This window comes from Sorex fumeus, unplaced genomic scaffold (genome assembly GCF_029834395.1).
Source record: "Sorex fumeus unplaced genomic scaffold, SorFum_2.1 ptg000020l, whole genome shotgun sequence".
In the NCBI taxonomy this organism is placed as follows: domain Eukaryota; kingdom Metazoa; phylum Chordata; class Mammalia; order Eulipotyphla; family Soricidae; genus Sorex; species Sorex fumeus.
Window position 1 is genome coordinate 5,982,861 of NW_026606077.1, and position 136,681 is coordinate 6,119,541.

Below are 136,681 nucleotides of genomic sequence, written 5' to 3' on the forward strand. Positions count from 1 at the left end.
CACCCAGCCCGAGGCCATGAGGAACCCCCAGTCTGACTTGACCTCTACACAGTGCTACTTGGTGTGGGAGGCAATGGCCAAAGACCACCCTGGACTTCAGTCCTGGGGTAGCTGAGGACCTATGAAGTCTACCGTCTCGCCTCACCTCAAAAGAAGGTCACAGATGCCCCCCGGTGCCCCGGCGCAACCAGCCATGAAGGGAAAGAGCGTTTGTGCCTGATTGTCACCTACCTGGTGGGCTCAGGGGGGTGGCACCCCTGGGGCCCCCTTCCAGGCCCCCTGTGTTCGCGCCTGACAGTGACCCGTGTTGAGCCAGACTCCGCACGCCGGCGCTGGCAGGGTGCAGCCCTTCCTCCTCAGGTCTGAGGACAGGGAAGCCTCCCGCTCCTTGTCTCTCCTTTGGAGTAGATGGTTCTCGTGCCTTCTGGGGGCTTCCTGCCCCATCCAGGGCTCAGGCCAATCCAGCCCCTCCGGGCGCCCCTCAGAGACACCCACATTCCTCCACGATCATGTCTTTGTGGTGGTCAAGGAGGACTCGGCCATTGTCCACATACAGCATGCTCAGGGGCTTTGTCTTCACTGGCGCGCAGCACGTGGACGGGACTCGGTGCGGCTGGTACCGTTTCAGCAGACTCTGCAAGGGAGAGGACAGCTCAGTGGTCAGGGCAGGCAGGGCGGCATCATTTTGGGAGAAAGGAGGGAAAGTTGCCAAGAGTTAAAACCAGTTTCTGGGGACAAAAATAAGAGGAAATTGGGGGCTGGAGCAATAGCACAGTGGGTAGGGCGTTTGCCTTGCATGCGGCCAACCCAGGTTCGATTCCCAGCATCCCCTGAGCACCACCAGGAATGATTCCTGAGTGCAGAGCCAGGAGTGACCCCTGTGCAACGCCGGGTGTGACGCAAAAAAAAAAAAAGAGGAAATTAGGCATGCCAATATGTCGACTTGACTTGAATTTTAAGTTTTGCATGTGTTTGGTTGGGTGTTAGGCCTCCCAGTGCCCGGGGGCCATGCAGTGTCAGAAATCAAACCCAAGCTTCCTGCATGCAAATAGTCTGTAGACCAAGAAGATTTTAATCTGGTTTGTTTTTGTTTGGGGGAGCACACCTTGGAAGGCAAGGGGCTTACTCCTGGCTCTTTGCTGAGGGATCGCTTCAGGCAGTGCCCTGGGAACTGTACACCATGCTGGGACAGAACCCAGGTCAGTGCATGAAAGACAAGCACCTTCCCTGCTGTCCTCTCTCCCACCCTTAATATCCGGGCTGGGCAGTGGAAACCTTTCCAGTCACCCCTAACTAGATAAAAGACTAGGAAGGGGGCAGGAGGGCAGCTCAGGAGGACAGATTACACTGTGACGTTGGAGGCCCTGAACCAGATGGTCCTCCCAGCACCAAGCCGGATGTAGCCCTTAACTTTTGTTGGTTTTTTTTTTTTTTTTTGCTTTTTGGGTCACACCCGGCGATGCTCAGGGGTCAGGGGTTTACTCCTGGCTCTGAACTCAGGAATTACCCCTGGCGGTGCTCAAGGGACCATATGGGATGCTGGGAATCGAACCTGGGTCGGCCGCGTACAAGGCAAACGCCCTACCCACTGTGCTATCACTCCAGCCCAGCCCCTAACTTTTGGAGGGCCGCTATTTGTGCTCCAAATCCCTCCCGCAAAGTAATATTAATTTAAAAACAAAGTGGCCAGAGCAACAGTACAGCAGTTAGGGTGCTTGCCCTGCACACGGCCGATGCAGGTTTGACCCCCGGCATTCCACGAACACTGACAGGAATGATTCCTGAGTGCAGAGCCAGGAATGACCCCTGAGCAGCACTGGGTGTGGCCCCCAAACCAAAAATAGATGGATAAGAATCTATAATGAAAGGAAGAAGGGCCCATTCCCCGGGGACCCACCTGGATATAGGCGTGGTTGGTGGGATGGAACTCCTCCCCCACAGGGTTCGGGCACTCGCCCTCGCAGCGATAGGCATTGTACTGCTTGGGGTAGATGATCCAGGACCCCCAGCCGATCAGGTTGAAGTCCACCTGGAACTTGACCTTGCGACAGAGCTGGCTCCTGTCGGGCAGGTGATAGCGCCGCTGTCTCCGGCCCTTCTCCCGCGACAGCTGTCCCTCCTGGACCCGCCAGGAGCTCTCGGCTTCCCAGAGCAGGGTGGAGCTCCCCAGCCGCTTCTGCTCGGGGGACAGGTTGGAGTAGAGCAAGAGGACCACATCACCAGCCGTGGCGTTGGGGACAGCAAGAGAGGGCGGCTGTGGCCGACACTCTCCAGCCAGGCTGGACACCTGCGCCTCCAGCTCCCTCGGGTGCTTCAGCCACTTGGAGAGCGGCCTGGTCACCTCCAGGACCAGGCTGTTGGAGACATAGGTCACCTGGGACAGGGGGACGGTGAACAGGTCCATGTGGTGGCGTCGCGGGCAGCCGGCAGGGGCCCGGCCCTCGGCCAGCTTGGGCTGGTGGAAGAGCTCAACGGAGAGTGGACCGTGGGCCGGGAGTGGGAGGGGCCACGCCAGCTGCAGCCGGAGCTCGGCCCACTCCAGCTCCTCCTCTTGGCTCAGGAAGGAGAAGTCAAAGGCGAAGGCCCAGCGCTGCCCGTCCACCTGCACATCTGGGTGGGGAGAGACAGGAAGGAGGCAGGTCAGTGCAGCCCTGCCGCCTCTGCTAGCGGGACAGGCACCACCGTCGCTCACCTGGAGCCCCTTTCTTTACACCTGGTCCTCGCACCCTGACCCTAAGCGCCGCCGGAAGGCTTCTGGAGTCTGTTTTGACTTTGCTGTGGCTGTTTTGGGACACCCCCAGCGGTGCTCAGGGCTCACTCCTGCCTCTGCATTCAGGGATCACTCCTGGTGGGGCTCAGGGGACCGGATGGGGTGCTGAGATGGACTGAACCTGAGTTGGCCACGTGCAAGGCAAGCACCCTGCCCCGCGGTACTACGGCTCTAGCCCCTGAGTCCATTTGTCAGAGGGGAGGAGAATGCAAGCCCAGGCGTGGCAAGAAGCCAGCCAAGGTGTGATTCCGAGGTCAGAGCTGAAGATGCATCTGGATCGTCTGCAAAGCCCAGCGCCAGACCTCTGCTCAGCTGACTCCCGCTGCAAACGGTCAGCCCGTGGAAGGAACCGTGCAGAACGTTCAGGACGGGCTGGGGACACTCATCTCCCCTCATGCAGCTCAAGCCAAACCGGTGGCTTTCTGTTGTTTCGTTTTGTTTTGGGGACCACAACCAGCAGTGCTTAGGGATGACTCCTGACTCTGCATTCAGGAATCCTGGTGGTGCTCAGGGGGCTGTATGGATGTTGGGGCTTGGACTTCTGGGTCAGCCACATGCAAGGCAAATGCCCCACCCACTGTACTGTCTCTTTGGCTCCAAAAACCCAGAACTTTCTGCCCCAAGTCCTGGGATTCTGCTCCCCCGTGAGCCTGCAGGTAGCCCCTGCCAGCCCCTTCCCTCTGAGAAGAATGTCCCGGCTCAGACCCAGGGAAATGGACGCAGCTTCCAGGAGAGGTCCCGAGAGCTCAGTGCTCCCCGGTCACAGAAGCCAGGATGGCTGACCATGTCCTAGCCGTGTCCTGGTCTACCAACACACAGAGACGCATGATGGTACAAGCTTTGCACATTAACACCCAGACCCTGTCCTGAGGGGTGCTCGCCCTACCATCCTGGCTAATCCACATACCTGGGCACACATCCCCATGTCTGCATGCGCACACACACGCACACACACACACGCACACACACACACACACACACACACACCACACATACACTCTCGGGCTCTCTCTCACACATGCACACACACAAACTCCCCCCTCACACACCTCACACACCACACATTCTTTCTTTCTGTATCTCTCTCTGTCTCTCTCTCTCTCTCTCTCTCTCTCTCTCTCACACACACACACACACACACACACACACACACACACCAACCTTTCTCTCCCACCCAGACCACCAAGTCCAGACAAGGGAGGGAATGGGGGTGGACAGATGCTTTATTTCACTGTCGGACAAAGGGGTGTGAGATTTGGGAATAGCACACAGGGTGGAGGGAAAAGTGACCTTCGGGGTCAGGAATGTGGCTCAAGCAGGAGGGCCTTGGGTTGGATCTCGGGCACTGCCTAGGCCTCGAGCACTGCAGGGTGAGGTCCCAACAATAGAGAAACACACACAAATGAATGGCTTTTAGGGGCCCCGATGTGGTTCAGGGACCGAGAGAGCCGCAACCAACTGCATCTATTCCCAAACACCAATAGAGACCAAGATGGGAGGGAACCAAAGTCCTCTGGAGTTTTGCCCTCCCGCTACAATGGAAATAGTAATGCGGTTACAAAAGGGGGTACAAAGGTGTGAAGGGGGTCGAGTGCACAGTGAGTGGGGCATGTGCTTTGCATGCAGCCAACTGGGTTCTGTCACCCCAAACCAGGTTCTGTCTCCTGGCTTCTGTCACTCCACAAAGCCAGGAGCAAGTTCCGAGCACTGCTGCTTGAGGCCCCTGACACAACCAGACCGAACAAACAAAAAAGAAAATGAGCGAGCTGTGCCTGGCTTGGAGGAAGGCAGTTCACTCAGTTCATTCAGTACCTAAGCACTTGGTGGGCTTGGTGGCTCTGGGGATGGTTGGATCTGCTTCAGGCTGTCCAATACGTGGGTTCCTTTCCTTCTTTGGACCTCAGTTTCCCCTCATTGTAAGAGAGAGATGGGGGTCGGGAGGGACTGCAGTTTCCTGAGATACTGATGTAAGAGTCTGACTTTCTCAGCCGTGTCACGACAATATCTTCCATCACGCCTCCAAATTCTGAATCCTGAATCCTGGCCAGGTCCTTGGGTAGAAGTGGGTGAAGGACCGGGGCAGGGGAAGGAAGTGGAGAGTCCCAGGGGGTGGGGCGCTATAGGATGAAAATAGGTCCTGTCCCCACACACACCGCAGGACTCCCTAAGTCTGACTTATCATGCCACTGGGGCTGCCCAGTATTTTGAAAGGTCACCGAAGACTTACAGACTTTAAGAATACTCACTCCAGATCACCCTTGACCCCAGAGCTAAAGGAGGAGAAGGAAAGACATGCAGGGAAAAAGAAAGAAGATGAGAGGGGCTGGAGCAGTAGCACAGCGGGTAGGGCATTTGCCTTGCACGCAGCCAACCCAGGTTTGATTCCCAGCATCCCACATGGTCCCCCGAGAACCACCAGGAGTAATTCCTGAGTGCATGAGCCAGGAGTAAACCCCGTGCAATGTCAGGTGTGACCCCCCCCAAAAAAAAAAGATGAGAAAGGGAAGTAAAGGGTGAACAGGGGGCCAGGACTTGAGGTATGCCAGTGATGTGAGAGAGTGGTACAGATCCAACTACACTGAAAACATGTTTGGAAACACTTTGTAATGTGTCTGGCAAAGTGGGGGGGTGGTTGGGGATGGAGCATGCGAACACAGTGGGGGGGAGTTAACACTGGTGGTAGGGTTGGTGTTGAAATAGTATTGTTGAGCCTAAAACTCAGCTATCAATAGGTAAATCATGGTTCTGTAAATATATATATATATATATATATATATATATATATTGGGGACTGGAGAAATAGCAGGTAAGGTGCTTATTCGGTCTCTCCCCACACCATGAGCTACCAGGAGTGATTCCTGAGTGAAGAGCCAACAACCCCTGAGCCAAGAACAAACCACTGTGGTCTGTGACCCCAAAACAAACAGAAAGGACGCTCACCCTGGTAGTGGGGGGAAGCCAAGTCAGCATCTTCCACGCAGGCCACAAATGTGACCCCTCCATGCCCTGAATGCAGAATGCCACACAGGCCTGGTGTAATCCAGATTTCCCGTCCCCCCCTCCGCAACTCGGCACATGGGGGACCATAAGGGGAGCCTGGGATTCAATCTGCATGGCTGTGTGCAAGCTGTCTGTATCCAAGCCTGACACAGTTCTCCTGGCTGTCCTTTCTCTCCCACCCAGCGGCACAGCACTTGACTTGAATTTGTCTGGCCCTGGGTTCTACCAAGACACTGCCAAGAAAAGGGGAGGGGGGGCAGAAAGGGCTGGACAGAGGGTGGTGGGGAGGGGTGGGGGTGCTATAAACCGAAGGACCATCACCCCAAGCCAGTGCTGAGGGTCCAACCAGCACTCCTGGAACCCTGGCTCCCACCCCCTACGACTGCATGAGGAAATGAATGGAAGGTTCAGATAACGGGGGGCCCAAGGGGGTCAGAAGCGAACCCCAGGTCCGGCGGCTCACAGAACTAGGAGCTGAGCAGAGCAGTGCTGGCACCAGGTAGCCCCTCCCTGCCAGTTAAGAACAAAGAGAACGCTCCAGGGCGCATTACGCAGGACAATAGCCCAGTGGCAAATATTGTTATGCATTTTCCTGGCCTGCCCCAGATCTTCCACAGGAGAACTGCAAGAAATCCACATTTCAGGGACCAGAACCCTGATTTCCAAACTGCCTTATGATTAATCAGTGCCACAAACCTCCCGGAATTTTCTAGGAAAAGAGAGTGACCTGGCAAAGTCCTGAGCACACCCCTAACCTTCTGCCCCAACCCTCCAGCCTGGAGCTTTCTGGAAGTCCAGTAATTTAAACTGCTCCCCCCATTACACTTCCTCTAGTCTGGTCCCCTGATGACCCTTCCGGAGAAGGTCATCAACGGTTTGACCCCAGACAGGACAGACCGAGAGCTGGGAGCTGCTGTCGGGCGTCCCCTGCACCCCCCACCCCAGATCACAGGGGGCCAGCGGGTGGCCAGAGAGGTCAGACTGCTGATGTGGATTGCACGCTGGGCGCGGGAGGGCCGTCTGGCCCCCGCAGACAGGGGCAGGCAGTGGTGACCGGGATCTGCTCCCCGACTCAGGATTCCGGATGTGACTTGCCTGGGGGAAGGGGGAAGGGACCCCGAGCAGAACCTACCTGCCTCGCCCACTGCCCAGATGCCAGTACTCAAGGGAAATACTCTCCTGACACCCCTACTTCCCCCGCAGCCCCCAAATCTAGGCGACCCTGCTTGGCCTGGGGTCTGCCTCCCTGCCCCATTTCTGGGCACCTCCCGTCTAATTCCAGATCTCTGAATCCTGAACCCCAGTGCTACACGCTTGGTACCCGAGTCCTAAATTGGTGACCAGCTGGAAACATTTGCAACGTTGCACCCAGGGACGACCCGCTGTGCCCCCAAAGAAAAGATTGCACAAAATGCGCTAGCGACAGCAACTGTCTTGATTGTGACTGAACCGAGTGTTGGGCTGAGTTTTACTTTGTGTGCGTGTTCACCTACGCCTTGCCACGCATTATATAGGACAGTGACACACACACACACACACACACACACACACACACACACACACACACACACACACACTCCTGCACAGACGTGCCAACTTTGGCGCCCAGGTGGCTTCCCTAGGCCACCCGGATAAGCGCTGCCATCAGGCTCAGGCCTCCCGTGCCGCGTCCTGCCCGCCCAGACGCAGATCCCGGGCGCCCGGGTGCCCTTCGGGCGTGGGGCGCCCCGAGGGGCGTGCGGGGCGCGGGGGGCGCCTACCTTGGGCTTGCAGGCTGCGGACGATGTCAGCCCGCGGGAGCGGGGCGCGGTACAGGCTCAGCATATAGGCCAGCGGGTTCGCCGACGGCTGTCCCTGCGTCTCGAGGGGCCCCGGGGCCAGCGTGGCGGCGCCGGCGTGGACCAGCGCGCAGCAGGCGTGCAGGAGGAGGCTGGGGAGGCGGTGGGCGTGCATGGTGGGCTGGACGGGCCGGGGGGCGCACCTCCGCCTCTTTTATCCCCAACCTGCGCCCCGCCCCGCCCCTGCCCGGCTCCCTGGGTGGATGCTGGAATCTCTTATGATCCCCCCAGGGGGTGGCCTCCCCGAGACCCCCAACAGTGGGCAGGCGGGAGCCGAGTGTCCCGGAGCCCCCGCCGGCCGGGGAGTCGATAGGACCGGCTCTGTTTGGCCTGACCTGGGCGCCCTGGCATGCTCTCTGCCCATTTCGAGACCCCCGACTCCCAGCTCAGAATCGACGCTGCCTCCATCCCAGGATCCAAAGGGCTTTCTGGAGCAACAGGGAGAGTCTGGATCTTAGAAGGGGCACAGACGCCCACTGGCCCAGGGTACTGCAGCCTAGCCTGACCTGGACACTGTCTGGGTGGCTTCTGGGCACTGCCTGGAGTCTGGAGGGCCAGTCTGGACAGCTAATCCTAGGCACTGACCAGGGTTCGCCCCAATAAAGAAGGCGGATGGCAGGTACAGCTCCCCAGGACTTGCCTCAATGTTGGGTGTTCCCCTGGGCAGTGGGCAGGAAGGGCCAGGACTGCTTGCTCAGTCAGGCAGGGAAGGGGAGAGAGAGTTCAGCAGAAACAGGATCCCTGCACTCGGCTGACCAGTGACCCAGCCACCCACTTCCCGCATGAGCCCAGAGATTTCAGGAACATGCTTTCAGGGCCTGAGCTGCCCGCATTCCCCACTCTGCAGTCCCGGTCAGCTTCGCACTTCCCACTAGCCGCTCCCGGGGCCCTGCCGTCCTCATCTGCACAAGAGTGAACCCGGCCAGGCCTCCCGTTCAGGTGCAAAGTCTGGTCGGTGCAGGAATCACCTTTAAAGAAATGTAAATCCCAGCCCGAGTCAGCCCCCACTGTTTCCCTCCCCACCGGAGGAGACACTTTCCGCCCACCCCCACCCCGAGACTCCCACCGGCTCTCAGCCCCCAGCTCCTTCCCGCCTCCCGGCTTTAGCAGCCGGCTTGCAAATACAGAAATCGGCCTAAGGGTCCGACCCCTGGGTTTCTCTCTCAGGACCCCCTTCTCACTTCTTAGGAAAGGAGGAAGGCCCAGCCCCAAAGCGTGTCCCGAAGTGGCCCTTTCGACAGGAAGGAACTTCACCTAGGACAGAGTGGCTGCAGAACCAGCTCTGACCAGGGGACCCTGGTGATCCACGCCCGGGAGCAAGCCGGGCTTCTCGCATATCAGGCATTGGTCATTGGGACCCAAAACTAAGGAAGTCAATGTGACACATCTCCAGCAGGAGATAAATATCACCGTCTTTCTTATCCCCCTTTTCTTGGCAGTGTCTTGGTAGAACCCAGGGCCAGACAAATTCAAGTCTGGGTGGGAGAGACAGGCAGTCAGGAGAGCTAGCCGCACAAGACTTGGCTACAGCTTGCACAAAGCAATTCGGATTCAATCCCAGGCACCCCGTATGGTCCCCCAAGCACTGCCCGGAGTGATCCCTGAGTGCAGCGCCAAAACTAAGCCCTGGGCACAGCAGGGTGTGGCTCTCAAAGCAAGCACCCCTCCCCCCCCATTGAGAAAGAAACCCACTACCACCGAGCCACATCCCAGTTGGAAGGACTGAGTTCCCAGTTCTAATCTAGACTTCAGAATGGAGGTTTGCTGAGAGGGCTTGATCACCTCCAGAGCTGGCAGGCGCCTTCGTTCATTGATTCTTATCCAGTGGCTTGAAGTTCTACTTGCAGTTGGGAACTCACTTCCAGGCTTCAGTTTTCTGTCACACCTAACAGTCAGAGACAGTCCTTTCCATTCAGCATAAATGATACAAATGCAAAAATGCTTTCTGTTCTCCCTAGGGGTGGGGGGAGGTTGTAAAGCTTTGTGCAGATGAATAGAAGTGCTCCGGGGAATATTTGTAAGACCTTGTGCTTGTAAATGCTCAGTGCTTGTCACCTGACTTCTACAGTTTGGGCCCTGCTAGCTCCTAAGAGTTAGGAAGAGTTAGTTTCACCGGGTCTGGAGCCAGAGCACAGCGGGGAGGGCGTTTGTCTTGCACGTGGCCGACCTGGGTTCGAGTCCCAGCATCCCTTATGGTTCCCTGAGCACCACCAGGAGTGATTCCTGAGTGCATGGGGAGTAACCCCTGTGCATTGCCGGGTGTCACCCAAAAAGCAAAAGAAAGAAAGAGTTAGCCTCACCTTTCTGCATCAGAAACCTTATCCCCCACCTTCACTCCCATAGAAGGCACCCACATCCAGGTTATGAATGCCTAATCAAAAATCATGGAGGGGCCAAGGGATAATACAGTGAGGAGGGGGCTTATTTTGCAGAAGGTATACCCAGGTTCAGTTCCTGGCACCTCATATGGTCTTTTGAGTCTGCCAGGAGTGAGTCTGAGTGAAGAGCCAGGAGCAACCCTGAGCACCGTTGGGTGTCAAAAAAAAAAAAAAAACAGCAATGAATGTGGGTGAGGCCTGGGAACCCAAAAAAGGAGCACAGGAGAGACAGACACCTATCAAAGGTATGAAGACTCCAGGAGCCCCCAATCCACACAAGTCCCAGAATCCATGTGGCCCCTCTTTATTTATTTTTCTTGGTCACACCCGAAGACGCTCAGGGGTTACTCCTGGCTCTGCACTCAGGAATTACTCCTGGCAGGATTCAAGGGACCAATTGGGATGCCAGGGATTGAACCCAGGTTGGCCACATGCAAGGCAAACACCCTTCCTGCTGTACTGTCGCTCCGGCCCCCTGAGTGGCCCCTCTTTAAATCAGGACATTGGGACCCAAGATGTCTTATTCCCAAGATGTGGGGTGAAGGGACCAGGAAAAGGCTTAGTCATCTGGAGTATTAACTTTTGTTTGTTTGGGGGCCACATCCAGTGATGCTCAGGGTTTACTCCTGGCTCTGTGCTCAGGAATCATTCCTGGTGGTGCTCGGTGACCATCTGGGATGTGGGGAATTGAACCCGGGCTGGCCTTGTGCAAGGCAAGCACCCTACCCACTGTACTATTGCTCCAGCCTCTGGACCACGTGTTGTATATGCACCTGACCCAGTTTCGACTCCAAGTACCATAAGGTTTCCCAGCACTGGAGGCCCCTGAGCCCTGCTGGAGTGGCCCTGCTTTGTCCAGCAGCAAAAGGTCTGGGCAACACCACATCCCTGGGCCCTGGCATTGAACTGCCAGCCAGATTAGCTAGCTGAGAATTGGCAGGAGGGGTCCTTGGTTTGAGTCCTCCTCCACCAAACAGCAGTGAGAATAAAGTAGGATGCTGCATCTCCTTTCATCTCAGCCCAGCTGCTTCTTGCCATCTTGGATGGTTTTGCGGCCAGAGAGAGAGGACAATGGGGAAGGTGCTTGTCTGGTATGTGCCCAAGCCCCTCTCAATCCCCAGAACTCCATATGGTCCCCCAGGCACTGCCAGAAATGATCTCTGAGCACAGAGCCTGAGCACCTCTGGGTGCAGCCCCAAAACCCTGCTCCCCCGTTATAAGGATATCTGTACTCATCCTGTATGCGTCCTACTGCGTGGCACACAGTAGGTGCCCCCAAATGTGCTTGTTCAAATGAATGAGGGGAAAAACCAGAGGGTGTTCTGCACACTTAATGAGCGCCACACAGTGACTAGTAGAAATAGCTGTGGGTGACAGGGCAGGTTCACTTGTCACCCATTTGTCCACTCCTGCCCCCCTGGCTGCCACAGCTACCAGAAGGTGCCCGTCTGTGTGCCTGAACTCTGACCTTTAAAAACCCACCATGGGGGCCAGAGCGATAGTACAGCAGGGAGGGTGTTTGCCTTGCACGCGGCCGACCTGGGTTTGATCCCCGGCATCCCATATGATCCCCCAAGCACTGCCAGGAGTAATTCCTGAGCACAGAGCCGGGAGTAACCCCTGAGCATCACTGGGTGTGACTCAAAAAGCAAATAATAATAATAATAAATCACAAGTGGTATCACGGTCCTCCCGTTGTTCATCGATTTGCTCGAGCGGACCCAGTAACGTCTCCGTCATGAGACTTGTTACTGTGTTTGGCATATCGAATACGTCACAGGTAGCTTGCGAGAGACTCTCAGTAGCATTGCTGGTGTGACCCTCAAACAAAAACAAATAGACAAACAAAAACTCGCCAAGTCCAGTGGGAGCTGTAGACAGAGCTGGTTTCTGATGTGAATTGGCCCGGAATTGGCCTGGAACTGCTCTCACAGCTGCAACACATCTGTCACTGAACTTTCTCAGGGGCTGATGCCCCAGAAGGGAAGAACCCTCATGGCCGCCATCTCCTGGGGACCACGGCAGACAGCCCCTCTGTCCTTAATACAGACACTCATCAGTTCAGCCTGTTTTGACATGAAGGACTGGAAGTAGTCTGGCCCCCTTCTCTCCCTCTGCCCCAGACACACTGACCTGCAGCTTACCCGACCTCAGAGATAACCTCTGAGGGAGGGCCCTGCCAGCTGGCGGGAGAGGGTGAGCAAAGTCCCCCCACGCTCCGGCTGGCTTTTCTGCACACACACACACACACACACACACACACACACACACACACACACACCCGTCGCCCTGAGCAGTGGCAGGCAGCTTTTTTGAGTGCTGAACTCTGAGGTTAGGCTGCCAGCAACCAGAATCTGGAGTCTCCTCGCTCACTGCCTGGGAATCTCGAACTAATCACAGCCTTGAAGCTGCTGCTCCCCTGCTAAGAACTGGGGCAGAAGAGATGATCCAAGGCTCATGGCCCTTGCCTGCATGCAGCCAACCCTGGTTTCTTCCCTGGAACTGCAGATGATCCCATGAACCCTGCCAGGAGTGAGCCCTGAGCACAGAGCAGGGAATGAGTCCTGAAACCAGAGCCGGGAGTGAGCTCAGAGCACAGCCAGGAGTTAGACCAGAGCACAAAGCCGGGAGTGAACCCTGAGCAGAGCCGGGAGTGAGCCCTGAGCACAGAGCCAGGAGTGAGCCCTGAGCACAAGAGCCAGGAACAAGCTCGGAGCACTGAGAAGGGAGTAAGCCCTGAGTACCTCCAGATGTGACTCAATGCCCCCACCTGCCCACCCCCCCCCAAAAAAATCTGCTTGATAGAAAGTAATCTCTTAATCACACTTAACTTCCCGTTAGTCGTCGATTTGTTCGAGCGGGCGCCAGTAACGTCTCCATTTGTCCCTGTCGCGTGCTAGTGTAGCCCAATAGAAAGTAATGAATAAGTGCAAAGAGCACTATGCAGGAGACCTTGATCTTTTGTTCATTAGTTCATCTAACAGACCTGCCTGGCTACTGGGTTTCTGGCAGGCTGATCTTCTCCCATTTCCTTCTTGGTTTTGTTTTAGTTTGGGGGACATACCCCACAGTGCTCAGAGCTAGCAGTGCTCAGGGATCACCTCTGGTGGGCCTCAGAGGGACCACATGGGGTGCCAGGGATGGAGCCCGGTCGACCACGTACAAGGCAAGCCCCCTGCCCGCTGTTTTATCTCTCCAGCCCCGACTCCTGACAAACTACTGTTCACTTATCTAGACATAGCTAAAGGGGCCAGGGAGACAGTATAGTGGGCAAGGCCTTTGCCTTGCTGCTGACCCAGTTCAAGCCCTGGTAAGGGTTGATAAGGGTCCTTGTACTGCTCCAAGAGCAATTTCTTTCTTTTTTATTTTTTTAATTAATTAATTAATTTATATATATATATATATATTTTGCTTTTTGGGTCACACCCAGCGATGCACAGAGGTTACTCCTGGCTCTGCACTCAGGAGTTACTCCTGGAGGTGCTCAGGGGACCATATGGGATGCTGGGAATCGAACCCGGGTCAGCCGCATGCAAGGCAAACGCCCTACCCACTGTGCTATCTCTCCAGCCCTTTTTTTTTTTTAATTTTTATTAGTGAGACGCCATGAGGTACAGTTGTAGACTTACAATTTTTTGTGCTTGGGTTTCAATTTTACAATGATCAAATACTCATCCCTCCACCAGTGCCCATTTCCCACCACCACAGATCCCAGTATCCCTACCACCCCCCATCCCCTCCATCCCATCCTGCCTCTGTGGCAGGGCATTCTCCAGGAGCAATTTCTGAGCACAGTTTGGGGCTAGTCCCCCTGATGACTGCTGGGTGTGGCCCCAAACTTACCCCAGCCCCCAGAGACACTATATAAAAATCTCTTCCTCAGTGATGTTATACAGCCGGTAGGGTACGTCTTGACCCCTGTTTAATCTCGGGCATCCCATAAGGTCTCCTGAGCACCAGCAGGAGTAACCTTGAACAGAGAACTGGAGTAAAGACGGAGCACCAGCCACTGTGACCAAAAAAACAAAAACAATTGTATGACCAACCGAGACTTGAACTGAAAGGCTTTGTTACTGTTCTCATGGTGATTCAACAAATAAATTTAAAAAATATATTAAAAAAAAACAATGGGCCCGAGTGACAGTGCAGTGGGCAGGGTGTTTGTCTTGCAAAAGGCCAACCTGAGTTTGATCCCTGGCATCTCATGTAGTCCCTTGAGCACTGCCAGGAGTAATTCCTGAGTGCAGAGCCAGGAGTAACTCCTGAGCATCACGGAGTATGACCCAAAAAGCCAAAACAAATAAACAAACAAACAAACAAAAACCTCAAAAGAACAAAAATCTCACATTCCTTTGTCACTTTGTCACCCAGCCCCTGTCTTCCACAGCACGTCCATGCTTGGAAAGTAGCTTGTTTGATTTGGTATTGTTTGGTTTTTGTCCACCTTCCCCAGCACTGGGCTCAAAGCCAGATTCTTTGTTGTACTGCCCCCTTTCAGCTATCCTGTCCTGTATTCAGAAGAGACTTCCAGGGCCTGGAGGGACAGTGCAGCAGAGAGGACATTTGCCTTGCATGTGGCCGACATGGGTTTGATCCCTGGCATTCCATATGGTTCCCCAAGCACCACCCAGAGTAATTCCTGAGAGCAGAGCCAGGAGTAACCTCTGAGCATCGCCGGGTGTGACCCATAAGAAACAAAACAAAACAAAAAAAGAACAGCCTTTTACAAGAACAAGTACTCGGTACCTCTGTGTTGAGTGAATATGTTTGTTTAAACCAGTGTCTAGGGGCTGGAGCAATAGCACAGTGGGTAGGACGTTTGCCTTGCACGCCGCCGACCCGGGTTTGATTCCCAGCATCCCATATGGTCCCCTGAGCACTGTCAGGGGTGATTCCTGAGTGCAGAGCCAGGAGAAACCCCTGTGCATTGCTGGGTGTGACCCAAAAAGCAAAAAAAAAAAAAACAAAAACAAAAAACAAGGGCGGGAGAGGCTTCCACATCCAGGATCCCAGGTCATCAGCTCCTCTCTTCCGAGCAGAGGGATGGGTGCATGGCAGGTGCTCAGGGAGTGCATGTCCAGGGAGCCCCCACACTCCTGGCTTCTCTCAAGCTCACTCGGGTGCTGTCCTCTGTGCGCTCAGCCTCTGCCTTCTTCCTCCCCCTTCGAGCAGGAGCTGCGAGGCCTGGCCAGGGTAACTGGCCCACGAGAGAAGCAGCCAAAGTTAGGCCTGTCCCCTCTGAATGCCCCCACCCTCCAACCTCTGCTCCACTCCGAATGCCCCCCAAAGGCCATCCGCTGTTCCACCCTGAAGCCACCCACCCTCCATCCGCTGTGATCAGCTCCCTTCCCAGCCCGCCCAGGGGGAGCTCAGGCCTGATTCCCACAGGGTCAGGAGGTGAGGGCTCAGCCCACCCTGGGAAACAAACAGAGACCACCAGGAGGGCGTCCCAGAAGCTTCTGAGCCATTCCCACAGCCCAGCCCCGTCAGGGCCCTCCCCGCCGTCTCTCCATTTCCCTCGTGAACCACTGGGGTTGAGATTGAGCTGGACTTGATGATACAACAGAGGTGTGGTCCAGTGCCTGAGAGAGAGAGAGAGAGAGAGAGAGAGAGAGAGAGAGAGAGAGAGAATGTCTATGTGAACCTGTGAAGGTATATGTGTGTGTGTGTGTGTGTGTGTGTGTTCATAGGTCTAAGTGTACATCTAGGGAGGAGGAGGAGAAACAGTTAAAGGAAGCTGATACTTAAATAGCAATACTCCTACAAAATTCTTTTTTTTTTTTTAAAAAGGAAGCTGATACGTGTGAATCACCCATCCATTATTTCCTATGTATCTTCAACAGGTACAATGTGTACTGTGAATAGTATATTGATACAATGTACAGTACAAAGATACATGTATAATGCCCCCACTCTCACCCCCATTTCTGGGCTCTGAGTGGCGCCAGTTGAGTCACTCCCAGCCCTGAGCCTTGCTACCGGGAGTGCGAGCTTCTTTGGTGCCATCATCAACCAAACCACAAGATGTAGGTGTACTACTAGCTCAGTGTCACCTCAAATTGTTAACCACTATAACCCCCTGGGATACCTATGAAAGACAACGGGAAAGGCTGGAGATATACAGGGATACAGGGGCTAAGACACTTGTCTTGTGTATGGCTGACTCCAGTTCAATGCCCGGCACCACATATGATCCCCCTTAGCAATACGAGGACTGGCCACTGAGCACAGAGCCAGGAGTCAGCTCTGAGCACTGTCAGCTGTCACCCAACACTGCCCCCACCCCCAGCACACACAAAAAAAAAGCAATAGAGGAAGGGGCAGGGACTCACATGACTAGTTACAAATTAAAAAAAAAAATTGGTGGCATCCATATCAGGAGGTGCTTAGGTACTATCGTGGCTGTACTCAGGGCACTGGGTATCAAACTAGGGCCTTCTGCATGAAAAACATGCTCTCAAGCCCATTGGACTTTCTTTCCAGCCCCTATATATATTTTTATTTTTATTTTTTAAATTTTTTTTTGCTTTTTGGGTCACACCCGGCGATGCTCAGGGGTTACTCCTGGCTCATGCACTCAGGAATTACTCCTGGAGGTGCTCGGGGGACCATCTGGGATGCTGGGAATCGAACCTGGGTCGGCCATGTTGGCTGTGTGCAAGGCAGACGCCCTTCCCGCTGTGCTATCGCTCCAGCCCCTCCAGCCCCTGCATATATTTTTAGAGCGAGAGAGACAGCACAGGGGCTAGGTGCCTGCCTTGTGCTACGCTAAACACAGTTCAATCCCCAGCACTACATACGGTCCCCTGAACACCACCAGGAGCGACCTCTGAACCAGGAGAAAGCCCTGAGCTTACTCCTGAGATGTGACTGCCTCAAATATGTTCAAATTAAATTGGGGGGGAAAAAGAAAATTCTAAAAGTTGCAGAGTACTTTATTGTTCTATTAAGCTTTAATGACTTCAAAAGTAGAAAGAGAACCATAAGGAAAACATTATTTGGTACTTTGTTTAAATTACTTTTATAGTCATTTGATTTTGTGAATTTTGAATTGTCTGCTTCATAACTTCTTTTGTTTCAGTCAACATTTACTATTTAAAAAATATGAAAACTTTTAAAAAATTCTTTTTCAGGGCTGGGAGAAAGCTTAAAGGGCAAAGGGCATGGTTTACATGAAGGGCACCCTGACTTGTTCCTCTGGAGCACAGGGGTCCCCCAACTACTACCAGGAGCAATCCCCAAGCAGTGCACCCCAAACATAGCTCCCAAACAAATAAATGAAGAATTGGTATTCAGCATTCAGAGCAATCCAAATACCCATCAGCAGTGATTGGGTAAATTGTGGTCTATTCATGTTTTTTTTTTTTTTTTTGCTTTTTGGGTCACACCTGGCGATGCACAGGGGTTACTCCTGGCTCTGCACTCAGGAGTTACTCCTGGCGGTGCTCAGGGACCATATGGGATGCTGGGAATCGAACCCAGGTCGGCCGCGTGCAAGGCAAACGCCCTACCCGCTGTGCTATCGCTCCAGCCCCTGTGGTCTATTCATGACCTGGAAAGCGACTTCACAATAAAAAAGAGTAAACTATTGATTTGTGCAAGTCTGCATTTCAAATTTATGAAGTGGGGGCTGAAGACATAGTACAGGGGGTAGGGCACTTGCCTTGCATGAGACCGACTCTGGTTCAATCCCTGCCAGGAGTGATTCCTGAATGCAGAGCCCCGAGTTATCTCTGAAAACCTGCCAGGTGTGACCCCAAAACAAACAAACAAACAAAAACCACGGATGAGACTTCGATCATTAAACTTTCATGTGCTTTGTAAGTTTATAGCTTTTATACTTCTGAATTCCTTCAACAAAATAGGCTCTGATAGGGGCTGGAGTGATAGCACAGCGGGTAGGGCATTTGCCTTGCACGCGGCCGACCCGGGTTCGATTCCCAGCATCCCATATGGTCCCTTGAGCACCACCAGGAGTAATTCCTGAGTGCAGAGCTAGAAGTAACCCCTGTGCATTGCCGGGTGTGACCCCAAAAGCAAATTAATCAATTAATTAATTAATTTTAAAAAATAGGCTCTGATAAAAGTTCGAAACTGAGCTCCCGGGACCAGAGAAAATGCAGTGGTTTGGGAACTGTCCTTCCAAGCAGCTGTCCCTGGTTCAGTCCCTGGCAATCCCTGTGATTCCCCCCAACATCACCAGGGGTCACTTCTGAGTACAGAGCCAGGAAGATCCCCACTGGGGTAGAGGAAAAAACCAAAAATAAATGAAGAAAGAGGAACCGGAAAGGTGGTACAGCAGGCAGGGAGCTTTTATGCAAGCCGACCCGGGTTCAAGATCCCTGTGGCATGCCAAGAGTGGCCCCTGAGTACAAGGTAAGTACCCTCCCCAGTGTACTCTCTCTGGGCCCTAGACAGTTTATGAAAATCAGTGCTGGAGAAGACTGAAAGGCTGGAGCACGTGCTTCCCTCCTTGGCAACGCATGGTCACCCAAGCTGCCAGGAGGGTCCCATCCCCACTCCTCACCTTGCAAAGAATCTGGGCTTTGGGCCCAGGCAATCTGACCCCTGGCCAGCCCTGGGGGAGCTCATGGCAGGCAGTTGCTCTCAATCCCAGCAGCCTGGGCCCTGGAGGCCACTGAAGCACAGGACAGGCAGGATCTGGGTGATGCATCCCCCACTCACATCAAAGGGTCCCGACTTCAAAGGCAGCAGCACATACCTGGCTGAGGATGCAGGGAAGCCTGGGAGAGCTAATATGATTACCCCCAGGGCCAGTGGGGCAGGAAGTATCTTCAAGGACCTGAATTCAAGGCCAGCAAATCCATTCTCACCTGGCCCCTCCTTCCAGGCCTCCTATACCTCTACCCAGGGCTTCTGTGGACAGTGATGGAGATGATGTAGGCATCAACCTTCTTGTTTTATTGATGAGAATACTGAGTCATGGATTGCTTATTATTTATTTATTTGCTTTTTGGGTCACACCCGGTGATGCACAGAGGTTACTCCTTGTGGTGCTCGGGGGACCATATGGGATCTGGGAATTGAAGTCGGGTCGGCCGTGTACAAGGCAAACACCCTACCTGCTGTGCTATTGCTCCAGCCCCATCCTGGGTTGCTTAAATATCTGCTGAGATCAAGTTGGTCTTCAGTGGCTGAGCTGGAACTGAAGCAGGACTGTGTTTTTTGTTTGTTTGTTTGTTTTTTGGGCCATACCTGGGGATCGAACCTGGGTTGGCTGTGTGCAAGGCAAATGTCCTACCAGCTGTACTATCACTGTGCCTCCATGTTTGTATTTCTGGGGCTCTGGGGCGGGACAGGGCCACACCTGGCAGAGCTCAGAGGCTACTTCTTATACTCCTGACCATTCCTGGCAGCTCGGGGTACTGTGCAATGCTGGGGGATCGAACTAGGCTTGGCTGCGTGCAAGGCAGGCACCCCACCTGCTGTGCTAAGACCCCCCAAGCACATTTCTTCTATTTCTGTCTCATTTCCCACTCGGGCTGGAGTGATAGCACAGCGGTAAGTCGTTTGCCTTGCGCGCAGCCAGCCTGGCTGAGCCGGGTTCGATTCCTCCACCCCTCTAGGAGAGCCTGGCAAGCTACCAAGAGTATTCCATACGCCAAACACAGTAACAAGAAGTTTCACGATGGAGACGTTACTGGGCCCGCTCGAGCAAATCGATGAACAACGGGACAGACAGTGTTCCCACTCAGGAGGTCTCATTTTCCAGTCTGGCCTCACCAGCACTCAGGAGGGACAAAGAGTCAAAACGTCAGAGCTGAGGATGAGAGTGGAGACTCAGGACGTGAGAACCGCTGGCTTTACGGCTTCTCAGGAATCCACTCGGGGAACAGAACCGGCACAGGAGATGCCTGTGACTGCACAAGCCTGCCCGCCCCTGGTCTCGGCCCTGCGCCCTCACCTACCCTCTGCCTGCACACATTCTCCCAACAGCTGCTGGCAACATCTGGGTCAGAGCCAGGAGGCGGGGCCACTTCCCCGCAACCCCCTTCCAGGATCTAAGATCTAAGATCACAGGCCCCTGCCTCTGCCGGGACCTGTCTTGGGAGCAGCCCAGGCAGGTCCAGGTCGGCAGAAGCAGTTCCAGAGAATCCTGGGGCCCTGCCCTCCCGCACAGAGAATTCCCCGGGGGCAGAGGCTAGGGAGAGAGCTTGGATTTCAATGCTCAGGCCTTCCTCGTGACTTTGCACTGGGGGATCACTCCTGGAGGTGCTCTGGAGACCATGTGGAATGCCGGAGATCAAGCCCAGGTCAGCTGTGAGCAAGGCAAGTGCTCTGCTCCAGGAGAGTTCGGATTGAAGCTGGAACCCGCGGGGGAGTTGAAATTAGTGCCAGTTGGACTTGCCTTGCCCGGGAGGGGACACAGGGCCTGGGCTGCGTGCGGAACCTTAGTTCTTAGCTCAGCCTGACAGGCCCTCAGGGAGCCTGTCTCCTCATCTGGAAGGATTCTGGTTCTGCCCCAACCCGGGGCCGTCTGGGTCCAGCAGGCAAGTGCTTTAACACATTCAGCCGCGGAACCCACGGGCTTTGCAACTGCATGTCCATCCCTTTGAGTAAGTTCATTTCCCTTCATTTCTTCTGCATTGTGCTTTGCTGAGTGCCATTAGCATGCACTCACAGGAGGAAAAAGTCAGAATCTGTGAGGGTGCAGAGAGAAAGAGGGCAAGCACTCTAATTCCTTGATTTCTGTGTCCCCAAGGCTAACAGTGTGGGTCTTGTCCTTCCTATTTTCCTCCTCTCTACTCTGTGCACGCATCTATCTTTGACTTCAGAGAATCACGGGGCGTGAATCGTTCTGTGATTCTGGGTTTCACATTATCTGACCATATTTCCAGCATCCTCCTTCACTGCCATCTCAAAGTAAGTATGTGAGGCCGGAGCGATAGTACAGCAGTAGGGCGTTTGCCTTGCACGCGGCCGACCCGGGTTCGATTCCCAGCATCCCATATGGTCTCCCGAGCACCACCAGGAGTGATTCCTAAGGGCAAAGCCAGGAGTAACCCCTGTGCATCGCCGGCTGTGACCCAAAAAGCAAAATAAATAAATAAATAAATAAATGGAAATATGTAAAATTTAAAATATGTGCTTTGGGAGCCAGAGTTGTAGTACAGTGGGCAGGGTGTTTGCCTTGCCTATGGCTGACCTGGGTTCGACCTCCGACATCCCATATGGTCCCCTGAGCACTGTCAGGAGTGATTCCTGAGTGCCAAGCCAGGAGTTACTCTTGAGCACCTATGGCTGTGATCCCAAAACAAAAACAAATGTTTTTTTTCCAAGCCCCTGTGCTCTCTCTCCCTCCCTCCCTCCCTCTCTCTCTCTACTCTTTTGCTCTCTCTCTTTCTCTCTTCAATAAAAATAATTTTGTTTCACTAAAAAATAAAGACATAAGGACTGGAGTGATAGCACAGCGGGTAGGGCGTTTGCCTTGCACGCGGCCGACCCGGGTTCGGTTCCCAGCATCCCATATGGTCCCCTGAGCACCGCCAGGAGTAATTTCTGAGTGTAGAGCCAGGAGTAACCCTGTGTATCGCCGGGTGTGACCCAAAAAGCAAATAAATAAATAAATAAATAAATAAATAAATAAAAATAAAGACATAAATAAATAAAAATAAATGCTGTGACCTCTAAAGATCTCCTCCTCCGTGGGGCTGGGTGATAGTGCAGTGGGAAAACATTTGCCTTGCATATGGCCACCCAGGGTTTGATCCCCAGCACCCCACATAGTCCCTCAGCCTCGCCAGGAGTGATTCCTGCGCACAGAACCAGAAGCAAGCCCTGAGCACTGCTGGCTGTAACCCGACAAAAAACTATATGGACTTCGGAGCCATGGGGGAGTCACAAACATTATCACCTCCTTTCTGTCCCCGCTGCAGAGAACAGAGGCTCCTCACCTGCCTGTCGGTCAGACGCCCCAAACACAGCGTCTCGTCCCTCAGTGCTCTCAGCTCCCTGGTGGCTCCCGAGAGGACAGACAGCATGACCCCTTGTTTGTTTGGAGGTCACACCCTCCTGGCCCTCAGGGGCTACTTGCTCCTGGCTGGGCACTGTGGGCTGATGGGCAGTCCACTCTCAGAGCTGGGGAGAGGGTGGAAAAGCGTGTGGTGCTGGGGACAGAGCCCAGGGGTCCTGTGTGCAGAGCTCTCGCGTGTGCGTGCATGTGTGCGTGCGTGCGTGCGTGTGTGTGTGTGTGTGTGTGTGTGTGTCCTTTTATAGCCCCTAGTTCCTGGACCAGAGTGATAATGCAGGAGTTAAGGCACTTGCCTAGCACATAGCTGACCCCAGTTCTGTTCCTGTACCCCGCACGATCCTCTAAGCAGTGCTAGGAGTGATCCCTGTGCACAGAGCCAGAAAAAGCCTCTGAGCACCTCTCGGTGTGTACACTCCTCCCGGACCCTCCAAAATTCCAAACCAAGTCAGGAGATATAGTATAGGTGATAAGGCACTTATCTTGTACGCAGCGGACCTGAGTTTGATCCCTGGCACCCTACATGGTCCCCTGAGCCCCGCCAGGAGTGATCCCTGAGTACAGAGCTGGGTGTAAGCCCTGAGCATCACTAGGTATGACCCCAAAAACAACAGGCAGAGCCTCTCTCCGTGTAGTGTGAGACTTGCGCCCCATAACAGGTGATGTCTCCCGGTCACCTGGTCTAGCTGCTGACCTTGGTCACCCCACCCAGGGTGGACAGCAGCTCTGTCAGGGACACCATCCAGAGAGATAGAGGGGCAGGGTACTGAAGTATGGAAGGAACCACAGACCCTCCTGGGCCTCCAGCCCATCTCTGGGACTCAGTTTCCCTTACTAGAAGAAGGGCGGGTCATCGCAGGGGCGACTGTAGAAACTTGGGTAAAAGTGGAAGCCACCAAGGAGACTTGGGAGAGCAGCTGGACGCCCCTTTCCTCTCCCTGCCGCCCCCCCTCTTTGACAGTGCCCCCCACCCCATTCCCGGCTAGCCTCTGCGTCTCTGCCTCAGAGCTGAGCTGTCCAAGGTGCTGCCCCCCACTCCCCACCTAGGGGTCACTCCCAACAGCACCTTCTGCTCTGTGCCCCCTGAACTCACCCCTGTTCAGGCCACTCCAGAGACCGAGTCCCAGTGCTCCCGAGTCACTCCCATTCCTCTGTTTATCTGTAAACTCTTCTCTGTCCTCTCCTCCCCAGCCAGTTAATCACCTTTTCTCCCTAATCAGATTTTGCTAGCTTGTAAGATCAGATCCTTCTAAGGACACTGAACTTGTATTGTAAATTATGTCTTTTGCATCGTTTACCTTAAAGCAATGTCCTTTCTGTATGGACACAGGGAGACAGTTAATATTATGCCTTGTAACTTGGGAGTTGATTGACTCCGAATAATATTTACTCCTGGGCATCTGCTTTCTTGACTCAGTTGCCCTTAGTTCCTAGCACCCCAGAAGAAGGGTCCCAAGGAGGGACTGAATGGACCTAGGACAAGCTGTGAGCTACCCTGGCATCGAAATGGGTCAGGCCAAAGTGCCACAGTACTCAACTCTAAGTTGAGGGCAGGATCATGGACATATATATACCCCCACTGTTGATTGCAAGGACTCCTGGGCAGGGGGTTCTCTGCTTCCCAAGGCCTTAGATCCCCCCCGTCTCTGCAGCAGACCCCTCCCCGACTGCCTTGGCCATTGGCTTCTCCCAGAGGACCTCACTGTCCACAGCTAGGCAGCTGGCGTGCTCCAGGCCCCTTCCTGCTCTGCTCAACCAGACTCCCCGATTCCTTCCTCTCCATCCAAGCCCTGAGCACCTCCAGAATCAGACTGGACACTGCCACCTTTCTCCCCCCTGACCCCCCCCTGCCTGGGATCAAACATCAGCCCCTCACCCTCGCAGCCCTGGTCTGGGGTCACCCGTGTCTCCTGCCTCGTGGTTGTGTCTGGCACACCCCTCAGCCGGGGTGGTCTATCCCCGACTCTGCCCGGCCGCCTCCTGGCCTTCTCCTCCTGTGTCCCCCTCGAGTGACCTCCTTCTCCCACACAATCTGAAGATGAGCCTCGCTTATGCCTCTGTGGATCACCCTGTGCTTTTCCTTCCCCAAAACCTGTGACTTTGCTAGCTCTCAGTTCACGGATGCCTCCTCCATCAGACCGTGAGCTCCCCGACACTCACTGGATTGACTCTGTTCCTGGATCTCAGCTGCTCACTGGGCTCCCCATGGGCCCCCAGGAAATTCCTTCCAAGGGAGCAGGGGGCGGGTAGGCTGTCCTGCTGCCATCTGTCCAGCAGGGGGCCTTGCAGGGCTGAACTTCACCTTGAAAGATGGGTCCATCTTTGGGTGCAGGACTGTTCCAGCCCCCACAGTGGGAGACACCAGATGGCACGTCTTCTTCCTGCCCTGGGGTGCTCGGCACTTCTCACACTTCTTTGGGCTTGTGGCTCTGCCTGGGGGAATTTTACCAGAGTCACCTGCAGATGCAGTTGCCGCTTGTAGCCAGATCTAAGCTTACACCCGTTTTTTTTTTTTTTTTTTTTTTTGTCCTCGGTGCCCTGAACACTCAGGGACCTGCAAGGCCAAGGGGAGTGACAGGAGCAGACCCCGTGGAAAGGGGGCCTTTCTGGTGGTCAGTAGGAAAGCTTCAGAGGCCTATTACCTGGGTCCTAATCCTGACTGTGCCTTATTGGCTGTGACACTTTGTCTCTCTCTTTTTTTTTTTTTTTTTTGCTTTTTGGGTCACACCTGGCGATGCACAGGGGTTACTCCTGGCTCTGCACTCAGGAATCACCCCTGGCAGTGCTCAGGGGACCATATGGGATGCTGGGAATCGAACCCCGGTCGGCCGCGTGCAAGGCAAACGCCCTACCCGCTGTGCTATCTCTCCAGCCCCTGTTTCTTCTTTTTTGGGGGTGGGGGTGGGGGCTACTGGTGGGGTTTAGGGGACCCTATGGCATGCAGGGGATTGAACCCGGGTTGCAAGGCAAACACACTACCTGTTGTATTATTGCTCTGGTCTGTGGGCATGTTTCAACTTGTGCCTAGTTTTCCTCCTTGAAAGTGGAAATAATACCTGTGACATGGAGTTGTCTTGGAATTAGAATGAGGAAATACGCTAAAAGTATATATTGCAGAAGGCACCTGTGTGTCGATGAAGCTCTGAATAGCGGTTTTTATATTAATGAGCATTCACCCCCATCGGGAACCCCCAGTCCCAGATATGGAGAAACTGTCCACTGTTGCATTCATGTGTTCGCCTTTGTTTCCTCTTTCTCTCTCACATTCAGCTCTCTCCCCCCTCCTCACACAAATCCTGTTCTCTTTCACACATACAATCATACTTCTCCCTCTCTCTCACACAGAGAGCCACTCCCTCTTTCTCTCTTTCACTCTCTCTCACAGACACACACACACAAACCCATTTTCTTCTTCATACAACATAGAACCATTCTTTCTCTTTTTCTCTCTTTCACACACAGACACACACATGTAGACCTATTCTCTCCTTCATACGCTGTTCACTGTTATCTTTGTGTCTCTACGTGTCTCTGTCTCTCTCTCTCACACACATAAATCCATTCTCTTCTTCACACTGTTCTTTCTGTTTCTCTGTATGTCTCTGTTTCTCTCTCTCTCTCACACACACACACACACACACACATACACATAGTTCTATTCTCTTCTTCACTGTTCTCTCTCTCCATGTGTGTGTCTGTGTGTCTGTCTCTCTCTCTTTCACACACGCACACAACCACAACCACAGGGGAAAGTGCAGGGACCGCACAGACTCCCCAGCTCTGGCTCTGGCCAGCTGAGGTGCCCGGGGAGCGGGCAGCTGCCCTTGGCCTTCCTGGCTCTGGCTTCAGTGCTGCTGGCCCGGCAGGACAGGTCGCCATGGCAGTGGGTGACCCGGTGGGCAGGCGGGCATGGCTGCTGCCCTTGGCTGAGCTCTGCTCTGGGGAAGGGCTGGCTTCCCGCCCAGTGCAGGCCCTCCTGCTGCCCACACGTCCAGCAGGCCTGGCAGCATGGCTGTCCCGAGCCCAGCGCGGTCTGTCCGTCCAGGGAGCGGAAGGCTGGGCCAGCTGCTGGAAAGGTTTGGCCTGGGCTCCTCCCACACGCACTCACACGGACCCCGAGAGAATCTGGGTTGTGCCCGCCCTGGAAAAACAAAACAAACCTGGAATTCCTTTTTTCTCACCTTGAAGGTGCTGAGCAGCACGATCGGACCTGTTCCTCAGTGGACCGGAGAGACAGGATGGCAGGGAGGGCGTTTGCCTTGCAGGCATCCGACCCGGGTTTCTTCTCCAGAACCCGTAGATTCCCCATGTCCTGCCAGGAGTAAGCCCTGAGCACTGCCAGTTGTGGCCTCAAAACAAACAGACCTGCTCTCCCGATGGCCGCTCTGCCGGACAAGTCTTTATTTAGCACCTACTGTGTGCCAGACAGGATTCGAATGGAGTCAAGACTGGCTGCGAGGGGGCAAGTTCCTGCTTTGATGGGCCGATACCCCGGTGGGGCAGACGGTCAGTAAATAAGCAAATGGAGCAGGAGCAGATAAGGACGGTGAGAATCACATCGGCCCTAACACGGAGAGTGAGGACAGCAGGGAAGGTGGGGCGGGGGCAGGAACGGCCCCTCCAGGGAGTCTCAGCAAAGATCTCACTGGGAGGAAGAGCGATCCAGAGCACGGAGGATGCTCCTTCTCCTAGCCAGCACGTGCAAAGGCCCTGAGGAGGGGTCCTGGGCCAGTTTGAGGAACTGAGAGCTGCTGGGCATAATCTGCTGTGAGATTCCAATGTGACACATTTTCCCTGATCTCTTTGTTGCCCCTTTACTCAGATCAAATTCTAGAATATTTGGCCAGACAGCCGCCTCGATGGCTAAGCACACCCTTTACATGCAGGCGGCCTGGGTTTGATCCCCAGTACCGCGTGGGCCTCTAAGCACTGCAGAAAGTGCTCCCACTACAGACCTGGGAGTAGCAAACCAGCCGAGTGCCACCAGGTGTGACCCCCAAACACAGGGCACTGAAGAGTCCCAGCACCTCCCACCCTTGCTTGTTGCTCCTCCCCAAGGGTGAGCTTCTCACTGTAGCTCATGATCACCTCTGCCTGCCTGGGGCCGCCTCCCTGCCTGCCCTGCAGCTCAGCCCCTGGCATTCAGTGGCTGTGCTCAGGGCTCTGCTCCTGTTGTCGGGGAAGCCCTTCCAGGGACGCCTCCGCCAGTCGGTGTCTCCCGCTCCCCTTGACTGACATCTGAACTCCTTCCAAGTTTCTAGCTGTTGAATAAAGCTACCGGGGACTTCCTGGCACTTGGCATGGCCCACAGAGTCAGGGGTCTGAGCCTTCGTGCCAGGCAGAGGCTCTGGGTCCCGGGAGGGAGAGGAGGGGCCCTCCCTGGTGCTGTGTCACTCCCATAATCCTTATCACCCCACAAGGAGCCCAGCAGGGGCTAGGCCCACTTTGCGGACAGGAGCGAGGATTGAGCGACATGCAGCCACATAGGGCAGGGCTGGGAGTGGCCAGCTGGGCCAGGCGGGGCATGGAACCATGGGCAGTGGCAACCTGGGTGGCTCCTGGTGGGACAGGTTCCTAGGGGAGCTGGCCCCAGCAGGGAGGAACGTTCGGCCTGGCCATGCTGTGTGGGGTGCCTCCTGGGTCCCTGGTGGCCGGGCTGGGTGGCCTCCCTGGGCTCCAGGTCCAGACTGTCTCTAACTTGCCGTGTGACCTGGACCAGGGGGCCTCGGGGACTCTCTAGCACTGGAGCCCATGGGTGCCCCTTGTTCCAGGCTGCTCCCCAGAGGCAAGGAGGTGGCTTTGAGACTCCCCCCAGACCTTCATAGCAGGTCTGCTCGGGCGGGACGTCAGGCCAACGCTGAACTCCTGGGCAGACTGTCCATGTCAACGGTTACTTTTCCCCCTCTGTGGATGATTTGGGGGTTTTGTTGGTTTGTTTTGGGGCCACACCCAGCAGGGTTCAGGGCTCTCCCTGGCTCTGCACTCAGGAATCACTCCTGGCAGTGCTCCCAGACCACCTGGGATGCCCGGGGATCAAACCTGGGTCAGCCGCGTGCAAGGCAAATGCCCTCCTCGCTGTCCCATCTCTCTGGACCCCCAATCGTTTTTGTTTTTGTTTGTTTGTTTTACTGTGGCAAAATCTATGGAGCATGAAGCTGACTGTTTAGCTTTCTTTCAAGTATGGGTCCAGGGGCTGGAGTGATAGCACAGCGGGTAGGGCGTTTGCCTTGCGTGTGGCCGACCTGGGTTCGATTCCCAGCATCCCATATGGTCCCCTGAGCCCCGCCAGGAGTAATTCCTGAGTGCATGAGCCAGGAGTAACCCCTGTGCAAAGCCGGGTGTGACCCAAAAAGAAAAAAAATCAAGTATGGGTCCAGGATGGTACTGTTAGGTCCAGTTTTAGTGCTGGGTGACCATCACCTCTCAGCCTTTCCTCCTTTGCCAGCGGGAATTCGTTTAAGAATGTTCTGCTTTCAGGGCTGGAGCGATAGCACAGCGGGTAGGGCGTTTGCCTTGCACGCAGCTGACCCGGGTTCGATTCCCAGCATCCCATGTGGTCCCCCAAGCATCACCAGGAGTAATTTCTGAGTGCATGAGCCAGGAGTAACCCCTGAGCATCGAGGGGTGTGACCCAAAAAGAAAAAAAATATGTTCTGCTTTCCCTGAGACGCCTGAAGAAGTGGAGAGAGGAGCGAGAGAGTGGGATCTGTGTGAGAGACAGGGTCCCCTGGACAGGATGCGAAGGGAAAGGGAGGGAATGGTCTCCTCCCTCCCAAACCCGCCTCTGCCACCTCTCTAAACAGCCCCAACCCCACCCCAGCCCCACATGCTGCCCTCTCCTCTCACCCACTTCAGGACAGTGGGCCCCTCTCAGAATCCTGCCCAGCTCCGCACTGCACCCCCCTCAGAGGCAAGAAAGTGGGCGGCGGCGGGGGGCCTCACAAGGGCTCTTGTCCACAGGCCCAGAGACTCAGGCGTCAGCTGGGTGTGAAGTCAGGCCGAGACCCACTTCCCAGGGAGACGGAGCCTGCCGAGTGGGAAAGGAAGGAGCGTTTGCTCTTGGCTCCAGCCCCCCGAGTGTGTGGGGTCTGGAGGGAGAACAACAGCCCGAGACCCCCCACCCCCTCAGTCTTGGAGGTTCCCACCAGCCTGTCCCACTGTGATGCTGAGGGGCAGCGAGGTAGCATTTCCCACGAGTGGGAAGGTGCCGATGCCCCCACGACAGGAAGGAGGAGAGGAGGGACTGTGCTCTCCAAGACAGGAAGGAGGAGAGGAGGGACTGTGCTCTGGTGGTCTCGGGATGTGGGGGAGGGGAGGTAGTCAGGTCCGCCAGCCCCTCATCCAGCCCGGAGCTCCAAGCTCCGTGTCGCCCGCCGCTCCTCCACCTCTCTGCGGCCCGATGTGTTCACTCACTGTAGAAGCAAGGGGGGCTGCTGCCGAGGCGAGGGAGGGCCCCGCGGCTGTGACCTCTGGCCTCAGCCTCAGTCAGCACCCAGGAGAGGCAGGGTCCTGGGGGGCGTTCCCACCGAGAGCCGTCCCACACTGATCTTCTGGGGCCTCACTCTGATGGCACCCAGGGGGGCGGACTGATCCCATTCTGCAGACCAGGAGATGAGGCGAAGGGACAAGGGGTAGGGCACTTGCCCTGTACACTGACCCGGGTTCGATCTCCAGCACTACAAGATCCCCAGAGCATGCCTGGAGTGATCCTTGAGTAAGTCCTGAGCACTGCTAGTGAGGCCTCCAAAACAGAACAAAACAAAGAAACAAAACACTCCTTGAGTGTTAGTGCAGCGGGTAGGGCGTTCGCCTTGCACGCGGCCAACCCGGGTTCGATTCCCAGCATCCCATATGGTCCCCGGAGCACCGCCAGGAGGAATTCCTGAGTGCAAAGCCAGGAGTAACCCCTGTGCATCGCAGGGCATGGCCCAAAAAGCAAACAAGCAAACAAAACACTCCAAAGGGACGAGGAGACTGAAGCTCAAGGAGGTGCCCTTCCAGGCGCTGTGTAGTCAGGATGAGGCAGGAAGTGGATCAGGACGTGGGTTTCTGGACGCCAATTTGCTTTCTCTTGCCTGGCGCCTCCCCTCTAAATTTCTTACACCGCTCGCTTGGCTCAGGCCCTGCCTTCCAGAGGGTCGGGAGTGGGATGTGGCTGCAAGGGATGTAAGAAGTGGATGGGGGCACCCAGTTTTCCCGAGCAGAGCCTGCTGGCTACATGGGGCAGCACAGAGGGCGGGTGGATGCTTCGCTCTTGCCCGTGCTCGGGGCAGCTAAGCCTGGCGGGGAGGCAGCTGAGCTCGGGAGTCAGGGTCCTGGTGGGGGCTGCATTTCCCCCTTCCCTGCTTCTTATGAAAGAGCATGGAAGAAATGCTCCTTATTTGAGCTGGCCACTGGGGGTAGCCCTGGCCAATCCCAGAACTGGCAGAGTAGCCCCTACAAAAATAACGAATAGGGGGAGCTTGAGCGATAGCATAGCAGGTAGGGTGTTTGCCTTGCACGCGGCCGAGTTGGGTTCGATTCCCAGCATCCCATATGGTCCCCCGAACACCGCCGGGAGTAATTCCTGAGTGCATGAGCCAGGAGTAACCGCTGTGCATCGCTGGATGTGACCCAAAAAGGAAAAAAAAATGAATAAGGGATTGGAGCGGTAGTACAGCGGGTAGGATGTTTGCCTTGCGATGGCCAAGCCGGTTTTGATTCGCGGCACCCCATATGGCCCCCCAAGTCCTGCTAGGAGTAATTCCTGAGTGCAGAGCCAGGAGTAAGCCTTGAGCTCTGCTGGCTGTGGCTCAAACCCCCCCTCCAAAAAAAAAAAAGAACAAAAAAAGGAATCTTATGGTGGAACACGGAGACACCGAGTGAGTAAATGAACTAAAACTGAGCCCCCCTGTGAATTCTCATCTCAGTGCTTGGTCCCTGCGGAACAGGCAAGTGAGGCCTCACTCTGCCTTGCACGCAGCTGACCCGGGTTCGGGTCTGAGACTCTCTGCGATTGTTCCTCTCCCTTCGCTGTATGAGGGAGCCCTGGCAGCAGTCAAGGCCAGCTGCCCTCTCTCCATGCCCAGGCTCTGTACTAGACAGGACCCTGGGTGGCTGGGCATCCTCTAGGCCCGGCCAGCACCCTCTCCTTGTTGGGGGGCCCCCATCGAGCACCCATGCCTTCTACACTCAAGGCCTGTGTGCTGTCGGTGTCTGTGCCCACCCATCTCTCCCTGTTGTTATTTTTGTGATGAGAGGCGCTGCCTGTACTTGGTTTTGTTGTTTACTGGGGGGGCGGGTCTCTTTGGCACTGGTGCCCGCAAGCACTTCGTATGATGTGTCCCAAATGGCAGGACTGCGCTTGGCCTGGGGGGCGGTGTCAGGGATCACACAGGGCCCCAGCTCTCCACCACAGTGCCACCCCAGGACATCCCCAGCCTGGCTTCCAACACTCTTGTTGTGTTTTGTGTTTGCTTGTTTTTGTTTTGTTTTGAGGTCACATCCAGTGGTGTTCAGGGTTTACTCCTGGCTTTGTGCTCAGGGATCATTTCTGGGGGTGTCTGGGGGAGCCCTGTGAAAGTGCTGGGGATAGAACCCAGCTCAGCTGAGAGCAAGACAGGTGCTTAATCTGCTGCACTATCTGAGTCCCTGTATGTTTGTCTAATAAAATTTTATTTTGCAGGGGCTGGAGCGATAGCACAGCGGTTAGGGCATTTGCCTTGCACACGGCCAACCCGGGTTCGATTCCCAGCATCCCCTATGGTCCCCTGAGCACCGCCAGGAGTAATTCCTGAGTGCAGAGCCAGGAGGAACCCCTGAGCATCGCCAGGGATGACCCAAAAAGAAAAAAAAATGCAGCAAAATTTACATTTATTACATGGTCATCTTAAGCTACAAACTAACATGTAGATTATCCTGCAAATCACATCACATGCCTGCTGAAATTTTTGAGCCACACCTGGAAGTGCTCTGGTGACGAAGCAGAGCTGGGAACCGAACCCGTCTTGCACGCAGGGCATGCACACGAGCCCTCTGCATCTTCTGTCCCAGCTTCGGGTACCCTCCGATGAGGCGTTGGCATTGGGGGCCTGGGAGGGGGCATTGGAGGGAGCAGTGTCATGGCACAAGGGTGAGGTGCTAGAGGCAGACAGACCTGTGCATGCAGAAGGGGCCTTGGAGTCTCCAGGAAGGGACGCGAAGGGGGGGGAGGAGGCGGGGGACTTGTGCCCTTCCCAAACACAGACACTCCATGACCTGCCTTTAGAAGCACCCACGCGGCTGTCCCAGGCTCCAACACTGGACATTTTGCCTTCAGAGGGTTGGAGAGAATCCAGGGAATCTGTCTGGAGCCCGTCCCCCTGGCAATACCAACATGTGGGCCGGGGGAGGGCTGGGGGGCAGGAACAAATGCCCAGACTTGGCCCGCATTTTACCCCAATGCCAGGACAGTGAATGCCTGTGTGAGGTGGTTGGGGGCGGGCGTCCCTGAATGGGCCTTCCAAGCAAACGAAGCTTCTTCCTGGCTCTCTTTGTGTGAATGTGTTTTCCTGCCTGGGAGTTTGCTTTGCAGAGGGACAGTGCTCATAAGCCTCCCCTGCCCCCCCACGCCCCTCCACTGCTGGGACACAGAGACGGCTGAGCAAGGGGCCTGTGGTCTCCCGTGGCAGCCACTGTGGAGAGAGTGCAGGGGTCAAGACGCTTGCCTTGCACGGAGCCCACCCAAAACTCTGGCTTTGCAAAGGCCCCCAGGACGGCCAGGAAGGATCCCTAAGCTCCAGCAGGTGTGACCCCAAAGCCCTCCCAAAGCAGAGAACAAGGAAGCGGCTGCACAGTGCTCCCTAGTTTAAGCTGCCAGTCTTCTCTCGCACAGTCTCTCACCACCGCTGACCTCACCAGCCCGGCAGGATCTGTGCTTGGCCGAACAGCTCCAGGCCACTGTGCTATAAGTGGGCTGCCGGCGCCGGAAGCGTCTGTCTGTCTGTCTGTCTGTTTCTCGTTTGGCTGGACCCTGCGCCAAGAGTGGGCAGCCCCTTCCAGCCCTCATCAAAGCCTTCCTCTATCACTACCGAGGCTGCAGAGGGTGAGTGGGGGAGGGGGGCTGGCAGGGAATCACAGGGCCTGCGAGTGCTGACACCGAGACCGGGACTCAGGAGGCTGGGCCTGGACCGAGTGACCTTTCCCAGGCACTGACCGGTTCCACTTTCTCACGCTGCGGGGCCCCTCCTGGAATGTTCCAGGCCAGCAGGCGCGCCCGGTGCGCGGCTGCCTGGGGAGGGCGCTGTGCTCCTGGGGGGCCTGAGCTCCCCGTGGTCCGGAAGAGGCCGCCTGGACCTTCCCGCCCCCTGCCCGCCGGCCCCTGCCCTGCCCCCAGCTCCCAGCCGCATCCTCCCCAGCGCGGGTCGCAGAGAAACACCCTCGCGCGCCAGAGTGGGGTTGCCTGGAGACTGGGGGCGACGGATCTGGGTGATTTAAAAGGCGAGGAAGGGAAAGAGGGGAGGGACGGCAGCCCAGCCGCCTGTTCAGGGACCAGGGATGGAGGGGCTGGGGGGCGCCGACACCCCCGCGGCCCCTCCCCCACTCGCTGGTTCCCAGGAAGGGGGGCGGGCTGAGATTCTGCGGTGGCCGGTGGTGACAGCAGGACAGTGGGTAGTGGGGCTCCGGAAGGAGTGTGGAGGCCCTGAGAAGGGGAGCCCAGAGGAAGGGGCCCCTGGAGGGCGCCCAGAAGGCCCCCCCCCTCCCGGTCAAGGTGCTGCGTTTCCTGCGGACCCAGATTCCATCTCTGGTACCAAGGGTGACGCCCTGAGTCAGGAATAGCCTCTAGGCAGGCTAGTGGCCTACCCTTCCCTGCAAGCGCACACAGACACACACACCACACACATATGCATACACACACATCATACTACACCCAACACATACACACCACACATATATACACAGACACGCACAACACATATCACACCAGACATACATACAACACACACAGTATATATACACACAAACACACCACACACATACCATGGACGCAAAAAACTCATACACACACAGAGGACTTTTTTTTTTTTTTTTTTTTTTTGCTTTTTGGGTCACACCCGGCAATGCACATGGGGTTCCTCCTGGCTCTGCACTCAGGAGTTACTCCTGGCGGTGCTCAGGGGACCATATGGGAAGCTGGGAATCGAACCCCGGTCGGCCGCGTGCAAGGCAAACGCCCTACCCACTGTGCTATCGCTCCAGCCCCCCCCTTTTTTTGTTGTTGTTGTTTTGAGGCCTGGGATGGAGCCCCTGGGGTGGGGGAGGGGAGGCACAGCCCTGCACCCACATGGCCCATGGAGCCAGCCCAGCGGAGGGGACCTGAAGAGACGCATCCTGCTCGGTGTCCCTGCCCTCCCCTCATGCCCCCTCCCCCCACACCTGCTTGTCGAGAGTTTGACATTCCTTCCTTTCCTTCTTCCTTTATCTCCTTTATCTCGGAGGAGGGCTCCCAGGGGTGAGCGCCTTGCTTGAGAGGAGGCACGAACAGTGAGTGCTCAGGTCTGTCTGCTGTGTCTCTCTGCTGCCGGAGCAGGAAGCAGATCACCCGGACAGGCCGTGGGGACATCAGGCATGTCACAGTGCTGCACACCCCTCCCCACTCCCTGGCTGTGCCTACCCCAGACCTCTCTCTGCAGTGCTCAGTCTGTGAGCACTGAGGGCCGCTGGCGGAGGTCTTGCTCACCTCCGCACCCTCCTTGCACCCAGGATCAGGCGGTGCCCCTTGAAGTGTTTTCTTTTCTTTAGTTTTGGGGTCACTCCCCGAGATGCTCAGGGGTTACTCCTGGCTTTGCACTCAGAAATTATACTCCTGGTGGTGCTTGGGGGACGCTATGGGATGCTGGGATTCGAACTTGGATCAGCAGTGTGCAAGGCAAGAGCTCTACCCTTTCTTTGCCTCTCTCTCCAGCCGCCTTGAAGTTTTTGTTTTGGGGACACACCTGGTAATACTCAGGGCCTACACCCAGCACAGTGCTCAGGACAGGGTTGTTTCGGGGGCCGTGCGGTTCCGGGATGAAACCCAGAGCTCCTGCATGCAAAGCCTGAGCTCAGCCTTCTGAGTCACCTCCCCACCCTACCCTTCATCTTTTCGCTAGGGCAGATGTTGCGACACTTGCTGGCTGGTTGGGAGTCAGGGCCTGGATTCCTGAGCAGGTATACCCTACCAGCTGAGAGTTCAACAAGGGGCACTAAGTGGGTGGGCTAGGGAGGGCTGCAGGGTGTGAAGGCATGGGGTTTCTGACCTCATGGAGTCTGGGATGCCCCTCGGAGGAAGGTAATTCTTTGGTGGTGTGGCTTTTGTTTTGTTTTGTTTTGGGGTCACATCTGGTGGTGCTCAGGACTTAATCCTGGCTCTGTGCCCTGGGTTCATGCTTGGCATACAGAACAGGCACTATACCTGCTGTACTAGGGCTCCGGCCTGTGTCTTCAAGCCCTGAATTGAACTCCAGGCACCTCATGAAGAGGGGACTGGATCGGAGGCGGAGCAGTGGAGTGGAGGGGCAGCAGGAAGTAGGCGGCAGGTCAGAGGTCATGTGGCTTGGGAGAGACTGACTCCCAGACACCCTCTCAGGAGGGACTACGTGGACCCATGTCCACGGCAGCTCTATGGCCATCAGAGCAAGGCCAGGCCGGGTTCCCGTCCTTATGTCAATTGCTTGGACGTAGGGTCCCTAGGCCTGTGTGTGGCTTGGCACAGAGCGAGGAGCAGAGAAGAACACTAGGCCTGTTTCTTGGCTTTTTTGATCCTGGGGTCAAGAATCTTCTTTTTTCTAATTTAATTTTAATTTTTTGTTTTTAATTTTTGTGCTATACCTGGCAATGCTCAGAGTTTACCGCTGGCTCAGAAATTGCTCCTGGTGGTTCAGGGGACCACATGGGATGCTGGGGATTGAACCTAGGTCGACCGCATGCAAGGCAAATGCCCCCCACACTGAAAAACCTCCCCAGCCCTTCAAATTACCTTTTGTACTGCCTTGAACCTGCATCTTTGCCTCATGTGTGCCTGTTGGATACTGATTTTCAGCCTGAGTGTCCCGGAAGGGCTTGGGGCTTCCCTCTGCTTCTGAACTTGGGGTTCTTGCCCAAGAACACCAGCGTTGCTTGCTCTGGCGGAGAAGGCAAAGGACAGACTTGGGTCATGATTCTGGAAGTGCACAGTGGGGGTTTTGGGAGCGTTGGTGGCTGCTCCCCTGGTGTGGTGCTGTGGCTGGTTGTGTGTGCCACTCAGACACACACCGTCCCCCTTGCCGACTCGCACACACACTCTGATGTTCTCAGCAAACACGAGCTCACACACACCACACACACATCTGGGTACCAGGCCCTGACATTCTTTTTTTTTTTGCCTTTTTTTGGGGGGCGGGGGGAGGGTCACACCCAGCAATGCACAGGGGTTACTTCTGGCTCTGCACTCTGGAGTCACGCCTGGCGGTGCTCAGGGACCATATGGGATGCTGGGAATTGAACCCGGTTGACCGCTTGCAAGGCAAACGCCCTACCCGCTGTGCTATCGCTCCAGCCCCAAGGCCCTGTCATTCTTGAGAAGAGAAGGTGGTGTCTCAGGTGCTTGGGTGTTGGGGATGTGGGGTGGCAATGTGGCACTGGTGTGGGTACGGGGAGAGAGGCTGGTACTGAACCCTCTAGATTCATGGATCCTGTTTTCGGGGGCTTCTGTAAGGCATTCTTTCATTCTTTTCAGTGTATTCCCCTTCCAGGGGTGCTGGGGTTGGTGTTGGAATATTGAATGCCTGTAACAAATGATCATGAACAACTTTGTAAACCAGAGCGTTTAAATCAAGAAGGGGGGAAATAAATGTATTCCCCTTCCTTTTTTTTTCTTTGTTTTTTTTTTTTCCTTTTTGGGTCACAACCAGCGATGCTCAGGGGTCACTCCTGGCTCATGCACTCAGGAATTACTCCTGGTGGTGCTCAGGGGACCATATGGGATGCTGAGAATCGAACCTGGGTTGGCCATGTTGGCTGCGTGCAAGGCAAACGCCCTACCCGCTGTGCTATCGCTCCAGCTGCTCTTTTTTTTTTTTCTTTGGAGGGGAGGGTCTGGACCACATTTGGCAGTGCTCAGAGCTTACTCCTGGCACTCTGCTCAGGGGTCACTCGTGGCAGTGCTCAGGGAACCATTCGTGGTGCTGAGGACTGACCTGGGTTGGCTACGTGAAAGACAAGCATCCTACCCTCTGACTATCTCTCGGCTGTTTGGTCCCTTGTTATTATTTTTCGATCACACCTGGTGGCACTTGGGAACCACCTCCAGCTCCCTGCGTGGGGATCACTCGCAGACTTCCGGTGGTGTCTGGGGGATCATGCAGGGTGGGATGGAACCCAGACCTCTTGCATGCAAGGCATGTGCTCCAGCCCCAAACTCTTTTTCTCTCTTTTTCTCTGGGCCTTTTGTCATTGCTGTAACTTAAACACTTGGTTGTGGTTGTGGAGCCTTGGAGCAGTGCTGGGTGTTGAACTTGAGACTTGAGGTTGCAGGCTTGGAAAGCCATTGCTGTGCCACTGAAGGAGTCCCTTGAAGGTATTTATGTTTGACAGGGGACCCAAGCCCTGGGCCTGCAGACAGCCGGAAATGCAGGACTTGCTGTTAGAGGGACCCCAGGGTGCTGGTGATGGATGGGTGATGTTCAGGACAGGTGGGGTGCTGGTCTGGCTGGGGTCTGTGGCCTGTCCCGAGACATCTTCAAGTCCAGATGAGACGGCCAGTGGATAGAGCCTGTGTCCAGTGCCACCCAAGACTGTGGGCCCTGTCCTTCCTCGGCAGTGTTGGGTGCAGGAGGAAGAACCTGCTGTTCTGGGCTGTTTCCTCATCCAGGGACACCCTGAAGGCCTCTTGTCATTGTTCTTGGGGATCAGGAGGGGTATGTGGGGAGGGTGCTCGCCCACTCTGGACAGAGAAGAGGCTGCTCACTCCCCCTGCAGCCCTGCCTGCGGGCAGGCGGTAACAGGTGAGGAAGGATTTCCCCAGAGTGGAAGGAAATGACTCACCAAACTCAGCCAAGCGAGGAAGCCGCCGTGGCGGGGGGCCCTGGATATCCGCACGTGCGTGGTGCCGGGGAGCGAGCCATGTGGTTCAGGGGCCACCCCCGGGGGCCAGCCCAGCTCTGCCAAGGTGCGGGCACAGGGCGTGAGCGCATTACCCAGGGCCAAGGGAGCGGGGGATCCGTCCCCTTTCCAACGAACTTGCTACTGTTCGCCTCCCGCGGCTGAGAAGCGCTTTGGGGGCGCGCGGGGCCCAGTCTGCCCACGCACGCACGCAGCCCTGCCCGGGGCCCAGCGGAAGCCCTGCAGGCCAGGTGGAGCAGCGGCTTCTTGCAACCTGAGCCCGGGTGCAGGTTCGGGTCCCGCCGGGGCCAGGCCGGGCTGATTTAAAAGGCGCAGGGGCCAGGGAGCCGGGGCCGGGGGCGGGCGTGGGCGGCGCTGGACTCCCTTCTCCCGTGCCGGAGGCTGGCTGCAGGGTTTGGGTGGCTTCCAGAAGGCTCCGGACCAGGGAAGAGGAACTGGCTTCCCAGGCGGTCTCCCCCGCCCCCGAGTTTTCCTCCTCGCGGAGGGCGGAAACGAGCCGGGGAAGGTGGGGCCAGCCCGTCCCTCCCCGCGCCGCCGCTCGGGATCGGGGGTGCCCACCGGGGCGCGGCTGGGGTGAGTGCGTGTGCCTTTAAACCCGAGCCCCCCGCCCCCCAGAGCGGCCCGGGCCGGGGCTCGGGCGGGCCGGGCGGGCCCTGGCGCGGTGATTGGCGGCCCGGCGGGGTCCGCCCCTCGGGTGGGGGACGCGGGGCGCGGCGGGCGCGGGCTCCTGCTGCCGTGGCCTCGCGGCGCCGCCTGCCCGGCCCCCGGACGGGCCGCGGAGTCGGGAGGAGCGCGGATGCCCCTCGGAGCGAGGGGCGGCCAGGTACCGGGGCCGGCGAGGGGAGGGCGGGACCGGGGTCCCCGCCGCGCGCGCCCACCGCCCACCCACGTCCGCTCCCGGAGGAGAGGTCCTGGGCCGCGGCGGTGGTACCCGGGAGAGGAGCGGGACGCACGCCTGCAGGCGCGGGTGGTCGCCCGTGGCTCGGTGTCCCTCGGGCTGCAGGACGCCGCACTGGCCACTGCCCCTTCTTCGTGGCCGGGCCTGGGGCGCGGCTTCCTGGAAGCTGGAGGGGGTCGGAGGCGCCGCTTCAGCGCACGGGGGGCCCCTCCGGGATTGAGGCCCCTGGATCGATCCGATCCGTCGGTGGCGGAGGAGCGCGGAGATCCCAGCGTGCGCAAACTTCGTGCGCGCGCCGGTTCCCTCCCGCGCTAGGTTGGAGACCCCCGGGGGAAACTCCCTTCCAGCTTCGAGGGGCAGTGACCCATCAGAAAGCAAACTGGTGGGAGGCAGGAGGCTCCCCCACCCCCTGCGCGCGCTTATTTGGGGTGTTTGTTGATTTGGGCTGCATGGGGTGTACTCAGCGGCTGCTCCTGGTGCGTGGGTGGGGGTGGGGGTGGGGGGCGGTCGCTCCCCACCTGTCTGTCTGGGACCTAAGGGGCCGCCGGATGCAAAGCATGCCCACTAGCTGGCCCTCTGGGCCACCGCCTCCCACGCCGGCAGCTCAGTCTTTAAAATGGCCAGGGCGGTTGAACCATTTTTTTTTTTTTTGTTCTGTTCTGTGGGCTACAGCCGGCCTTGGTCAGGGCTTACTCCTGGCTCAGTGCTCAGGGATCACTCCTATGGGGCTGACTCGAAGGACTCATGAGATGCCGGGGATCAGACCCGGGTCAGCCACATGCATCTTAACCCCCGTACTATGTCTCTGCCCCCGATGAGCCATTTTCCTAGCTTTGGGGAGTCAGAGGTGGAAGCAGAAGTCCTGCCTTCACATAGCTTCCAGCGTCCAGCCATGCCTTGGCTCTCAACCAGGGGACAAACACCTCTTCAAAGCCAGGCACTGGACCTTGGTGGGAGGGTTCTCTCCTAAGGTAGCTGTCCCAGTGGTAAAGACCAGACATATGCACCCAGAAAGTTTGTGGGTGAGTCCTGAACTGCTTGGCAGTAGTGGCACAGATGCTAGGAGGAGACGCTTTGCCAGACAGAGGCTTCCTTTGCTAGGGTTGCAGACCCAGTTCTTCAGTGACTGTGTTTAAAACGTTTCCTCTCAGGGGCTGGAGCAATAGCACAGCAGGTAGGGCATTTGCCTTGCATGCGGCCGACCCGGGTTCGGTTCCCAGCATCCCATATTTATGGTCCCCTGAGCATCGCCAGGGGTAATTCCTGAGGTATTACCAGAGTACAGAGCCAGGAGTAACCCCTGTGCATCGCTGGGTGTGACCCAAAAAAGGAAAAAATAAAATAAAACGTTTCCTCCCAGGATCACTCAGTATCATGGGCTGAGACCCTCATGTGTGTGTGTGTGCGTGTGTGTGTGCGTGCGTGTGCTTGTTCCAGCTGCTGTATTTTGGGAGGAACCCATCTGTCTGGGTCAGGCAGATCATAGACCTCTTCCGGTGGCCCCAGGACTCCTGAGGTTTGGGGGCTCCTTTCAGCCTTTCGGAGGAAGCTGTTACTTCCTTTCCGGAGAGCCTGTCACTGGGGGTTGGGGGGAATTTGGGAGGCTGGAGGCCACGGGCCTGACCGTTTCCTGTCTGCGCAGCGGGCGCTGTCCCCTTTGCTGGGCCTGGGTATTGATGGTGCACGTGTGAGACAGAACAGGGTGATCAGAGGTGGGTGATACCTGGGGCAGTCCTGAGCTCTGCTCTGTGACTCTGAGGTGGTGGGGACTCTGCCTGTCCTCTGCCACCTCCACGAGCTTCACTTGTCTGGCACACTTTGTGGAGGTGGCCCAGTGCTCAGGCCTGGAGCCGCCCTGGGCGTGGTGGGCAGTGCTGAGCTCAATTCTCAGCCCTTGGCCAGCTCTGTGAGTGGTGGATACCCCCACCTGTTGATCAGGTGTCTCGCAGTTTGCCATCCAGGCGCTGAGGGGGAGGCGGGTGTGGGCAGACACGCCCACTGGTGGGCATACCCACAGTTCCAGCCAAGAGGAAGTGGTTATAGCCATGGGCAGACAGACAGAGGAAACCCACAGCCACATAGGAGCCTGTCTATGGGGACCCCAACTCGGGTCACCCCCGAGACAGCCACACCGTCCCCGGGTCTGATATTCCCACACAGATGGGGAACACGTGGCTGTGGTCAGACATGGGCCCCCTGAGGTCTAAACACAGATGGGAAATGGTTCTCACGGGACCGAGACCTGGAGTCCCTAGGATGTGGCTGTGTACCTGAGAGGCCATGAAGTGGATGGAGTGGGCGGGTCTGGGGGGACACAGGCCACTTCATGGAGTCAGGTCACCTGAGTGCAGTGCCCCCAAGTGTGCGGGGTGCTGTGTGCGTCTGAGGGACCCACCGCTCGCTCTCCTGATCCTCGGGCATCCAAGGGGCTCTCCTGCTTGCAGGAGGGTGCAGCCCTTCATTTCTCCTACTCTGGAGGTGAAGACCTCGGGGCCCAGGGTCCTGTTACTTCCTCAGAGATGAACCCTCTGACCGCACCCTCCCTGCCACCTGGAATCTTGGGGTCTCCAGAGCTTCCTCAGTGAGGAAGGGAGTTACTGGGGTGCATTCTTTCTGGCAGGTCCCAGCCCGGGGTTAGAGAAGGAGCTGTTGGATAGTGGGGTCCTTTTTTTTTTTTTTTCAGTGTTACAACTCTTTTATTTGCAGCTTGCAAGAGATCTACAGCAGCATATGTTTAGAACAGGAACCCGGCAGTAACTTTCCAGCAATCTCCTCCTGCAGATTTCTTTTTTAAATTGAATCACTGTGAGATAGACCCTTACAAAGCTGTTCACGATCGGGTTCCAGTCATATAGTGTTCCAACACCCGTCCCTCCACCAGTGCACATTTCCCAGCACCAGTGTCCCCAGGTTCCCTCCGCCCCACCATATCCTCCCCCCAGCCTGCCTCTATGGCAGGCACTTCTCTCTCTCTCTCTCTCTCTCTCTCTCTCTCTCTCTCTCTCTCTCTCTCTCTCCTTTCTCTCCTTTTGGGCATTGTGGTTTGTAATATAGATACTGAGAGCTTATCATGTAGATCCCTTTACCTGCTTTCAACACTCTGGACAGTGTGACAGTGGGGTCTTGACATGACCATTATTCCTCATCCCGAATCCTGGGCCTTAGAACAAGAAGTACTTCTGGTTGTTGTTTTGGTGCCCCATGCAGTGATGCTCAGGGATTTCTCCTGGCTCTGTGCTCAGGAATCACTCCAGGTGGTGCAAAGGGACCTTATGGAGTACAGGGGATTGAACCTGGGTCAGCTTCGTGCAAGGCAGACAACTTCCCTGCTGTGCCATTACTCTGGCCACTGGGCCATTTTCTTTTGTCCTGGTGCCCAGGGCCTTTTCCTGACTCTGCTCAGAAGTGACCCCTGGCCGTGCTTTGGACCATATTGGGTGCCGGGGATCGAGTCTGAGAAGCCAGGTGCGAATCTGGTGCCTTGAGCCTTCCCCTCGCTCTCCGACCCCTGAGCAATCCGCCTGCTCCTGAAGTTCATCTTTAAAACAGGGCTAGGTGGGGCTGGAGTGATAACACAGCGGGTAGGGCGTTTGCCTTGCACGTGGTCGACCCGGGTTCGATTCCCAGCATCCCATAGGGTCCCCTGAACACTGCCAGGAGTAATTCCTGAGTGCAGAGGGCCAGGAGTGACCCCTGTGCATTGCTGGGTGTGACCCAAAAAGCAAAAAACAACAAAAAATAAATAAAAGACCAGGGCTAGGAATTTTGGGCGCGATGGAGTGTCATGGGGGTTAAGTGTGAGGTCCGCAGGGCCAGCTGCCTTGGCTCCTCCGGGGGGGGGCTGTCCCATGTCCAGCTCTCCAGCTCTGCAGCTGCCTCGACAGCCAAGCGGGCACCTCCAGTTTGAGAGGTGGGGGGCTCTTTGTCCTCTCCCGCCACTCACTAGTCACTCCTTGGTCTCCAGGGGCCTCCACACACAGGGTGGGAGTGGCGGGCATTGGAGGCCAGGCCGGCTGCTGGAGGGCCTCTGGGAGGGGAGCCAGTGGTTTGCTAAGAATAGCCCCAAATCATGGCTCTGCTTCCCCCCTGGGCAGCGTTTCTTCCCTGCCAAGCCCAGGCACTTGCCGAGGGGCCTTTCATGTGTCCCGCACTCAGCAGGGCTGGGCCTGGACACTGCAGGCTGGGCTGGGAGGTCGCTTGCCTCCTGGCCTCGGGTCCTGGCAGAGCCCCGGGAGCCAGCAGGCCCGGAAGCCTGGCCCTGGGGTCTCCGAGTTCCTCTTTTGCTCAGAGCAGCTTTTGACAACTGCTCCCTTGCCCAGCTCTTGCCTATGGACCTGCAAAATGAAGAAGAGCATCCTGCTGGAGCCAGAGAGGGAGGACAGAGGGCAGGACATAGGCCTGGCACGCAGTGGACCCTGGTTCCATCCCTGGAACTGCATATGGTTCTCTGAGCCTTGCCAGGAGCAAGATTTGAGCACTGCCGGCTATGAACCCAACCCCCAAACAAACAAAATAAAACCAACCCCCCAACACCACCTCACCCCACCCCTGCCAAAGTCGCTCTGCCAGGGGCTGCAGAGCTCACTCCTTGGGCCGAGCACGTTTTTGTTTTTCTTTCTTTTTTTTTTTTTTTTTGCGTTTTGGGTCACACCTGGCGATGCACAGGGGTTACTCCCGGCTCTGCACTCAGGAGTTACTCCTGGCGGTGCTCAGGGGACCCTATGGGATATGGGGGGATACTGGGAGTCGAACCCGGGTCGGCCGCGTGCAAGGCAAATGCCCTACCCGCTGTGCTATCTCTCCAGCCCCTTAGCACATGTTTTACATGCAGACGGCACAGGTTCTGTTCTTGACACCGTCTGGTTCCTTGAGCACCACCAGGAGGTTACCTAGCGCTGTGGCCACCAAACCAACGCACTGCAAAGCCCCCCTACCCCCACGACTAGAAACTGAATCGCAGCTCTGGCTTCCTTCACTAGCTCCGTGCCTCTGGCGGGTCCCCTGGCTTTCTGTCCCGGAGTTATGTGGCTGAGCAGTCTCTCCTTAGAGGGCTGTGGCGAGGATGGAAGGTGGGGTGTGCGAGTGCCCATGTGTTTGGGAAGCAGTTGGCACCCTGCTTGGCATTCCCTGGCAGAGGGAGGTGGTGTGGGCGCAGGGCGGGCCTCGTGATCTGAAGGCACTCGAGGCATGTGGATTTCGTCCCGGGCCTTCCGTGGCCCTGGGTTCAGTAGGAGGTACAGGTAACCACAGACTTGCTTGGGTCCCACACCCACGTGTACATTCCACATGAGCCCCGGTGCCCTCTGAAGTGGGCCTGGAGGGGTGGGGCTCTGGGGGGGACCGGGAGTTTGCAAGAATGGGCTTCCCGGGCAGAAGGACCCCCATGGAGGTGTGGGATCTGGCTGAGTCCACGGATCTGGGGCGTCGGGCATGGCATTCCCGGCTTATGGAGAGAGTCTCGGACCTCCTGTCCATCCCGGCTGGGGTCCTGGGAGTCCTGGGTACATACACATGAAGGTTCAAGAAATCGGGGCCCCTCACTCTGCTTTTAAGAGACTCGTTCTCAGTGCGCCATTGTCTGTGCTGCCTGGATTTTCCTGGGGCGACTTTTCTTTTTTCAGCTTGGAGGCCCTGCCCAATGCTGCTCTGGGCTTGCTTCTGGCTCTGTGTTTAAGGATCACTCCTAGGGAGACTCAGGGGGACCTTAGGGGATAGACCCTGGGTTGACTGTGTGCCAGGCAAACTCCTTAACCCTTGTACTATCTCTCTGTCTCTCTGTTCCCATTTATTTCTTTTTTGGGGGGGGGGGTTTGTAGAGCCTGGGACTCCAGACTGCTTGTTTTGGTTTTGGTTTTTTGGGTCACACCTGGGGATGCTTAGTGGTTACTCCTGGCTCTGCACTCAGGAATTAACTCCTGGCGGTGCTGGGGAGGGGTGGGGGTGGACGGCATGTGGGATTCTGGGGATTGAACCTGGGTCAGCCACGTGCAAGGCAAATGCCCTCCACACTGCTGTCGCTCCTGCCCCTCCAGCCTGCTCTGTCCAGGCTGTTCCTGGCGCTTCCAGCTGCTCTTTGAGTTCTTGCCTGTCTTTGTTCTCAGCCTGTGGGGCAGCAGGTCCCCCTCAGGAGAATCCTTTCCTAAGGAGTGAGTGGTGAAGAGGTCGCCCCGGACCAGAAGGTGTCTTTTTTTCAGCTCCTGTAATGGAGGGACGGACTGGCTTCATTTCCCAGGGGTGACCCTGCTGGGGGTTGCTGGGGACTCTGCCTAGTGAGGTTGGGGAGGCCGTTCACCTGCGTGCCTAGGGCCTACGTGTGTCAGCCAGCCCTGCGGCTCTCATCGGAAATGCCAGAAGGGGGTGTGGTGCCAATGGGCAGTTTATGGCCCCGCTTCCTGGCCCAGGCCCGCTGGGGGGGGGTATGGGAGAAAGGTGGGTGTCCTTAGGTGACCTCGCACCTTGCCAGCCGGCAGACTTCCTGGTTCTCTCCAGGCTTTGGGGGTTTCTGTTCAGAAATCAGAGGGGGAAACTCCCGTTTCCTTTTACTTTTCCTGAATCTGTGGGCCCCCTGGAGGAGTCAACTCCTTTCCCGCTGGTCACAAAGTCGCCAGTGGATGTGTCCCCTTTGACTGCAGCTCAGTAGTGACTAAGTGCTTCTTCCTGGGTCCCCAAGGTTGGTGCTGTCACCCCTGTTCCCCAGGGTCCTGCTCGGGAGGGACCTCATTCCACCTGGCTCTGACAACGCCCCTTTTCATCTGCCTCCCTATCCAGTGGTTTTTGGTTGACCCTTTCTCCTGGGTGCCCAGTCTCTGACCCCCAAGGCTGCCCATCCCGACGAAGCCTGTGGCAGGCTCCCTGGAGGCCTGTTGGGAAGCTCTGGTTTTCCGATGTCCGAGAGAAGGGTCTAGTGCCCTGCCTGGCCGCGGCCCGCCTGCTGCTCTCTCCTCCACTGGCTCCAGTCAGGTTGGAGGTATGCAGCCTGACTGAAGCAACATTTTTTGCGGGGGCCGGGGAGGGGGGCGTTACACCTGATGGTGCTCACTCGTAATGATGTTCCGGGGACCATGTGTAGAGCTGGGGATCAAACTGGGGTCGGCAGCGTATAAGGCCAGTGTCTTACCCCCTGTGCTCTCTCTCTTGCCCTTTGGGCTGAGTTTCCTCATCTGCAAAATGGGTGTGATGATTTTCTGAAACTTCTATAACTTAAAGTTTAAAACAAAATGGGAATCTGGGGGTCAGAGTAACAGCACAGTGGGTAGGATGTTTGCTTGTCTTGCACACGGCCACCGGGTTCGATGCCTGGCATCCCATATGGTCCCCCAAGCATCGCCAGGGAGTAGTTCCTGAGTGCAGAGCCAGGGGCATCACTGGGTGTCACCCAAAACAAACCAGAACAAAAATTGGTGGTCCAGAGCTCTAGCTGAAAGGACTGAGCATGGGCTTTCGCAGGCAGGAGACTCAAGTTTGCTCCCTAGCACTGCATGGTCCCCTGAGTACTGCCAGGAGCAACCCCAGGCTCAGAGCTAAAAGTAGACTTGAACACTGCCGGGTGTGCCCTGGTGGTGCCGAGCACTGCTGGGCTGAGCCGCACTGCCCCGCCCACATTGCAGGCCCAAACATGCTCTTCAGGCCTGTACCCCTGGGCCTGGAGTCACAGGGACGGCCCCAGGGCTCCTGAGCACTGCTGAGGAAGACCAAAGGAGAAACAAAAAGCTCATTTCTTTTTCTTCTTCTGTTTTTCGGCCACCCCTTGTAGTGCTCATGGTTACTCCTGGCTCTGGGGGATCACTGCTGGTGTGGCTCAGGGGACCAGGTGGGGAGCCAGGGATTGAACCCGGGTCGGCCACGTGCAAGGAAAGCGCCTTACCTGCTGTACTGTCTCTCCGGCTCACAAAAAGTGTTTTCTCTATCCCCCATCCCTTGCTTTTGTTGTTTGAGGGGCTGTTGGTCACACGCGCTTGGCCAGAGTGTCAGCATGTGTTCACTAGGACGCCTGCATTGGCTGTTGGTGCCGTGTGCCCCCTGGGGGCCCGAGCGTGGCTGTGATGATGGTTGTGGTTTGAGGAATCCCAAGTGGCAGGACTGCCAGATCAGACGCGAGGGAGGTGATGCTGGGACTGAACTTGGGGCCTCCAACTTTGCAAGGCAGGTGCTTTGCCACCGAACTAGCTTGTTCCCTGCCACCCCCAATTCTTTACCAAAAAAACGTATTTAGGGGCTGGAGCGATAACACAGCAGGGAGGGCGTTTGCCTTGCATGCGGCCGACCCAGGTTTGATTCCCAGCGACCCATACTGTCCTCTGAGCACCGCCAGGAGTGATTCCTGAGTGCAGAGCCAGGAGTAACCCCTGTGCATCGCCGGGTGTGAACCAAAAAGCAAAAAAAAAAAAAAAGTATATATACATGTATATTTGTATGGGTTTTATGTCCGTATTCATACCCACACACACATATATGTATGTATATTGCTGTGGGTCACACCCAGTGCCACTCAGTGGTAACTCCTGGGTCTGTGCTCCAACATCACTCCTGACAAGTTCGGGGGACCATATCGGATGCCAGGGAACAAACTGGGGTCAGCTACACGCCAGGCGAAAGCCTCCTGCACTGTCCATTTCTCCAGCTCCCCTCCCTCACCCCACCCCTGCTCCCCATTGATTTGTAAATATTCACCCATGCCAAGTGTCCAACTGGTGGGTTTGGGCAAAGGTCTCTCCCAGGCAGGTTGGCAAACGTGTCCCCGGGCTCTGGGCTCTGTGGCACTCAGTGCCCTCCCGTGCCTGTCCCGCCTGGTCCCGGCCCATCTGCTGCTGCTTGCCTCACTGTCACTTTCGTCTTCTTCCATTTCCCCAGGGGTGGACATGCAGAAGGCGGAGGCGGGCGGCTCCCCTGGGTAGCAGCAGTGCTTGGCCCAGTGATGTGGAAGCGTGTGGAAGGCCTTCAGCTCATTCTGAATTCTCACATGATTTCATGGTGTGGTTCTGGGAAATGTTTCTAATGTAACAACAACAATAAAAGTGCGGGTCCAGAGACATATGACAGCGGGTAATGTGCTTGCCTTGCACGCGGCTGACCCGGGTTCAATCCCTAGAACCCCAAAGGGCCCCCTGAGCCCTGGTCTCCTGAACTCAGAGCTGGGAGTAAGCCCAGAGCACCAGTATGGGCTAAAAACCAGCAAAAAACAAACAAAAAAGAAGTACCCAACTTTCAGGAAAGAATGTCATTAGAGTGTCATTGCTGGCCCCTCTCTACTGCGTCTGTCCTTCCCTCCTTCCCAGAGCTGGTGCTGGCTGCAGCCTCTGCCTGCTGGTCCTTCTCCATCAGCTTTGTGTGACTTGGATGCGGGGATGCCCAGGGGCTCAGGCGTGGCTGGTGACTCAGGGACCAGCTTTTCCCTTCACCTTGGTGGCGGGCACGTCTCCCGCATGGCAGCAACAAGCACCTTTCTGGGGCACTGTCTCCCCGAGATGTGGGGGGAAGCCGGGCTTAGGGCTGGGGCTCAGGGAGGCTTCAGGAGAGACTGGGGGTGTTCCGTTCAGAGCAGGTGTCAGGAGTAGAGGGACGCTGGCACAGAGGGGCCTGCCTCTCTGAGGGGTGGTGCACAAGTTGAGGGGTCTGGGTGCACCCCACTTCCACCCAAGCTGGGCTTCCTTCTGTCTGCGGAGGGATGCACAAGTGAGCCCTCCCCGTGATGGTGCCGCTGCCCTGTCCAGGCTGTGGGTCCGGGCACTCAGGCTGGTTTTGTCTCTGCTGTGGGGTTGGGGGAACCCGCCACGTCCTGAGGAAGGGTCTGTGATGCTCTGAGTTTCCTGCATCCCGCTCCGATGGCTGTGGTCAGCGTCTTTCCCGGCCAGTGACTCACTTCCCCACAGGGGTGCTGACGGTCGAGCAGTTCAGTGTCTTTGCTCTTCCTGCGGCCCAGAGAGGGCTTTGCGGCACTCAGTGTCTTGGACAGACACCTTTATCCTCCGTGGGGCGGATTGGAGACGGATGGGTTCATTTTTTATTTGTTTGGGGCCATGTCTGTGGTCCGTAGTGGCTAACCATGGTACTGTACTTGGACGTTCTGGGGACGTGGGGATCAAATCCAGGTTTCTTGCATACTAAATAGGCGCTCCAGCATTCAGCGGGCAAGTAGCCCCTGAGCACTGCTGGGTATGACCCCCAGACAGACAGACAAACGGACAGACCCACCCCCACCACAGCTATGCACTGCAGTCCTTTGAGCTGGCTCTTCAGGCTTCATCTCAGCAGCTCTCTGAGCCCTTGACGGACAGCTCAGGGGAGGTCGAGGACAGAGGCCTGGGCGGGGGGCTTCCTGTGTGGCCTGGGAATAGTCCATTGAGGTAGAATTCATATGAATGTACACAGACCCCCTGTTTAAAGTCAGTGACTCGGAAGTGTTAGAATGCTCAGACTACTGTATGTTTCCATCAGTTTGAAGCGGTGTTTGTGCAGTGCAGGGCCCTGCCCACTCCGGCCCTTCATCGGCTCTGTCCCTGTAGACCTGCTTGTGTGCTCTGATGGATGGAACCGTGCTGTGTCTTTTTGGTGGCCTTTTTTAGGGACCATATCCCACACATCGGGGGGACTGGGAGTCGTGTTGGCATGGCTCTGTCCGCATGTCCAGCGGTTGTCAGGATGGGGCTGTTTGGAGTCCAATAGGGCCATGTCCTTTGATGCTTAGGGATAGACTTAATGGATCCCCAGGGCTACCTCCGTAGGTGCTCAGAGGACCACGCAGGGCCAGGGATCGAAGTTGGGGCCTTGCACGTGGTAGGCATGTGTTCTACACTTGGATGTCTTCCTGCCCCCTGAACTTCCTCTTATTTATTTATTTTGGGTCTTTACTGCCTAGCTGAATCTCAGACTCTGAACTTCCTTCTAGTGCAGTGACACTGGCATGTACCACCTGTGGCTCACTCTTGACTGTGGTTTAATTAACACACATTGTAGCCAGTGTCACTGTGTCAAAGGGAAAAAAATCCACTGTCAGTCCTCATGGAAAGTGAGGGAGGAACCCTGGGTTTGGTCCCCAGCACCCTCCCAAAACCCCAGAGAAACTCTGTCTCCACGATGTAAAATGGTTTACGTTTTCTCATTAGAAGATTACCTTCATTTTATTTATGGTTTTGGTTTTGGGACCACATCTGGTTGTACTCACAGCTTACTCCTGGATCTGTGTTCGGGGATCACTTCTGGCCAGCTCAGGGGACCATATCGGGTGCTGGGAATCGAACCCAGGTCAGTTGCATGTGGGTCAATCACCTTACCCATTGTACTAGCTCTCTCAGAAGATTTAATTTTAAATTTTTTATGGTGCTGGGGAATTGAACTCAGGTCCTCCACCTGTCAGGCCAGTGCTCTGCCACTGAGCCCACATCCTGGGTCCCTGAAGGAAATATAAAGGTGTATAAATGTGAACTGGGTCGGCATGCGTCAGTGTGCGTCACGCATGATCATTCTGCATGACAGTGAAGCACCCATGGAAAGCCACAAAAGCAGGACACCGACCCCTGCCCAGTGACACTGACAGCTTGCTGGTGGAGGGGGTTTGGGGTGAGGCCTGCAGGGAAATCACCCATGCTGACTGGCAAGCAGAGCTGGGTGTCTTATGCCCTGTCACAGATCCCTGGCCTCCCCAAATGATGCTGGGATGGGTGGATGATTTGTGGGTAAGGCCGATGACTCACAGTAGGGCCCTGAATGCCAAACATCTGTTTCAGTAGTGCGTCTTTTTTTTTTTTTTGGCTTTTTGGGTCACACCTGGTGATGCATAGGGCTTACTCCTGGCTCTGCACTCAGGAATTACCCCTGGCAATGCTCAGGGAACCTTATGGGATGCTGGGAATCGAACCCGGGTTGGCTGCGTGCAAGGCAAACTCCCTACCCTCTCCTGCCTCTCAGTAGAGCGTCTTTATCTTTTTGTTTGTTTGTTTGGGAAGGCACACTGGGCAGTGCTCAGGACTACTGCTGGCTCTGCACTCAGCAGTCACTCCTAGTGGCCTCAGAGTACCAGGGGTGGCATCCAGGTCTGCTGCATTAAAGGCAAGAGACTTACCTGCTGGATAATGGCTCCCGCCCCTGGGGAGAACTTGATCAACAGTGAGAACTTGGGGGAAATCAGGCAACTTCAAGAGTTTCGGTTGCACGAAGTGTTGCAACTTTTGGGAAAAGTAACATGGCCGCATTTGGTATCTGTTGCCACATAGTTGTAGTTTTTAGGACTCTGCCTTTTCTCCTTCGGAAAATTGGCGGCAGGAGGGATGATGCCTTGTCCACAGGTGATCTAGGTTTGACCCACAGCACTGTATATGGTCCCTCGAGAAGCGCCAGGAGTGATCCCTGGACACATAACCAGGTGTGCCCCCGCTAAAAAATAGGGGCTTCCCCTGGTGTGACCTGGGTTGCTCCCTGCAGTGCTCGGGGGCCATGTGGTGCTGGATACTTACCTCCGGCCCTTAGGGGTGTGAGAAACATTCCCCTTCTCCCCAGATCACTCTCCTTGGCCCCCCACACTCTTGAGTGGCGGCTTGCTAGGGCCGTACCCACTTTGTGGCACCTGTTTATAGACGCTGAGCTGAGCACAGCTGGAAATGCTGAGAACTGCAGGTGGCACAGCTGCCAGGTTTATGCTGGGGACGGGTGGAGCACTGGGGTTTGAGCATCTGCTCCCAGCCAATGCACACTTCCCCCTGCGCCCCAAAGAAACTTGGACTTGGGGCGACATTCAGCAGTGCTGAGGGCTCCTCTGGTTTTGGGGGTCGAGTCACTCCTGGTAATACTTTTTTTTTTTTTGCTTTTTGGGTCACACCTGGCAATGCACAGGGGTCACTCCTGGCTCTGCACTCAGGAATTACCCCTGGTGGTGCTCAGGGGATCATATGGGATGCTGGGAATCGAACCCAGGTCGGCCGTGTGCAAGGCAAACGCCCTACCCGCTGTGCTATCGCTCCAGACCACTCCTGGTAATTCTTGGGGGACCATGTGGTGCGAGGGATTGGACCCAGAGCTGCTTTTTGGCAAGACACGAACTGCAGTCAGCTAAGCCACTTCCTGGCCCCTGAGCACGGTTATTTATTTATTTATTTGTTTGGTTTTTAATGTAGGGGTATTGCTATTTATTCAGCCACTGATTAAGCTGATTGAACTAGGCAATGAACTCCGCATTACTTTATTTTTGAATTCTTAAATTTTTCCATAAAGTTGTTCACAATAATTGTGTGCCTTTCAACACCAATCCCACCACCATAGCCCCTTCCCACCACGACGACTTTGAATCTTCCCACCACCACCCCAGCCTGCCTCTTAAGGCAGATGCTAGATAATTTATCTTGTATTGCAGGCATGAATAATATGAGGTGTCACGCAGCTGTGAAAGTGGCCGCGCACTCCTAGAATTCAGAAATTTTTAAATATTTGAGGTCCGGAGGCATCTCTGTGGTGTGCTGCTCTCCTTCGAGATTCATTTGTGAGTCTCTGAATCATGGCTGATAATGCGCTTAAATGGTGCCCAGAGGCCCCTAGCATCTTTCAGTGGTACAGAGCCGTGGCAGTTAAGTACGTTCACATTGTTGCCTAACAGTTGCCACTTACATCTCCAGACAATGTTCATCCTCCCAGATGGAAACATTGTCCATTAAGTGCAACTTACCCTCAGCCCCAGGCAGCACTTTCACTTTCTCCCCCTTTCTCCTCTCTCTCTCTTTTCCTTTCTTTTTCTCGCTTTTTCTTCTTTCTGTTTTTTTTTTCTTTTACTTGCTCTCACCTTTATTTTCCTGTTTCTCTTTTTTTGGTGGCCCACACCCAAAGGTGCTCAGTAACGCCTGGCTCTTGACTCAGAAATTGCTTTTGGTAATTGTGTGGGGGGCCATATGGTGTGTCGTGGATTGAACCCAGGTTGGCTTCATATAAGACAAGCACCATCCCCACTGTTCCATCACTCCTGCCCCTCTCTTTCTCCTTTCTTTCTCTCTAGTCCGTCCCCCCTCCCTCCCTCCCTCTCTCCCTCCCTCCCTCCCTCCCTCCCTCCCTCCCTCCCTCCCTCCCTCCTTGTCTCCCTCCCTGGGTCCCTCCCATCCCCTCCTCCTTCCTCGAAGGATCATAGCTGGTGTGAGAGAGCAAACAGGGTCTTGGGGTGCAGGGCAGGCACTCAGCCGCTACTCTCTGCCTCCACCCTTCTGCTTGGTCTCCCTGAGTCTGCCTGTTCTGGGGACCTCACATACGGGCAGTCACACAGCATTTGTCATCTGGCTGACTTCAACACTTAGCATTGCTCCCAGGCTCTGTGCTCAGGGATCACTCCTGGCGGGGTTCGGGGACCATTTGTGATGCCGGGGACAGAACCCAGGTCGTCCGTGTGCAAGACAAGCGTCCTGCCCACCATGCTATCCATCCAGCCCTAACAGCACTTCAGAATTTCCTGACTGAGGCAGGATCCGCTGACCTGAGAGAGTGGGGCTACAGTGCTCCACATTCACTCAGACAACCCCTGTGCTGTCTCAGCTAGCCCCCACCACACCCTGCCCCTCTTAACAGGGACAGGAGCAGAAGCTCAGAGACGCACCATCACTTGGCCCAGGCCACACCGCAGATCTGACCCACTGGGCAGCCCGAGTGCCCAGTCCCGACCCAGTGCAGCAGTGCTTGGCCCAGACTTCGAGCCATTTCCTCGAATCCTCCTCATTCCTCCTGCGGCCGGGCAGAGCCGAGCAAGGTGTTGGCCGGTGCCAGCTGGTGTGGCTGAGAAGCTGGCGGCGGCCCCTCCTCCCTGCCCGGGGCCCCCCTTCCTGACCTCCGGCTCTTGTGAAGAGCCTGGATGAGCGGGAACCTGACCAGGCAGGGTCTGTAGTAACGGGGGCCTCAGTGCCTAGCCCAAGGCTGGCAGCGGAGGCCGGGTTCATGTGGCCAACGGCAGGATGTCACACTTGGCAGAACTTTCCCTGAATAAACAGCGAGCAGGAGCTTTGGGATCAAGAGGATAGATAAACAGGAAGAGAGAAACTTAAAAATATTTTTCTTCCCCTACTGTGCCCTCATGTTTATGTCCTGCCCTTCCCTTTGCCACTGGAGGCTCGGGAAGATGGAGCCTTTGGTCTGCCAGAAACCGCCCCGAAGGCCGGAATGCCGAGGCTGGCAGGTTTCAGGCCCTGCGGGTTAGATTTCGTTTTGCCTGTTGGACGGGGAGAAGCCTGCACCTTGGCCGGGTCATCTAAGGCTATGCCTTGCCTCTGTGTGTGTGCGTGTGTGTGTGTGTGTGTGTGTGGGTGCGGCCGTGGTATGTGGCCCACAGGACTGTTTGGAGAAAGGACATAGCGGGGAATTGGCAATTGTTGCACTTTGTTGTGGGTGCCGGGTGTGGGTATGGGGGCATGGCTTCAGAGAAGGGGTGGAGAGAGACAGAGGACGAGGTGCTGGCCCTGCACACGGCGGCTGACCCGGGTTCCGTCCGCAGCATCCCGTAGGGTGCTCAGGGAGCACGTGGAGCAGTGATCCCTGAGTGCAGAGGCAGGAGTCAGCCCTGAGCATCGCCAGGTGTGGTCCCCAAACCAGAAACAAAAACGCAGCTGCTGGGGCGGAGCCGCAGGGGACAGCCCGTGTCCTTGTCATGCCCTTTGATTTGTGGGTCAGTGGTCATTCCTGGGACCCCTGTAAGTTTCTTTCTCTTCTCTGCCACGAAGAAACCAGGTTTAGTGGGCTTGGCGGGGAGAGGCTGCGGACTTCCTGGTCCGTGAATGATAGTTGGTGCTGGGGGGGTGGGACCCCACATTCCCCCTTTGTTTGTGCATTGGAGGTCGCTACCAGGCCTTTATCCCGTGCCCCCCCCCCCCCCCCACGCAACGTATGCTGCCTACACAGCAGCACCCTGCTTTCTGGGGAGAGTCACCAGGGTCCCCCAGCTACGCTGCGTCCTGGCCCACAGTTGCTCTGCCTCTGCTCCCGGGGCTGTTCACTTCTGGTTTCCCTCTCTGGCTCCTGCTTGCTGTGCTGGGTGCTGCTCCCGCTGGATCTAACCTGGGCCTCGGGCTAACAGATAGTACAGAGACTGAGGTGCTTGCCTTGGGCAGGGCTGACCATGGCTCCATCCCTGACGCCCTGTATGGTGCCCCCAGCCTCTCTAGGATCTCTGAGCACAGGGCCAGGAGTAAGCCCTGAGCACCACTGGGTGTGGGAAAAAATTTTTTTATTTTATTTTATTTTATTTTTTCTTTTTGGGTCACACCCATTGATGCACAGGGGTTACTCCTGGTTCATGCACTCAGGAATTACTCCTGGCGGTGCTTGGGGGACCATATGGGATGCTGGGAATAGAACCCGGGTCGGGCCGCGTGCAAGGCAAATGCCCTACCCGCTGTGCTATTGCTCCAGCCCCCAGGAAAAAAATTATTTATTTTATTTTATTTTATTTTATTTTTGGGTCACACCCAGCGATGCACAGGGGTTACTCCTGGCTCATGCACTCAGGAATTACTCCTGGCTGTGCTCGGGGGACCATATGGGATGCTGGGAATTGAACCCGGGTTGGGCCGCGTGCAAGGCAAATGTCCTACCCGCTGTGCTATCACTCCAGCCCCCCCCCCAATTTTTTTAATTTAAAAATAAAAAAATTTTTTTCCCCAAGGGGAGACAAAATAAAAGGCCACTTGTATGCCCAGCATATGCTGAGCCCTTTGAGCAATCTCCCTCTGCCTTTCTGAGACGTGGCTCACCCTCCAAGGCTCCTCTTCCAGGAAGTCTTCCTTGAGTTCCTAGCCTTGATATCACATCGCCTTCCTCTGTGCAGCTCAGGGTAGGAGGGAAGGGTCTGGCCTGTTGACAGTCTCTGAGCTGTTTCCTGTGACCTGGGGATAGCGGGTGGAGGATGCCAGCAGAAAGCCGGAGTCCTGCCCCTCTGCATGCGGTTCCTGTGAAGTCTGGGCCTCCTGGGGTTAAGGCCTGGCCTTGCCAGGGCCGGAAGCATGGAGGACACAGTGTGAAATGAAGTCATTTCCCTGCACGGGGCTGCCGTGAGCCTGCCTTCCCTGGTCACTCGTTTCCTCCTTGGCCTTTGCATGCACCGCTCCCATGACCCCAGGGGTGCCTGGCAGGTGGGGCTCCATGTGGAATGTCGGCCTACTCATCATCTGGCCCAGCTCACGTCCTGTCCGGAGAGCTGGACTGGACGGGGGTCCCCCAGGTGAAGTCTGTGTGGCCGCCTCTGTGCTGGGGCTGCCTAGAGGCCCTAGAGGCCCAGGAAGGACTCATGTCCCCACAGCAAGAGTTGGGGACTCTGGCCGGGTCACTGGCTCACAGTGTGGGATGCGGTGAGGACACCCTCCGGTTTCCCTGGGCCCCATTACCCCGTCTTTCTTATTTGCCCTGAGTACTGAATCCCATCTGACCCGTTCAGTAATATATATAATACTGAACGGGTCAGATGGAATTTATTTGTTAGATTTGGGGTCACACCTGGTGGCCCTCCATGCTTGCTCCTGGCTCTCCGCTCATCTCCGCTCGATCATGCTCAGGAGACCCCGTGTGATAGGGAATCAGACTCAGGTCGACCAATTGCAAGGCAGGCGTCCTACCCACTGTACTATCTCTTTGACCCTCATTTTCTTCTGTTTGGGTCACACCCGGTGATGCTCAGGCTGGCTCTGCACTCAGGAATTACTCCTGGCCGTGCTCAGGGAATCATCTGGGAGATCGAACCCGGGCTGGCCATTTGCAAGGCAAACGCCCTACCTGCTGTACTATCAGTCTGACTCCACATTTTCTTCTTCTTAACATGCAGTAGACACTTCCCTGTGTCAGTCAACAAATACAATTTTTTTCCGAGCTGCAAGGGCTTGGCAAGCGTAGGCGGTGTAAGGGGACGTGATCGCAGCCTCCAAGGTCACTCAGGTCTGAGGGACCCTGGACCCCATCTCTCTCACCTTCCTACTGCACTCTTGCCTGACTCCCAGCCCTAGTGACCAGCATGGCCCATGTTTGGAGTTTTACCTGCAGGACCCTGCAGTGTTGCTGCCTTTTACTCTAAATTTCCTTCGTGATGTTCCTTAAACTCTGCCTGTCCCGTGGCTGCAGGATGCGTCCTGGACACAGTCCCTGTGGATCGCAGTGGCACCTACCCCTGACGGGTCATTAGAGGCAGTGCTGGGCTTCATGTCTTTCTGGCTGTGGATTTATTTCTTTTAACTTTACTCTTTTTTTTTCTTTTTGGGTCACACCTGGTGATGCTCAGGGGTTCCTCCTGGCTCTGCACTCAGGAATCACTCCTGTCGGTGCTCAGGGGACCATATGGGATGCTGGGAATTGAACCCGGGTTGGCCGAGTGCAAGGCAAACACCCTACCCGCTGTGCTATTTCTTTTTAACTTTACTCTGGGCCGGAGTGATAGCACAGTGGGTAGGGCGTTTGCCTGCAGTCAACGTGGCCGACCCGAGTTCGATTCCTCCGCCCCTCTCGGAGAGCCCGGCAAGCTACCGAGAGTATCTCGCCTGCACGGCAGAGCCTGGCAAGCTCCCTGTGACGTACTGATATGCCAAACACAGTAACAACAAAGTCTCCAATGGAGACGTTACTGGGCCCGCTCGAGCAAATCGATGAACAACGGGAGGACCGTGCCCGTGACCAACTTTACTCTAAGTGGTCTTGTAGCATTATTCAGAGAATTGCTGACTCACAGGGGTGCACATTAAAAAAAAAACTTGCTTGGGGCCGGAGTGATAGCACAGCGGGTATCGGCCTTGCACGTGGCCGACCCGGGTTCGATCCCTGGCATCCAATATGGTCCCCTGAGCACCGCCAGGAGTAATTCCTGAGTGCAGAGCCAGGAGGGACCCCTGAGCATTGCTGGGTGTGACCCAAAAAGCAAAAACAAACAAACCAACCTCAGCTTTTTCCTTCTTTTCCTTTGTGGTGGTCGGGAGGCCTGGGGCTCTCACACTTGGCTGTGGTTTACTGAGGGCTGCACACACCCGGAGTGGCACTAGCAGTGCTTCTGGGGATCACACTTGGCAATGGGAGGGTGTGGGATCGAGCCCTCAGCTCATGTGTTCTTGGCAGGTGCTCTGTCACCGGGTCGCACGGCTGTTCTTTCTTTCCTGTGGTTGTGCTCTAGGGGGGCGTACTACACACCGTCGCTGCTCTGCTAGGGGACCCCGCATTATGTCGTGGGACTGGGCAACTCGGCAAGACAACTCCTTGTTTCCACGTCAGCATCACAAGTTGGGGGCTGGAGAAATAGAGTGGTGCTTGCTTTGCATGTGGCTGACCTGGGTTCAATCCCCGGCACCCTATATGGTGCCCCCAAACACTGCCAGGAATGACTCCTGGACACGGCACCATGAGTAAGCCCTGAGCACCAACAGGTGTGGCCCCAAACAAACCCGAGCCCCCAAGCCCATCATTTATGGGACTGGGGGGATAACTCAGTGGGCTGGAGCATGTGCTTGACACATAGGACCCCAGGTTCTATCCCTGGCAGCGCGTGATCCCCCCAGGCACCACCAGCAGTGATTCCCGAGCACAGAGCTGGGAGCAGACCCTGAGCAGTGCTGGGTCTGGCTCAAGAATCCAGAGCAAGCCCCACTCTCGTGGGTGCCCTCAGCTCCTGTCAGAGTGCTGAGGTGTGTGGTGTTTCTTGTGACCCTTGTAGGGAGAGAGCAGCTGGGAGCGACAGGAGATCAGGCATGGGTGGGTGGGGTCTCCTGCTCACAGGGCCTCTCCCCTCTCTCTGCTCTGCCAGTCTCCACAGCCCCTGCACCTCAGCAGCCCCCCACCCATTTTGGCTCAGGCCGTGCATGGGGGACTGCTGCATTGTGTTCCAGGCCCTGGGCTGGTCCATGCCTGTGCCAGCTCAGACAGATTTGCAGCGAGACCCCACAGGCTGGAGCCGTTAGGCTGTTCTCGTAAAACCTTCCGGGTTTGGTTCATGCTGGTCGCTGCTAGGCACCAAGCCCCGTTGGCTGTGTCCGGTCAGGCTGGTGCATCCTGTGGGAATGAGACCTGCCGGTGACTCTGGGCTGGGCCGGGGGTCTTGGGGCACTCGGTCCGGGGACTGGAATGGGCAGGAGCATGTGCAATGAGGAGCAGAAGGTTGCGGGGCGGCCCCCACAGCACGCGCCGTTTGCCACATGCTTGGTGATGGCATGTCCTGTTGCCGGAGGAAGACTGACGAGGCTGGACCCCGTGACAGGTGCTCTGGTCCTCGTGGCCACGCGAGGATTTTCAAAGCCACGGTGACGCCTGTTGGGATAGATGAGGCTGCCCAGCCCTCCCCGTACCCCAGATGCCCCTCCAGTTTCTCGTTGCTGCCACTGTGTTGTTCGCTGCTTCTTTGCAAAGGGGTGTGGATCGAGATCTGCTCCGGTCACAGCATTGGGTGGGACTGAGTGCAGAGGTGGGGGTGGGGAGCACTCGATGCAGGGGGAGGATGGAGACCTGGAGGGGGTCACTGGTGCCAGATGGCTTGCGCCCCCAGGAATCACATCTTTTAGGCTTGAATTCATTCTCGGGGGCAGGCAAGGGCGTCCTGCCTGGGCCCTGCCTTGTGCAGGGGGGAGGGGTGCCTCTGGGCCACTTGGCCTGTCCACTGCCTCTGTGGCCTTCCACAGGTGCTCGTCTTTCCTCTTCTGCACGGCGAGAGGGGCTGAGGGGCTCAGTTCTCTGGCTCGAGCTCGGACATTCCTGCTGGTGACCAGGGAGGGCTCAGACTCTGTCGTGTGTATGTTGTGTGTGTGTGTGTGCGCGCACAAAGTCACACACACACATACACACACACATGAGTGTAAGAAGAATGTGTGTGCGAATGTTTGTGTGAGTGTGTGAGAGTGTAAGAATGTGTATGTGACTGTATGAGAGTGAGAATATGAGAGTGTGTTTGTGTGGGTGTGTGAGTGTAAGAGTGTGCTTGAGGGGCAGAGTGGTAGCACAGTGGGTAGCGCATTTGCACACAGCTGACCCAAGTTCGGTGGTCTGCATCCCATATGGTCCCCCCCTTCCCCCCACCATCCCCAGGAGTGATTCCTGAGGTCAGAGCCAGGAGAAACCCCTGAACATTGCTGGGTATGACCTAATAAAGCAAAAAAAAAAAAAAGTGTGACTATCTGAGTGTGTGTGTGTGTGTGTGTGTGTGTGTGACTGTGAGAGTGTGACTGAGTGTGAATGTGTGAGTGTGTGTGAGTGTGTGACTATGACTATGTGTTTGACTTTGTGAATGTGTGTACGACTGTGTGTGTGTTAAGTGTGTGACTGAGTGTGTGAGTGTGAGTGGTATGGGGGGGTGGGGGGATGGACCAGGGACGGGTCTGGGTGGGCCTGGACCCAGCAGGGATCTGCTGTAGCCGGGGACTTCCTCGCTGTTTGTTCTGAGCCCAGGCAGATGTTTCCTGCAGCTGGTCACTCATCCCCCTGCTATTTTTAGCCCCATTGTTGGGCTCTGCAGGCATCTGGCTGCCAGGCCCGGGTGTGAGGCTGTGGGCCTGGAGGGCGCCCCTCCCTCCTTCCCTCCCCCACCCTGGTGCCTCTGGCTCTCTGCCTCCCTTTCCTCCCTGCTTGTCTTCTCCTGGTGTCTGCGGAAGGTGGTGCGGACGGGACCCCCAGCTGCAACTGGGGGGCGTCTCCACAGTCCCGGGGGCCTTTGATGTGCTCATGACCCGGCAGCCCCCTCCCCCCCTTCGTCTGAGGGAGTTCCAAAGTCACTTAGCAGAGCCCCATTTGGACTCCACAGCAATTTGGGGGTCCCTGCAGTGAGTGTCTTGTCCAGAGGAAGGCTCCAGACGCAGGCAGGGCATGGTGGGGCTGGGCGGCAGGAGTCAGCCCACAGGATGCTGGTGGCTGGGGCAAGGCAGGCGGTTCCCTGGGGCATTCCCAATCCTGGGGCAGGAGACCCTGGAGAGAGAGCTGGGCTGCCCTGTACTGGGGAGGAAGCCGCAACTAGGGCCTGGACCTACCTAGCTGCCCCTCCCCGGGAGGGGTGGTGGCGGGTGGGGGGGCACAGGGTACTATGGGGCTCTCAGCCCTTTACCTGTGCCTCTGCTTCTGGCCATTTCCCATGTTGGACAAGGATGGAAGGTGGACTGGGCTGACCTGCAGGGGCCGTAGGAGGACCTGCTGCCAAGGGCCTAGGCTGGACAGGCTGCGGGGGGTGTGGGGGGTGGCTGCCGTGGTCTCAGCTCGGGACACCGGCCCTACCTCTGCCCATTGCTGCCACCTCTCGTGCCACTCACTGTCCCCTGACAGCAGTGACCTCTGCCAGGACTCAAACCCTCTGAGGACAGATGGACACCAGGCCTTAGCCACAGTGACAGCTGCCCACCGAGCTCCCAGAAACCCCCCTTCACCTGGTTCCCCAGCTGCACTGTTTTTCTGCTCAGAATCAGTAAAAACTGGTTCGAAAGTAGATAATTTAGGGGCTGGAGTGATAGCACAGCGGGTAGGGCGTTTGCCTTGCAGGCGGCCGACCCGGGTTCGATTCCCAGCATCCCATATGGTTCCCTGAGCACTGCCAGGAGTAACTCCCGAGTGCAGAACCAGGAGTCACCCCTGTGCATCGCCGGGTGTGACCCAAAAAGCAAAAAAAAAAAAAAAAGTAAGTAGATGATTTAGTTTTGTGTGTTTGGGGCCACACCCAGTGGCGCTCAGGACTTACTCCTGGCTCTGCGCTCGGGGGCTCAGGGATCTCTCCTGGCAGGACTTGGGGGACCCTGTGGGATGCTGGGGATGGAACCTGGGTCAACCGTGTGCAGGCAAGTGCCCTGCGTGCTATACTATGGATCTAGCCTCAGAAATAGCAGGGTTAGCTGAGGAAGGGCTTCTGCAGGCTTGGACCCAGCTGGCTTTACTTTATGGAAGATATTGATCTCACACCAGGTTTATTTCTTGCTTTAGGGGCCAGCCCCGGTGGTGCCGGGAATCGGACCCCGGATGCTGCCCACGAGCACGTGCTCTCCTCAGCCCACAGTGCATCCTGATGTTGGAGGATGCAGGAGAAACAACCGCACACCTGTCTGTGCTCAGGGGTGACTCAGGCTCTCCACTCAGGAATTATTCCTGATGGTGCTTGGGAACCGGATGGGACGCTGGGAATCGAACCTGGGTCACTGAGTGTAAAGAAACGCCCTCCCCGCTGTGCTGTCTGTCCCATGTCCTAATTTTATAAATCTTCCCTTTTGCTTTCCAGTAGAGGCTCTTGGCGCTCTCAGCCTGGGGGTATGTTTGAGGATTTGCCATTCAGACCTGGTCACATGGTGCTTGGGGGCCTCCGGGGTTGTGTCCGATGTGTCTGGGCCAGGGGACGTTTATTCCTGGGGGTGGAACTTAGGGCCTCAGACACCCAGCTGTGTGCCTTGCTGAGCCAGCTTCCCCCAGTTCTTAGTGAAAGCATTTTCCTTTCACTCTAGATGGAGTGATTCTGGAGTGCAGAGCCAGGAGTAACCCCTGAGCATCTATCACCAGGTGTGGCCCTTAAAAAACCGAAGCAGTGTCAGGAATTGAGCCCAGAGCCTTGCACCAGGAGACACCCTCTCACGGAGCCACCTCCAGGGACTTTTAGCTTTATTCATCTTAATTTTTTTAGTTTTATTCATCTTAATTTTTTTTAATCTTAAAATTTTATTTATTTATTTTTTGCTTTTCGGGTCACACCCAGCAATGCACAGGGATTACTCCTGGCTCATGCACTCAGGAATTACTCCTGGCCGGTGCTTGGGGGACCATATGGGATGCTGGGAATCGAACCCAGGTTGGCCGCGTGCAAGGCAAACGCCCTACCCGCTGTGCTATTGCTCCAGCCCCTCATAAATTTTAAATTATTATTTTCTTTTTTTTTTTTTTTTTTTTTTTTGCTTTTTGGGTCACACCCGGAGATGCACACGAGTTACTCCTGGTTCATGCACTCGGGAATTACTCCTGGCAGTGCTCGAGGGACCATATGGGATGCTGGGAATCGAACCCAGGTTGGCCGCGTGCAAGGCAAACACCCTACCCACTGTGCTATTGCTCCAGCCCCTAAATTATTATTTTCTAGTGACTTTCTGAGCCATCCCGGGTGTGCAGGGTTCCTGCAGTGCTGGGTCTCACCCTCAGGATTCCTGTGGCCATGTGTGCACTCGGCCCCTGAGCCACGTCCACGGTTTTACCAGGAAGGAAATGAAGGGACGAGGCTGCGAGGAGTGAGCCTGGCAGCCCTCGGGAGGCACAAAGCTGCAGGGCAGGAGCCCGAGGACCCGCGGAGCTATGGGACATGAACATATTGGCCCTGCTTGGCTGTTCTGTCCTGTGGAAAGTGGGCGTGGGAAACCCATGTCCCCTCCCTGGAGGACAATTGTCAATAGCACAGGCCGAAAACCCACAAAGCCACGCCCTCTCCCCACGCCCTCCCACCCGCCTGCTGAGCACAGGGAATGAAGGTCATGGGCGTGGGGGGGGGGGCATGGATAGGGCAGAGGCGTGGCCAGTCGCTGCAGGGTCCTGGGGGTGGGCACCACAGACAGGGCCCAGCGAGGAACGCTGATTTTTGCCCAACTCTGGAACTAGAACATGTAACCAGGCTCCCAAGTCTTGGCCTTCACTGTGGAAGAGCCGTGTTAGCCAGAAAAAGGGAAGTACATCCCCGGGGGCGCCCTGCTGGAAAAAGGGCTTAAGGCCCTTCTGGTCTTTTCCACCTGATGGTGGCCGAGGGCTGTCCTTGGGTGGGTGGGCCGAGAAAGTGACCGTGTCAGCTCGTTCCATCTGCAGATGCGAGCCCAGATTTCCCTCTCGGCCAGGCTGGATGCGGGCTGGCCCCTGCAGGGAGCAGTTTTCGATGAGGACGGAAGAGAGTGGAATGTCCCATCCATGATGCCTTACTGTGGGCGCTGGGAGTGGAGCGGGGGTGTAAGCAGGGAGGACTTCCTGTAGGAGCTGGGCTTTAACCTGCGAGGGCGGATAGACCGTGGGAGGATGAGGGGTTGAGGGCAGAGGCTAGGTGAGAGCTGTAGGAGGGGGAGGCAGCTCCTCCACCTGCCTACGCGGAGCCAGAGAACCCTCTGCCACGTCCACACTGTGAATAGAGACTAGGTTGGTCTTCGGTGTTTATTTTTATTTTTTTGCTTTTTGTGTCACACCCGGTGATGCTCAGGGGTTACTCTTGGCTCCTGCACTCAGGAATTACTCCTGGCGGTGCTCAGGGGACCGTATGGGATGCTGGGAATCGAACCCGGGTCGGCCGCGTGCAAGGCAAACGCCCTACCTGCTGTGCTATTACTCCGGTCCCTATTTTTTAAAGTATTTTTTTTCTTTTTTGGGTCCCACCTGGTGATGCACAGGGGTTACTCCTGGCTCTGCACTCAGGAATCATTCCTGGTAATGCTCGGGGGTCCGTGTGGGATGGAACCTGAGCTAGCCAGTGCAAGGCCAGCGCCCTCCCCATGGAGATACCATTCTAGCTCCGTGTCTTTGGGGGTTTAAAGTTTCCTCGGGGGCTGGAGCAATAGCACAGCGGGTAGGGCATTTGCCTTACATGCAGCCAACATGACCGATCCAGGTTCGATTCCCAGCATCCCATATGGTCCCCCGAGCACCGCCAGGAGCAATTCCTGAGTGCATGAGCCAGGAGTAACCCCTGAGCATCGCTGGGTGTGACCCAAAAAGCAAAAAAAAAAAAAAAAACAAAAAACAAAAAATAAAGTGTTTCCTCTTGTTTTGGGCCAGGTGCTGTAGTCCTGCTGGGGCCACAGGGCGTGGGGAGAGCTGAACGCTGCACCCAACCCTGTGTGAGGGATAAGGAGGGCACCGGGAGCCCCCACAAAGCTGAGGGATCTTGGGGCCCCAGCACTGCCAGCGGCTCTAGTGGCCTCTGTGAGGGGTCATGGAATGAGGGGACAGAAGGGGCAGCCACACTCTGTCCCCAGGGGCAGGAAGCAGGGCTGGGGCGCTGGAAAGGGTGAGGGGCAGGAGGAGAGGGGAATGTCATGGGGGGGTCCCATAAACCAGAGTGAGGGTCAGAGTATGGCAGAATAGGAGGAAGTCCCGCATCCTGCCTCAGAGCCTTAATTTATCTTTGCGTTATTTCCCTTTGATTTGGGGGTCATACGGGGTAGGGACTTTGCCTTGCACCCGGCCGACCTGGGTTCGATTCCTCCACCCCTCTCGGAGAGCCCAGTAAGCTCCCGAGAATATCTTGCCCGCATGGCAAAGCCTGGCAAGCTCCCCGTGACGTATTTGATATGCCAAACACAGTAACAGCAAGTCTGACAATTTGTTGGGAGATATTACTGGTGCCTGGTCGAGCGAACCATGGGAGGACAGTGCTACAATGCTGCGGGCAGTGCTCAGGTCTGACTCCCGGCTCTGCGGTTAAGGATAGCCCCTGGTGTGAGGGACCATACAGGGTGTCAGATGAGAGTCAGGAGCATGCAAGGCCAGCGCCCTCCCCGCTCTTCTGTCTCTCCCGAAGCCAGCACTGCTCCCTGACTCAGTAGGAGAAGCGAGTGGGAGAGGGGAGCCCCCGAGGCACCGCCCTCTGCCTGATCAGCTCAGGGACCTTTGGGGTGGGAGGCAGGAGCCTTGGGGTCCAGCAGTGTCCGTCGCTCTCAGGGGGCACCTCCCTTTCCTTCTCTGGGCCTCAGTTTCCTCGTTGCTAGAAAAGGAGGGTGAGGGGCCGGGTGGGGCGGTGACTGCCCAGGCGCCCATGAGAGGTGAGGGTGGTGGGCGCTGGAGGCATGGGCGGGGGTCAGGGCCCCGGCCTGTCCTTGCACCTGTGGCCACTCCACACTGTCTGTCCCACCTGCACCTCTGTTCTCGGAGGAGCTGCTGTTCCCCCCAGCCTCTTGGCCTGGTTGCTAAGAACAGGTTGGGGCACCTGGGACCATGCTCAGAACTTGCCCTGTTAGGCAGAGTGGGGAGAAGGTTCTGGAGTGCCGACACCAGTGGGGGATGCTCTTGGTGTGGGGGTATATTTCTGGTTGGGCATGGAGGTTTCTTCCTTCCACCCACCATGGGCAGAAGTGCTCCTGGACATCCCGGGTGGCCCGGCTGCTGTGACCTCCAAGGGCAGGGCTGGGCAGGAGGGAAGAAACCTTAGACCCAGGCCCAGAGTGGCGTGTCTGGGGAAGGTTCTGGAGGGGCGGCTGAGTAGGGGCCCCGGGAAGAAGGATCTGAGGACATGGCTGTTGGGGAGGCCTGGGGCATGCTGATTCGGCCCTGGAGCTCACCCAGGCCGGGGGAGACCATACTCAGTGGACAAGTGTTGTGTCCAGGCCCTGAGTACCTGCTGGAGGGACCACTGTGGCACTGCCACCAGGGGTGGCCGGGGTTGGGGGCATGTGGGGAGCAGGTAGCCTCTCATCTGGTTCCCTTTTTTTTTCTTTCTTTTTGGGTCACACCCAGCATTGCACAGGGGTTACTCCTGGCTCTGCACTCAGGAGTTACTCCTGGTGGTGCTCAAGGGACCATATGGGATGCCGGGAATCGAACCCGGGTCGAACACGTGCAAGGCAAACGCCCTACCCACTGTGCTATTGCTCCAGCCCCACACCTGGTGCCCTTTGAAGGCGGCGAGGGAGAGTGTACTTCGGGACTGTTGTCCCTCCTCTCAGATGAGGCCTTGGTGCGAGTGTGCAGGCTGCCCGCTGCCACCAATCATTCCAGGACGCCAGGGTGCAGGTGGGATTGAAGGAGGCTGGGCGCTGCCCCCTCTCCCGTCTGGGCCCCAGAGTCAGGGCTTTGTGGGGCTGGCGGCTGCTAAGCTCTCCAGAAAGTTCTGGTGCCCTTGGTGTGTGGTCCCAGCCCCTTCCCGTCCCAGTAGCCCTGTACTCGGAGGCCCGATTCCCCGCTGCCAGCTCCGGGTGGCCCCCAAGATGGTTCGTTACTTGTTTAAGTAGGTTTTAGCTTTGGAGATTCTTCCAGGCAGGCTCAGGGGGTTCTAGTCCCGTCCTGGTGATACTCTGCCAGCTGGGCTCGTGGTCCAGTGCTCAGGCTGGGGAGAATATGCTCAGATCCGTCCATCCTGTCTGTGCTCAGAGCCTTTAACTTTATTTACTTATTTATTTTATTTATTTTGCTTTTTGGGTGATGCACAGGGGTTACTGGCTCTGCACTCAGGAATTACTTCTAGTGGTGCTTGGGGACCATATGGGATGGTGGGAATCGAACCTTGGGGTTAACTGCATGCAAGGAAAGCGCCCTAGCCGCTATACTACTGCTCCAGCCCCCTAACTTTCTATTTTAACTTGGTTGTTTATTTGCTTTTGGGCCATGGTCAGGCTTACTCCTGGCTCTGTGCTCAGGGGACCATATGGGGTCCTGAGAATCACACTTGGGTCAGCCACGTGCAAGGCGAGCGTACTTTCAGCTTTAGTCTGAGTTCTGAGAAGGGCGTCATCACGGGAGATGTGGAAGTGAACAGCAGGGAGTGTAGTTTGTGAACTTGTTGCTTGGAGCTGACACACAGAAACACTTCAGAGTTGCGAGGACTGTAGCACAGGCCCCAGGCGTCTGGGCACACACCCGTGGGTGCTCTCGGGTCTGTGGCTGGGACTTGCTTTGCCCTGGGTGCCTTCTCTTCCCCTTTCTAGGTTTTATTTTTTCTGGCTTTTTGTGTCACATCCGGTGATGCTCAGATGCTCCTGGCTCTGCACTCAGGAATTACTCCTGGCAGTGCTCAGGGGACCATATGGGATGCTGGGAATCGAACCCGGGTCGGCCGCATGCAAGGCGAACGCCCTCCCCGCTGTGCTGTTGCTCTCGGCCTCTTCCCCTTTCTGAGGCTGTTTCACGGCCATCCAGGCACTCTGGGTTTTTAGCGTCCTGCCTTCGAGGTGGCCAGTGACTCAGCCGACAGTTTTCCTGTTTCCAGTGTTGGTTATTATAAATCATGCTGAAGTCAGCAGAGGACCCTTCCCTTTTGGGGGTTCAGCTGGTTGAGTGCAGGCTTTGCGTGCAGGAGCCTGGGTTCAATCCCTGACTCTGCAGGCTCCCCTAAGCACTGTCCTGGGAGTAGCAAGTGTTACCCCCCGTTCCCCCCCGCCCCCCGCAGAAGAAAGGATTCAGCCCTTTTTTTAACCCCTCTTTTTTTTTGCTTTTTGCTTTTTTGGGGGAGGTCACACCCGGCGATGCTCAGGGGTTACTCCTGGCTCTGCGCTCAGGAATTACCCCTGGTGGTTCCCGGGGGACCATATGGGGTGCTGGGAACCGAACCTGGGTCGGCCGCGTGCAAGGCAAATGCCTTACCCGCTGTGCTATCGCTCCAGCCCCTTTTTATTATTTTTTTTTTTGTTTTTTGTTTGTTTTGTTTGTTTGTCTTTTGCTTTTTAGGTCACACCCAGCGATGCACAGGAGTTACTCCTGGTTCATGCACTCAGGAATGACTCCTGGCGGTGCTTGGGGGACCATATGGGTTGCTGGGAATCGAACCCAGGTCGGCTGCATCCAAGGCAAATGCCCTACCCGCTGTGCTATTGCTCCAGCCCCGAACCCCTCTTTTTTTGATTTTTGGGACATGCGGTTAGTGCTCAGATTTACTCCTGGCTCTGTGCTCAAGGACCACTCCTGGCGGGTCCGGGGATACCATACGAGGTGCTGGGTATTGAACCTAGGTTGTGCCAGGCAAGTGCCCTCTCCTCTGTAGTATCTCCTCAGCCCCGAGGCTTGGGACCTTCTCTGTGGCCTCGTGAGTGTAGGAGCCGGCGGGAGGAACGGTGAGGCCTGTGACGGTGAGGCCTGTGACCGCGGGGGCGCTGATGTCGAGTTCAGACCCTGCTCCTGTCGTAAACCCTGAGAGCCCCTGAGCCTGCTCTGCTTCTGGCCTCGTTTGGTGACACCCACCACTAATCCCCTGCCGTGGGTCGCTCCCGCTGCACCCTTCGCCCCAGCTGACAACCCCCGCTGCACCCCCAGGCTCCCTTGGGTGATGCCTCCCGCTTCTCCCTGTCTGAATTTTCATAACATTTCATAAAATTCTCCCTGTCTGAATTTTATGTACGTAAGTGTACAAGCCTCCTTTGAAGATGGTCAGTCAAACATTTAAAAAAGTTTTTATCTCATCACTCATTTATTTATAGGTGAGGAGTTGGTTCTCACTCAGCTGTACTCCGGGGCTATTCCTGGCTCCGTACTCAGGAGTGAGCCCTGGTGGGCTCATAGGATTTTCATAAAATTCATAAAATTTCATAAAACACATAAAATTTTTACCAGACCTGGCCTTCTGGGGGTGGCTTCCCCCACTTTGAACTCTGGCCCCTAAGCTGGTGTGGAGGATTAACCCCCTTCCTGATTACTAAGATTTATTTTGGGGGGGGGCGCTTGGACTTCTCCTGGAGTCCTGCCCTGGCCCTGCTCGGACCTTATGCCATGCCTGGGGTTGAACTGGGCTTGGCTCATGCAGGGCAGCACCTGAGCCCCCGGACTCTCTCTGCGCGTCCATCTCTGTCTTCGCTAGTTGGAAGTGATCTTCATGTCTCTCTGTCCCCTCCGTTTCCCCAAAGCACTGGGGTGACTTCTCAGCCATCTGTGCCTGGACTAGCAGCTAGTCCTTCTCTGGCCTCTGACTGGTAGCCAGGGTGGACACAGACAGGAGCCTTTCCCACCCTCCTTGACTCCTCACCTCTCGTCCACAGGTCTTGGGTCCTGAGGCCGCTGGCAGACTATGGGGACGACGGCCAGCACAGCCCAGCACGCAGGGCCAGCGGGAGCCCCCTTCCACGGCCTGCAGGGCAGCGGCACAATGGACGGTCGGCACACACTCAGCGTCCACTCCTTCCAGACTGCAGGCTTGCACAATAGTAAGGCCAAGTCTATCATCCCCAACAAGGTGGCTCCCGTCGTGATCACGTGAGTGGACAGGGAGCATGGGCCTTCCTGAAGGCAGGGCCGGGAGGTCTCAAAGGGGTGGAGGCAGACAGCACAGGTGGCGATGCTGAGCCCAGAGAGGGGTTGTGTTTTGTCTGGAGTCACAAAGCAAGCAGGCCACAGAGCAGGGCTGGTGTGTGAGTGTGTGTGTGTCTGTGTGTTCTGTGTATGTGTGTGCCCAAGTTACTTAATCATGCCCACTGTGCCTGGGAGCTTGGAGAGGGAATCGTGACAGTGCAGATGCTCTTTGATGCTCTTTGGGGGGGGGGGTCCAGAGATAAAGCATGGAAGTTAAAGTTCTTATTTGCCCTCGCTGTAAATCCCCAACACCATGGATATTTCCCTGTGCCCATCAGGATTCACTCCTGAGCACAGAAGAGCCAGGAATAGCCCCTGAGTACAGCTGGGTGTGACCCACCTCCACCTCCACACATAAATTAATAAACTAAAAGTTGTTGAAAAATATGTTTTTGGTTGGCCATCTTCAAAGGAGGTGTTCACGCACTTAGATACATCAAATTTAGATTTATTTTTTACTATTGCGTCTTAAAACCGAAAACCCCAGATTGGGAAAGTTAAAAAGCTGGAGGCTGCTGTCTGGTTCTCCAAATTGAATTCAGGGACATTCCTGGAAGAGGAGGAGGGTTTATTCTTCTTTTCTTTATTCTTTTTGGGTCACACCTGGCGATGCACAGGGGTTACTCCTGGCTCTGCACTCAGGAATTACCCCTGGCGCTGCTCAGGGGACCATATGGGATGCTGAGAATCGAACCCGGGTTGGCCGCGTGCAAGGCAAATGCCCTACCCACTGTGCTATTGCTCCAGCCCCAGGAGGGTTTATTCTAACCCGGCATTTGGAGGGGTTTGGAAGCAGGTCAGGAAAGAGGCTCTGGAACCCTGTCATTTTGGGGGTGGGGGGGCTGATGAAGGTGCAGAGGCTGCTGAGCCCACGGCCTGGATGGAGGGAGGGGCAGGGCATCTCCTGGGGTATCTGTGCCTTGGTCTGAATCTCACTGCCCACTGGGGCCCTCTGCAGCGCAGGAGGTGGGCACAGAAGGAATCAGGCCCCATGTCGGAGCCTGGCCACCAGCTGGCCGCCTGGCGCAGGGGAGCTCAAGGGAGAGGGTGATGTTCCGCCAGCAGGGCAGGCACTGGGGGCTGGCGGGAGCTGTCGCTGGCTGCACCGCTGTGCTGGCATTCACAGAGCGGGTCTGTGAAGACACTCTGCACAAATCAGACCCAGGTTTCGGCCGTGGTGGAGCGTGTCCTGGTCTGACTCTGCCTCTTCCTGAACTCCACTCTGGGCAGATCCCACATATCTGGGCAAATCTTAATTTTTTTGTATCTACGTGTACCTCCCAGGCCTCAGGACGTGTGGGGGTGGCATTCGGAATGTTCTCGTAGAGGGCTCAGAACCATTGCGGGTACCTGCGTGAACGGTTACCCAGGGGGCCTGGACTTCAGAGCTTGCCTCCCTCCCCCACCCTCCTGAGCCTGCCCGAGGCAGCCCTCCACAGGCAGCTTTCCGTGAAGTGGAAGGGACCTTTCTGGGAGGTCCCCTGCTTGCTTTGGTTTTTCTTTTTGTTCTTGTGCCACACCTGGCAGTGCTCAGGGCTGACTCCTAGCTTCGTGCTCACTCTGTGTGTGGTGCTGGGGATCAAACTCAGGTCAGTTGTCTGCGAGGTGAGTGCCCTGTCCACTGTACTATCTCTCTGTGGCTGGCGTTGGAGTCATGCCCAGCCTAAAGTCTGTCCGCTGAACCACCTCAGTGCACTGTGAGACTGGAGACGCTCCTCCAGAATCCAGAACAGAGGATGCATTTTTGGGGTTTGTTTTCCATTTTGTTTTTCTGGTTTTGGAGCACATCCAGCGATGTTCGGGGGTTACTCTGGGCTCTGCAGTCAGGAATTCCTCCTGACGGTGCTCAGAGGACCATACATAGGGGATGCCAAGGATCCAACCCGGGGTCGACTCTGCTCAAGAAGGCAAGAACCCACTCCGCTGTGCTATCCAAGGCCCGGAAGAGACTAGAAAGGAAGACTTAAACAAGATCGAAAGTCTCTGTCTGTTGAAAGAAAAAGCAGTGCTCCAGGATGTCTTGACCTGTCTCTTCCGCACGTGGCCCAGAAATAGAAGCACTCGCCTTTCCTTGGAGGGAATTGGCGGGAGCGTCTCCTTACATCTCATTGGCCAGGAGGCGCATCACATGACCAGACCACCTGCAAGGGATGCTGGGAAATGTAGTTTCCAGCTCAATGACCCCCGTTAGCTGTCAAGGGTTCTATTGCGGAGGCAGAAAGAGGAGGCTGGGTATGGGGGACAGAGAGAAGTCCTTGCACAAATGGGTCGCGGAGTGGGGGTGGGGAGGCGCGGCCTGGCGAAGGTGGAGGGGACTGTCCACCTTCGATTTGGTCTTGGTTCTGCCCTGGGCAGGTACAACTGCAAGGAAGAGTTCCAGATTCACGACGAGCTGCTCAAGGCGCACTACACGCGGGGCCGGCTCTCAGACGCCAGCCCTGAGCACTACCTGGTGCAGGTGGGCCGGCGCCCCGCTCCCCGCCTCCCCCCTCCCTGCCCTCCTCCTTCGCTGTGCATCTCCCGGGATGCTGCCAGGCCTCACCCCACCTTCTGGGGGCCTGATCCCACTTGCTCAGGTACCCCCGTCCCTCCTCTGTCTCCGGGGGCCTCGTCTTCTCTCTCTGTGATGCTCTGTGCCCCACGCCCTCACCTGCGCCCTGTCTGCCCAGTCAGCCCCCAGCCACTGCGTCAGAGTTTCAGAGCAGGGCTGGGGGTCTGAAAGCCCCCCGGCTGCAACCCTCATCGCTGACACTCCCCATCACAGCCTCTCCTGAAGGTTTGCAATGTCTCCGACTTAGCTTCATTTAGTTTTATTTATTTTTTGGTTCTGGGCCACACCTGGCCATGCTCAGGACTCCCTCCTGGCTCTGCACTCGGGAATCACTCCTGGCAATGCTCAGGGGACCCTGTGGGATGCCGGGGGTTGAACCCTGGTCAGCTGTATGCCAGGCAAACGCCCCACCCGCTGTACTATCGCTCCAGCCCCTTATTTTAAATTTTGCCTTAAATTTTGTCTTAAACAAGAGCAAAGTCCTGGAGGACAGAGGACGTGTCCTCCCCTTGCCCACTCACTGCGGTGGTCCAGACCCTACCCAGCAGTGCCAGGAAAGCTGCACGCAGGGATGACCAGATGAGTCGCCGGAGGAGCAGCTGGGCATTTCTGGCGTTCGGGAGGACCGTCCCCCTTCTTTGCGGCTGGGCAGTGAGGTGTGGGGCCCACTGGAGCCCCGGGGTAGACAAGGTGACCCGGTGGTCCCCCGGCCCCAGATGGAGCCCATCTTGTTCCTGCTCTGCACCTTCTCTGCAGGCACCGTGTTGTTCCCCGCGCGGGGAGGGGAGTGGGCCCTGCACCCTCCACTCCGCAGGGCTGGGGAAACGGCTCACCCCTTCCTGCTGAGTCCTGCTGTGTCGCTTCCTCCTGCCCTTCCTCGGGGTGAGAGTGTTCGCCTTCCTTCCCGGAGGGTGCCTGTCAAGAGCCAGCTTGTTTCCTGTCACTGTCATGCCTCTCTCTGCTCCTTTCCCTCAGAGCCTGGCTCACATGCCCCCTCTTCCAGGAAGCCTTCTTTGATATCCCCCCCAGGAAGAGTGGCCTTTCTTTCCTGTGCTCCTGTGACACACTTGGTTGGAGTGGGGGTGGGGGTGCGGGTATCCTAGGTGGTCACCTGACCCCTCCCCCCACTTTCCATTTCCCACCCGGAGTCTCCTTGCCCCTCTGTGTCCCGGGGCCTGGGACAGACAGACCCCCCACAGGTTGGAGATGTCCCTGTGTCACCTGACCCTCTCTCTCTACGCTTCTCCCCCTGCCAGGGACGCTACTTCCTGGTGCGGGATGTCACCGAGAAGATGGACGTGCTGGGTACCGGGCAGAGCTGTGGGGCCCCCAACTTCCGGCAGGTGCGGGGCGGGCTGGCCGTGTTCGGCATGGGCCAGCCCAGTGCCGCGGGCTTCAGGCGGGTGCTTCAGAGGCTGCAGAGGGACGGGCACAGGGTGAGTGTGGCCGGCACGGCCTGGGAGGGGCGTGTCCAGGGGCGCTGGCAGGGCTGGGCGGAGGCTGGTCACCTGGGCATGGTGCTCAGCGTGGACGGTTGGGGAACTCTGGGCCACTGTGATTCGCATCCCCGAGGGACACAGGGCCCCATGGTCAGAAGCCCCCGGACGTGCCCTGTGTGTTGGGGGGTGGGCAAAGGGGGAGGGTGGGCCCTCGCGAGAACCGTGGGTGCTGGTGAGCTGCCGCTTTCACCCTCACGGCCTGCCTGGGGTGACGGTCAGCTTCTGGTCCACTGGGGGACGTTGGGGCCAGCGAGGAGCCACCGACTCCTGAGTGGTGGTTGTGGCCCCAGACCCAGGCTGACCCCAACCCTGACTGCCGCCCTGACCTGACCCAGACCCGCCTGCTGTCCAAGGGGACAGAGGTTCTGGCTCAGGCTCGGTGGGCCCGCCAGGGTGTGGCAGCTCCGGTTCCGGTGCTGAGGCCTCGTTACACCAGGGTGGGGGGCCTTGTCAGTCCCACATATCCGTTTCCCCAGCTTTGCTGCTGAGTCTTTCAGCCTGGGGTCTGCCCCACGCCTCACTCTGCCTATGCAGTACCCAGCGAGTGAATGATTGCATGGCAAGGGCCATTCGCTGCTTCAGCTAGTAACCACCAAGCCTCTACTCCTTGATTTTTTTTTTTTTTTGCTGCTCAGAGGCTCCTTCTGTTGGTGCTCAGGGAGCCATTGATGGTGCCTTACCCCTGTACTGTCTGGCCCTGAGCCCCTGAAGTCTCGGGGACACCGCTGTGCATGCAGGATTTGAGCAGAGGCACCGCATGGTCCCCTGGGCACCCCTGGGCATGAGCCCTGAACACAGGGTTGGCGGTAACTCCAGATCGCCGCCAGCTGTGACCCTGAGAACCCCAACCAAACTTCCGAAGTCGGACGGGTGCCCTGGGATTCCGTGGCAGGGTTGGTGGAGGCAGTGTCGGGGGTGCCTTTGCTTTGGGGAGGGACCGTGTGGGGTGGTGCTGGCAGGTGCTGACGGCCTCTCCCCGTGGGCGGCGGGCGGCAGGACTTCCTCGTCTTCTGCGTGCGGGAGGAGCCTGTGCTGTTCCTTCGAGCCGAGGAGGACTTCGTGCCCTACACTCCGCGAGACAGGCAGAGCCTGCACGAGAACCTGCAGGGCCTGGGACCCGGGAGCTGCACCGAGAGCTTGGAGCTGGCCATCCGGAAGGAGGTGGGCGCGGTCTGGGTGGGACCCCTGCACCCACTGCGGGGCCTCGGGAAGCGGAAGGAGGCCCGGCCCAAAGCACCAGCTTCCACCAGCTTTTCTGCTCTTCCCTGGCCTCTGCCCTCTTCCTTTTCCATCCTGCTTGGGCCCATGTCTGAGTGCAGGGGAAGTTTCCGGCGGCCAGTGGAAGGACTTCCTGTGCCCGCTGTTGGCACCCTCTGTCCCCCTCTGTTTTTTTCCCTCTTCCCTTGCATTCTTACTGCATCTCACTGCATATCCATCACACCCCTATTTCTCAGTTGGCATCACTGGAAAAAACAACCAACAAAAATAACTTCATGTAACATCTGCAGCCCACGTTGGGGCCGACAGACGTGGCCGCAGGCCTGCGAAATTAGGCAGCGAATCGGGAATTGAAGAAAGGGGCCTGGCGGGGTGAGAGAGTCGCAGAGGCCGACGAGGCCCAGCCCCAGGGGGGCTGTTCTGAAACTCCTCTCTTCCTCTTCCGCAAGGTGAAGGCTCCTCGTGGGCTGGGGGTGCAGACGCAGCAGGAAACTGTAAATTTCATGTGGGTGCCCCCGGACTCCCATGGGTGGGAGCGGAGGCCAGCCTGCTGCTCTCTTCTCCCCACAAAGTCCCAGCTGAGCAAGCCTCACTGCCTGCTGCGTGGCAGCCCCAGTGTGAGCCGCTCGGGCCGTGCTAGGAGGGCGCCTGCACCAGTGGCTGCCCCCCCTTTGGGACCCGGGGCATTGGCCGTGCTGCTTGTAGTTACGTGGCCTGCTAAAGGCAGAGAGGCCCGTCCATGGTCTCTGTGGCCGCCTGGAGACAGAGAGGCCCGTCTGTGGTCACTGTGTGGCCACCTGGAAGCAGAGTGGCCCATCCGTGGTCACTGTGTGTCACCTGGAGGCAGACTGGCCCATCCGTGGTCACTGTGTGTCACCTGGAGGCAGACTGGCCCGTCTGTGGTCACTGTGTGGCCGTCTGGAGACAGTGGCCCATGCATGGCGGCTGTGTGGCCACCTGGAGGAAGAGAGGCCCGGCGGCCAGCACTCAGCCAGAAGCAGCCTCGTGGCCCTGACCACACCCCTCCCTGCAGATCCACGACTTTGCCCAGCTGAGTGAGAACACGTACCATGTGTACCACAACCCCGACGACCTGCGCGGGGAGCCGCACGAGGTGACCATCCGGGGCGAGGACGATGTGCTGGTGACCGGGGAGGTGTTCCAGCGGCCGCTCTTCCTGCAGCCCGCCTGCAGGTACTGCCCGGCCCCCTGCCGCTTGGGAGGGGTTTTCCTGGGGATCGGTGGGTGCCGGCCTCATGGGCTCCTCCCTCCCCTCACCTGCAGGTACCACCGCCTGCCCCTGCCCGAGCAGGGGGCCCCCCTGGAGGCCCAGTTTGATGCGTTTGTCAGTGTCCTCCGGGTGAGTGGGGGACAGCTGTCCGCAGGGCTGGACTGTGTCTGCACTCTGTGGGCAGGAGGGACGGGGAAGGGGGGGTGGTCTTTGGCTTTCTCTGAGGGCCTTTACTGAGTTACAGTAAAGGGGCCTTGTGTGTATGTGCATGTGTATATGTAGATATGTGTATACGTGTAGGTGGTGTGCACGTGTGTGTATGTGTGTGAGAGTGAGTATGTGTGGTGAGTGTGCGTGGTGTGTGAATGTGTGTTTGAGTGTGAGCTTGTGTGTGGTGTGTAGTATGTGTGTGGTGAGTGAATGTGTGAGTGTGTGTGTGAGTGTGTGTGAGTGTGGGTGTGTGTGAGTGTGTGAGTGTTTGTGTGTGAGTGTGTGTGTGAGTATGTGCGTATGTGAGTGTGTGTGTGTATGTGTGTGAGTATGTGTGTGGTGAGTGAATGTGTGTGTGTGAGTGTGAGTGGGTATGTGTGTGAGTGGTGCATGTGAGTGTGTGGGTGTGTGTGTATGTGTGTGAGTGGTGCATGTGAGTGTGTGTGTGTGTATGTGTGTGAGTGAGTGTGAGTGAGTGTGAGTGAGTGTGCGTGTGTGTGTGGTGCGAGTGTGTGAGAGTGTGTGGGCCCTGTGTGACAGTTCAGCACTGGCCGCCTGAGACAGGAGTGGCCTGCCATGGAGACTTCAGGGCTTGATCTCTCCCGGGGTGGAGCCTCTGACTGGGGCCACCCAGCTGCTCCTTCGCAGACTGGGGGGCGGAGGGGAGTTCGCCTTTGCACCTCACTGGGAGCCAGGGCCATTCTCACTTTCCCACACCTCAGGAGAGCAGGGCCTGTGTCCCCTCCCCCTCCCTCCCACCCTGCACTCAGCCCTGGTGGGGCTCCAGGGGCCCTCTGGGATGCCGGGGGTCAACCCCACTTAGCTTTTGGGAAGCCTCGCCGGGCAATCCTGCTGCTCCGTCCCCCCGCCCCCAGGCCCGTCTCTGCGGCTGGTGGGGCGGCCAGGGCCCCCGCGGGCCGCAGCTGATGATGCCTGTGTTTCCCTCAGGAGACCCCCAGCCTGCTGCCGCTCCGGGACGCCCACGGCCCGCCCCCTGCTCTCCTCTTTAGCTGCCAGACGGGCGTGGGCAGGACCAACCTGGGCATGATCCTGGGCACCCTCATCCTGTCTCACCACACAGGGACAGCCTCCAGGCCTGAGTGAGTGGCCGGGACCCAGTGCCTGAGCGGGGCGGGCTGCCCGGATGGGGGTGGGGACCTGAAGGGGGTCTCGGGCCTCCCCGGGCCTCGGTTGTCCTCATGGGTGACCGGCTGCTGCCTCCCCAGCCTGCTATGGAGGAGAAGCCTTGCCTCTGTGCCTCTCAGAGCCGCGAGGCTGGCGGGGCCGGGGGGGCGGGGGGACCCGGTGCCTGGGGCCTTGGGGAACACTGCTGACCCTTCCCGTCAGGGCGGTGGCCACGCAGGTCAAACCGCTGCCCGTGGAGCGGTTGCAGGTGATTCAGGACTTCATGCACATGGTGCCCCAGGGAAGGAGGATGGTGGAGGAGGTGAGTGGGCCCGGGCTCAGGGGTGGCCCCTCCACGGTGGCCTCCGCCGCTCCCCTGACCCTGCCTCTCCCCGCCGTAGGTGGACAGAGCCGTGGCTGCCTGTGCGGAGCTGCAGGACCTCAGGGACGTCGTCCTGGAGACCCCGAGGGTGCCGGAGGGCGGCCGGCTGGGGAGCCCAGTGCTGGTGAGAGGGGGCGTGTGGCCCCCCGGGGGGTCCTGCTCCTGCTTCTGCTTTCTTCTCCCCGGGGCGGAGCCAGTTGGGGGAAGGGGAGCGAGGAGCTGGGCCTTTGGAAGGGTGGACAGGGAAGGAACGGACATTTGCTTTCTTTGGCTGGTCCACGAAGATGCAGGGTAAACGGGGTGGAGGGAGGGGCTGTCAGGGGTGGGGTTAGGGTCTCCACGTGGCGGAGCTTCCTGGACTGCTTTTGAGCTCTTCTCGCTACTAACACCCTTGAGGTTGCTTTGGGGAAGCCAAAGGGCTGGGCTTCCGGCCAGCCTGTCCCCACGCCCTGGGCAGAGGGCGTCTTTGCACCCGTGCTTGCATGCAGAGACTCTAAACCCACAGAGCCCTTTTCTTCTTTAGCACGTAAAGAATGTCTTTCCTTTGCTTGATGTAGTTTTGGACCAGCGGGTAGGGCGTTTGCCTTGCATTCGGCTGACCCGGGTTCGATTCCTCCGCCCCTCTCGGAGAGCCCGGCAAGCTATCGAGAGTATCTCGCCCGCACGGCAGAACCCCGGCAAGCTCCCCATGGCGTATTCGATATGCCAGACACAGTAACAGCAAAGTCTCACGATGGAGACGCTACTGGGCCCGCTCGAGCAAATCGATGAACAATGGGAGGACAGTGCTCCAGTGCTATTTTTGGGCCATGCCCAGTAGTGCTCAGGGCTTACTCCTGCTGGTGCCAGGGATTGAACCCGGGTCAGCTCCATGCAGGGCGGCTGTTGTGCTGTCGCTGCGGTTGGACCTTGCAGTAAAGTCTTTCAAGTCAGAGTGTTGGCCAGCTGGTCTCTCAGAGAGAAGGTGGGCTGCCTCCTGTCCAGGACTCCTGGAGAGAAGCTTGGATTTAGCAGAGGTGCCCGTGGTCTTTCTCTCGGCCCCTCACTCTCTTGCCTGGCAGAGGGCAGTAAATTGGCAGGGAGCCCAGGTCCAAGGGTGGAGCCAACTGCCCTGAGCCTCGGGCACCCGTCTGACACCCGAGCCCTCGGTTGCTGTGTGTTTGCTGCCAGCCACGTGGCCCCTGGCAGCCCTTCATTCATTGCTCAGACCCCCCTCCTGCCTGGGAAGAAGGGGCCACAGGAGCAGCCTGGAGCACTGTTCTGGGGACCTTCCTGTTTCCTTGTGGGGACTTTTCCCTGTGCTGTTCAGGGGCTACTCCTGCATGAGGGCTTGGGGCCGGCTGCCTGCAGTGCTCAGGGGCCTTCACTGTGCCAGGGATGAAGCCCAGGCCTCCTCGAGCAAAGCCTGCACGCAAGGGGGCCCAGCTGGCTCTGGGCTCCGGGCTCCATCGAGGGGGGTGTGTGTCTACACTCGCCCTTTGCGAGGACAGACGGGACAGACATCACCTCACCTCCCTCCAGGCTTCCAGCTCTGACCACATCTGGGCTCTGCAGAGCGGGCGGGGCTGAGGGCGGATTCTCTGCATCCAGATGCCAGTGCCTGCCCCCCCCCCCCACCGGCACGCATCGCCCCTGCACCCAGGCTTAGCCACAGCCAGCACCCATGTGGGGCGGTGCTGGGGAGGGGCGCAGCTAGTCTGAGTCCTCTTCCTCCCCCTCCCCCATTCCCCGTCCCGCCCCGCCTCGCCCCCTCTCACTGCCGGTCCTTGCAGGGGGGCAGCGGGCAGCCCGGAGTCCGGCAGAGGGCGCTGTGGAGCCTGGAGCGATATCTCTACCTGATCCTGTTTAACTATTACCTCCATGAGCAGGTGGGGCTGGGGGCTGGGCCGGGCCGAGCCAGGCACCTCCTCCTCCTCCTCCCCTGGGGACCCCGAGATGTTCCCCACCAGTGGCTGGCACGGGGGACCCTGTACAGATGCCCCCGGAGCAGCGGGGATGGGGGGTGTTAGTTCCAGACAGAGGCTGGGAGGGGCGCCGATGGTTCTCAGAGAGAATGGGGGTCCCGAGCCCCTCAGAGCACGTCTGCGCCCAGCCCTCTCCCCGGGGCCCCCTTCTCTGAGCCCTGGACGGGGCGTCGTGCCTCATCTCCTCTCCCCAGACCAGGATGGGCCTGCGGGGACAGCGGGGGCTCAGGGATGGTGCTGTGTCCTCACCCCGTCTCTCTCTGCCTCGGGCCCCAGTACCCGTTGGCCTTTGCCCTCAGTTTCAGCCGCTGGCTGTGTGCCCACCCCGAGCTGTACCGCCTGCCTGTGACGCTGAGCCCGGCCACGCCCCCAGCCCCCCAGGACCTCATTGCCCAGGGCGCCCTGGTGAGTGGGTGTGGGTGTGGGCAGGCTCGGGGCTGGGTTCGTGCCCCGGCACCTCCGGGAAGCAAAGGGGGGTGTGGGCTGTGGGTACCGGCCAGCCTGCCAGCGGGGTGGGGTCACTTGTGACCCCTGGGAAGTGATTGCTGCCGTGGCCACCAGCCTGAGCCTGCTCCTGGGGTTGCCAGGACAGGTGGTACCCGTGTCTCTGCTGCCGGGTCTCATCGTGGTGGTCAGCTCACGGCAGCCGGGCTCCAGCCCGTGTGAGCGCGACGTGGGATGCCCGTGGGCCGGCCACAGACCCCAGGGCTGTCTGTCATTCTCCTCGCCACTCTCCCCGCAGGGGCCGGACGACCTCATCTCCCCAGACGCTCTGGGCACCCTCCGAGAGATGGACGTGGCCAACTTCCGGCGGGTCCCCCGCATGCCCATCTACGGCACCGCCCAGCCCAGCACCAAGGTGATGGCCCGGAAGGCCTGGGTCCCTGGGGGCGGTGGGGGAGTGAGCCCCCGCTGACCGTCCCCCGCCCCCAGGCCCTGGCCCGCATCCTGGCCTACCTGACGGACTCCAAGCGGAAGCTGCCGCAGGTGGTGTGGGTGAACCTGAGGGAGGAGCCGGTGCTCGAGTGTGACGGGCACCCCCACAGCCTGCCCTGGCCTGGGCCCGCCCTGGCCCCTGACCAGCTGGAGGTGAGCCCCCTCCCCGGCCTTCCTTCCTGGTCGCCTTCCTGGCCCTTCCTCTCTGCACACACAGAGCACTGGGGCCCACGGAGGGGCTGCGGGAGGTGCTGACACCCCCCTACACACACACACACACACACACACACACACACACACAGCCGGGGGCTGGGCTCTGCTCTGCCTCACGCCTGTCCTGTCTGCCCCCCTCTCACTTCCCAGAACCTGGAGACCCAGCTGAAGGCACACCTGAGTGTGCCCCCCTCGGGGGCGCAGGGCCCACGCACCCCCAAGTTCCAGACGTGCCTCACCACGCAGGAGGCCTTCAGCCAGCTCCGGGCGACCTGCCCCGGCCTCACCTACCACCGCGTGCCCCTGCCGGACTTGTGTGCCCCCCGCGAGGAGGTGAGGGGGCCCAGGGTGGGGCACGGCCTTTCAGGGGGAGGACACCTCCTCCAGACCCGAGTTTCCTTCTGCTGGGTCCCTCTCGCCCCAGCAGGCGTGTTCACTGCATGTGCTCATGAGGTGGCCATGTCTGGGGCGTGGGCACGCCTAGGGTCGGTGCCATGTACCCTTGGGGGAGAGTGGAGGGTGTCTTTGGGGGAGTGATGGGGTGTGTGGAGTTTATGTGAACCTGAGGGTGCTGGTGTGCACGTGTGGGTCTGCAGTGTCATCTTTGCGGGTGGCCAGAGAGTACGTGGATGCGACTGTGGTGCTGGTGGTGGTGGTGTGTGTTTGAGGCTGTGTGTGTGTATCTGAGGTGTGTGTGTGTGAGGGGTGTGTGTGGGGAGTGTTGGGGGTTGTGTGTGAGGGATATAGGGGTTATGTGTGTATGATGATGTGTCTGGGGTGTGTCTGTGGTGTGTCTGGGGTGTGTGTGTGGTAGTGTTTGGGGTGTGTGTGTCTAGAGGGTATGTGTGGTGCTCTGTCGGAGGTGTGTGGGTGTGGTAGTGTCTGGGGGTGTGTGTCTGGGGTGTGTGTGTGTCTGGTTCGTGTGTGGTAGTGTGTGTGGGATATATGTGTGGTGGTGTGTCTGGGGTGTGTGGTTTGTGTGTGTGGTAGTGTGTCTGAGGTGTGTGTGTGGTGGTTTGTGGTGGTTTGTCTAGGGTGTATGGGGGGTGTGTGTGTGGTGGTATGTTTAGTTTGTGTGGTAGTTTCTGGTGTGTGTGGTGGTGTGTGTGGTGGTTTGGCTCTGGTGTATTGGGTATGTGTATGTGTGTGTCCAGTTTGTGTGTGGTAGTAGTCTGAGGTATGTGTGTGCTGGTGTGTGTAGGGTGTATGTATGTGGTGGTGTGTCTGGTTTGTGTGTGTGGTAATGTGGTAAGGTGTGTGTATAGTAGTGTGTGTGGCGGTTTGTCTGTGGTGTACCTGGGGTGTATGTGTGTGTGTGTGTGTGTGGTTTGTGTTTGTGGTAGTGGTCTGAGGTGTGTATGGTGGTGTGTCGTGTGTGTGTGTATGTGTGGTGATGTATCTGGGGTGTGTGTGTGGTGTTGTGTGATGGTTTGTCTGGGGTGTGTGTGGTGGTGTGTCTGGTTTGTGTGTGTGGTAATGTGTCTGAAGTGTGTCTGAGGTGTGTCTGGGGTGTGTGCTGAGCGTGTGGTGTGTATGATTGTGGGTGTCTGTGGGTTTCTGGCTGACGGGGCCCTGGGCAGCGGGTGTCGGGGTCTGTGAGTCTCAGTTGCCGTGGGTGGGCTGGAGCCCTGTGTTGCAGCGAGCGTCCGAGGTGGTGCCTCCCCCCTCAGGCTGGACCCTGGGCTGGGTTCAGAGCAGATGAGGGGCAGCACCGGGGGAGAGTATGTGGGGTGTGGACAGGGGCGCAAGCCACGCCTGATGGACGGCACCGTGAGGCGCCGGCGGACGTGTGCTTGCATGTGTTTGCATGCAAGTGTATGTACACACGTGTAGACACGCGTGACGCGTGTGCAAGTGTGCATGCATGTGTATGCTGAATGTGTACACAAGTATAGACACACGTGCAGGCGTGTGCATGTGTGTATGCACACACGTGCTGTGAGTTTGTGCATGTGTGTATGAATGCATGCGTGTTTGCACACATGTAGACACATGTGCGAGTGTGCATGCGTGCATCTGAGCGTGTGGTCCCGTGTCCGTGCTCAGAGGGGTGTGTGGGTCTGGCCCCCCGTCTGGAGGCCCGCGCCAAGCCCCTCCCGTCCACCGGCCCCCAGGACTTCGACCGCCTGCTGGAGGCGCTGCGGGCCGCCCTTGCCAAGGAGCCGGGCACGGGCTTCGTGTTCAGCTGCCTCAGCGGCCGGGGCAGGACCACCACAGCCATGGTGCTGGCCGTGCTGGCCTTGTGGCACATGCAGGTATGCGGGCAGGCACCACGGGGGGGTGTGGGAGGGCGGGGCTGGTGCCCCCCGTCAGCCCTGGCACCCCGAGTGGCTCCCGGGTGCTCCCACCCAGCCACTGTCCTCCCCAGGGCTTCCCCGAGGTGGACGAGGAGGAGCTGGTGAGCGTGCCCGACGCCAAGTTCACCAAGGGCGAGTTTGAGGTGAGCAGCTGAGGGCCGGCGGGAGGGAGGGGGCCCTGCCCGTGGGGCTGGGGCCTCCGGAGCTCTCCCAGGTGCCCTGTCTAGTCACAGACACGCCAGCACGGGTGGGCACCTGCAGAGGGTCCCGCGGGTGGGAGGCCGCATGCTCCTCCCTGTCCTGCTGTGCCCCCGGGAGACCACAGGCCTTCCCCTCATCTGGGAAAGTGGGCCGTGGCCCTGTGGGACCCAACAGTGGTGGGTGACCTTGATGCCGGGCCCTGCTCCCCCCGACCCCGCACCCACTTTAGCTCAGGGCCCCCCGGGCAGCTGCTTGCTTTGTTTGGGGGCAAGGAGGGCTGGTCGGCCTCTCTGGAGGGGGAGGGGCTCCTCTGCGGGCCCGGGAGGGCGGGGGGGTGGGGGGAGCAGAGGGCACCACGGTCCCTGCCCGGTTCTCTGTCAGGATCGTTCACTTGGGCCAACAAAAGTGGTGGGTGGATTTTTCTTCCGGGTCATCCTTGGTCAGAATACTGAAGGACACCAGGCTCTTGCCCGCAACGGCTCATAGTCCGATGGAGGACGGAGCACGTGGCAACTAACCCCCCTTTTCCTCCTCCCCTCCCTTCTCTCCTCCCTCCCTCCCTCCCTCCCTCCCTCCTTCCCTCCCCTTCCTTCCTTCCTTCTTTCCTTCCTTCCTTCCTTCACTCCCTCCCTTCCTCCCTCCCTCCCTCCTCCCTCCCTCCCTCCCTCTCTCCCTCCCTTCTTTCTGCCTTCCTTTGCTCATCCCGCGCTCCCTCTTTCCTTTCTTCCTTCCATTTTAGTGGGATCTCACCGTATATTCTTTGGAGAAATGTCTGTAAGGTTCTTGGCCCCCTTTGATTTCTGCTGTGAGTTGTAGGAATTTTGTTGCCACGAGGACGCATCCATTGGCACTCGGGGGTCCATATGGCGCGTGGTTGGTCCCAGGGTTTCCACATTCAAGGGTCAGGGGTGGGGGGTGAGGAGGGGCCGTGGTCCCTGGCTCTGAGAGGACCGTGCAGGGCAGAACCAGGTGCCGGACAGGCCGGGGAGCACATCGGCCCTTGATGGGGGGCTCCTAGGCCCTTTCCTGGGCTCCAGGTGCTCGGACTCCCCCATGCAGTGCTCCTGGGGCCATGAAAGGCCGGGGTTCACCAGGGACACACCCTACAGAGTTGGGGGGGTCATATGGCACTGGGGCCCCAACTCAGGGCTTTGGGCTTCCCCCGTCCTGACCCCGGTGCTCAGTCTCTATGAAGAGGTAGAGGTCCCGGGACCACACAGCCATCCGTAGGCCCCACCTGGGGGTACCAGGAGGAGAAGGAGTGGAGGATGCAGGCCGCTGTGCACGCTGATCTGGGGAGGAGCCTCGGAGCAAGGGGAGAGGTGGCTGGGCCGGAGTGTGCTGCCTGTCATGGGCCTCAGTTTCCCCAGAAGCAAAGGGGCTCCCATCAGCTGGGCTGCTGTCACAGGGGCTGTGTCTGGGGGTTGCAGGGGGAGGCAGGAGATGCAGCCGGAGTCTGGGGGCTGTGGGGGCGGGGAGCAGGAGAGCCCACCGGGGGCCCGGTCATACCGCACAGCCCATCCTGCAGGGACCCGACCAGGGTTTGACACTTCAGACAATAAGCTCCGAGGTGCCCAGCCCCCCCCAGCCATCCCCCACAACCCTCAGCTGAGCCCGGCCTGGGGCTGGGGGCCTCCCTGACACTTCTCATCTCCAGGTGGTGATGAAGGTGGTCCAGCTGCTCCCCGACGGTCACCGTGTGAAGCGGGAGGTGGACGCAGCGCTGGACACGGTCAGCGAGACTATGACGCCGATGCACTACCACCTGCGGGAGATTATCATCTGCTCCTACCGCCAGGTGTGCCCCGGACGGAGCGGGGGTCTGCTGCGTGTCATGGGGTGGGTCGGACAGCCGCCTGAGAGCCGCGCCCAGTCCTGGCCCCTCTGCGCTGGGGCAGGTGGGGGGGGGCTGCGCCGAGCGAGCCCTGGGCTGGGCCTGATTGGAAAATGCCAAGCGGTGCTCAGGATTTTGGGGGGGGGGTTGCCCCTCAGTAGCGCTGGGGCCTCTGCTGGAGTCAGACTCAGCCGGGGCAGAGCATAGGGGCCTTTGCTGGAGGCAGGTCAGATTTGGAAGGCAGCAATTTAGAACCTTCCAGATGTGGCTTGGGTAAGGTGGTAAAGAGTTTGGCAGAAAGTGCTTCTCTGAGCCCTGACCCCGTTATCTTCCGGTACCCTGGATCCCGGGCGCTGTGCTCTGGCGGGCTGCCACCAGAGGGCAGCAGTGAGCCGAGTCCCACTTGGTCCAAAAGGGTTGCCAAGACCTGCCTCAGAGCATCCCCGGCAGAGGCCCCGCGGTCAGAGGCCCCGCGGTCACCTCCTTCCACACCTGCTGGTTCCTCACCAGCGGCGGCCGTTCCTGTTATTCCAGGCACCACCCTCCACTCCGTCGTCTGCCCTGCAGTAGGGGAGGTCCCCGGTGGGCAGAGTGATGCGGGTGGGCCAGAGTGAGAGCACAGCCAGGAGGGCACTCGCCTCACATGCAGCAGACCGGGTTCAATCCCTGGCACCCCATAGGGTCCCTCAAGCGCTACCAGGAGGGATTCCTGAGTGCAGAGCTAGGAGTAAGCTCTGAGCAGCGTTGCCGGGTGTGACTCAGAAACAAACAAAAGCCCCGAACAGAGAGTGATGCCGCGGTGAGATTTCACGGAGGGGCCGGTGCATAGAGCAGGCCAGTCAGTTTGGATATGGGGGTGGGGGTCAGAGCGAGGGGTGCCCAGTGGGAGGGGCTGCCTCCAGCAGTGAAGGTGCTCCGGAGTCACCGGCAGAGGGGAGGGAGACTGGTGTGTTTGTTCTGGGTGCCGTTGGGTTGTGGGTGCCAGGATGGTGCTCAGCTCTGCAGTGTGTGTGTGGGGGGAGGGTGGGAATCCCGTTCCCCCTTGGGTCCCAGAAAGCCAACAGTCATTGTCGTTCCCAAACATGGCCACCAGGTGGCCCCATTGAGCTGAACATGAGCCAAACTCCAAGGGGACCCAGGTGCCAACCACCCTGAGCTTGGGCTCCTGTGCCCCCTAAACTCCTCGACGGTGCGGAGAATGGCAGCACGGGGCACACCCAGGCTACCCCAGCACCCCGGCCAAAGGAGCGGTTGGAGGGTGGAATAGAAGCTCGGTTCTTCCCCGTGTCCACCTTCCCGGAGAAGCCACTCTGGGATGCAGTTTCCCATCCCTGCACTCTGACCCTGGCCTCGGGTAGGGTGCTCGCCCTGAGGGAGGGCACTGGGCGGGATCGGTGGACTCCAGAGAGCTGGGCCTTGCCATGCTGGGGCTGAATCCAGAGTTGGTGGGTGGTGGTGGTGGTGGTGGTGATGTGGGGGGGGGAATACTGGTTTTTCCTCACCAGCGGCAGCCATTCCTGTTATTCCAGGCATCACCCTCCACTCCGTCTTCTGCCCTGCAGAAGGGATGGTCCCCTGTGGGCAGAGTGATGCGGGTGGGTCAGAGTGAGAGCACAGCCAGGAGGGCACTCGCCTTGCATGCAGCAGACCGGGTTCAATCCCTGGCACCTCATAGGGTCCCTCAAGTGCTACCAGGAGGGATTCCTGAGTGCAGAGCTAGGAGTAAGCTCTGAACAGCATTGCCACAGCTCAGGGGTGAGCCCTCTGGCTCTCTGCGCTGTGCAGAGGCCAGCGCAGGCTTGGGAGGGGGCAGCACAGCGGCCATGGCATGGACAGAACCCAGCCTATAATGTTTTCATTTTTTTTTTTAATTTACAATTTTTCTTTTTCTTTTATTTTTTCTTGTCACACCCAGTGATACTCAGGGTTAGTCCTGGCTCTGCACTCAGGAATCACTCCTGGCGGTGCTCAGGAGACCATATGGGATGTCAGGGATTGAACCCGGGTTGGCCTTGTGCAAGGCAAATGCTGTACTGTCGCTCCGGCCCCCATTTTTTTGCTTTTTCAGGTTGAAAGCATGAACCAAATATGATTCCTTTGCAAGCCCAGTGAGCTGAGACTTGGCTAGGGTACATCCCTCCTTGAGGGGTGGTGTAGGGCCGGGGCCTGCTCGTGCCGGGAGCACTGGTCGTGGGCCTGGCTTGGTGCTGGCCCTGGGTGGCCTGCGTGGATGTGGGCCTTGCTTGCCTGATTCCTCCTTTGCCCACGTGGGGTCCGTGTCCCTGGGCCTGTGCTGTCCCCGGCTCTCCAGGTGAGCCCTCTGGCCCTCTGCGCTGTGCAGAGGCCAGCGCGGGCTTGGGAGGGGGCATCACTGGCATCTCGGGGCACATGCAGCTGCTCTGTGGTCTCGGCAGGTCTCTGCGGTGGGGGAGTGTGTTAGAATCCACATGGAAGCGGCCACCGGGCTGGGGTCCCCGGGGCACATGGCTGCTGTGGCTCCGGACCCCACAGTGGGCAGCACTGCTCCAGGACTGTCACCCGGTCACCTTCTTGGACCCTTCTATTCCGGGGCTCAGGCCCTGTGGTTGAGGACGCGTGTCTGGCTGGACCGCGGCTAATGACAGCCCGGAGTGCCAGGCCCGGAAAGCAGCTCCCCCCAGGGCCTGCTCCAGGCCGCTGTCGGGAAGCAGCCCGGAACCTTCCTGAGTGCCAGGTGTGACCGCAGCCTGCGCTTCCCGGCCAGCTCAGCTCCAGCACCCGGAATCCCCGCGGGCAGGCCCAGGAGGCTGCGTGTCTGCGCGGTCCCTCCCTCCCTCCCTCCCAGCCAAGGAACGTGGGCCAGGATGTGGACGGCATGGGGGCAGACGCAGGGGCGGGCAGTGCCCCGGCAGAGCTGTGGAGAGTAGCTGTCCTCAGGGACAGGCAGGCGGGGCACTGGCCAGAGCTGCTTTTAGGTTGTCTCCCTTCTGGCCCGCCGCCTGATTTCTAAACGTAATTCTTTCTTTTTTAGACTTGTTTTTGGTGTTGGGCCCAAACCTGGTGGTGCTCAGGGTTTACGCATGGCTCTGAGCTCAGGGGTCACATACAGTGCGGGGGGTGGGGGGCGCTGTCCTAATGCCTGCAGCGAGTGTGCATGTGTGAGTTCATGTGTGTGTGCAATTGTACATAAATGCATGTGTGAGTTCACATGTGTATGTGAGTGTACTTGTGTGCGTGTGATGTAAGCGTGTTCATATGTATGTGACTGCATGTGTGTGAGTGTACATGTGTGCATGTGTGTGTGTACATGTGTGTGTTTGGGTGTATGTCTGTGTGTGAGTGCCAGGGAGTGTGTGTGTGTGTGAACACGTGCATGTGTGTCTATGTGTGTGGGGATAGATTGCACGTGTGTGTGCATATGGGTGTGTGTGAATGCATGTATAATAAGGGGTGTGTTCATGTGTGTGGTGGACAGTGTAGGTGCTCATGCATTTGTGCGGGAGTGTGTGTGTGTGTGTGTGTGTGTGTGCATGTGTGAACGTGAGCCGTGTATTACAGGGACTGGGTGGGTGTGAGCTGTGTGTCTCAGGGACGGTGAGTTCGAGCTGCGTGTCACAGGACGAGGGGTGAGCCGTGTGTCACGGGGACGGGGTGAGTGTGGCCTCGAGTCACGAGACTGACGCCGCCCGTCCCTTGCAGGCCAAGGCGGCCCGTGGCGAGCAGGAGGCCCAGCGCCTGCGCCTGCGTAGCCTGCAGTTCCTGGAGCGCTACATCTACCTGGTGCTCGTCAACGCCTACCTGCACCTGGAGAAGGCCGGCAGCTGGGCGCGGTCCTTCAGCACCTGGATGCGGGAGGTGAGGGGGTGACCGTGCCCCGAGCGGGCAGCGCTGGCTCATGCGGTGGCGGGGGGCCTCTGGGCACCGGGTCGCGTCTGTCTGTCTCGGTACGCTCGTGCCAGACTGTCCTGCAGGGCTGACCACTGCAGGACAAATGGACACGAGAGGGTGTGAGCCACGTAGACCCCCACTGCACATACCCTGAAGCTCAGATGGGGCAGTTCGTGGTCACTGCTGTGTCCAGCCCTCCCTGGGGCCTTCCAGGGGGCCGTGGGGACGGTGGCCCAACCCTGAGCATGGACACACTGGTGACCCATCCACCCACCTAAACCGCGGGCCCCATGTTCAGAAGGCTGGAGCCCTGGGCGCCCTCAGCGGTTGGGTGGGACCCCCGAGGGGCCCTGACCAAGCAGGGGGCAGGGACTGAGCTGGGGGGTGGGTTCCTTCTTGGGGGCAGGGCAGAGAGTTGACTTCTGGGATGGCACCTGCCTCATGCAGCCCCCTGGTCTGGGGGAGCTGAGGCCTCTAGGTCACCAAGCGGCCAGCGAGGTGGCCTGTAATTACCCTCTGCCCACCCACTGCTGGCTGTCCACTCCCAAGTCCGGGCTGGAATTAGCGCCCAGGGGCAGTTGGCGGGCGGCAGTGACCCCAGGGAGCCGGGGCGATGGTCAGGGCAGGGCTGAGTGTGTGCTCTGCCGCAGACGCGCCTTCACAGGGTCCTCGGTGACACGGGGGCTGCGTGGGGGCAGTGGCCATCCGCTCTGCCCCTCCGGTGGAGCAGCTCTGCTCAGAGAGGAGAAGCCCGAGCAGTGGGCCTGGGGGCTGCCAGGGAGTGGGGAGCTGCGGCGTGGACTCAGCCCTGCGTGTCCGAGGGACCTGCTGTCCAGAGGAGGCTGGTGGCCGGCTGGGCCAACGGAGATGCACACGGGTCCCGCCCTGCACATCACCAAGATCATGGCCACCAGCCGTTGTCCCGACCCTCCATACTGGCCTTGGAGGCCGGAGCGGGAGGGTCGTGCTCCTCTGCAGTGCTCCCTTGTGCCCTGGCGCCCCTGGTTAGGGGGCACAGACACCCCTGTGTGGGCTGCAGCGCCCGGGGGAGGATGTGCCGGGACCCCCACCCCCTTCACCGGACACCTCCTCACCCCGCTCTCCTCCCAGGTGGCATCCAAGGCTGGCATCTACGAGATCCTCAACCGTCTGGGCTTCCCCGAGCTGGAGAGCGCCGAGCCACCGCCCTGCTCCCGGCTGCGCCGCCGTTGGCAGGAGCAGACACGCAGCCCCGAGTCTTGCGTGGCCGGGGACTTCCTGTAGCGCCCCACGCCCCGGCCTGCCACCTGCGGCCGCCCCAGGATGGTCCCTGGTGTGTGGGGCTGGGAGCCCCTTCCTGAAAGCGCTCTGTCGGGCTCTTCGCTCGCCCTTGCCTCTGGGAAGGCCACTGTCCACCCCAGGCTCGGCCCCAGCCGGGCCACCCGCCACGTGGGGCCTGAGATCCCTGGTGTGGAGTGGGCTACCCCGGCCCCCGAGTTCCTCCCCTTTGGCTCTCTGCGGAGCTGCCAGCGGGGCCCTGCTTGAAGGGGTGTGGGCGGGATGGCTACTCTCGAGGGGGCTCTGCCCATTGCTTGCCTCTCTTGTCCCACTCACAGACAGCAGGAGGGACAGACGCCCAGGCCTCTCCTGCTCCCCTCCCACTCTCGGGGTGCTGCCAGGAAGGCACTCCCGGGGATGGAGGCGGCCCCGCGGGAGCGCCTGGGCCATGCACCTCTCGCCCGGCTGGCCTGGCCTCCTTGGAACCCCTGAGGGAGTGGGGTGGCCGTCCCAGGCCCTGTTGGTGCTGAGCTGCCCGGAGCTGCATTCCTTGGGGCTGTCAGCAGGGGGAGCTGCTGGGTGGCAGGCGGCCCGTCTGGCCTGGAGTGCACCGTTGCCTCTGGGCGCTGCACTTCTGCAGAGCGCCAGGTGGGGGCGCCACGGTCAGACGTTTGGGGAAGCCGCAGAGGGTGGGGAATGCTGAGTGCAGGAGGCAGGGTTGGGCTCCCCCAGCACCCAGGGAGTGGACCCTGAGTGGCGTGACTGCGTGTGCCTCTCCCCTACCCCCCCATAAAAGGGTTTGTAGGAGGTGGGGGCCGGGGGGAGGGGGGGGCGTTTCGAGACTGAAGCTCACGTCTTCCCAGGAAAATGCTTGACATCCAGGGCGAACTCTTTTGCAGAACTACTGTATGTCCGTTCACTACCTTTTTGGACTGGTCCTTGGTTTTATGTTCACTTTCCCATGTCCAAACAGTGTTCATTTCTCAAGCTCGAGGTGGGGGCCGGTGGCGGGCTGCGGGAGCCTTGGTGACTCTGATTGTCCTGGGTTTCCGCTGGGCTGGGCTCCCGGCGGGTCCTGTCACCGCAGTCCCATTGTCATCTGAAAAGTGGGAGAATAATACTTGCCTACCTACCTCACAGGGGTGTTGTGAGGACTCATGTGTGTGTGTGTGTGTTTGTACAGAGCTTTTGAGTATTAAAACAGCGCTGTGGTGTGCACCTGGCCGCCGCTGGTTCAGTTGCCGCGTGGGCTGGGATGCGCAGAGCAGATGAGCTTCAGATAAGGGGTGAGTCAGGAGCACCGAGAGGCTCCGCTCCCCACCTGCGTCCCCTCCCCGTTCCTTGGGGCAGCCCCAGGGCCACCGGGTCTGCGAGGGATGCCTCAGCCCCCACTTCCTCCTCTCACCCCTGGGGCGCCACCTGTCACAGCCCTGAGCCCTGGAAAGGGGTGGTGAGCATGAGCGGAGCGCTCCAGCCCCAGGCTCCCCCCACAGCACTTTCAGGATAGGGGGTCCAACTCTGGGGGGGCTCAGTGCTGATGTCAGCTGCAGGTGGCCACAGTGGAGCCCAGAGTCCCCCCGGCTGGGACGGGAACCTCTGGGGTTCTCACTGCTCAGAACAGCAGGGTCCGAGGTTCTGAGCCAGAGACAGAGAGGTGTGTACGGGGCTGGGCATGTGCCCGTGTGCATGAGAGCGTATGCGTGTGCCTGCGTGGATGCCTGTAGCACACGTGGGTATGAAATGTGAAACGTATGAAATGTGTGTGTGCTTGTGGATGTGTGTGTGTGTGTGCGCCTGTGCACCGGTGCAGGAATGTGTGCACAAGTACGTGCTTGTGTGTATGCATGTGTGTGAATGTGCGTGTACGCTCTGCAGTGCCTGTGCACGCACAGACACATGAGTGTGCATATGTGTGGCTGCATACCTGCATGCGTGTACGAGTGGGCATGTATGTGAACACACATGCACGTGTGCAGAAATGCCTGTGCAAATGCACCTTTGTGTATGTGTGCGAAGACCAGTACGTGTGCGTGTGCGCAGGTGCACGAATGTGTTTGCAAGTGTGTGCACGCCTGTGCGTGGCATGTGTGGGTGTGAGTCATCACCCAGGGATGAGGGTGGTGGGGAGGGAGACACGTGGGACGTGGCGTGCTCACATGTGCGTCCCCCAGACCCTCCTGCCCCACTGTGGGAACATCTGCTCTGGCCTCCATGTCTCTCGCTCCTCAGGTAAGTGGCACCTGGGCCTCTGGTGAGCGCCGTCTCCGGGCCATCCTTCAGAGCCACAGGCGGCAGCGTTGCAGAGTCTGCATGGCCTTCGGGGCACCCAGGAGCATCCCCCGCTCTCCTGAGCATGGATTCCAAGATGCTCAGTGCTGTCCCGGCTGCCAGGGGCCGCTTGGGCTGAGCCTGACTCTGGCTGCTTCCAGCCCAGGCTCCTGACGGGCCCTTGGTTCACCTGCTCCACTCCAACACCACCACAAGGGGCTGCCGTGCCCACGCCCTGGAGCCTGAGCCCAGCCCAGCAGATGCTGGTTCTTAGGCCCGGCGCATTCCTGAAGTGGGGGAGCCAGATTGGGTGCTGGAATTCCCTGATAGTTTCAGCGATGGGGAAGGAAATGGTCAGTGGCCTGGAAGACTGAGGTGTGTGTGTGTGTGTGTGTGTGTGTGTGTGTGTGTGTGTGTGTGATGTGTTTGTATGAGTGTGTGTAAATGTGAATATATGTGTGTATCTGAATGTGAATGTATGTGAGTGCATGTGTGTGTTTATGAGAGTGTGAGTGTGTGTGTGTGTGGAGAGAGAGAGAGAGAGAGAGAGAGAGAGAGAGAGAGAGAGAGAGAGAGGCGGCTGGGTGGGGAGGGGGCTGTGAGGAAAGCATGAGTACTTTGAAGTTCCACCCACATGCTCTTGCGGTTCTCAGACTAGAGGTTATTCAAACTTCCATGTCCTCTCGAGAGGTTCCCCTCCGCTGCCCACAAGAAATGCTGTTTCCGATGAGTCACTCGGGCAGAGAATTCATATCCAGGTCTTTTCCGTTTCGTTTGGGTCTTCCTCTCTCCAGGCCGTTCCTCACCAGCCTGTCTGCCATCAACAGACCCAGACCTCGTGTGGCTGTGGATGTACTCCCGGAAAATCACTTTCGTTCTCTCTTTGAGCCAGTGAGGTCCTCTTTTGGGCTGAGTGAAGCAGCAGCTGTTTGTGAAAGCGCTGTTTCCCCGTCCCCACTCCAGTACGTGAGGTCACACACACGGTGTTTTTAATTTTTGCCAATCTGATACGTAAAAACAGCCTTTGATTTCGATCTTCATCATACTTTCCCAGATTACTAATGAAGCAGAACATCTTTTGTGTTTATTGGCCCTTTGCATTTTCTGTCTTCTCTATCCACCCATACATGGCTGTCTGCTCAGTTAATCGGCGTACAAAAAAAAAATAAAACGTTCCCTCCACAGGCACTTCATACAGCTGGCACTTTCTCCAAGTTTGTCAGATGTAATAGCTTTTTCTCTGAATTCTTTTTTGATGTTGAGTGCTCTCCTGATGTCCTGGGGGACAGTGACCACTGCTGGTGGTGCCCCGGCAGGGGGTGGGCGTGGGGGGGGGATATGTTGGAACAGAACCCAGAGTCTCACATGACATGTGAGGTGTGTGATCTGACCCTTGAGCCACATCCTTGGCTTTAATTTTGTGACCTTGGGAGTGTGTATCCTGTCGCTGAGAAGGCGTGAGTTACCATGTCATCATATGTCTTCATTTTGTATTTTATGCCCCAAGAAGGCTAACATTCCCTACCCCAGGGAATATATCCATTTCCTATGGTTTACTTGGCTTTCTTTTTAAACCAATAGTATTCAGCTTTTAGTACTCCTGATGGTGCTGGCAGCACCACCTGCAGTGCCAGGGATCAAACCAGGGTTGGCCACACGAGGCAAGTGCCTTACCCCTGTGCCATTTCTTTTCACTATTTCCTATGGTTTAAGAAAATGCTTGCATAGTGTTGTCTTTAATGTTTGGTTCTTAATTTGTCTGGATAATGCCCTGTAATGGCATGAGGTGGTGAATGTAACTAATTTTTCCCCAAATGGGAATATAGTTTGCCCCACATTATTTATCGAGCCACCAACTTACTCAAAGGAAGAGCATCCTTGGACGTTAGGTCCCCTGTATCTGTAGGTCCATAGAGCAGACATGTGGCTGTCATCCAGCAGACATGAGACTACAGCATGCGCTTGGTAGTCGCCACCTGCGTCTGTCCATCCTCAGAGACTAGTGGGGACCACGGCTGAGCAACTGGCTCTGGCCCCCAAGCCCTGCCATTGGCCCAGGCCTAGCCAGTTAGACCCAATCAGAGCTGGCTCTCGCCCCCCCAAGCCCTGCCATTGGTCCAGGCCTGGCCAGTTACACCCAATTAGAGCTGAAGCTCTCCCAAAGCCCTGCTATTGGCCCAGGGTTGTCCAGTTACACCCAATCAGAGCTGGCTCTCTCTCCCCAAGCCCTGCCATTGGCCCAGGCCTGGCCAGTTACACCCAATCAGAGCTGGCTCTCTCTCCCCAAGCCCTGCCATTGGCCCAGGCCTGGCCAGTTACACCCAATCAGAGCTGGCTCTCTCTCCCCAAGCCCTGCCATTGGCCCAGGCCTGGCCAGTTACACCCAATCAGAGCTGGCTCTCTCTCCCCAAGCCCTGCCATTGGTCCAGGCCTGGCCAGTTACACCCAATCAGAGCTGGCTCTCTCTCCCCAAGCCCTGCCATTGGCCCAGGCCTGGCCAGTTACACCCAATCAGAGCTGGCTCTCTCTCCCCAAGCCCTGCCATTGGTCCAGGCCTGGCCAGTTACACCCAATCAGAGCTGAAGCTCTCCCAAAGCCCTGCTATTGGCCCAGGCTTGTCCATTTACACCCAATCAGAGCTGGCTCTCTCTCCCCAAGCCCTGCCATTGGCCCAGGCCTGGCCAGTTACACCCAATTAGAGCTGAAGCTCTCCCAAAGCCCTGCTATTGGCCCAGGCCTGACCAGTTACACCCAATCAGAGCTGGCTCTCTCTCCCCAAGCCCTGCCATTGGCCCAAGCCTGGCCAGTTACACCCAATCAGAGCTGGCGCTCTCTCCCCAAGCCCTGCCATTGGCCCAGGCCTGGCCAGTTACACCCAATCAGAGCTGGCGCTCTCTCCCCAAGCCCTGCCATTGGCCCAGGCCTGGCCAGTTACACCCAATCAGAGCTGGCTCTCTCTCCCCAAGCCCTGCCATTGGCCCAGGCCTGGCCAGTTACACCCAATCAGAGCTGGCTCTCTCTCCCCAAGCCCTGCCATTGGCCCAGGCCTGGCCAGTTACACCCAATCAGAGCTGAAGCTCTCCCAAAGCCCTGCTATTGGCCCAGGCTTGTTCATTTACACCCAATCAGAGCTCAGCCAGGGCTTTGGCTTGAGTGACACAGAGATCCTTCACTCTTGGGTGAATTACAGGAGAGACAGGAGACAACTATGTTGTCACACACCTCTGGGCTGGAAATAAACTGAAAATGGGGTCCGGAGCGGATGTGAGGAGGGGAGCGTTTCCGCCTTGCCTATGACTGGTCCAGTTTCGACCCCTCAGCCTCCCAGGAGTGCCCACCTAGAAGAGATCCCTGAACTCAGAGCCAGTAGCAAACCCTGAGCACAGCCGAGGTGCCTCCAAACAAAACAAAACAACTGAAAGTGAAAGCGGTGCAGGAAAGCAGCTGACTCTGAGCTGAGCCCAGAGCCCACTGTCTCACGTGACCCGGGGGGCTTCTTCCCACTGCATCATCGTGCACCCGCTTCCACTGGTGTTTTGGTCTTTCCCAGTTTCTCCAATTTCCTTCCTCCTTTTTTCTTCCCTTCCCCCTCTTTCTTTTCACTCACTAGTTTTTTCCTGTTGGGTTTTGAGCACACCCAGCTGCGATCAGGGCTTACTGCGCATCTCCGCTAGGGAAAAGTCAGCAAAGCTTTGGGCACCATATATGATGCCAGAGATTCAAACCAGAAGAATTAATGTTTTTTTGGCAAAGCAAAGTCATTACAAATTCACCACAATCATAATGCAATTATATCACACAAGTACCTTTTTTTAGAGTCTGGTGAGATAGTATGGAGGACGAGGAACTTGCCTTGCATGAGGCTGATCCTGGTTCTATCCCCAGCATTGATTCAGGTCCCCTGAGCACTGCTGTGGCTAACTGCTGCCACCCCCTAAGACTGTTTGGGGGCCACACCCAGTGATTCTCAGGGCTTGCTCCGGGCTCGGTGCTCAGAAGTGATCCCTAGGGGGTACAAGGAGACCATGTGCAGTGCCAGGAATTGAATTGGGCTTGGTACCTCAAGGCGAACACTCGAACCCCTGTACCATCTCTTTGGACCTTCCAAAGACATTTTCAATCTCTCCAAATCTAGATGGAAGGATGTTTCTCTGTGAGGAAAGGTGACAGGCCTTTCAATTAGAGGCAGCAGGGGCACATTCCCATTTTGCTCATCCCTTCCCCCTCGACTGAGAAGACCAATGAGGACCGGTCTGCAGAAAACCCTGGGCTCAGTGCTCTCCTGGAGCTGCAACAAGCACCCCATGGGTGCCTCCCAGTTCCACCTGGGTGGGTGCTGCTGCCCCTTGGGGGTTCCTGGAGTGGGCCGTTACATGGGCTTTAGAGAGCGGAGTGAGCACGGGGCTGCCACGTGCCAAAGGGGCACATGCCACTGTCCACTGATTTCCACTTCCTCCCTGGGTTTGGCGGCAGATCTGAAGACTGATTAACCTCCAGCCCCTGCAAAGGGCGACACTGTTTGGGAAGGCCTGGTGTTGTCACACCGTGTCTAGGTGTGAAGGTTCTAGCTGGTTTGAGGAGGGCGGGAGCCCGGAAGTCCTCTCTGGGGCGGAGGAGCTGTAACCTTCTCGGAGGTCACCCTCCCTTTGCCCTGCCTGGGTCCCTCCATACTCCCTGCTACATTGGGGACTGACCCTTTTTCCCATTAGCACCCTTTGGCTAGGTCACTCGCTTCTTGGTAGAAATAGAAGCTGGGTCATGGCTTTATTGTTTCAGGTTTTTTTTTTTTTTTTTTTTGGCCAAACTGGGCTGTACTCAGGGCTTACTCCTCTGGGCTCTGGGAACTATATGGGTTGCTGGGGACTGAACCTGGGCAACAGCGTGCACGCAAGGCAAGTGCCCTACCTGCTGTGCTATATCGCTCTAGACCCTGGATCGTGGTGCCTTACAGAGGTTTTTCCGGGAAGCTTCGTGAGGAGGAAAGTTGGCCTGAGCAGGGAGGGAGGGTCTCCTGTGAAGGCAGGTGTGTGTGTGTGTGTGTGTGTGTGTGTGTGTGTGTGTGTGTGTGTGTGTTGGGGGGTGGCAACTGCTCAGGACAGAAGGTGAACAGCAGGGATCTTGGAGCCCCTGGACGCCACCTCCCTATTGCTTAAATAAACGGATCTGCTGAGTGTCTAACATGTTCAAACCTCCCAGCCCTCCTCTTCAACTTAAAATGAAACTGACAGCACCCCTCATGGAGGAAGGGCTCGGGTCAGGATGCTGGGAGTACAGCAGGGCCACTGCAAGTATTGGCAGGAGCTCTGCGTGGGGCCTGTCCAGCAGACACCGAGGAGCTGGGGACGCGGAGGGGTTCCTTGACCGAGCAAGTGGAGGCGAGCCTGCCTTGCTCCATGGGGGAGGGGTCCGGGAGAGCTGTACCCTCAGGGGAGGGGGGCTTCTGCCCAGCTTTATGGCTCCCACGGAGACACTTAAGGGAGCAGCGATCTTTAGAGATAGTTGGGCACTTAGTGAGAGAAGAAATCACCAGACTGTCGAAGGCGGCGAACCTTGAACAAGGAAAGCATCATGTTGGATTCAGAGACGCGGCAGGCAAGAGCCCAGAGGCAGCGGGCTCCCTGCAGCCACGCCGAGAAGACCAGAGAGAAGCTGCCCAGCGTTTCTGCCGGCTGCGCGGGCCGTCCACATGCTCCCTAAGCACATCTGCGTGGTCTGTGTGATTTACGAAGGACTCGAAAGCAGATGGGGTTCCTGGCTCTGGGTCACGTAGTTCCCTGTCGTTGCTTTAGCCTGCGGATTGGTTCCGCAAATCACATTTTTGTTTTGTTTCTGAAATCACGAGCAGATGTTTATGTTTCCATGGCTGGCTCTGGCTTCAACACAGCCCTCTTCTCTTTCTCCTCTGCCCAGCTTGCTCTGGAAGGGGTAAGGAAGGGGGTGCACCCCCCCCCCCCCAGAGGTGCCTTCTGTAGCTGGCGACTCCCTGGGCCGGGAAGGGAGTGGTCGCTCAGCACAGCCTTGGGCAGCTATTCTCCTGCCTACCCGCCGAGAGGGCAAGTGACTGAGTCCAGGGTGTGAGTGGGCCAGCGTGAGGCCCGGCACGAGAGACGCTCAATCAGCTCTTCCTCCTTTTGTCCTTCAAGCTTCTGACATCTCCACCCAGCTGGTCCTAGTGTAGGGACGAGCGCTGGGGAGAGAGTCCCAGGGGTGGGGTCAACTGAGCCCCTTGGCCTACCCTCTAGAGTGCTCTGTACAGTCCAGGCCGTTCCCCAAGGCTGAAGGAACAGAGCGTGAGGATGCCGTGGGTTAAGAACCTTCCGGGGCAGGTGGGTGAGAGAGAGAGGGCTCCTGTGAGCCTCTGTCCTGGCCAGGGGGAGAGGGAAGATACAGTGCAATGGGGCAGACCAAGGGAAGGCTGAAGGGGGGCCTGGGAGCAGGAGCAGGAGGACCTGTAGCTGGCCATTGGCAGCAGGACCCTTGGCTAGCATCCCTTTCCCATCACTACGCCATGGGACACGGAGTGTCTTGCAGGATTCCTGTCCATAAACGGGGTCATAGGAAAAGCAAAGGAAGGTTTGCCTGCCGACACGGCACCTAGGAGAGGCAGGGGATGGGGAAACACCCCCACGTCCACCTGCCCTGGGCGTCCTCTTCGTGTCTGGGCCAGCATTAGGGCAGCAGGGCTGGGTTGGCCCGGCCGATGCCCTTCCTCCAAATGCCCTGGCTCCCGTGCAGTGGGCCTCACTTGGTTTGGGGACAAGGAGGGATGTTTGGCCTTTCTGGAGGGGGAGGCGGCTCCTCTGCGGGCCCGGGAGGGTGGAAGGAGCAGAGGGCACCATCACAGTCTCTGCCCGGTTCTCTGTCAGGATCGCTCACTTGGATCCAATGAAAGTTATCGGTGGGTTTTTCTTCCGGGTCATCCTTGGTGGAAATACTGAAGGACTCAAGGCTCTTGCCCACAATGGCTCATGGTCTGATGGAGGAGGGAGCATGGGGCAACTAACTTCCCTCCCTCCCTCCCTCCCTCCCTTCCTTCCTTCCTTCCTTCCTTCCTTCCTTCCTTCCTTCCTTCCTTCCTGCCTCCCTCCTTCCTTCCCTCCCTCCCTCTTTCCTTCCCTCCTTCCCTCCTTCCTCCCCTCCTTCCCTCCTCCCTCCCTCCCTCCCTCCCTCCCTCCCTCCATGTCTCCCTGCCATGTGTGCTGGGCCTAGTCTCAGGGCCATGGGAACAAGGCAGTGCAGTGGATGGGGCAGCAGAGCAGGCAAGGGGCCAGAGCTCTACAGGGGTCCTAGGGGAGGGTGCAGGGCTGGGAAGGGCTGAGCGCACAGAGCCTGGGAACACGAGGAAGACCAGGCCAAGAGCATGAGGATTGTGTCCTGATGCCAGAGAGCTGCTTGGGTCCAATGGGGCACAAGAATGTCCAGGCAGAGTGGGCCCAGAGGTAGCAGTGAGCTGTGGGCAAGGTATGGCTGTTTAGACGTGGACGTGGGGCTAGCGCAGAGCCGGGCACTTCCACTGTGGGGCGTGTCTAAGAGACATGGAAGCAGGCGGCTCAGACAGATCGAGTGCCCAGTGCTCACAGCACGGAACACAGAGGCCAAAGGGGAATGACGGGTAAGCAAGCCCACACGTCCATACGTGGAGCGTTAGCCGTGAAAGGATGGGTTCTGACAGCGCTGAGGCACCCTGAAAGCATTCGTGAAAGCAGTGGGTCACCGAAGATGCCAATGACAGTCCCCAGAGCAGACAAACTAGTAGAGACAGCAAATAGTACAGAGATGATCAAAGACTTGGGGCGGGAAGAAGGGAAGGGGGAGTTGGAAGGGAGAGCGTCGGGGAGGCCCAGCCTAATGCTGGCCCTGGACAAGTGGTTCCGAGGTAACTATTGATCCAAGCATCTGAAGGGTGTTGAGAGGGAGGGGGGTCGGGGTCCCTGGGAGAGGGAGGTGGGCACATGGTGATGGGTGTGGTGCTGGGGTTATATGCAGGAGGAACCATTATTAATAGTATCATAAACCACAGCATCTCAATCAAAACACGAGGAAGGGCCATTACAGACTGCGTGTTTTGTTCTTTGTTAAAGCATGTGACTCAGGGAGACAGGGACCCCGAGAGCAGCCCTCTAAAGTGGGTGCCCTGCACCCTTGGCGGCACCCATATCACCCCATATCAACCTGGGGAGACTTTGGCACTCTGGCAGAGGGTACAAACCCAGGTGAGGCTGGGGGTGAGGGCACCCACCTCAGAGGGTGCGTGGGCGCCTTCACACGTGGCTGTACAGAGAGGAGAGGGCGTGAGCCTGTAAGTGCGCAAGAAAAGGTATTTCTGATGCCCCCCGCATGTCAGCGGGAGGATAATATGGAGGTGAAGACTGGGTGGGGCTGTGGGCTGCTCACTGGCCCTCCTGCTTGGGAAGATCTTGGCACACTGTGGCCACGTGCGTGCCCCATGCTGCGGGAGAGGGATAGACGTGGTGGCAACCGTGACCCCACTGAGTCACAGCCTCCTGCGTGGCAGGCTCGAGGGCCAGGTCCTCAGGCCAACCATTCCAGATGCCAAGAACAGCGTGGAGGAAGACGAGGCTCTCCCCAGCCTCACTGCTCCAGTCACACGCTCTGGGGTTCCCGGGAGAGAAGCTCGTGTCCTCTGGTGGAGGGATGGGTATACTCGATCATTATATAACTGAAACCCAAGCACAAAAATTTGTAAGTCTACAACTGCATCTCATGGTGTTTCACTAATAAAAATTAAAAAAATAAAAAAAGAAGCTCGTGTCCTGCCAGCTGGCTGACGTCACTGTCGTCCTCAGAGGAAACCGGGGAGCAGCTGTCGAGGGCTAAGTGGCCGCAGTGGGGACCCTCCCGTTCTCCCCTCAGCTCAGCTGCCCTTTCTGAGCCGCTGGGTGGGTGTCTGGGCCCCGCAGGAGACACACCAGTGGTGCAGGATTTGATCTAGAGCAATAGCACAGCGGGTAGGGCGTTTGCCTTGCACACGGCAGACCCAGGTTCGAACCCCAGCATCCCATATGGTCCCCCCAGCACCGCCAGGAGTAATTTCTGAGTGCAGAGCCAGGAGTAACGCCTGTGCATCTCCAGGTGGACCCAAAAAGAAAAAAAAAAACCCACAGGATTTCTCCCCAGCATCGGGAAGGCTCATGGCAACGCCCACTGGGCAGACCCCGGCTGCAACTCCTGCAGGGTCCCCTCAGCCTTGCTTCCAGAGTGCCAGGAAGTGGACTGAGACTGTGGAATCAGGGCCCAGGCGGTGGAGGCCTGGGGTCGGGGCAGAAGTCACGGTTGGCACCTCCTGCTTTACAAGCAGGGACCCCGGGTTGGCGAGGTGCATTGTGGGACTGTCATGTGCTAGCGAGGGGGCAGTGAGAGGGGTCTCTGGCAGGTGTGCACCGAGTGTGGCTGTCACTTCCTTGATCTGCCCTCCTGACCCTCTGCTTAGCTCTGCGTGTGTGTGTGTGTGTGTGTGTTTGTGTGTGTATGTGTGACTTCCCCTGAGGTGTGCCTTGAGGTGGGGATTTGTGAGTAGATCATTTACTTGGGGGATGATTCCAGAAACTTCCTGCAGAGGTGCAGGGAGTTGAGCCGGGAAGGGGGACAGCTGAGGGGGCTTGTGCTGTCTGGCTCCTGGAACTACTGTGGCTGACGGGAGGCTGGGAGCTGAGCTCAGGGCCCCGCCTTGTTCCTCCAAACCTGGACTGTTGCCACCCCTGGGCCCGATCTTGGAGGCGGCCCCCCAGGCCAAGAGAGACAGTGAGGGTGAGTGGGTCCAGCTGAATCCCCTGGGCTGACTGTCACCCACGCCTGTCTTTTCCACTGCGTCCCCCTCTGTCCCCACATCAGAAGCAGGGGCTCTGCTGGGCTCTGGCCGGGGACTTGGCTCTTGGGAGGTGCCCAGGAACCAGCTGTCGTGCGGTGAAGGGTCCCACCCTTCTGTGCCCTGGACCTTGCAGGGGACGGAGGAGGGAGAGCCGAGAGCTGGTTCCAAGGACAGGGCAGGTTGTGGGGTGGTGGGCAGCCGGACAGGCCAGGGGAGCACAGTGGAAGCTGTCAGGCAGATGAGACAGTGTCACCAATTGGGGCTGTAGCTGCTGGCAGTGGGTGCGAGTCTGGATGAAATCAGTGGGGCAAGAATTCACGTCCACAGGGCTGGAGCGATCGCACAGTGGGTAGGGCATCTGCCTTGCACGCGGCCAACCCGGGTTTGATTCCCAGCATTCCACAGGGTCCCTTGAGCACCACCAGGAGTAATTCCCGAGTACATGAGCCAAAGGCAACCCCTGAGCATCCCCGGTGTGACCCAAAAAGAAAAAAAAAAACGAATTCACGCCCACATAGCACTGATGGGCGGGGCCGGACCGGTCTGCAGCTGGGATGGCTCAGGTCTGTGCCGAGCACCAACTACAGAGCCTGGGACGGGTGGGGGTGGGGTGCCTGATTAGCACCTCTTGTGGCACCTTCTGTCCACACCACCCCGTCTGCACAAAGTCCCTAAACTCCAATCCTGCTCTCGGCCTCAGCTTCTGAAGGGCCCCTGAGCCTGGGGCGGGGGCACCCGAGGGGCAGACCCAGCCTCGCTGCTTCCTAGTTATAGGGGACATGGGGGCATCAGAACCGGGCAGGTGGTTTTATTTTATGCCCATGGGTGGCAGAGCGGGGTGGTGCCCTCCGCCTCCTCAAGGGGGGCCCTGGGTCCATTCGCGATGCCTGAGAAAATGCCCCAGACCAGGGCTGATAAACGACAGGGCAAATCACCTTCTCACAGTCCCGGAGGCTGGAGTGTGGGAGTGTGTGGCTGAGGTGCTAGATTTTTCCCAGGCGGTGCCCTCAGGCTGCGTCCTGCCTCGGAAGGACACTGGCCCTCTTTATGGCCTTGCTTCTTAAGGCCTCCCCTGAGTTCCAGTTTTCACGTCCATGGGGCTGGAGCGATAGCACAGCAGGTAGGGTGTTATTCCTCCGCCCGTCTCGGAGAACCCGGCAAGCTACCCAGAATATCCCGCCCGCACGGCAAAGCCTGGCAAGCTCCCCATGACGTATTCGATCTGCCAAACACAGTAACAACAAGTCTCACAATGGAGACGTTACTGGTGCCCGCTCGAGCAAATGGATGAACAACGGGAGGACAGTGCTACAGTGCTACAAGGTGAGGGTGGAGAGGGCTCAGTAGCAGAAGCCCCCTTGCCGATGGCAGTCGTCAGAGCCGGCTCAGAGGAGCGGCCGGAGGAACCTGGAGGGGCACGAGTGCCTCAGAGTCTCAGGACGAGGGACAGCAGTGGGTCCTATGCAGGGAGGGGAGGACATGGGCAGACAGAGCCACGGCACAGGCCTCTGGGGGAAGTGGGGTCTGGGCATCCCCAGGTCACAACCAAGGGACACTGAGGGCAGGAAGGCCTGGCTCGCTGTTCTGCCCTTCTCCCCCCCCCCCGCCCGGCCGACAGGCTCCTGTGTGGGGGCAGCCGAAGCTCTCGGGGCGGGGGAGTGGGGTCCAGGAGCCTCACGTTCATGTAGGATGTAAACCAAAGTGTCCTTTTTTGGGGAGGGGTGGTAACACTGGCGATGCACAGGGGTTACTCCTGGCTCTGCACTCAGGAATTCCTCCTGGCGGTGCTCAGGGAACCATATGGGATGCTGGGAATCGAACCCGGGTCGGCCGGGTGCAAGGCAAACGCCCTCCCCGCTGTGTTATCGCTCCAGACGCCAAAGTGTCCTGTTGACTTGGGGTGAGGACTCGGCGCCAGCCGGCCCCTCCTTCCGCTTCCCCCCAGAAGCCCTCCGTTCTGCCTCTCAAAGCCTTCCTCAGGCGCGGAGGTCTCACCCCGTTATGGTGGGCCTCTGCTTGGTCTTCCTCCCGCCTTGTTCCCCCTCTGTTTCCAGCTGGGTTTCCAGAGGCCTCTCCAGAGTCTGTCTCCAGAGGCTCACGGTGCCCCACCAGACAGCCCTGAGAAGGGGTCAGGCAAAGATGGCCCTGTGGGGGAAACCAAGGCTTAGGGTGCTGTCCGTTTGACACCCGTCTGCTCAGGGCCATCATCCCGGAGCCAGCCAGGCCCTGCCCGCTTGTCCCTCCCCAAGGCGCCGGCCCACACCCATGTTTGTGCTTGGGAAGCCCAGCTGCCCCGTGGGAAGTTCCAAGGCTTCTCGGTGCTTGTTTGCATGCGGGGCGGGGAGGGGACACTTGTAAGAAATGTGGTTTCAACTCGGCCTTTAGGGTGTGCCGGGCCTCAGTGCCCACGCGGGCATTCAGGGTCAGCGCTCTGCAGAGGCTGGGCTACTGACCGGGGGAGCTCCCGGACCTCGAAGGCCTTATGTGTGGGCGCTTCAAACTGGTGGGACCCCCTCCAGAGGCGAATGCACACTGCCACAGCCCTGCACCTCAGAGACTGCCCGGGCCTGTGCTGGAGACGGCCTGTGCCCTTGGCTGTGGAGCAAAGGCCGTTTCATCCCACAGCAGGGGCCGAGGAGCGGGGCGGACGCGTGCCAAGGCCAGGAGCCCAGAAACTCCCTCACTGGGGCCTCTGCTTCTTCTGTCGGTTGTGGGTGGGGCGGGAGAGAAACAGATCGATCCGAACGCCTGGCGACCCATGCACATGTCCTCTAGTTGGTACGAGTTCGCCTCCGGTGGGTGGTTTTCACCAAGGGAAAGACTGGCTGACAGCCACGGGCCGATTAGAACTCCTGGTCACGTTCAGGAGTGAGAAGCCCTGGACGCCCTGGGTTCATGCTCCTGCATGAGGCTGTCATCGGCAACCAGGCCCCGCCAGGGGGGACAAGTGCTCCCTCCCTTCACCCAGGCCCCACCCGCCCCACATCACCCAAACAGGACCTGCAGGGCCGTGGCGGCTGCTCTTCATGGAGCTTGCGCTGCTGTTTCTTAAATCCAAGAGTGAGGAGGAGAAGGGAAATATTTTAGGTCTCCACTTTTCCAATAAAAGAAAAAAAAATCAAACAACCAAACAAAAAACGACACAAAGCACAGTTTATTGACAGTATCTGTATGCCCGGGGCAGGGGGAGCCTCACGGCCTTCTGTCTTGGCTCTTTTATAGAAATTTATCCCAGGGGCTGTGTTTGGTCCATCACCCACCGCCGCTGCCACCACCTGCGTCATCTTATGTGGGTCCCCTTGCCCTGTTGTGTGCACCTAGGCCAAAACCTTGCCTCATGGTCGGTATAAAAGGCAGGGCCAACGCAGTGGCTGCAGCAGAGGGGGCTGGAGCTGTGAGCGGAAAGAAGAGTCTTCCAAGCTAGGAGGCACAGAGGAGGAAGGCGTGTGTGTGTGTGTGTGTGTGTGTGTGTGTGTGTGTGTGTGTGTTTGATGTTCTTAATACCTGGTGGCGCTCAGGGATGACTCCTGGCAGAAATCGGGGGACCATATGGGATGCCAGGGATCAAACCCGTGTTGGCTGCGTGCAAGGCAAGTGGCCTCCCCGCTGTACTGTTGCTCCGGCCCCAGGAGGAAGGTTTTTCCAGGACAGCTGGGCATGGCCAGGGCCCGGCTTGGATAGGGCCAGGGCCTGACCTCTGCAGGAGCTCAGGTGGTCAGTGAGGGAGTCTCAGCTGGTTCGTGAAGTCATTGGGAGAAAAAAAGGAAAGGCAGCTTTGCAGGGCTTGGGGGAGGCCCGGACAGTCTCTGAGGCGTCTCTGGCTGGGCTCACAGGTTACGGCTCTCACCATACCGCCCCACTCCGGTTTCCCGGAGGCTCCCCCGGAAGCCCGTGCGGGACGTAATCCATGCACGTCTTCCCCGACAGGTGGGACGCACACTTGGCCTCGTAGGAAAACTGCAGCTGGCCATGGGACAGTTGGCAGTTCTCCCGGTGGAAGCCCGATGCAGCAGGATAATGACAGCTGCCCAGGCGGTCGTCGTCTATGCCCGAGTCGGCATCCCACACCTCGACCTTCAGGATCCCTGCCGCGGCCAACACCACGTCTCCGAAGTCCATCTTGATGGTCCAGCGGGGGTTGTTGTTGTTCCACACGGTTTCTGTCCTCTTCTCTTGGCCCCCGAAGAAGACCTTCAGGTAGGCGTCGGTGGCGGTGATCCAGTCCCCATACAGGCCCTGGGCCCGGAACTGCATGACCACCAGATGGGCCAGGCCCCGCTCCCGGGGACAGCAGTCCTGGCTGGTGGCCGTGGAGGCCTGGCACAAGCACTGGCACTCGTCCTGCGGGCTCTTGTGCTGCCCCGGCGGGCAGGGCCGGCTGCAGTCCCTCCAGCGCGCCTTGCTTGTGATGTACTTGCTCACGGCTGCTCTCAGCGCCCCCCGCCTCGGGTCGTGGTGCTTCAGAAGCAAGTGCAGCGGCTCCAGGGTGAAGTCCAGCAGGCCGGGGCTGTGCTTCAGCGAGGCCACCCAGGCCGCAAAGTGCTCGGCGCTCGCCTCCTTCCCGAACAGCAGGTCATTCCAGGTGCTGAAGTTGCCGCCCACCACCTCCGTGTATCGCTCCCTGTAGGTCTGGTGGAAGGAGGCCCCCATCTTGTGCTGCTTCTTCTTCTCCTCGCAGGTCTTGAACTCCGATGTGGCACTGACGGCCATGCCGACGCTTACCTCGGCCTCCACCTCCAGGCAGTCCGCCACCTCGTCTGCCGTGAGCCCGTTCAGGGTCACTTCACAGGTGCGCATGGCTGTGAGGGCCAAGGTCCGGCCGCCCAGTTCCATGGACTTGATGAAGTGGGTGCCAAAGGTGGAGATGAAACGCACGTAGTCGGGCTTGCTGGAGGCGTTGAAGTAGGGGGGCAGCGCCCGGAGAGCCTTCTTGAAGTCCTGGTGCAGGGGCGGGTTCTGCACCAGGCGAGAGCTGGGGGGACAGAGTCATCGGGTGAGTCCGCAGAGGGGCGCTCCCTCCCTCCCTCCCTCCCTCCCTCGCAGCGGGCAGGACTGAATGCTGGCCAGACTCTGAGCTTATCAGAGGGGGGCTGGGGGGCTGGAAATGGTACTGGGTCACTGCTGGAGAGTGAATGGCAGCGAGAGGACCCAGGTGGCCTGGCTCCGAAGGCGGGTCTGGGGCCCCTTGGTGCTTTGTAGAGATCATTCATGTCCCTTTTCCTTTTCTAATGGGTTTCTTCCTTTTTTTTTCACTTATTATTGCCTTCAAGATTATTTAATTAATCTTGGGGGTGTTTGGGCCACACCCGGCAGTGCTCAGGGGCTCTTCCTGGCTCTGGAGTGACCCCTGGCCGTGCTCAGGCGACCATATGTGATGCTGGGGATTCAAACCCGGGCCATAGCCAGTAAGGTCCCAGGCAGGGCAGGCTCTGCGCCTCCTGCACGTCTCTCCAGTCCCTCTTTTCTTTTTCTTTTTTTTTTCTGGTGGGGGCACACCCAATGATGCACTTAGGGGTCACTCCTGGCAGTGCTCAGAGGACCACCTGGAGTGCCGGGAATCGAAACTGGTTTGGCTACAAGCCCTGCCTGCTATTCTATCACTCCAGCCCTTCCGTCTTCTTTTCTTTCTTTCTTTTTTTCTTCTTGGGTCACACCCGGCGATGCACAGGGGTTACTCCTGGTTCTGCACTCAGGAGTCAGCCCTGGCGGTGCTCAGGGGACCACATGGGATGCTGGGAATCGAACCCGGGTCGGCCTCGTGCAAGGCAAACACCCTACCCGCCGTGCTATTGCTCCGGCCCCCTCCATTTTATTTTCTAATTATTAAAAGTGTCGGGGCTGGAGAGGCTCCAGCGGGAAGGGCACTTGCCTTGCGTGGGGCTGACCCTGCTTTGATCCCTGGCACCACAAATGGTTCCCTGAGCCTGGCCAGGAGTGACCCGTGAGTGCTGAGTCAGGACTAAGCCCTGGCCACCACTGGCTGTGACCAAAAACAAACAAACCCAAAGATAACAACGACACCCCCAACTCCCACCAAACCCCCAAAGAACAGGATGTGCAAATTACTGATGCTTCAGGGAGGAGGCCTGGCCCTGAGGCTGCCAGCTGCTCTCCGGGATTGGGTCCCCTCCTTGCTGGCTCCCCGCAGGAGGTGCCCAGGGTCACTGGGCGTGGGGCAGCCTCCCCTGCAGGAGATGGCACGTGGGCTTCGTTCGTGGAAACCGCGCATTTCTTGGTGTAAGGGGTCCAGGAGTGGGTGGGGTGGGGGGTAGGTACATGGAGGCCTGGGGCCTCTCCAGGAGGGGCAAACGGGAGGCGTGGGTGCCCCGGGAGAGGGTGTTGTGGGGACCCAATGGGGCTGCTGCCCGCTTCCACCTGGCTCGCCCCTTGGGGTGCTCTGCGGCCGGACCGCAGCGGAGGGGGACACGGGACACCGCCCTGGCGCGCCAGGCCGGGGCTGGGCCTCCTCCGGCTCCGTCGCCTCCCAGGGCGCGGGCACCCCCGGCCCCTCCCCGGCTCCCTGCTGGCCGGACTGACCTGTACACGCGACACTGCGCCTGGTCGCGGCTGAACCGGTACTGGTCCTGGTGGTTCTTGGAGGCGGCGAAGTTCGCGGCCTCCGAGTGCGACCCGGCCGTGCTGACGCGCGCTCTGACGCCGGGGGGCTGCGGCAGGACCACCTCCAGCCCGGCCTTCCAGTCGTTGGTGATGCTGCTGGCCGAGTCCCGGGCCACGTCCTCCGTGGAGCGCAGCGCGGCCTGGCCCACCTGGCGCTGGCAGCCCCCGCGCCCCGCGCGCCAGTCGGTGAGCGCCAGGGGCAGGCGCTGCATCGCGCCCCCCTGCAGCGCGTTGCGGCACAGGGTGCAGGTGCCGTCGGGCCGCAGGTAGCGCTGCGTGTCCACGGGGAAGGAGCCCGAGCGCTTCAGGCTCGTCACGTCCACGCCCTCGCCGGCCAGCCACGCGCCGGGCACGAAGGCCTCGTGGCGCCGGCACTCGGAGCGCGTGGCCGTGAAGCAGGGCGCGGGCGCGGGCGCGGGCAGCAGCAGCAGCAGCAGCAGCAGGACCCCCGGGAGCGGCGCGCCCCGGGCCATGGGGCTGCCCGCGCGGGGGGCCGGGGCCCTCGAGGGCGTCCGACGTCCGTGGGCAGAGCGGGGACGGCGGCGGCTCCTGCGTCTCCCCGTGGACGCCAGCTGCGGGAGGGAGGGGGACCTGGGTCGCGGACGGCCAGGGCCGGAGGGGCCCGGAGTGGTGCGGGTGGGCACGGGAAGGGGCAGCCAAGTGCCCAGGGACACGCAGCGCAGGGGAGGCTGCCCTTCCCCGGATGGGTCTCCAATCCACGGCGGCCGCTGCTGGGCGTCGCCCTGGGGGTCGTAGGGGGAGGATGAGATTTGGGAAGGGCCTGGGGGCTCCAGGAAAAGATGGATTTTGAGAGACAGGTGCTTGGGAGGGGGGAGGTTGGGCCCCAGCAGGGGTCCTGCGCCCCGGACCCTGCTTTGCCTTTCCGGGAACTGGGGAAGCAAAGGATGCCGCGTGCTGCCTCGATTTCTCCGGGGAGCCCTCTCTCTGAGCCTCCTGGAAGCACCCCAGGCTGAATCCGAGAATAAAGCTGCTCTTGGGGCCTGGAGAGAGTACAGGGGTGACGGCTCCGGCTCAACCCCCTGGGCCCTATCCTCCCGAGCACTGCTGGGCAGGGGGCGGATTCCCCGCACCCAGAACAGAGCTGGGATGTCCCCCCACCAGGCCTCAAACTTCAACCTCCTCAACAAGAGCATCCCCCCTGCCCCCCAAAATCTCTGCTTTGTGAAGTCCGGGCAGTGTGTGTGAGCTACTGACTACTGAAATTTTGGGGGGAAGGGCACACCCAACTTACTCCTGGCTTACTCCTGGTGGACTTTGGGGACTGTGTGGGGTGCCGGGGATTTCCCAGGGCTAGCCTGTGCAAGGGAAAAGCCCTACCCGCTGTGCTATTGCTATGACCAACTATTGGACTTTTTGTGGAGGGATTTGGTCTCACCACGGCCAGTGTCGTAACCCTGTACTATCTCTTGCCATCTCCGTCACTTCTGTGCCCAGCGTTTGCCAGCGGTTTGTTTCTCCTTCAGGTGTTCCCGGGTGTCCTCCGAGTTACTGACCACCGGGGTCCCCTCTGTCCACACTGAGCTCCCTGGAGGCCTCTCACCTCCTGCCCTGCTGGGTCTCTGAGAAGTGGGGGTGATTCCTGTGCGTCTCCCAGAGCAGGAATCCCAGACGGGGAGAAGGGGGAAAGGAGTCCCTTGGAAGTGGTCAGCTGTCTCTCTCCCCGGAGGTCAGCGAGGTCCATCCTGGCCCTCTCGCCCTCTCACGCCCCCAGGAGCCCTCACTGCCCGCGTCTGCAGGCGCTGGAGCCTGGAGTGTCCACCTCTTGGCTTTGTGTATGAGGAAGAGGCCGCGCTGTGAGTTAGACGTGAGCGTGTTTGTCTCTGTTCCACTTCCTGCCCCCGAGACTCTTCCCTAAGAGGAGCAGCTGCTCTGTGCCCTCTCGCACCCGGGGCCCAGCGCCTCCCTACCTGGGTCTGGAGCTGCGCTGCTCCTACACCGCCATCCTGGCCCCCCGGGCGGCGTCCGAGATGGAGGTGTTGGCCTCCAGACAGGCTCACCACACAGCGTGGGGCCACGGTTTATCACGCTTCTGCTTCCTGTCCCGCCCCCCGCCCCCCAGCTGTGGTAGCAGGTCGCCTTCACTCTCTGCCCTCCCACTGGCACCCACCCAGTCCCCAACCCCTCATCCGGTGCTGCTGACAGCCCTCAGGAGGCAGGCGGTGAATGCCAGTGACAACCCTCAAGCACAGCACCCTGGGGGCTGGGGGACCCAACAGGTAAGGCCCAGGCGGGCGGGGGCCCAAGGCCCGATCCTGCCAGCAGGGGGCGGTCTTCCTGTTCGGACTCATTGCCCGACAGGGCCTTAGGGGCAGAGCCAAGTTCAGGGGGGGACCGGCTTGGTGCCACAATAAGCTTCTTTGGCCTCTCTGTGCCTCAGTTTCTATGTTGAAGTGCGTCTTCATTTTCAGTGTGGACGCCAACGGCTGTGATGAGTTGCTGGATCTGAATTTGTAGTTCGGGGGCCATTTCGACGTGACCATTCCCCCCTCCCTGAGCAGCGAGGAGAAATACTCACATTGTTCAAACCTCCTTGCCCACTTCCTGCCCACACCAGCACAGCCCAGCCCAGGTTCTGAGCCCCAGACACATATCCTAGGCGGGGTCCTCTGCTCCCCCCTCTTTCAAAGAGAACTTGTTAGCAGAAGGTGCTGGCTCCCAGCACCCTGCCCAGGCCGGGTTTGTGACCTGGTGGGTGGGGTGCTGTAGGACCCCGTTGGGGAGAGAGCTGGGGGGACCCAGGGCATTCATCTTTTGTGTTATCGTAGATTAGGGTGGGCCAAATTTCCATGGTTTGAATGACTCATGGGGCAATTTGGGGGGGCAAAAATCACACTGGTGAGGTGGGTGAGGTGGGAACTGTTCTTGTGAGTTCAGTGGGAACCAGTGGCCGCAGGCCCCAGACCACGTGTGACACCAGGGCTGTCTTGTCCCTTGAGTTTGTGTGCCCACCAATGTCCCCCTCGCTTCCAGGAATGGGGGTAAAACTGCTTCTCAGAAGTCAACACAGTTTCCCTCCACCAGAGTGCCTCTCCCTGCCAGAAAGGGCAGATTCCCGACCCCTGCTTGCTCCGGTCTGCCAGGGGCTGCAGCCGACCCCCTGACCAGTTTGAGGGGTGCTGTCACTGCAGAATGAGGTCAGGGGACAGGTTCTGGTCTGGACTTGGTGGGGACACCGTGTGTGTCTTGCGACAGGCATCTTTCTAACCCCTTCGACATTGGGTTCCTCATCTGTGAAAGTTCGTCTCGAAGGAAGGACACTGAGATTTCTAAGAACATGCGCTTAGCACATTTCCAGGGACTTTCTAGGCTGGTGTCCAAGAGCTACTGGGGCATGGCGTGGTGACCACTGTTTCAGAGGCTAGCTTTCTCCTCCCCTGACACTAACACTCCAGAGGGACCTGTTGAAGTTCTTCCCCAGGGAGATGTATTTTTTGACTTTTATTTTTTCATTCTGGGGTCCTACCCAGTGGTGCTCAGGGCTTACTCCTGGCTCTGTGCTCAGGGATCACTCCTGGCAGACTCAGGGGTAGGATGTAGGATGCCAGAGATCAAACCTGGGTGACCACGTGCAAGGTAAGTGCTTTACTGTACCGTGCTTTGACTTTGGACCCACAAAACACATTTTTAACAAGAGCACAATTGATTCAATTGCTAGATAGCATTTGTGATTTGTTAGTAAGAACTTTATTAAGATCTAGTTTACAGGGGGTAGAGGGAGAGGACAGTGGGTCGGGCGCTTTGCCTTGTGCATGGCCGACCTGGGTTCAATTCCCGGCACTCCTTGAGTTCTGTCAGGAGTGATCCCTGACCTCAGAGCCAGGAGTAAGCCCTGAGTATCACCGGCTGTGACCTAAACATCCCCTCATCCACCTCCCCACAAACAGTTATATGACAGAGCGTAGAGCACATGCATTTAAAGTATATTTGTCAATGATTTCTTATTGTATTCATAGATTCATACAAGCACAGTTAAGTTCAACACAGTCATTCCTTCCAAGAAGAAACCCTGTACCTATTAGCTGTTGTTAATTTCTATCAAACTTTAATCTGCTTTCTGTCTTGATAGTTTTTTCTATTTTTACTATTTCATATTAATAGACTTATACAAGACATGAGCTTTTGGCTCTGGATTCTTTAAGGTAGCACAATATTTCAAGGTCCATTCAATTTGTAGCATGGACAGAACTGGATTTTTTTTGTGGCTAACGATAGTCACTTGCCCACATTTTGATTTTCTTTCACCAAGAGATGGTTATTTGGGTTGTTTATATGTTTTGGCTGTTTGAAAATAATGGAGCTTGGGGCTGGAGTGATAGCACAGTGGGTAGGGCGTTTACCTTGTACGCTGCCAACCCAGGTTCGATTCCCAGCATCCCATATGGTCCCCTGAGCACTGCCAGGAGTAATTCCTGAGTGCAGAGCCAGGAGTAACCCCTGTGCATTGGCAGGTGTGACCCAAACAGGAAAAAAAAAATAATAATGGAGCTTGAGAATTCATGTCTATGTTTTTGTATGGACAAAGATTTTCATTTCTCTGTGCCATATACCAAGAAATGAAATTGCTGACTTGTGTGGTAACACTAGGTTTAGTTTCTTAGAGATTGTTTTCTAAGAAAACAATACATTATACATTCCTTCAAGGAGCGTATGAAGGTTCCAGTCTCTCCACATAAATTTTATCTTTTGTTTTGGGTCCAAAACCGGTGGATCTGATACAGGGATCACTCCTGGTGCTCAGGGCTTACTCCTGGCTCTGTGCTCAAGGATCGCTCCTGGAGGACACCGGGGACCATGTCAGGTGCTGGAGGTCGAACCTGGGTCTGCTGCATGCAAGGCAAGTGCCCTACGGGCTCTACTATCTCACCAGCCTCTTCTCCACATTGTTTTTAACCCCTCTGACCTTTGGATTCTTGAATCTGTAAAATGGGATCTCACTGTGGTTTTGGCTGGAGCGATAGCACAGCGGTAGGGCGTTCGCCTTACAAGCGGCCAACATGGGCGACCCGAGTTCGATTCCTCCGCCCCTCTCGGAGAGCCCGTCAAGCTACCGAGAGTATCTCGCTCGCAGGGCAGAGCCTGGCAAGCTCCCCGTGACGCATTCGATATGCCAAACACAGTAACAACAAAGTCTCCAATGGAGACGGTACTGGGCCCGCTCGAGCAAACCGACGATCAACGGGAGGGCCTTTACCTTTACTGTGGTTTTGATTTGGACTCACCCAGTAGCTACTTAAGTTGAACATCTTTTAGGTTACTTTTTTTTTTTAGGTTTCTTTTTGATCATTTGTATATTTCTTTGGAGGAATATCTTTTCAAGTCTTATGCTCATTTTTAGTGGATCCTATATATTGTTGGGTTTTAGTAGTTATTTTCTATTCTAGACTCATACATGTTTGCTATTCTTTTCTCCAATTCTGTGGACTGTCTTGCACTTTCTTCATGGTACTGTTTGCATCACAAAAGTCTTTTATTTTGGAGCTGGAGCAATAGTACAGTGGGTAGGGCGTTTGCCTTGCACATGGCCAACCGGGTTCGATTCCCAGCACCCCATATGGTCCCCTGAGGACCACCAGTAGCAATTCTTGAGTGCAGAGCCAGGAGTAACCCTGAGCATTGCTGGTGTGACCCAAAAGGCAAAAAAAAAAAAAAAAAAGAAAGAAAGAAAGAAAAGAAAAAAGTCTTTTATTTTGATAAAGTGAAAATTATCTAATTTTTCTTTTGTTGCTGAACTTTTTAAACTTTTAATAGCAATCCTTTCCCTAAACCAAAATTTTGAAATGCATCTATTTTCTTTTAAGGGTTTTATATTTTCACTTTTTAAGTCTGGAATCCACTTTGGAATTTATTTTTGTATATGCAAAGGAGTCAAACTTCGTGGCTTTTTATTTTAGTGTATTTGTTTGTTTGATTTGGGGACCACATCTGGCAGTGCTTAGAGCTTACTTCTGGATCTGATACAGAGATCACTCCTGGTGGGGCTCAGGGGATCATATGTGGTACCAGGGATCAAATGTCGTTTGGCCTCTTTCAGGGAAATTACCCTACCCACTGTACTGCTTCCCCAAGGCCCCTAATTTCATTCTTTTACTAATCGATATGGTTTGATTGACCCCCCTTCCCATCCTTGTTCTTGCAATGGCCAGAGGACACACGTGCTTGGTTGTGGTCTTCGCACGTTTAGGTGTGGTGCTCACTGTGGGGGGTCACACTCCACTTAGGTGGGGATGGGGGAATTGCTACGTGTTCCTGGGGCTCACACCCTCCCTGTGTGTGGTGTGGCCAGGAACCACTTGTGACAACAGGATCTCTGACAGCTGAGCACTTGCTCTGACAATGTGGCAGCACCAGGAATTGAACTTGGGGATTTACGGTAGGTCAACCACTGGGCTCTCACCAAGAACCCAAGGTGTTGTTTTGCTTGTTTCTAAGTTTCTAAAATATTCTCTCTCTCTCTCTCTCTCCTCCCCGGCCCTCTTTTAGGTGGGACACTTTTTTGGGCCATATCCAACTATGCTCAAGACTTACTCCTGGCTCTGAATTCAGGAATTAACTCCTAGAGGTGCTCAGGGGACCATATAGGATGCCAGGATTCAATCCCAGGTTGGCTGTGTGCAATCCCAGGTTGGACTACAGCTCGGGTCTCTTGTTCACAAAAATCCTCTTAAGATTAAAGCCCCATGGAAAGTCACGAAACCTAGAAATCACGAAAGAGAAATCAAGATAATCTGTTTGCACAAACGATACCTCCTACAGAAATGACAGATACTGTCTACAGTTGAAGAAGGCATCCCTCGAGAGATGCTGTGACCGTTGCATGGTGCAGATTCTAAAGACCCGGGTGCAGGCACGGCGCTCTGCTCTTCCCCCTGCCTCCAGTCTTCATTCCTTTTTCTTAAAAAGCTTGTGAGATTTTGAGGGTTCCTCTTCCCCACGTCCCCAAATGACCCACAGGGACTCTCAGCTGGCTTCAATTTTTGCCCTAAAAGGAGTTGAAGTTCACTCTTCTTTTTCCACTAGGTAGACGATTTTGTAGACGATGGGCAGAACTTATAAGGACAGGGGGGTTCTAACTTCTGGGCCCCTGTCCCCAATGCTGACAATTCTAGGTAAGCCTCTTGTATTTCTTTTCTGTTCTGGCATCAGTTTTATCAAGTTATGTTTTTTTATCAGAAAACTTTCAGCGTATAAAATTATTTATAATAGTCTCTATTTTTCTTTACAAATGTTCTGAATTGGTATTCTGCCCTTTTGTCAATCACAAACTTTTTTTTTTCCTTTTTGGGTCATACCCGGCAATGTACAGGGGTTACTCCTGGCTCTGCACTCAGGAATTACTCCTGGCTGTAGCTCAGGGGACCATATGGGATGCTGCTTTTCTTGTTCGACCAAAAATCGAACCCGGGTCGGCTATGTGCAAGGCAAACGCCCTATCCGCTGTGCTATCGCTCCAGCCCCTGAATCACAAACGTTTTTATGGTGTTTTTTCCCCTCTATTTTTCCTAGCTCAGTCTTGCTAAATATTTTCATATATTTTGTTAATCTTTTCAAAGAAACTACTCTTGGCTTATTAATCCTATAGCAGCACTGATTTACATTTTGTTAATTTTATTATTTTTTGGTGGGAGGAGAGAGTCCCAGGAGGTGTCCAGAAGGCCCAGGACCCCTCATAGCAATACTTGGCCCAAACAAGCTGGTGCTTCAATGCACCGATGTGGAGGTTCTCAGGGTCACCCCAGCCACCCAGGAAGTGCTCAGGGCCTTCAGGGCAGGATCTGGCAATACTTGGGAGACCATGTGGTATCCGGGATTGAACCGGATGAGCCTTAATGTGTGATGAGCCTTGATCCCTGTGTGGTCTTGGGCCCCCTCATTTTATTCCTTTATGAGGGGGACTAGACCATACCCTTTGGTGCTCAGGACTTACTCCTGATTCTGTCACCCCTGGTGGTGCTCAGGGGACCATGTGGGGTGTCAGGGATCAAACTGTCAAGCTGGCCAGCTGCATGCAAGGAAAATGCCTTATCCCCTATATTATCTCACTAGCTCTTCATTTCTCTCTCTTTCTCTCTCTCTCATTCTCTCTCTATTTTTTGGACCACACCTGGCAATGCTTAGGGCTGACTCCTGACTCTGCACTCAGGGATCACTCCTGGGTGTGCTAAGGGGACCCTATGGGGTGCCAAGGATTAAACCTAGGTTGGGTGCATGAAAGGCAAGTGCCCTACCACTGTACCATCTCTCCCCTTTATTTCATTCTTCTATTTTCATTTTCTGCCTTCCCTCCTTGTACTCTTTGAACTCTTTTTCATTAAAATTGTTTATGACAATTTAGGTATCACTGATCCTGTCGGCGTGTTTACCTCTGTACTCTGGGCTGCTGCTCTTGTTCCTGGATGTTTAACTGACTCTATTCCTTTTTATTCCTATTTATTTATTTATTTATTTATTTATTTTTTTCTTTTTGGGTCACACCCAGCAATGCTTATGCTTACTCCTGGCTTATGCTCTCAGTAATTATTCCTTGCGGCACTCGGGGGACCATATGGGATGCTGGGAGTAGAACCCGGGTTGGCCGCATGCAAGGTAAACGCCCTACCTGCTGTGCTATTGCTCCAGCCCTTATAAGCTGGCATCTGAAACTTTCTATTCTCTAAGAGCTATTTTGACAGCATCACAAATTTTTTGGAATAAAATATTTTTATTATTATCTGGTTTCTTAGTATTTTCTGAATTTCCTTATAACTTTTCCCCCTATGGGCTATTTATAAACATTTTAAACATTTAAATGTTTAAACATTTTTAAACATTTCCAAAAGGTTTTAAACCCTACACTTTGGTTGTGATTTCTAATATACTTGCATCATTTAGATTTAGAACATATTATATAAACAATGATACCCTTTCTCTGATATTTGTTGGAATTTTCTCTGTTGTCCAACTCTGGGAAGCATTCCCGTGGAGTTTAGAAGAAAACCTGCTAGATAAATTCTGGATGCCTGTTTCTCTGTTCAAATGTGCATCTCTTGATCTATCGATTGCTGAGACAATCATGTGGAATCTCCCTCTATAAGCATTACTCAAGATCTATACATCCCCCTGCAGTTATAATGTTGGACTTATGGATTTATTCTTGAGACTGTCATTAAACAGGCTTGGTGCTGTCTTGTCTTCCTGCTGTTAAATACTGTGTACAGACGCCTTTAGCCCCAAATAAGTCCTTTTTGTTTGTTTGTTTGGGGGTCACACCGAGTGATGGGGCTTGCTCCTGGCTAGGGGATCACTCCTGGTGGGTCTCAGGGGTCATACGTGGTGCCAGGAACTAACCCCTGGCTAGCAGTGGGCAAGGCAAGTGCCTGACTCACTCTCCAGCCCTACTTATAAATAAGTTTCAAATGTATCAGTATTTAAAGAAAAATTAAATTCTGGAGCATAGCACAGCAGGTAGGGCGTTTGCCTTGTGTGCGGTCGACCCGGGTTCAATTCCCAGCATCCCATATGGTCCCCTGAGCACCGCCAGGGGTAATTCCTGAGTGCAGAGCCAGGAGTAACCCCTAAACAGTGTTAGGTATGACCCAAAAAGCAAAATAAATTAAATTTAGACACCATGGTTCACAATCCTGTCAATAGTTGGGTTTCTTGCCCAAGTCATTCCAGCACCTCTCCCTCCCGAGATGGTCAGCTTCCCTCCATCACTGTGCCAGTGACCAGTCCCCTCCCAACCCCACCAGGCCCTCTATCCTCCCCCAGAAGCTTCCTACTGAAGAACTCAATTTCTGTTGCCTTTGGGCATTTGTTATTTTCTTGTTTTGCTTCTCTACATCCCGATTCAGTCTCAGGGGTTGCAAGCAGGTGCTTTGCTACGGTACCAGCCCCAGTCCTTCTACCATGCATTCTTCACAAGGTGAACATTGTTTGCTTTTATTCCCCTTCCAGAGAGCAAAAGGCTTCGGAAACTGGTAACTCAAACTCACCCTTTCTCACCACTATAAAAATTGGAAATGATCACGCTGGACGAGAACTGAGTGTTGGTAGTAGGTAAAGGGATATTCATGGAAACCTTTCAGTATCTATTGCAAACCATAATGCCCAAAAGGAGAGAGAGAGAGAGAGAGAGAGAGAGAGAGAGAGAGAGAGAGAGAGAGAGAGAGAGAGAAAGTGCCTGCCATAGAAGTGGAGTTCAGGAGGGAAACTGAGGACACTGGTGGTGGGAAATGTACACTGGTGAAGGAACAGGTGTTGGAACATGATATGATTAAAACCCAATCATGAACAACTTTGTCATTGTATAGCTCACTGTGATTCAAGTAAAAAAATTTAGAAAAATGAAAAAAATCACCCCTTTTCAGTCTGACAGTTTGGGGCCAGTATATATATATATTTTTTGCTTTTTGGGTCAAACCCGGCAATGCTCAGGAGTGACTCTTGGCTCATGCACTCAGGAATCGCTCCTGGCGGTGCTCGGGGGACCATATGGGATGCTGGGAATCGAACCTGTGTTGGCCATGTTGGCTGCATGCAAGGCAAACGCCCTACCCGCTGTGCTATCGCTCCAGCCCCAGGGGGGCCAGTATTTTAATCCTACATTATGTTTCTGTGGTGCCGGGGTCCCCTGAATATCAGAGCTTCTGAGATCACACTTGGCACCTGCGGGCTGGTGCCAGGACTCCAGCTCTCAGCCTCATGTTTTGCAAGCCGGTGCTTTTCTCCCCTGCTATATTTTTACCAGGCTAAAATAACGGAATTATTATTTGGTATTATTTCTCGGTAGTGAACATTTGTTTGCATTCAGATGTCTTTGCTCCTCGTTCTCTCCGCTCAGCTTCCTCTGGGAGCAATCTCCCTTTCTCCGGGTCGCCCACCAGAGGAGCTCTGAGTAGGATCTCGGAAACACAAACACCCTTGTTTTCCTCTTGTTTTGAACCATGGTTTCAGCTGGTTCATACTGAAGATGTTGCTGGTTGACACCTCTCAGCACTTTGAATCAGTTTCGTTGTATCTGACCTCCGCTGTTCCTGTTTCTCATCTTAATAATAGAGAATTTGGTCTTTTGTGTGTGTGTGTGTGTGTGTGTGTGTGTGTGTGTGTGTGTGCCAAGAGTGTTTTATTTAAAAGGTTTTTTTGGGGGGTGGGGGGGCTACAACCTGCAGTTCTCCGGGATTCCATCTGTTTCTGGGCTCAGGGATCACTCCTGCTCATGCTCAGGGATCATATGGGATTTGGGGGTCGAATGGGTCAGCCATGTGCAAGGCAAATGATGTAACCCCTATACTGTCACCCCGATCCCAAGAGAGCATTTAAAATATCTTTTCACTTTTATTTTCCAAACGTTTATATCTCATGGGTGTCAAGATACGCTCCCCCCCCCCCCCCCATTTATCCTGTTGGGGATTTGTTCTTCCTAAGTTTGATGGTCCTAACCTTTCCTCATTCTTAAGCCACTCAGCCGTCATGCCTTGCTTCCCCCCATCTCCTGCATCCTCTCTGCTTTGACCTTTTGGAAGGCCCCCAAGTCATATAAAGGCCTTTTCACACTCTCCTCCAGGTCAATGAAACTCTTCCTACTTTTTCTATATTGTCTTTCTTGGTACTATATTCTTATTCTTATTCTGACCAGTTCTTTCTTTCAGATCACCAATTCTTGCTCTAGCTGTGTCTGACCTACTATTTAGCCCATTAGTTGAGTTATTTTTTTTTTTTAAATTTCTGTGGGGATTTTTTTTTTACACACCCGCTTTGCTCAGGGCTTGCTTCTGGCTCTCTGCTCAGGTATTATTCTGGGTAGGGCTCAGGGGACCATAGATGGTGTGGGGGATTGAATCCAGGTGGTCACATGCAAGGCAAGGGCCCTATCCACTGTATACCTCCCCAGCTCCGTTCATTGAGATTTTAATAAAATTGACGAAGATGCAAAAATCAAACAGTATAAAAAATGACATGAGATCTGGAGTGATAGTACAGGGGTTAAGACGCTTGCTTTGTGTGTGGCCACCCAGGCTTGATTCCTGGCTACATGTGGTCCCCTGAACACTGAGTGCAAAGCCAGGAATAAACCTTGAGCACAGCCGGGTGTGGTCCTCAAACAACAACAACAACTGTAGCACTGTCATCCCGTTGTTCATCGATTTGTTCCAGCGGGCACCAGTCGCATCTGCATTCGTCCCTGTTACATGTTATTGTAGCCCAATGATGTCTGCTTGCTCCAGGAACACAAAGTGAGGCTTGTTGTTAACAACAACAGTAACAACAACAACAGCAACAACAAACCAATAAAAAGATGGGTATGCACACATACTAGGGGAAAAGGGAGCTCAGATAGAGAAGGGAGCACCAAATAAAGGTGTTGGGAGGATCCTCCCAGGATGGGAGAAGCATGCTGAAAGTAGACTATAGACCGAATATGATTGCCACTCAATGACTCTTTTGCAAACCACAACACCCAATAGGAGAGAGAGAAAAAAGGGGAATGCCCTGCCACAGAGGCAGGGTGGGATGGGGGGATGGGGGGTGGGAGGGATACTGGGATCAGTGGTGGTGGGAAATGGGCACCGGTGGAGGGATGGGTGTTTGATCATTGTATAATTGAAACCCAAGCACAAAAATGTGTAAGTCTGCAACTGTACCTCATGATGTCTCGCTATTAAAAATTTTTTTAATAAAAAAAAGATGGGTATGACTAATCTTGCTTCTGCCCCTTACCACAGACCCATTCCAACGTAACCCCCCAGGAGCCATTTTTATTTTATTTTCCTGTGGTGCCAGAGGTCAAATTCAGGATGTTTCACATGTCTCAAACATACTCTGTCACCAAGCCACTTCTCAGTATAGGTGCCATTATTTTTTTTCTTTTCTCGGTTTCTTTGGTTATCTTTTTTAAAATACAATATAAGCAAAAACTGAGTGCAAATATTTGCTTCTTTTCTCCCTTGTCACACAAAAGAAAACATATTTTTTTCTTGATTTTGTTATAAAGCAGTATGGAGAGCTTTTCATGTTGTGCCTAAGTTTTAGATCCACAATTGTGGAGAGACCAAGTCCACACACGTTAATGCAGAAGCAAAGGAACTTTATTACTAGCTTGAACCAGCGCTAGCCCGGGCTAGGGTCCAAGTCTCATCCAACACAGTGGAGTCTTGACAAGGACCCCGACTCCAAATCAGAAGCAGCTTATATAGCGTCCAGAGTTAAGAGACAATTTGTATACTGGTCTATTTTTAGCATTGGCCCTATTACATTGGTGGTCAGCAATTAGGCAACGGTTAGTAACAGTTTCTAAGGAGGGTGCAGTGACCCCTCACGACCAGCCAGACCCAACTGCCCAATTTCTTGTCTTGGCAAATTACTCAACTGGGAGTTTACCAGCAACTGCAAGTCCTGCTCTGGGGAAATAGAAACTGAGACCTAGCTGAGACCTAATGTTAGCTGCAGCTTGTCATGGCATCAGTTTTTTTTTTTTTAAATTTATTTATTGAATCACTGTGGGAAAGGTTACAAAGCTTTCAGGTTTATGTCTCGGTCATGCAAATATCAAACACATTTCCCTTTACCAATACTTATTTTTTACCATGAAGAACCCCAATAAAACCCCACCCCCCACCCCTCCCAGTCCCTGTGGGGCAGATGAATTCTAGTTAACACTCTATCTGCTTTGATTAGATTCATTGTTTCAATAAAAGATTCACCACTGTTATTTAGAGTTTACCCCCCGCAAATCAGACATGCTGAAAAAGCATTGTGAAGTGATTTGCTTTCTACAGCTGGGTTCAAGAATTAAATGTTGGTTTTGGATTTCTGCTATTTTACCTATTGACCCTGGAAGTATTTCTACTGAAAGTCAGATAGTTAAGAAATTGGTTTCTGTGTTCTGGAGTCGTGGCCATGCTGGAGAGCTGCTCGTGGGGGGCAACTGGTGGCCTCGGTAGGGCCTGAAGGGCGGACCGAAACGCCACCCCCCCTTCCCATGAGGTTTTAGTCGCCCCCACACCCCCGGCTCATACCTGCTGTCCACAAGGCTCCCATGCGGCCGCCATCCTTCTTTCCAGAGAAGAGAGGGCGAATGGGGCAACACCCTTTCCCCTCCGGACAGACATGATGGCCTGGATTAACGCATAGTCCGTTCACTTTTCTGCTCCAAGCTGCTGGGTTCTGCATTAAGTCCTTGTGCTTCTGGGGCTGTGGCCGTGCTGGAGAGCCGCTCGTGAGGGGCAACTGGTGACCTCAGTAGGGCGTGAAGGACGGACCGGAACCATGGCATCAGTTTTGACCTCACATTCACATCAGCACTTTATATTTCTAGTTTTTAAACTGTTGCCTAATATTCTATTATATGGAGGAAACATAGTTTCTTTGACCAGCTTCTGGTAATGGACATTTGGACTGTTTCTCATCTTTTATTCTAACAGAATTGTAATTAAATCACTTGAATATATCTAATTTTGGAAATTTATGAGTTTATCTATAAATCCTTGGAAGTCGACTTTCTAGGCAAAACTTGCTATGCAAGTTGAATTTTGTTAGAAAGGACACATGCAATACTCAGAAAAGAAGCTCCCGGAAGAGAGCAGCATAAAATGACATGCCCCAGAGATGCCTCCAGACCCTGCACCAGCCTGTCTTTACCAGGGCAACTTGGAGGGGGAGCAGGTAAGTTTCCCTCCCCACCCCAACAGAGCCCTGGCTGCCAAAAACCTCCATGACTCAATCGCTGTCATGCTCACGGCCATTCTCCACAGGCTCAGATGAGCCTTACCCATGAACGAATCTGCAGAAAAGCCCACGTATGCGGGACCTGTGACTGAAATGCCCAAGCTGGCTGAGAGCAGGAATGGGTCTCCTCCCCACATCTCCCTACTTTTCCAGTAGCTTTGCAGTCACACCCACACACTGCCCCTGGCACCATGTAATCTCATCAACAGCCTCACCCATAAATGAATCTGCTGTACAATCTTATTCCAAATTTTATAATTCCTGGACCTCTCACCACTGATGTACCCAAAGTAGCAAACCACATTTGATGGGGGTAACTAACATGTTAGTAATCTCTTATACAAGGGCTTGATGGCTCCAGGATGAAAGACAACTATCTTCACACACTTCTCTCTCTAAGGAAATTTTATTGGACCGTTTTTAGTGGAATGTTCATAACAAGCAATACACAATCAATTGTTTTGGTTCTGCTTCTGGGGACACGGTTTGGGATTTGGGGTTGAAACGTTTGAAATATGGTGCTGGGAAGGTGCAATGGTGGTGGGATTAGTTTTTGAATATTAAATGTAATGAATTATTGTGGACAACTTTATAAAAATGAAATAAAATTTAAAAAAATCGCTGTATCACTGTGTCACTCTCATCCCATTGTTCATCGATTTGCTCGAGCGGACACCAGAAATGTTTCCATTCATCCCAGCCCTGAGGTTTTAGCAGCCTGTCCTTAACTCGTCCTTCCCAACTGTGGCATATTGATTGGAGGCTCTTGCAGGGTCAGGGGAATGAGACCCGTTATTGTCACCGTTTTTGGCATATTGAACACGCCACGGGGAGCTTGCCAGGCTCTGCCATGAAAAATACCAAATCACAAAAAGAATGATACACGCATATTTGTTTATACATGTTTACATACATGTAGTCTCCTGCCCCCGCGCCTGGCTATTCCTCGCCGGGGCCCCTTGGAGGGGAGCGGGTTGAGCTTTCCTCCCCGCCCTGACCAGGGCCCCGGCAGCCGAAGACCTCCAGGACCAGCCACCACCATGCTGAGACCACTCTCCGCACACCTGAAGGTACCGGCAGAGGGACAAAGCCACGTGGGTTCCGGGGCCGAGATCGCCAAGCCTACTCGGATTGGAGTCGAGCATCCTCCACCCAGATCCTCCAAATTCCAGTAGGCGGGGGTCACACCCACAAACTGGCCCCCTGGCACCGTGTAATCCCATCAGCGGCCAAGACTCAGAGACTATAAAATCCAGATCCGGGAGGGAGAACAGTGCAGTCTCCTGCCCCCGTGCCTGGCTATTCCTCGTCGGGGCCCCTTGGAGGGGAGCGGGTTGAGCTTTCCTCCCCGCCCTGACCAGGGCCCTGGCAGCCGAAGACATCTTATTATGACATCTCATTCCTACTTCGACAAACTGGCAGGCTACCGAATGTAGCCTGCCCACAGGGCAGGGTCTGGCAAACTCCCCATGGCGTACCCAATATGCCAAATACCAGTAACAATGGGTCTCATTCTCCTAAAGAGCCTTGAATATAATCTCAGGGCTAGGATGAAGGAGACGTTGCTGGGGCCTGCTCGCGGCAATCGACGAATAACAGGATGATCTGTGATCTGTGACATACATGCATGTCTGCAAACATACAATACACGTCTGTAAGTATAGACACATACGTGACACCAATTTTCCTCTGCCAGCAATGCATGGGTGAACCTGTATCTTACAGATTGTGCGATCAAACTTTTGGAATGTTGTTTAGCTAATTTTCACTTTCAATACTCTGTTTCTTTTTTTATAAATTTGTTTCATTCATTTCCAAATTTTATTATCTTTTCTATATTTTTGAAAAATTTAAAAACATTCATACCTATTTATTTAAATGGTCACATCTAATCATGCCAGTCTTGGAAACTGTTGGTGTGCCTAATTCTTTTTTGGAGGAGGACACACCCAGCGGTGCTCAAGATTTACTCCCGGCTCTGTGCTTAGGGACCACTCCTTAGAGGGACCTTATGGGGTGCTGGGAATTGAACCCAGGTTGGCAGTGTGCACAGCGAGTGTCTGGCCCTTGCGCTCTCTCTCGGGCCTCCTTACATGTAAACGTTCTCCTGTGCACCTAACTGTGTTGTGACAGAAGCAGAATGTTGTCAGCCCTAATTGCTTTATTTCATGGAAATACTGAGGCCCGGAAAGAAGAATTTGCCTGACATCACCCACGGAGCAAGAGCAGAGCAGGGGCCAAGCCCTGGGCGGGGCTGGAGGCCAGCTCTCTCCTGGCGGGGCACTTCATAGACAGCCGCCCAGCAACTCACAGGCAAGCAGAGTTCCACCGTCTGGAAAAAGTGCATCTCTAGGTGATCAGTGAGCTTTCTGATATTTCTATTAAAGAGCAGCAGGTCTGGGTGACCTCAGAGGAGGGTTCGAAAATCAGTGTGGGTTTTATGTGTTCTGAGGTCTGCGCCTGGCTGTGTGTGGAAGTTTTGCGATGGGTTACTAGTGGCCAAGGGCTTGTGAAAATATCAATGTGTCACTGCGCTCAAACATGAATGGAAAAAAAAAAAAACCCAACAACTTCTGACTAAGAATCTGACTAATGCCTCTTTGGAAGAAACTGAGCTGTGCCTGAGACTTTTCCATCTGCCTTTCAGCCTGAAACGTTTCTTCCTCACACCCGAGAGCCCCTACATTTGACTTGCCCTTTCATCTGTTGTGTGACGTATGACGTATTGCAGAAGGCTGAACTACACTGTCATGGGGACTGCTAAGTCCTGATGGTCACAGAGAGCTCCAGGGCTACAGAGGACAGGAGTCTGTCCTGACTCTGTTGTGAGTCTGTCCTGGAGGTGACTCCAGTCTAGAGAAGTTTGAGCCTCAGGACCGAGGTGACAGACCTTGAAGCTACACTGCATCAGCATCCCTGCCGAATCGCTTATGAAAAGCAATCAGTTTGGGATATCTTGAGTGAGCGTCTTCTTTAAGCCCCAGGGTCCACATAGGTCAAATAAAGCAAATAGGAGAATCTACCGAACCATGCCTATGACTTAGAATTTTGCAACAGAGAAACAAGACAATGTAAAGGTGCGGAAAGGGCTTGGCACAGAGTGAAAACTCAATAAAAATTAGGTCCCTGTCATTGAATCTTGCAGGAGGTTGAGGGCCAGAGCTATAGTACAGTGGTTAGAGCTCTTACCTTGCACACAGCTGATTGGGTTTGATCTCTGGCATTCCACAAAGTCCCTTGAGCATTGCCGGAATCAGTGATTCCTGAGTGCAGAGCCAGGAACAACAAATCTTGCCGGTGGTGGGGGTGGGAGGGACATGGTTTGAAAATGAGAGGTCATAGCGACACGAGCGGTTTTGCATTGACTCACTGATGTCGCCCGAATGGATGCCGGTCGCTGTTGAAGGGCGAGCAGGTGACAGAGGGTTCAGGGAAGTGAACGGTAGCAGAAGCATGAGAGACAGAGAGAGGGAGGGCGAGAGAAAGAGTGAGAGAGAAAGAGAGAGAGAGAAAGAGAGAGATTCATCGAGGAAATAGCTTATATTTAGGAATAGAGACAGTGTGAAGGGTACATGTGGGTAGGTATATGAACAATAATGCATAAAACGATCCCAAGCTTAACTCTTGCTTTCTGCAGGCACATTGGAGGGTGTTCTATAATTATGAGGTAAATTAATCCTCGCAGTAACCTGTGAAATATTCCCATGCCACTGTGAGACTTAGCAGCCAAACAACTTTTTTTTTTTTTTAGCTTTTTGGGTCATACCCGGCGATGCTCAGGGGATACTCCTGGTTCTGCACTCAGGAATTACCCCTGGCGGGGCTCAGGGGACCATATGGGATGCTGGGAATCGAACTCGGGTCGGCCGCGTGCAAGGCAAACGCCCTACCCGCTGTGCTGCTGCTCCAGACCCCCCCCCCAAATCTCAATTTATTTTTAGTATATAGTGAAATAGCTTTGTAAAATTTTATTTATTGTATTTATGTATTTATTTTTTTCTATTTTTTGGGTCACACCTGGCGATGCACAGGGGTTATTCCTGGCTCTGCACTCAGGAATTACTCCTGGCGGGGCTCAGGGGACCATATGGGATGCTGGGAATCGAACCCGGGTCGGCCGCGTGCAAGGCAAACGCCCTTCCCGCTGTGTTATCGCTCCAGCCCCCAAACAGCCTTTTTAGAACAGAGTTTCCACACCCGGCAGAGAAGAAGGGGAGCAGAATCTGAGCCCGCCCTGGGGGACGGTAGACTCAGATCAGCGAGGGGAAAAATGGCAGCTGTGGCTCAAAGACCTTTTATTCTGTGCCAGAAGAGGGCGCCATGCAGTCGTGAAATTTGGCCACGAAACCCCCGTAGACGCACCCGCCGGGGCATACAGTCCGGTGGGGAAGGTCTCCAGCCCCAGGGAAGGGAGACCAAGAACAGACTAAAAAGTCACAGGAAACGGTGCTTTGCCAAGAGCCGGGAGGACAAAGCCGGGTCCCAGGGCCAGAAGGGACGCTTGCTGTCCAGCCCGTAAGGCCGGGACAAGCTTATCCGCAGGCCCCTGGATTCCTGGAGACAGGAATTTCCCAGACTTGGGCTCCTGTGGTGCTGGCTGGCACAAGCGCATGTGGCCACAACGTCCCTCAGTGTCTCCAACCTGGCTGTGGCTCCAGCTGTCACGTGCTTGTGCATCTTGAGGGGAGTGCAGTCTGCCGGGACATACCCCAGCCCCTGCCCAGTCTTCCAGTTTGGTCGTGAGGATGGTGTAGAGAGAGCCTGGCTTCCTGGAAGGGGGGGTGGGGAGGGTCGCCGTTTTGGTGGGGGCGGGGCAGCTGGGGGACCCCACAGACTGGCGCTCCCACCCGAGGGACTGGGAGGAGCCTTCCTCTTGTGCACGTTCCTGCAGCCACAGCAGGAGGGGGGGTCAGGGGGTCCCCAAAACTGAGAGCTCCTGGAGGATGCCATCTGATCCCAGCTCCCGGCTGGGCTCAGAGCCGGGGTCGTTGGTCACAGCGTTGGATGGTTCTGTCAGAGTGGACACATTCATGTGACTCTGGTGACCCCGTCTGTGCCTTTGAGGGGGTGGTGGCACAACTGGCAGTGCTCACGGCCTACTCCTAGCTCAGTGCCTAGCTCAGTGCTCAGGAGTCACTCCTGCTGGTGTTTGGGGTGTGTGTGTGTGTGTGTGTGTGTGTGTGTGTGTGTGTGTGGCAGGGGGGATCATGCAGTCACAGGGTTCGGACCCAGAGCTCAAGCGTGCACAGAGTGTTCCAACCCTTTGGACAGGACCATTTGGTCTGTGACGGGCACGGAGCCAATGTTGGGCCCCCCCCCCGGGGATGGGTGGAGGCAGCCCAGCCTTCCTGCGCGTCGAAGAAGGGCAGCTGGCTGGCTCGTGGGGTGTGGCTGCCCCCGAGAGGACCCGTCCCCCAGCTGCTCTGCAGGCTGTGCCTCGAGAGGCCCAGGGACCGATTTGGAACCTCCAGCAAGGCCGGACCCTTCTGAGTGGGAGGACACTTCCTCCGGGCCAGCTGGCCGGACTCAGGGAGGCACCGGGCTCGGGAGACCTGGTTTTGTTGCTTCTAACCTGCAATCAGGGTCCCTTTTTTAGCTTATTCCGGATCTGTGCCCCCACGGGGTGCTTTTTCTCTCCGGGCGCTTTGCTCTCTCCGTGACCCTGTCTTCCCGGGGTGCTCCGTGCCCCGCTCCCCACCCTCGATGGCCTAAGGAGCCATCCGGTGGGGGAGCCCACCCCTGGGAGGAATTTCTGACCCTCTTCCCTCTCCACGCACTTCCCAGCTCTGACTGGGCTAAGTGAGCTGGAGCCTGGCCAGAGGTCTCGTCCCGGAGGTCCGTGCAGGGTGACAGCGGGCAGTGAGGGCCTCCAGCTGGCCCCAGCTGCTGGGACTTAGTTATAAAAGGAACAGAAGTGTCTGTGGTGGGCGGGTGACTAAGAGTGACCACTGTGTGTGTCACCGTCAGCTGCCGGGTGAGCTGTTGCGGATCAAGCCCCACTCACCTCCCAGCGCCCGGCCTTCTCTGGCGGTGGAGAATCATCTGCCATTTGACTTGGGTTTCAAGACGTGGACACAGGACTTCATTGGTGGCCCGGAGTCCGCGGCCAGCTGCCATCTCAGTTCCAACCTGGGCACTGTGAGGCATCCCAGGAAGCTGACCGCGGGGTGAGGATGATGGCTGCAGTGTGGAGCTTGGATCTGGGGCTCTGGAAGTCGACTCCAAGTCCCAGTTCTATCGCTTCTGGCAGTGTGACCTCTGTCTGGTGGCCTAAGTCCTGGACCTGGACCTCAGTCTCTGCTCGAAAAGACTTAAAATAGTAAAATCTGCAGAAAGATAGTAAAATCTGTTTTATCTTGGCATTGGGCCCTACGGGAAGGAAAAGATATCCCTGGCTGGGTCATGCTCAGAACATCCCACTCCCTGGCCGGGGGCTGAGTCAGCCCTAACTGCGGCCTCCAGCACCACACGTGGCCCCACAAACACCCTTATTGCATCGCTCTGCAGACAGGCTCTTCCTCAGGGGCCCCTTCACTCTAGCCAGATCCACGCATCCTGGGGGGCAGGTGCTCTGGGTGCGCGGCTGGAGCTAGAGGGGCTGATGCACAAGCATGTCCTGCCAACCAGAGCCTGGTCAGCCCCGCATGCACCCCCACACTGCACCCCACATTGCAGCTCCTACACAGCAGCTGACACTGCAGATCCCACTGCAGCTTTTACACTGCAACCCCCACACTGCATCTCCACACTGCATCCCACACTGCATCCCACACTGCATCCTACACTGCATCCCACACTGCATCCCACACTGCATCCTACACTCATCCCACACTGCATCCCACACTGCATCCTACACTGCATCCCACACTGCATCCCACACTGCATCCCACACTGCATCCTACACTGCATCCCACACTGCATCCTACACTGCATCCCACACTGCATCCTACACTGCATCCCACACTGCATCCTACACTGCATCCCACACTGCATCCTACACTGCAAACCACACTGCATCCTACACTGCATCCCACACTGCATCCTACACTGCATCCCACACTGCATCCTACACTGCACCCCACACTGCATCCTACACTGCATCCTACAGTGCATCCCACACTGCATCCCACACTGCATCCTACACTGCATCCCACACTGCATCCCACACTGCATCCCACACTGCATCCTACACTGCAACCCACACTGCAGCCCTCACACTGCACCTCCCACACTGCACCCCAATCTGTGGCCCACACTGCACCCCTCACTGAAGCCCCCCGCCCCCACACTGCAGCCCACACTGCAGTTCCCGCATGGTGCTAGTGTCTGTACCTTATGACCTATCCGTCCTTCACGTGTCCTTCCTAGCAATGGGTCCTGTAAAGAAGCTTGTATCTAGTCGCTACTCCAACAGAGTGGGAGATGACGTCCGAGGCTTTTTACAATAACCGAGTGTTAGGGCGGGGGGGGGGGGGTGCATAAGATGAACCAGATGGTCAATGTGCTAAAGCTTGAAAGTGGGTTATGGGGAAATGGGTGGGGTGCTTTCTGCTCGTCTCTCTTCCTTTTGTTCATGCTTGAAAATCTACTCAATAAACTCTTTTAAAAAGTGGGGCAAGAGAAAACTCCCTTTCCATTACTGCTGGTCTCCGCTGTGTCTGGTAAACACGGGGTGCCTGGTGCTAATGGGGGCACTTGGGGCCAAGAGGGGACAAGCCGGAGCCTGAGCGGACCCGCCCAGAGAGGCAGAGTAGGAGGGAGCGGGGCTTCCGGGCTGAGATGAGCCAGGCCACCACGGGGCAAGGCGCGAAGCTAGTTATTTATCTCTGCCTGCATGTGACCCAACGGATGTAGAGAGAACAGAACGGAGGCCTGGTCCCTCTTTGTGGGAGGGTCCCGTGCTGCCTACCCCGCACCCACATCTGAAAGGACAGTGGGCGGGGCAAAGGTTGGTGGGAAGGAATTCTTTATCAGCCCTCTGGAGTCTGCCCACCCAGGGGGCCCCAGGGAGTGCGGGAGAAGTTTCTGGTTTCTGGCTCCTTCTCTCAAAGCCACAGGGCAGGGGCCCCCACGGACTTTGGTCTGGGGAATGCTGAGGTTGCAGTCATAGAACTATAGTTTCGGGTGAGGGAGGGGCGGGATCTGCTCCCCAAGGACAGGTGGCGCTCACCCTCCGAATGATAAGGAGGCCCCGGCACCCCCTCGGCCGCCCACCATCCCCACAGGGCAGGACCCGCTCTATTTCCACCTGCTCTCGTGGTTCAGCAGCTCTCGGGGTATCAGCTGTTCCGGAATGCATGACAAATCCCCGTGGGTTTGGTGCCCCACAGCATCTCCCGGACCCCTCGTTAGACACGGACCCACGTCTCACGATGCGAGGGAGGGCTGGGGGGATGAAGGCGAGGTGTCCCCGGGAGCTCCACCTAAGCCTGAGCACAGAGCTGGGAGCCCGGGCTGGAGGCTGGGGGTGGGGGTGGACGGAGCAGGTCCCATGGGACCTTCAGCGGACGGCAGGGTTGGCGCCGAGTCCTCGCCCGGACTCTCCTCTTCAGGTTTTGCTTTGAGGTGATTCTTACGCTGGAGCAGGCAGGGGAGGGCCCGGCTTGGCTGGAAGCACAGGGATGGCGGAGTCGTTGAGTCGCTGCTTGGGCGAGTCTGGGATGGGGCCTGAGAAGTTACGGTCAGCGGCAAACGCCCCGGAGACGCTGGCGATGCTGGCTGGACCCCCGCTCAAGCACAGCCAGCTTAGAGCTCCACAGAAGGCCGGTTGGGCAGGCGGAGGAGGCCCCAGCTCGTCCCCTGAGGTCACCCAAGGGCCTGATGATGAGTGAAGAAAGGCCAAGAGAGATGATGCTGTGATGACCTGACCACGGCCAGGACACTGGGAAGTGGGGTGCACGTCATCTCTGCTCTTGGGCCTCGGTTTACCCCTCTTAAAAGGAGCAGATGGTACTTTACTGTACGGATCTTATAAAGCACACTTTTTTCCTCTTTTTTTTTTTTTTTTTGCATTTTGGGTCACAGCCAGCAAAGCACAGGGGTTACTCCTGGCTCTGCACTCAGGAATTACTCCTGGCGGTGCTCAGGGGACCCTATGGGATGCTGGGAATCGAACCCAGGTTGGCCTCGTGCAAGGCAAACGCTTTTCCCGCTGTGCTATAGCTCCAGCCCCTAAATCATGATGATTTTAATCATCATGAAGGAAAACAAATAGGCGAGATGGTGCTCAGAGATGAGGGGGGCAGAGTGCAGCGTCAGCCCGGGTGGGCTGCTCGGGGGCTGTGGGCTGGAGTAGGACTCGAGTGCCACCTGACGTGTCCTGTGGAGCCACAGCCCCCCACGCCGTGTCAGGAAGGAGGAAAGGGACCAACTGGCGAGCCCTTGTGGGAACTGAAGCTTTGCCCAGCCAACAGTGGCAGCTGCGATTGATTTGGGCATTTTTATAGCATTGCAAGCCTTGGGGAGCAGAAGGCAGCTCCTCATCCCCCAGCTCGGGCCGACTGGGGTGCTTGGTGACCAGGTCGATGGGGGCATCAGCGTGTCGAGTAAGCGTCTCAGGATTTCCCTTGGTACCGCGGCACTGAGAAGTGCCTTTCTGCCCGCATTTTCCGTGGACTGTGCCTTCCCCGGCTCCCATCCAAATGAATAATCAAATAATAATTTGTTAGTGCAACATTTGTTGAGGATCGAAGTGCCAAACACAGGGCAGGAGATAGAATAAGGAAAAGGAAGTTCAGACCAGGCCCCTGTCCTGGGGAGCAGCAGAGGCTAACCTTAGGAATCTCACAGAACCTGGTCCCTCTCCACAGGAAGAAGTGTGGAGACAGAGAAGAACAGCAGGGGCGGTTGCCCTAGCTGGGAGGTCAGGGCGGGCCTCCATGTTCATCAGAGTGACTGGGAGGCTGACCCAGCAGGGATCGACCGGTGGTGAGAGAGGACAGAACATTTAGGGCAGAGGGATAGTCTGTGCTAAGGTCCTGAGGCCAGTGAGCGGGGTGCACATGGGAACAAGGCTGGAGAATCAGGAGCAGCCTGGGGAGGCACTTCAAGGTAAAGCAGGGAGTCTGAGCTTTGTCCCAGCAGAACCTTCTGGAACATTATAGTAGGGGAGTGTAGCTGATGTGGTCAGAGGGTGTTTTCAAATACTCAGGATGCATTTGGACACGGAGGTGATGGATCAGCACAAACTTCTGGCATCTTGTAGCGGGGGCTGCGGGGGTCTGGACCGAGGCCTGAGGGCAGTGCCTTTGCCACGGAAGGAAGCAGCTGCCCTGAGGAGGCCCTTTAGAGTGGACACCACAGAGCCTGGCGGAGACCGGAAGACTCCGACTCCACGGCTTTGGCTCACTAGGGCCACTTCCCTTTCTCCTGCCCCGAGGAGGTCACCACTCAGCCGTTCTCTGTCCCCCAGGGGCCTGGACGGGTGCAGGGCAAAGCGCCAGCCTGGCAAGTTCAATCCTCAGCACCTCAGTGTGCGCTGAGCTCAGTCCTGGGGGTTCTGTTGTTTGGGGTCCCAGTTCTACGGTGAAGAGCGGTTTCTGGTGTGTGTGTGTGTGTGTGTGTGTGTGTGTGTGTGTGTGTGTGTGTGTGTTCAGTCCTGCTGGAGTGTGGAACTCTGGGGTGAGTAGGGCAACTGAGTGTGTGTGTGGGGGGCACCCCTACCCCCTAGTCATCGCAACAACAACAACTTCTGTTACTGGGACGGGGAGATGTGGGCCCGGGACAGGACAGAGACAAAGGGGTGGGCGTTGCGTGTGCCCGATCCCTATCTAGTCTCCAGCACCATGTTGCTCCCTGTGCCTTGCTGGGTGTGGGCATGGTCATTTCTGAGCACTGCCAGGGCTGGACTTGGGGGCCCTCAACACTGCCATGTGTGGTCCTAAAGACCTGAGAGCACTGTGGGGCCCGAGCGGCACCACATCCTCAGCCCCTGCACCGAACCTCCAAGAGCCACTGGAAGTGGCATCTGGGTCCCCAGGGCCCTGCTGGGAGCGACGCTACTCGCCTCCAAGGCTGGAAGGGCAAACTTCAAACACACTCAGGAACGGAAGGGGCCTCTGTGTTTCAGGCAAACATAAGTGCTCAGTGCAGACACCCATTCTCAGTGGGTGAACACCTCCGGCTGGACCCTCTGAGAGCTCTCTCTCTGTCTCATTCTCTCTCTGTCTCTGTCTGTCTGTCTGTCTGTCTCTCTCTCTCTCTCTGGTTTGGGGTCACACACACCCAGCAGTACTCGGAGGTTACTCCTGTCTGGATTTTCACTCAGGAGTCACTCCTGGTCATTCTTGCGGGACCTTATGGGATACTGGGGACAGAACCCAGGCTGGCCGCATGCCAGGCAGATGCCCTCTCTGCATCTGCACTGTAGCTCTGGCCCCTCTCTGAGCTCTGACACTGGGTCAGCCCTGCGCCCCTCAGGCCTCCTGGGTCTCACGGCCACACGTGGAGGGTACCCTGAGTCCTTCAAACCACCCCCTCGCCTAGAAGGTGGAGCCAGGGAGGGAGAGAGGGTGCTTGGGGAGGGGCTGAGTGGGGGAGCTGGGCGCAGGGCCGGAAGCCAGGGACGCTGGCCTCACGCCCAGCGGCTGTGGGCTGAGCGCCTTTTCCTCCCTAGACTTCTGCTTCCTCGCTGGTAAGATGAGTCAGGCGTGTGAGAATGGAGACCGCCTCAGAGCCCAGCCAGCCAGCTCTCTGGGGCTTGAGCCCGCCTGCGCGGGGCCTTCTTCCTGGGCGGGCCAGTCCGGTTTTCAGGTCTGGGTTCAAGCACTTCCTCACCCCCACTCACCCCTTGCAACTCTTCCTGACCCCCTCTCCTTCCAGAGCACGCCCCTGCCCCGGACGGGTGCCCAGTGCCCATTTCTCCGTTTCCCGGCTTGCAAGCTTTCTCACGCACCTGTCCTGTCGCCCCAGCTGCTTGCCGCCTGTTTCTCTCTCCCGTGAGGTCTTGGAGCAAAGGAGCAAGGGTAAAAGGAGCCATGCACTCAGTCTGAGTTGCTCAGAGCCTCAGGAATTCGCTGTGGGAGTCTGGGGAGCCAGGCGGTGCCTTCCTGGAGGCCCCAGCTGCTGCCTGCCGGTTCCTCCGCTCCCCCCTGCTCCCCGCTTGCAGCAGGGCCACCCAGCTGTTCCCCTCCACCTTCCGGCTCAGACTCCGGGCCAGACCCCCACCACGTCCCCTCTCCCTAACAAAGGCTTCCTCAGTAGAAAAGGCCTGGACGGGGGGAACACTTGCCAACAAAAGCAACCATTGTAGCCTCGGGGACGGGGGGCAGGGGAGCCAGCCAGGGTGAGCTTTGGCTCTCAGCGTTTGCCAAGCCTGACTCCGGGGAAGGTCCCAGCTCATGAGTCAGGCTGCAGGGGTCCTCGCTGGAATCTGTCCCTCCTGGCTTGCCAAGCCTACATGCAGGGAGAATGAGGTGGAGTCTGGTGGGGGGGGTGGGGGAGGCGGCTCAGACGCCCCTGGCTTTCCTCAGCTGGCTTATCTGGGATGGTTTGCAGCCGTGGGGAAGTTGTCCCTTGCATCCTCGTAAGCTCTGCAACTGGGTACATGAGCCTGGGAAGAGAGGCCATATTTTTTTTTGGGGGGTGGGGGATTGGAGGGGGC

General features: G+C 56.8%; 3 protein-coding genes across 3 annotated transcripts; 1 reads left to right on the forward strand and 2 right to left on the reverse strand.

Annotated features, from left to right (window-relative positions):
* Positions 1-481: 481 nt before the first annotated feature.
* Positions 482-7,723, reverse strand: NODAL (nodal growth differentiation factor). Its single transcript, XM_056113449.1, has 3 exons — positions 7,531-7,723; positions 1,898-2,610; positions 482-634 (listed from the first exon to the last, which is right to left on the reverse strand). The coding sequence occupies exons 1-3, from the start codon at positions 7,721-7,723 to the stop codon at positions 482-484; spliced, it is 1,059 nt and encodes a 352-aa protein (XP_055969424.1).
* A 31,034-nt stretch (positions 7,724-38,757) lies between these two features.
* Positions 38,758-91,795, forward strand: PALD1 (phosphatase domain containing paladin 1). Its single transcript, XM_056113453.1, has 20 exons — positions 38,758-38,896; positions 69,547-69,760; positions 72,212-72,314; positions 73,664-73,843; positions 74,903-75,067; positions 76,158-76,318; positions 76,409-76,484; positions 77,514-77,665; positions 77,913-78,012; positions 78,092-78,196; positions 79,845-79,940; positions 80,313-80,441; positions 80,779-80,895; positions 80,970-81,125; positions 81,336-81,518; positions 83,300-83,440; positions 83,554-83,625; positions 85,341-85,481; positions 89,196-89,351; positions 90,495-91,795. The coding sequence occupies exons 2-20, from the start codon at positions 69,576-69,578 to the stop codon at positions 90,645-90,647; spliced, it is 2,571 nt and encodes an 856-aa protein (XP_055969428.1). The 5' UTR covers positions 38,758-38,896; positions 69,547-69,575; the 3' UTR covers positions 90,648-91,795.
* A 14,456-nt stretch (positions 91,796-106,251) lies between these two features.
* On the reverse strand, positions 106,252-111,843 carry PRF1 (perforin 1). The gene is made up of 3 exons (XM_056113377.1): positions 111,772-111,843; positions 109,276-109,928; positions 106,252-107,710 (listed from the first exon to the last, which is right to left on the reverse strand). Exons 1-3 carry the CDS (start codon positions 111,841-111,843, stop codon positions 106,582-106,584), a joined length of 1,854 nt encoding a protein of 617 aa, XP_055969352.1. The 3' UTR covers positions 106,252-106,581.
* Positions 111,844-136,681: the final 24,838 nt, after the last annotated feature.

Coding starts and splice junctions, on each gene's coding strand:
- NODAL (XM_056113449.1), bottom strand. CDS start 7,723: ATGCACGCCCACCGCCTCCCCAGCCTCCTCCTGCACGCCTGCTGCGCG. Junction 2,611..7,530: donor CCGCAGCCTGCAAGCCCAAG/GTAGGCGCCCCC, acceptor CTCCCCACCCAG/ATGTGCAGGTGGACGGGCAG. Junction 635..1,897: donor CCAACCACGCCTATATCCAG/GTGGGTCCCCGG, acceptor TCTCCCTTGCAG/AGTCTGCTGAAACGGTACCA.
- PALD1 (XM_056113453.1), top strand. CDS start 69,576: ATGGGGACGACGGCCAGCACAGCCCAGCACGCAGGGCCAGCGGGAGCC. Junction 76,319..76,408: donor TTCCTGCAGCCCGCCTGCAG/GTACTGCCCGGC, acceptor CCTCACCTGCAG/GTACCACCGCCTGCCCCTGC. Junction 80,896..80,969: donor CCGCCCAGCCCAGCACCAAG/GTGATGGCCCGG, acceptor CCCCGCCCCCAG/GCCCTGGCCCGCATCCTGGC.
- PRF1 (XM_056113377.1), bottom strand. CDS start 111,843: ATGGCCCCCGAACTACAAATTCAGATCCAGCAACTCATCACAGCCGTT. Junction 109,929..111,771: donor TCCACACTGAAAATGAAGAC/GCACTTCAACAT, acceptor TCCCTCCCGCAG/CTGGCGTCCACGGGGAGACG. Junction 107,711..109,275: donor GCGCAGTGTCGCGTGTACAG/GTCAGTCCGGCC, acceptor CTGTCCCCCCAG/CTCTCGCCTGGTGCAGAACC.